Source organism: Plasmodium malariae (genome assembly GCF_900090045.1).
Source record: "Plasmodium malariae genome assembly, contig: PmUG01_00_47, whole genome shotgun sequence".
In the NCBI taxonomy this organism is placed as follows: domain Eukaryota; phylum Apicomplexa; class Aconoidasida; order Haemosporida; family Plasmodiidae; genus Plasmodium; species Plasmodium malariae.
Window position 1 is genome coordinate 1 of NW_021638321.1, and position 144179 is coordinate 144179.

The 144179-nt window shown below is 18.5% G+C and overlaps 17 protein-coding genes and 10 pseudogenes across 27 annotated transcripts in view; 7 read left to right on the forward strand and 20 right to left on the reverse strand.

Moving 5' to 3' along the window:
* Positions 1 to 240: 240 nt before the first annotated feature.
* PmUG01_00075400 lies at positions 241 to 1099 on the reverse strand (annotated as a pseudogene). Its single transcript is given in 2 exon segments — positions 241 to 1080; positions 1094 to 1099. Coding segments are annotated over 2 exon segments (846 nt in total).
* A 2689-nt stretch (positions 1100 to 3788) lies between these two features.
* On the reverse strand, positions 3789 to 4728 carry PmUG01_00075500 (fam-m protein; the record flags this gene model as incomplete). Its single annotated transcript, XM_029006378.1, has 2 exons — positions 3789 to 4502; positions 4642 to 4728. The coding sequence occupies 2 exons, from the start codon at positions 4726 to 4728 to the stop codon at positions 3789 to 3791; spliced, it is 801 nt and encodes a 266-aa protein (XP_028859242.1).
* Positions 4729 to 14548: 9820 nt separating this feature from the next.
* Positions 14549 to 15708, forward strand: PmUG01_00075600 (annotated as a pseudogene). Its single transcript has 3 exons — positions 14549 to 14575; positions 14713 to 15375; positions 15538 to 15708. Coding segments are annotated over exons 1-3 (861 nt in total).
* Positions 15709 to 18405: 2697 nt separating this feature from the next.
* PmUG01_00075700 (fam-m protein) lies at positions 18406 to 19274 on the reverse strand (the record flags this gene model as incomplete). Its single annotated transcript, XM_029006389.1, has 2 exons — positions 18406 to 19056; positions 19188 to 19274. The coding sequence occupies 2 exons, from the start codon at positions 19272 to 19274 to the stop codon at positions 18406 to 18408; spliced, it is 738 nt and encodes a 245-aa protein (XP_028859243.1).
* Positions 19275 to 27723: 8449 nt separating this feature from the next.
* Positions 27724 to 28604, reverse strand: PmUG01_00075800 (fam-m protein; the record flags this gene model as incomplete). The annotated part of the gene is made up of 2 exons (XM_029006400.1): positions 27724 to 28380; positions 28521 to 28604. The coding sequence occupies 2 exons, from the start codon at positions 28602 to 28604 to the stop codon at positions 27724 to 27726; spliced, it is 741 nt and encodes a 246-aa protein (XP_028859244.1).
* A 3270-nt stretch (positions 28605 to 31874) lies between these two features.
* Positions 31875 to 32882, reverse strand: PmUG01_00075900 (fam-l protein; the record flags this gene model as incomplete). Its single annotated transcript, XM_029006411.1, has 2 exons — positions 31875 to 32672; positions 32796 to 32882. 2 exons carry the CDS (start codon positions 32880 to 32882, stop codon positions 31875 to 31877), a joined length of 885 nt encoding a protein of 294 aa, XP_028859245.1.
* Positions 32883 to 42330: 9448 nt separating this feature from the next.
* PmUG01_00076000 (fam-l protein) lies at positions 42331 to 43339 on the reverse strand (the record flags this gene model as incomplete). The annotated part of the gene is made up of 2 exons (XM_029006422.1): positions 42331 to 43122; positions 43223 to 43339. The coding sequence occupies 2 exons, from the start codon at positions 43337 to 43339 to the stop codon at positions 42331 to 42333; spliced, it is 909 nt and encodes a 302-aa protein (XP_028859246.1).
* A 2630-nt stretch (positions 43340 to 45969) lies between these two features.
* On the reverse strand, positions 45970 to 46861 carry PmUG01_00076100 (fam-m protein; the record flags this gene model as incomplete). The annotated part of the gene is made up of 2 exons (XM_029006433.1): positions 45970 to 46647; positions 46775 to 46861. 2 exons carry the CDS (start codon positions 46859 to 46861, stop codon positions 45970 to 45972), a joined length of 765 nt encoding a protein of 254 aa, XP_028859247.1.
* Positions 46862 to 50618: 3757 nt separating this feature from the next.
* Positions 50619 to 51555, reverse strand: PmUG01_00076200 (PIR protein; the record flags this gene model as incomplete). Its single annotated transcript, XM_029006444.1, has 3 exons — positions 50619 to 50789; positions 50915 to 51388; positions 51550 to 51555. The coding sequence occupies 3 exons, from the start codon at positions 51553 to 51555 to the stop codon at positions 50619 to 50621; spliced, it is 651 nt and encodes a 216-aa protein (XP_028859248.1).
* Positions 51556 to 55054: 3499 nt separating this feature from the next.
* PmUG01_00076300 (fam-l protein) lies at positions 55055 to 56012 on the reverse strand (the record flags this gene model as incomplete). The annotated part of the gene is made up of 2 exons (XM_029006455.1): positions 55055 to 55789; positions 55923 to 56012. 2 exons carry the CDS (start codon positions 56010 to 56012, stop codon positions 55055 to 55057), a joined length of 825 nt encoding a protein of 274 aa, XP_028859249.1.
* A 2007-nt stretch (positions 56013 to 58019) lies between these two features.
* On the reverse strand, positions 58020 to 58953 carry PmUG01_00076400 (Plasmodium exported protein, unknown function; the record flags this gene model as incomplete). The annotated part of the gene is made up of 2 exons (XM_029006467.1): positions 58020 to 58739; positions 58867 to 58953. 2 exons carry the CDS (start codon positions 58951 to 58953, stop codon positions 58020 to 58022), a joined length of 807 nt encoding a protein of 268 aa, XP_028859250.1.
* A 5947-nt stretch (positions 58954 to 64900) lies between these two features.
* Positions 64901 to 67455, forward strand: PmUG01_00076500 (STP1 protein; the record flags this gene model as incomplete). Its single annotated transcript, XM_029006478.1, has 3 exons — positions 64901 to 64921; positions 65047 to 66100; positions 66368 to 67455. The coding sequence occupies 3 exons, from the start codon at positions 64901 to 64903 to the stop codon at positions 67453 to 67455; spliced, it is 2163 nt and encodes a 720-aa protein (XP_028859251.1).
* Positions 67456 to 71678: 4223 nt separating this feature from the next.
* On the forward strand, positions 71679 to 72640 carry PmUG01_00076600 (annotated as a pseudogene). The gene is given in 2 exon segments: positions 71679 to 72269; positions 72284 to 72640. Coding segments are annotated over 2 exon segments (948 nt in total).
* A 2730-nt stretch (positions 72641 to 75370) lies between these two features.
* On the reverse strand, positions 75371 to 76251 carry PmUG01_00076700 (annotated as a pseudogene). The gene is given in 3 exon segments: positions 75371 to 75667; positions 75682 to 76047; positions 76165 to 76251. Coding segments are annotated over 3 exon segments (750 nt in total).
* Positions 76252 to 78822: 2571 nt separating this feature from the next.
* On the reverse strand, positions 78823 to 79707 carry PmUG01_00076800 (fam-l protein; the record flags this gene model as incomplete). The annotated part of the gene is made up of 2 exons (XM_029006489.1): positions 78823 to 79497; positions 79621 to 79707. 2 exons carry the CDS (start codon positions 79705 to 79707, stop codon positions 78823 to 78825), a joined length of 762 nt encoding a protein of 253 aa, XP_028859252.1.
* An 8485-nt stretch (positions 79708 to 88192) lies between these two features.
* On the forward strand, positions 88193 to 88861 carry PmUG01_00076850 (annotated as a pseudogene). Its single transcript is given in 3 exon segments — positions 88193 to 88267; positions 88392 to 88512; positions 88527 to 88861. Coding segments are annotated over 3 exon segments (531 nt in total).
* A 1159-nt stretch (positions 88862 to 90020) lies between these two features.
* Positions 90021 to 90687, reverse strand: PmUG01_00076900 (annotated as a pseudogene). The gene is given in 2 exon segments: positions 90021 to 90263; positions 90277 to 90687. Coding segments are annotated over 2 exon segments (654 nt in total).
* A 3048-nt stretch (positions 90688 to 93735) lies between these two features.
* PmUG01_00077000 (fam-l protein) lies at positions 93736 to 94509 on the reverse strand (the record flags this gene model as incomplete). The annotated part of the gene is made up of 2 exons (XM_029006500.1): positions 93736 to 94296; positions 94423 to 94509. 2 exons carry the CDS (start codon positions 94507 to 94509, stop codon positions 93736 to 93738), a joined length of 648 nt encoding a protein of 215 aa, XP_028859253.1.
* A 6135-nt stretch (positions 94510 to 100644) lies between these two features.
* PmUG01_00077100 (STP1 protein) lies at positions 100645 to 103240 on the forward strand (the record flags this gene model as incomplete). Its single annotated transcript, XM_029006511.1, has 3 exons — positions 100645 to 100665; positions 100795 to 101854; positions 102126 to 103240. 3 exons carry the CDS (start codon positions 100645 to 100647, stop codon positions 103238 to 103240), a joined length of 2196 nt encoding a protein of 731 aa, XP_028859254.1.
* A 4091-nt stretch (positions 103241 to 107331) lies between these two features.
* Positions 107332 to 108489, forward strand: PmUG01_00077200 (annotated as a pseudogene). Its single transcript is given in 4 exon segments — positions 107332 to 107358; positions 107502 to 108149; positions 108163 to 108186; positions 108325 to 108489. Coding segments are annotated over 4 exon segments (864 nt in total).
* A 2734-nt stretch (positions 108490 to 111223) lies between these two features.
* PmUG01_00077300 (Plasmodium exported protein, unknown function) lies at positions 111224 to 112073 on the reverse strand (the record flags this gene model as incomplete). Its single annotated transcript, XM_029006522.1, has 2 exons — positions 111224 to 111856; positions 111987 to 112073. The coding sequence occupies 2 exons, from the start codon at positions 112071 to 112073 to the stop codon at positions 111224 to 111226; spliced, it is 720 nt and encodes a 239-aa protein (XP_028859255.1).
* A 4641-nt stretch (positions 112074 to 116714) lies between these two features.
* PmUG01_00077400 lies at positions 116715 to 117653 on the reverse strand (annotated as a pseudogene). Its single transcript has 2 exons — positions 117558 to 117653; positions 116715 to 117428 (listed from the first exon to the last, which is right to left on the reverse strand). Coding segments are annotated over exons 1-2 (810 nt in total).
* A 3708-nt stretch (positions 117654 to 121361) lies between these two features.
* PmUG01_00077500 (Plasmodium exported protein, unknown function) lies at positions 121362 to 122199 on the reverse strand (the record flags this gene model as incomplete). Its single annotated transcript, XM_029006533.1, has 2 exons — positions 121362 to 121982; positions 122113 to 122199. 2 exons carry the CDS (start codon positions 122197 to 122199, stop codon positions 121362 to 121364), a joined length of 708 nt encoding a protein of 235 aa, XP_028859256.1.
* Positions 122200 to 127108: 4909 nt separating this feature from the next.
* PmUG01_00077600 lies at positions 127109 to 127825 on the reverse strand (annotated as a pseudogene). Its single transcript has 2 exons — positions 127739 to 127825; positions 127109 to 127609 (listed from the first exon to the last, which is right to left on the reverse strand). Coding segments are annotated over exons 1-2 (588 nt in total).
* Positions 127826 to 133076: 5251 nt separating this feature from the next.
* Positions 133077 to 134058, reverse strand: PmUG01_00077700 (fam-l protein; the record flags this gene model as incomplete). Its single annotated transcript, XM_029006544.1, has 2 exons — positions 133077 to 133826; positions 133960 to 134058. 2 exons carry the CDS (start codon positions 134056 to 134058, stop codon positions 133077 to 133079), a joined length of 849 nt encoding a protein of 282 aa, XP_028859257.1.
* A 2536-nt stretch (positions 134059 to 136594) lies between these two features.
* Positions 136595 to 137327, reverse strand: PmUG01_00077800 (annotated as a pseudogene). The gene is given in 3 exon segments: positions 136595 to 136921; positions 136936 to 137214; positions 137229 to 137327. Coding segments are annotated over 3 exon segments (705 nt in total).
* A 6144-nt stretch (positions 137328 to 143471) lies between these two features.
* PmUG01_00077900 (STP1 protein) overlaps positions 143472 to 144179 on the forward strand; it is a gene marked incomplete at both ends in the record, with an annotated part of 2500 nt that continues 1792 nt past the window's right edge. The window contains 2 exons of the mRNA XM_029006555.1: positions 143472 to 143492; positions 143621 to 144179. The exon at positions 143621 to 144179 is cut by the window's right edge and continues 407 nt beyond it. Coding sequence (XP_028859258.1) covers positions 143472 to 143492; positions 143621 to 144179 — 580 coding nt within the window. The remainder of the gene's footprint in view (positions 143493 to 143620) is intronic.

Consider the following 144179-nt stretch of genomic DNA (forward strand, 5'->3'; position numbering starts at 1 on the left):
TAATTAATCTGAGAAAATATATTATAATACGATTTGAAAAAATTAATATGTTCAAATTAACTAAAAAACTAATAACATATTTTTCTCTTGTACATAGAAAAAGTCCACCTGTATGTAAGCGTATTTATAATATTTAAGCAATTATAGTTATGCTTACTAAGCAGGGCACTAAGAATATTACAGGTATTAATTCATATTAATGTATTCATCAAACAAGGAAGCATATTCCTTTTGTACATTTTACCTTTTTCTGAACTTAATTTTTTGATATTTTTTAACTTTTTTATGATAATAAACCATTCCTAATATAAGTGTTACACTCAATATTAAGAAAGCTATTAAATATATTAAACATAACAGATATCTATAAAATCCATATACGTAATCGTAGTCATTTATAATCACCGACGTACCGCTTTTCTTAATCCACTGTTTTAATTTTATTTGTTTTGTAGACTTAAATAAAAAATTTAAAGAGGAGTTTTTCAGCAAACTATTTAAAGAACCGTACCACCAACCTCCAAGCCATACACGTAATGCGTAAAACAGTCCCTTTCTAAAATAGTGAAAGCAAGAAAAATCTATTATCATCGATACTGACAACAACAAAAACAATAACAAAGGTATGGCAATTCGTAAAGCTAATTTTTTACGTATTATTTTTTTGTAAGTTTTATCACTAATTGTCCTGTTATTTTTAACAAAATCTATATAATCAAGTTCTTTGAATATTATCTTTTCTATATGAGATAATTTTATAGTCTCAAATATATTAGACTTATTTTTCTTATGTAATTTATATCTTCCAGTATTATTTAGTGAACGTGCATCGGATTGATTTATTTTTCGTATATCTCCTTTATCGTTTATACATATACCTTTTTCCTTCTTCATCATATTATTAGGTATCTCTTCTTTTAAATGTAAGAAATTTGAATATTTATCCTGTTTATATTTTGCTATTAATCTATAATTTCTTATATCTAATTTACTTCCAATGGTTCGTTTCCCATAAAGGAATTTATCAAATATACTCTAAAAAACATAGAAAATATATATTATTTATATAAATAAATATCCTCGTACTGAATAACAGTGTAAATAAAAATTAAAAACTAAATATGTAAATAATATATATTTCTTTAAATTAAGTAATAGTACCATATTATTGGAAAAATGACATATCCAAGTAATAAATATAAAGAGAGAAACTTTAATAAAAAAATATAACTTAATTTCTTGTTCCATGATATATATTTCTATATCCTAATGTATTCAGTAGAAAAAAAATTAACAATCGTATAATATTCATTTAATAATATAGCATAGTAATTATAATGTAAAAAAATTTTATTAATGTCTCATAAAAACATAATGAAATGTATATGAACATAATGTTTTTGATAATAGATACAAATAAAATAACTATAAATAATATTTTAGAATTATTTTTTAATTTTATGCTTAAAGAAATATTTTTCATTAAAATAAAATAATTTGCATTCTCAAATATTTAAAATATATAATTTATTAATATAATATAGCAGGGTTATTAAAAAAATATTTCTTAATATTTTTTTAAAACAAATTAAGAAGTAATTATAAGATTCTTAAATATTTATAAATTCTGAGGTTATATATAAGATAGAACATATAGAATACATATACTATAGAATGTATAGATAAATTATATATAATTCCATATTTTGAGATAATAATATCTAATTCAAATGATATTTTTTAATAATAATTATAACTTTTTTACATGTTTTGGAAGACCATGTTATTATTTAAGAATAATAAATACTACTATGTTATTATAAAAATAGTAATAATAAATGAAAAAAATAATATTCTATAAAACCTTTCATGTTATATTATTTATAGCTCTTTCCTTATTCACTAAGTAAACATGGAAATTTTTATGTGGCCCATAAAATTTTTAAAAGATCGAATTTATAGTATACTACGAAACATAAGAAACAATATATTTTTTAAAGGTAAAAACGAATTATAGTTTTTATTTAAGTTTTTCCATCGTTACTATTTGTAGATTAAATATCTTTAAGTTCTATTTATTTTATTTATTTTTTTGTTTTTAATAATATGTACATATTTATCAAAATTATAGTAGAAAATAATAGAATATCAAGAAAAATGTAGTTCCATTTTAATTTTAACTTTTTCTAAGCAAAAATAGACTACGTAGAGTTACACATTAGTATAATTCCATCAATAATAAAATTATATAATGTATTTTGTTAACACTTTATTTTTTTCATAGTTATTTAAGAAAAAGTTCATAAAATATAATAAAAAACGTTATTAGAAGATGATAGATTCACTTATTCCGTAATTCAGTATAACAACATAGTAATATACTAAAGAAAAGTAAAATACTCAAAGTTTCTATTGAATAAGAAAACGCATTTCTACAATTTGATAACTTCCTAGAAATAACTTAAAACTCAGGCCCCAAATCTAAACCTGTATTGATATATTTTATATAAAGAAAGAATTTTCTTTTTTTTACTATTATTTTATTTAAAAAATTTAATTTATAAATATGAATGAATTAGTAATGTTCAATATGAACTAAATGCATTTTTATGTATATTCATAATAATATGAAAAATTTAGTAAATATACTTATAGACAACTAAGATAACATCATACACTTGTTTAAATAAATACCTATATATAATGAAAAGTAAGTAGAAAACACATATTTAATTTAATAAATTTTAAGGATAATTTAGATTTTTACAGATATGTAATAATTCATTAGAAATTCACTATTATCTAAATGTAAATGTAAGGATTTTTACGTATTGTGTATTAATTTGTTAAATAAATTAATTCATTAATTTCAACTTTAAATTCCAAAAACAATAAAACAATATAATATATATTTATTGATTTATTCTAATATATTATATAATTAAATGTTTTTTTCAAAATTAAATAAAAACTAAATGTGGAACAATAATAAAGTTATAAAGATTAAGTCATACTTTAATTTTAATGAACTGTAATCTCTAATTTAGTAAACAGTTATATATAATCTATATTTAACTAATATATTTATTATTATATATCATTTTAACATTATATTATTCAAAAATTTTCAATTTTTTTAAAAACGATTTTACAATTAGCATATTGAATAACATATTTTAGATAAAACATATCATATAAAATAAAAATATGTTTGTACATAGATTAAATAAATAAATATATATATATATATCAATATAATTAAATATATGCAACTAATTTCATAAAATACAAAAGAAGTCACATTATAGTTAACATGAAAATTATAGCACATTTACAAAGTAACACGAACAGTAATAATGTTAGTCTAGAACAAGATTTATTATATAGAGAAGTACTTATTTATTAAAATATAAAATATCACAATATTCAAAGAGAGTATATAAATTTTTACAGTATATATTCATTATAAGGGACATACATATATTTTTCATAAAAATTCATATAAATTCACAAATATATATATTATATCATATACATGTAACAAAGTTTAATTAATAATTTAAAATTTATGTTTCAAGCCATTATAATATTCCAATTTACCCAAAAATTAAGAAGTTAAGTTTATTTTTTACTATGGTACACCGAAAATCCTGTGTATATACGCTTATATTTATAAAACTATGGTAATCATAGTTATGATCATTAAGAATATATAATAAAATATATCAAGTTCTTAAATCATATTAATGACAATTTTACTTAACAATATTTCCTTATTATTATTTATTTCATTCAGAAATGTACTTAATTTTTTTATATTTTTCATTATTTCGTAATATTTTAGGAATCGCAAGGATGAGCAAGATAGCTAATATAATGATAAGTAGGACATATGTTACTAGGTAAAAATATTGTACTCCTGCTACTCCTCCTACTACTGCTTGTGATTCTGTTACTTCTATAATTGCTTTTAAACCTGAGTCTTCATATATAAATTTCCAAAGAGTCTTAAAAGGTGTAAAAGTTGAATTCTCATCGAAGTCAAAAACCCGCAATATAGGTAACCCTATTCCCACTAAGAAAAAAAGAATGAATAAAACAATTCCGAATCCATAACTTTTAAACTTTATTTTTTTCAAAGCTATATCACAAATTCTTCTATTTCTTTCAACATAATTATCATAATCTTTTTTTTTAATCCATTTTTTTTCAAAATGGAAATGTTTTCCATCAAACATTCCATTATTATAATCCAAGACTTCAATACAGTATTGAGTCTTATTTAATAAATTTTTATTAGAATTTTTGTTTTTTCTTATATTCCCTCTTGTATTATTATATATATCGTTTTTTTCATATTTTGTATTATATGCCATATTTTCCTTTAACCTTGAAGTAGTTAAATCCTTATCCTGCTTATATTTAGCCAGTACTCTATTATTTCTTATATCTATTTTTGTATCATATTTACGGATTTCATTCAAAAGTTCATTAAACGGATTCTGAAAAAAATAAAAAATAAATATTTTTTTACCATAGCGAATATTCTTATGCAAAGAAAACAAATATATATATATATTAATACAAATAAAATGGAGATAAAAAGCATAATGAAGATACACATAAAAATTTGTGATATACCATATCATTGCAAAAATGATATATCAAAGATAAAAGGATAAACAAATAGAACTTAATGTTAAATAATGATTTGCTTTTTTCGTTCATTTTTTAACAATTTATTATTTTAATATATTCAGTAGAAAAGAATTAGTGATAATATAGTATACATCTAATAATAATGTATACTATGTTTATCTTTAAAAAGGTTTTTTACTATTGTTTTTTTTTAATAGAAATATAATAAAATTTATATAGCTATAATATAATTCATAACGATGACATAGAAAAGAAATATTAAAAATGCATTATATAATTTTATCTTAAAAACCTTTACAAAGAAAAAATTTTATTAAAATAAAATAGTCTTAATTCACGAACAAATAATAAAAATAAAGAATTTAATTTATTACAATAAATAAATTATTTCTTTTTTAATATTATAAGAATGAAAAAAAAAATTAAATACATTATTTCATTATTTCTAAATATTGAGTGTATGTATATTATGTAACGTACATTATATAGAAGGTAGACAATATATTATTCTCTATGTTCAAATAATAATAATTAAGCTTAATTTTGTTATCCTATTAATAATTTTAAATTTATCAATATAAAATTCCAGAAGAAATTATTATTAAACATTATTTATTATTACAACAATATAATAATATGAATAATGAATGAAAAAGAATATGTAGTACAGAAATATATGGTACATTTATCTTAACACATGATTTGTTTTCTGTTAATGCACATATAATTTTTATTCACTATATTATACATAAAAAGACTTATTTATATGATATTACCTATTATATGAAGAAATATATACTTTAAAGTCAAATATAGTTTGATATTTTATTTTTCTACGTTAATTTTTGAAAATTATAAATTTTATTAAAGTCCAAACCATACCATTATTTCTGTATGACATATATTTATATTCCTTTAATTTATGTTTTAATATTTCTTTAATAAATTATATACCTTTAGTACAAATATTATTATAGTAAAAAAAAAAAAAAAAAAAAAAAGTGATTACGGTAAAATTCTCAAAGAAATATTGCATATAATTTCGTTTATTTAAAATTACATCAAATTAAAGAAATTTATATATAATATACAGGATATGATAAGTATATAACAAAAAAGAAAGAATAAAAGTATAATTTACTTAATTTTATGATATAGTTATCTTTCTATTCATCTAATATAAGAGCAAATGTATTATTTTTTATTTATACTTATAGCTGTACATAGTATTGGGAATATATTTTATACAAATATCATATTGAGTCGACAAAAATATACAAATAATATTTCATTTAAAAAACTTTTAATAGGAAAAATATATTATGCCCAAGTTTTTCTCCTACGTGGCATATAGAAGAGGATGATAATTCTAAAAACATTGTTTATAGCAAAAATTATTATAATAATCTTAAATATAGCATTTTACTATTGCTCTGAGGAACTATTACATTCCAAGTGCACAATAAAAAAATTAAACAAGAGAAAAATCAGCTAAATTTTTAATTCTACTTTTAAGATGATAAAATTAACACTAAAATATTTTTATTATTTTAAGGTATATTTATTATTGTTCTTAAATAATTATTAAGAATCTTATTTATTTTACTTTATAATTTCTTACAATTCGGTCTTAAATGTTTACGAGTGTTAACATTTATATATAAAATAAACAACAATCTATTTTTAATATTTAAAAAAATATAAATATAAATTAAAAAATCAATATAAAAAACAAGTAAATTATGTAATATTATGCCAAATATTTATGTGTAAATGAGCTCTTTCAGTTTTTGAAACACTTATTATATCTATCTATTTTTATGTTCTATATTTTAGCCATATATCTCCTCTTAAATAAATTTTTAAGCTTTTTTCTTTTTCTAAATAAGAAATAATATTCAAATATCTTGATTTACTTTTAGAATGTTAAATTTCCTCCTTATTAAGAATATATATAATAAGCGAATTGTTTTATTATATATATGTATATCTTAATAAATATTATACATTTTATATCATATAAATATTTTTATATTTTAGACATAAAAATAAAACTAGTTAAATATAAAATGATATTATATTTCAAAATATTCTTATAATATTCATACTATCTATAGAAGAAAATACATAAAAAAAATAAATTATTCATTTAAATGTTCAATTTTTATAGAATATATTATATCGGTTACATGGAAAAAACTATAACTTATTTATGTATTCCTTTTTTTTTTATTTTTCAATAAATATAGATTAAAAATATTTTCTTTTTTATATTTTTAATATAAAATGTTTGTTTCATGTTTCTAACAAATATTTATACATCAATAAATACATAGATTCTTTAAATACATACTAAAAATCAAGACTAATTATAAAATAATATATAAATAGGAATATTTACAAAAGAGCAATAATGTTTTTACAAAAATGAAAAATTTCAAAAATGAATTTGACACTCGTAGGAATTATATAAATGAGTTCTAAATTGGATTATTGTTAGAATTTGCCAATAAATCGAATTAATATCCTGAATTTCATTGGATCCCATATCCTATAAGGTTTTCACTAGATCAGTTATACACATTAGAAGCACATTCATATGATACTTAGTAAGATTTTATTTAATAATTTCCAATCATTACATTAACATATATTGTATTGTTTTATATATTTTTTCTTTTTCTTAAACTATAAATTATTTCAATTAAAAATAAAAATGCCCTTCCACATTTGTTTTAATTAATTATGACAATTAATTAGTGCTTTAATGGTGTTGTACGTACAAATATGTATTTTTTAATACTATTTTACATCATATGAAAAATGATGTTGTCATCAATAAAAAAAAAAAATAAAAATTTTTAAATAATTAGATGAAAAAAATAATCAAATATGTAGTCATTATTCTAAAAATTATCAGTCATATATAAATGACAAGACATACCATATAGAATATAGTACTTAAAATAATTATATTTTATAAATTTTCATTTATAATGATCAATAAAAATATCAAATAAATAAATACAAATGTTAAATATACAGTGTTTTAAAAAAATATAGAAAAAAAAAAGTATAGAATAATTCTTTTAATAAAAATATTGCAAATTAATAGGATACACCTAAGTACTCTTCTAAAAGAACTATAAAAAATTCCTATATAATTATTCGTGTTAACTATTTTAACGAGGTAAAAAAAACACCCTACAATTAATTAATAATTCTTTTGTGGAAATTTTTAATGTCGCTAAGATAAAAAACTTTGGGTTTAAAAATATATTAATATTAATTAATAATATTAATGATATTATTAAAGCTTAACATACTTAGGATATATGATATTTATTATGACAAAATCAACTATATATTTTATGTAAGGATAATTCAATATATATATATATATATATAACACTGCCACTAGGTAAGGTAAAAAATAAGATTTTCTGTGTACTAATAATTTGTAATAATAAAAATACTTTTTATAAATTAACGTAGAATTAATGCATATGTAATAATTTTTATAGTATATTAATTAAACAATTAGTTATGTGATAAAATATAGGATCACAATAGGAAATATCATTGCTAGGGATAATGAATTTGGTATTAAACATATTATATATAGAACGAAAATATATAATCCAAACGGCTTAAATAACTTTAATTAAATATAACAATAATATCACATACATTATATTACTATAACATGTTTAAATATAATTTATTTCATGTTCATTGCAATCAAATATAAAACAAGTTTTTTCCATAGTACTCTTCGACTCTATATTTATCTGTATAACTAAATGATGGTACATAAAATAATAATATATTTATCATCAGAATATATTATTTTATTTTCAAATTTATGTTATTTATTAAGGAGGTATTTCCTATTATAATATATAGATAATTTTGAACTTCAGTAGAAAATAACATGAACTATAATTTTAAATACGTAAGTGCCTTATTTTAAAGAATATTCCACAAATGGTACTTTGGGAATTTATACATATTAAATGAAAAAAAAAATATAATTTTTTATTTAAACAACAATATTTTCTTATATATTATTACATTTAATTATATTTTTTCTACTGTTTTGTGTTAGTTTATATTTGTGCAACATTTTTATTAGTTTATATTATGTGAAAAATTTACATATTTAACATATCAATTTTAATATTATATGTCATTTATTTAATAAATAAATAAATATATAAATATATAAATATATAAAACATTTGTTACACTATAAAAAGTTATTCAATAAATCACACGAATTGTTATTAATTTTATATCGCTCTTAAATAAATGAAATGTTTATATTGCAATATCAAGCCATGATTTTCATAATATATTAAAAAAAAAAAAAAAATTTAAGTTTACTACATATCTGTTTGTTTAACGTTAACAGCAAAATTATTTATAATATTTTTATTAATTAAATAGAGGACACAATGCACTAATTTATGGAATTCAAAAAAAAAAAAAAAATAGATATCTTCATTTTACTAAAGTTTCCTTTTTTATGTGTATATAAAAATAATAATTAACATTCCATTATTTAATAATTAAATACTCATTAAACGGTGCTCTATAATTTAATGGATTCTCTATAATTAAATAAACATGAAAATATTTATTAAGTATAATTTATCAATGAAAAACTTTTTGTTTTATACTTAATTATGGCAATAACAACTACCTATTTGTCATATATAAACCAAAATTTGTTGGTTCATTCATGGCTAATTCATATGTAAAATGTTTAATAATTTATCTTAGAAAAATTATATGACTTTATTGACATTATTATATTGAGAAAAATAAAATATAAATTAATGTATAATATTTTATTAATGATTTTTATTATTTTTTTTATTTTTATATTTAAATATTCAGCAAATGTATAATATTTTAGTTCTATATAATTACAATAATCACCATACATTCGGGTATTATTATGTAAATACATTTTACACAAAGTGAATGCTGTTTCTAAATATCTACCATTAATATTTAATATTTGTAGCCAGAATTATTTTATATTTTCTGAGAAAAAATATTTCTATTTCATAATAATAAAATATTCGAATAAGCCCTATTTTGCTTACTAACACGTAGGTAACAAAGTTGTAAAAAATAAAACAATTCTATAAATTTTTAAAATTGAATGAAGTGCATATATGAGACTAAGAGAAATGAATATGCTACATTAATATATAAATTATGATATTTAATTTTTAAGTAAAATTTAACATGTTTTATTATTTTAAATATTTTTTTAAACTTCTAAATACAAAGTGAAATATATAACTGTATAATGATGTAATGCGCTTTTAGTTTTAAATATTTATTTTTATTTCCTATTTCTGAAATGTAATTTTTCGTTAATATATATAATTTGAATTTATTAGATATAATGTTTTTAACATAATACTTCAATTATTATATGTAATAATACATTGAATTTCATATTTCCCATTGAACATAATAATGTATTACTTGTGTTAATATATATAACCGTAATTACGTCATGAGATAAAAACCTGTACATCTGGAAATTAAAATAAATTCATTTTAATATATCACATATCTATATTTAAATCAGAAACTATATATGAAATATTATTTGATATTTTAGATTCTTAAATATTCTATGTCAAAGGGGAAAACATATTTTTATGTGGATTTATTTTTTTACGACCTAATAAATAATTAAATATACAGAAATATGATTTTTATTAATATCTTTAATATAATAAAATACAATAAAATAATAATATGTAAACCTAAATTAAAATAGCTTTCATAAAATAAATTTTATACTTAGAAACAATAGTAATTTTAACCTCCGTAATTAATAACACAATTGGCGAAAAAAATTATATTTCCATTCCAGAAATATTCGTTATTATATCTATTTTTAGAGTTTTTTATGTTATTTAAATTCATTTATATTGGTATAACATCAAGATAGTTTTATGATGTCATTAACAGTATAAGTTTCGTTATTCCTTATTTTTTTTAAGAGCGCGCCAGATTAATTATATTTATAACATATGTGTATATAGCCATTAACTCACAATAATCTCTTTAAAATGAATTGTTTTATTTATAATATATATTTATTTATGAATGTGCATCAATAGAACACATAAAGGAAAAAACTAATTTCAAGAAACATTTGAATTATATAAAAATATAAAATAATATAAAAGTTCGAATAACATACAATACATACAAAGAATTGGAGACATAAAGAAAGATTCTTAAGGAGGTCCTTAAAATAAAACAAAAGTTAATTTATATAAACATAATTTTTTTAAGATGTACATATTTTAATTATTTATATGCTGAACGACAAAAATGAAACTGTTTTACATTGGCGAAAATATAAAATTATTATTTATTGAAGTTAAAACAAGAATATAATTTACAAAAATATTTGAATAGATTTATATGGAAATTACCGAAAAGTTAAGGAAAAAAAAATTTCTAATACTAATGATTATATCATTTAATTTACTATTTAATCAACAAATATATATTAATATAATAAAACTATTTATGAAGAAAACAAAATAGATAAACTCTTAATACACACATAGAATAAATCTGATATGAATTTATTACACATACGTTTACATCTAATTCGACTATAAATATGTTTGTCTAATAAATATATTAAAAACATTACATAAATTATCTGTTATATATGAATTTATCTTTTTAATTTTGCAAAATACACATAATATTATTTGTATGTTAATTTTAAAAAAATTACATGAAAGTATTAATATGGAGTGGAATGTATAACTCTAGAAATTCATATTTTTAAATTTATCTAATTAATAACATATACAATTTTAATCAATATACATTTATTATACTGTATAAAAATTCAACAGTTTTAAAAATTTAATAAATTATACATTACATATTTCTTTTTCTATCATTAAGTGACATACTAAGGATGAACATTTAAACATATTCATTTATTATATAAAATAACATAAAATCGATATGTGTATACTAAAAAAGCTAAGGTAAAAACTAATTAAATCTAATTTTTTATAACTACAAATATCACTTAATCTCTTCTTGAAATTTATTATATCATTTTTTGTTAGCATATTACTTTAATTGAACACTCTAAAGAATTATGCAAATTTAATATGCATGATAACAACACTATACTACTTTGATAATGTCTACGTATGTAATTCTTAATTACAGCTTCTTTTATAATATATTTTACTGTTATCTATTATTATTATTAATAAATGAATATAAGATATATTCGTTTTTACTCTCATAGTAAAGCATAAGAAATAAAATGTACAGGATTTTCACTTTTTTTTTATTTTTATTTATATAGTTATTAATTCTAACATTAATATTAGTTAAACCAAAGATACATTTTAAAAATATATAATTAAGAAAATATAAAGATTACATTTTTAAAATATTTCTTTCTTGATATTTTACCGTAAAACAATCTTCCATTGTGTTTAAATATATTTCAAGAATATAAAAACAAATTATAAAAAATGAAAGCATATTCATTTTATATCATGAATTTTCTTAATTAACATATTAATCGTTCATTCATAAAATATTCCCCGTTAATTTTTTTTATCATTTCTTCAATAAGTAGGGGAATATTATATTTAGAAAAAAAAAAAAAGTATATATTTAATATAAATAGAGGGGATGTTATTACATACAATGGAATATTAAATGAGCTTAAATTTCACTATAAAAAAAACATTATTTAGGATATTTCTGTAGTATAATTTTTTCTAAGATAAAAAAAATACTAAAAAACTGCGCAAGATTTAATACACAGAAATAGATTTAAAATTATATTTTAAACTAACGAATAAATACAATAATATAAAAATTGATAGTGCACTTGATAAAATATACATAATTATAAGGAAATGAAAAATATGTTGTATATAATTAACTGATACTCAGATTTTCATGTAATTCACAAACATTTTTATAATACTTTAAAAAATATTCTCATATACGCGAAAATCTTACAATATAATTTCATTATGAACAAATAAGTTAATATAAAATAATTGCATAATAATCATTATAAAAATGCACACATTAATCTATTGCTTGTATATTTGCTTACAATTATTTGTAGTAATAAGCGAATATATAATTAAATTCAAACAGTTATTATTAATTAAATGAAAGCATATATATAAAATAGAAAAAGATATATTATTTTTATGAAAAAACTAATAAAATAATATATGGAAAATACAAGGATAATGTTATGAAAAATAAGGCAAAAAAATAATAAACAAAGAAAATGCACTAGGAAATATATAACTTAACAATCATAATAATTCTACTATTTTTTTAACTTCAGCAATGTTTGAAAAGGAGAAAACAATTCATTTCATATAAGTAATAATAATAGAAACAATTTTTATTTGTTATTTTTTATTTTATTACTTATTCTTTTTAAGATATATCTAATTGAATGTTATATCTATTAATATATTTAAAATAAAGTAACGTATTTTTTATATATCATAATAAACATATATAAGCGTAAAATATATTACAACAATATGGTACATTAAAAAAAGGAGAAATAACTAATTATTATTCTCTGTGTATCATGAATTAAATACTATTTTATGGTAGAACATATGAAACATATAATGCCGATATATAACATAGAAATAACATAAAAAATATTGGAAAATATTATGATATTAATGTTCTCTACTATTTTATTATATATTGAAATAAAAACACGTGTCTTAAACAAGTTTACTAATGGGATGTACGTTATATAGATTATAGTAATAAATTTCGAATGATATATTAAACTATTTTTTATTATGCTGATAGTACAAACGATATCTGTAATAAATTTTATTAAAGGTGTTAGTATTAAAATTAAAAATTTTTTTTTTTTTTTTTTAATAGATTATTATATAAATTTGTATTATAAAAATATTTAATTTTTCTGCATACAATTATATACATCGAATATAAAAACATATACTATACCACTATAAAATTTCTAAAGAAGAAAGTTAAACTTTAACTTCCATAAGTAATAAAATGGAGAGAATAAACAGACTATTTTATAATTATAAGATATATTCTATTAATAGAATGTTAAATTTACAGTTAAAACAAAATTTTTGAGCATTTATATTTTTAATTTAAAAAATAAATACTTATTGTCATATTTTATATTTACATTTTAGTTCAGTTTTCTTTTTTATTTTATTAAATTTTAATTTCAATGATATTCGTAAAGTTCAATTTCTTAACCAATATATATATTATTATAACTTAATATAAATATTAAATGAAATAATAAGAATGATATTATCTTAACCATAAAAAAATTAATAATAAAATAACAGAGAAAATTCTGTATCTTATATATAGTTAATTTTTATCTATATATAATACATTAGAAAACAAAAAGGATCCTAAATAAATATTTTAATATAATGAAAAATTCACGTGAAAATTAGCTAAAGTCACTTTATTTTGTTACATATCATATCAGCACAATTATATTAGACTAAAAAGTATAATTTAATAGGAAAGCACATTTTTTTTCTACATTTTTTTTTATATGCAATATATTAATACTTGTTTTTCACATTTTTACATTATCAATTAAAAGCGCTTATTTTGTATTGTACAAGGTATACTACCCTATTTTAATATTAATAAAAAGTAAAGAGGAAATTTTTATAAGAAATTTTTTTTAAAAATACTGTGTACGAAAAAACCAATACACCAAATATAAACATATTATGTATGTTTTTTCATTTATATAAATATGATACCAATTTAATTTTGTTATTTAATTCTCGTATGCTTATATACGATGTTATCAGGGAACACAGAAGAAAATGTAAAATTTATATTTTATAATTATTATATATATTATTGCATCCAAGTGCTTGTTCTACAATTGATATAAAAATCTATTTTATTAAAATATTATTTTGTATATTTATATATTATTATTACTATATTTTTTATTTTTAGGCGAATACTGTGATATTATATATTAAATATAAGGATGAATTTGATAATAGAGCTCTATTAGATACTCAGAATAGTAAAGGAACTGGTGGAAATCCTGCAAAGGAATGTATGAATATCTCGAAGGATGATTTTATTATCCCATGCCAACAGATTGGTAGATATTTAATTGAAATAAAACAATATCATAAATCTTATCGCCCAAAACGTTGTAAAAACTTGAACTATAGGATAAATTCAGACAGTAAATACACTGCGCAAGAAGGATGGTTTAACAAATATGCAGAACATTCCTTAAAAATAAATAATATATGCATACAAGATATAAAAATAATTCCAAATGATTTTTTAGTTAAACGTAAACAACTATACAGTTATTATGAGGATTATAAAAAATACAAAGGTCAAGAAAGTGATTCTGATAATAAAATTTGCAACAATATTAAAAAATGTTATAAATTTTATAGCGATAATTACAAAGAATGTCAAGGAAATAACGAAAGCCATTTTTGTGAGGATTTATTCAATTTTAAGAAAGCATAAGATGATAAAATGAATAATTTCTCTCCATGCAACGATTTACCACAAGTAGCAAAAACTTCAGCACACACATTACCACATATAGAAGTAGACTACGTATTTGTTCCCAGTCTAACAGCAGCTATCGTATTACTAATATCTTTCACTTTATTTTTTTTATATAACATTAATAAAAATTATATTTAAAATTAATAATATTTTATCAAAAATGGTATAAATTATTTTCACAAAAATTATAAGTACATAACAATTATATTTTTAAGTATATATACATACATTTTCATATAGTTTACTCCATTGAAATCGTTGATACATAGTTGTTTACGAAGGGATAAAATAATAGAAATTAACAAATATCAAGAAACAAGAGGATCCTTAAAAAACCTACATGCCGTAGAAAATAGAAATTATACAGGATGTTTTCATAACATAGCTTATCATCCTCATGGAATCACTTGACGTAAAATTCACGGTTATATTATTTTCAGTAGGTAAACTAATACATAATGTTATATATATTCCCCGTATGTTGGAATTTATTAATAAATAATATAAACTATAAGAAATGAATACAAGTCTATAAAATTTATTTTAAAAAAAAGAATAAAATAAATACAGTATTATTTTAAAAATTATTAGTGGAAAAATTCCCTTATACTTTAGATTTTCTTCAGAATATAATACAGATAATTTTAAAACGTAAATATATAAGACAAAACTATGACGTAAATGTAGATTTTTTACACAGAAATATGAATTAACATTTATTACATACTTATTAAAAGAGGAATAAAAAAAATTAAAAAAAAATAAAGAAACAAGAAATAGAAGAATTAATAACTACGATAATATTACTGTATAAATAAAAAAATAAATATCCTTAAATAAATATACTATTCAAAAAATAAAAAGAATATATACGTTTTAATTAAGACTATATTTTAAAAGTATATTTTAATTTGTTCCCTTTAAAATGAATAGAATTAAAATTTTGTCAAATTATGTAAAATTTTAAATATTATTGTTATTATCTGGAAGATATTTTATATAAAATGTTAGTAAGGAGTTTTCTACAGGAAGAAAGCGACAAAAATCATGCTCTTGTTAGAGTTCAAATAGATATACTCATGTCCAATTTTTAATAAATCATAAATGTATTTTATTGGACAATTATTCGTAATTTTTTTTTTTTTGTTATCCTAATAACTTTGTATAAATATAATATCCAAGATCAGAAAACAAGTAGATATATGTTAAATAAAATATATATATAAAATTATTATATAATTATAAATATTTCATTAAAATAATATTAGTAACAAATAGTGATTATATTCCTATATTTTATTTTTTATTTACTTTATACAAAAGGAAGAATACGGCAAATATTCCCATAAATATAATAGCAAGTAACATGATAATATGTAAAGGTTAAAAAATATTAAAATTAATTATTCTTTCTTTTAGTTTTCAAAGAAAATTACTCTTTTATAGGATCCATGAAACTCACTATAAACACATTGTTATACATATGATATTTTAGTAATTGGGGCTTACTTCTTTCATCATGTAAAAATTTTAGCTGTTGTTCTAATTTTCTAATTATAAATTTTGTGATATTCACACATATATATTAATAAATATAACTATACAGTATTGTAATTTACTATATATCATTATTTTTCTTATTAATTTAAACATAACCTTTTTAGGATTATACTCAATATCATATTCAAAATAATAAAACAATAAATATGTAATACTAAAATTATAACACATTATTAAAAGATTGGCTTATTCAAATAAAAAGGACAAATAAAAATTTGTGGATGATGAAAAAATACTCAATAATATTTTTTATGACCTTTTCTTTATAGTTACCATAAATTTGGTAAAGACAAAAATGCTTAGCATGTACTTCATATTACTAATAGGTATTAAAATCTTATGTAGTTTTTTATATTTTTTTTAATACTTGTTATTAATTTTACCTTATTATATATACGTTGAGAACGTCATAATCGTGTATATAACAACAACTATTATAAAAATAATAATAAAACATTTCCTTATTAATTTGTTTATGCAATACCATGTTGAAATATTTTTAACCTAATTAATTCATAATTGTACTCTTCGTTCGCTTACGAATTCTTCATATTATTAATAATTTATTCTTAATTTAAAATATATTTCAGTAATAAAAAATTTTGTTTGGTCAATATATTAAAAGTATAAGCTATAAATTAAATGTTCTTTTATAGATTAAAAAAATATACTTAAAATTCATGTTATTTTTCATTAAAATTTTTTTTTTTTAAGTACATAAATATAAAGGTATATCATTTTCTTAAATGTGTAAGATTTATATTTTTCATTTACTAAAAAAATTAATTGTATATTTAATAATAGACATAATATTAATAAATAAAATAAAATATTACCAATACTAAAATAAAAATATTAACCATTCTACCTTAACTCAGAGGCATGTTTTAAATGGATATTATTTTATTATATACATAATTCCCGAGATATACCATAAGAAAAAAAAAAAACTAACATCTCTTAAGAAGTCAAAAGGAATATATATATTTAATAAAATAAATATTTTGCTTTTTATATTGAGTAAAAAATATATATATATATCATTGTAACAGTATATATTTACATAGTTTCATCAATTACAAAAGAAAACATAATATTTTTTAATATAAAGCTAGTCATATATTTTTCTTATTAGAACTACAATAATCATATTAAGCTTGAAGATGATAAAAAATATGGCACAATTATTTTTCATTCTAAATATAAATTGTAAAGCGACATCAATAAATTTATATTAATTTTACCTCATATACATAAATTTTTATAAAAATATATTTTAAACAAATATAAATATTAAGCAATAATATTTAATTTTTCTGTAATAATAATTTATTATGCAAAATGAAAAACATTAAAACACTGAAATTAGCAAAAGAACGAATATATTTTATTACCACTCCATATAAAAATGAAAAGCTATACGCACGTGCATCTATAAAACTGTAAAAATCATAGTTGTGAATATAAAAATTATAGCACTAAAAGTATCACAGTTATGACATCATATTGATTGAAATCTTACAGAAAAAGAAATACTTATTATACTATTCACTCAGTCATATACTTAATTTTTTTATATTTTTCATTATTTTTTAAGATCTTAGGAATTGATACTAAAATCATAATAGATAATATAATGATAAGTATGCCAAATGATATTAGAAAAGAGTATTTTTTTACTCCATCTCCAGCTAATCCTAGAAGATTATTCATAGGTGACAACACATCCGTTAAGTACTCAAATCCGTGTAATATTGGTAATCCTATTCCAAACAAGAAAAAGAGAAAAAATATAACAATTCCGAATCCGTAACTTCTAAATTTTATTTTTTCTAATTTTATGTTTCTAATTCTCCTGTTTTTTTCGAGAAAATTATCATAATCTTTTTTCTTGATCCATTTCTTTTCAAAATGAAAATATTTTCCATCAAAAATTCCATTGTTATAATTCATAACTTCTGTGTAGTACTGCGCCTTATTTAATGGATATATATTAGATTGTTTCTTTAGTTTTGTGAACACACTTTCATTATTATATGTTGTTTTCTTCTCGCACTCTCCGTTATCTGCTATATCTTCATTTAACGATACAATATTTAAATCCTTTTTCTTCTTACATTTTGCTAGTAATCTGTAATTTCTTATATCTAATTTTCTATTGACTTTTAAGATATCATACAAAGATTTATTTATGGATCTCTAAAATAAAAAAATGTTAGTATTACATTTTTAACTGAATTAAAGATATAAATGTAAAAAAAAAAATATTATTATAATTAAAATTAGAATAATATGAATAAAACAAATATACTCCAATAATTTTATAATACCGCATCATTCCATAAATTACATATCCATGTTAAAAGCATAAACAGAAAATATTTAATTAATAAAAGTAACATAATTCTCTGATCCATGAGCTAAAGCTTTTAATAATCCGATATATTCTCTAAGGAAAAAATTAATAATAATAAAATATACTTCTAATAATAAAAAACGATATATGTATTTCAAAAGTTATTTTTTGAGATTTTTTATTCCTTCATAAGAACATTATGTATTATATCTTATTCTAATATATTTCACAATATTTTCAAGGAAAAATGAAATTAAAAATACATCACATAATTTTTATCCTAAAGTTCTTTTAAGAAAAAAGCTAATTATTATTAAAATGAAATAAAATGATTTCATTCCTATATATTATATATATACATTTTAATATATTACACTAAGTATATTACATATTTTTTTAATATTTTTAAAAATAAAAAAAAATATATAATTTTTTAATATTGAATTTATTTATCTAGAAAGTGGAATTCATCGTATAGATCGTATAAAATATATATATTATATTGTTCTATATATAAAGGTAATAATAATTATCAACGAAGTTTTCCTATTATGAATTATGATTTTTAAACGCTTTCTTTTTTTTCTAAACTATTTATTATTGTTAAATGATGTTAATTATATAAAACTATAATAAAAGTTATAATAAATAAAGAAAACATTATTTTTTTTAATATGTTTTTTTATGTGTTTGTACTATGTTCAATCTTCCACGGAATACTGTACATATGAAAAAAAATATTTATAAAATATTACGTAATCTATGAATAAATATTTATTTTATAAATAAATTAGAACAATACATCATTTTTGTTATATATATGTTTAAGGTTATAATATCTAATTAAGTATAATATATATGAATATTTCTAAATAAATAATTTTTAAATGTATCGATTTCAATTTATTCTTTATTTTTTAAATAAATATATATTTTTAAAAAGAATTTGATAAAAAATAAAAATAAATAATATATAGAGTAGATATTGATTAAAGGTTTTAAAATAAAAATAATCTAGATTGTATAATGTATTTATATAATTTTATAAAGAATAAAAATTCTAATTTCTTTTTATAAATTTACTTTTTTATATATATTTAAGTAATTTTTAAAAAATGCAATTAAGATAATAATTATGTAAATGTTATAAAAATATTAATGCCGACGTCCACACGTTTTTTGGAGAAGTTTTGTGATACACGTTATTAATAAGATACATATAACTTCTACTAAAACTAAAATTATACTAATAAATATTTACCATTATAAAGTAATAAATTGAATCCTAACTTTAAATACTAGAACTAAATTTATGAATTATATACTGAAAAAAAAAATTTCTTATTTCCTTTTATTTAAAAAATGAGCATATAAAAGAATTAGTAATGTCTATATAAAATATATGTATTGTTGTATCCTAAATATAATATTAAAATTATTCTTAATATATATATATCGAAGAATAACAAATAGTAAAAAAAATTAAATACATATATATTTCCTTAAAATTGCAAAAAAAAATTATTTATATTTATTAACCCTAATGTTTATTTAGCCTTCTGCCGATATATAAAATAATTTTAGATGATTACTATCATGATAAAAGCGAAATGGCAATTTTGTATATTATTCATTAATATATCATTAACGTTAATTTAATATTTTATTGACATTTATATATAAAACATATTCATCTATAAATTTTTAACTTAGTATATATTTAACTATCTAAAGAAATATTGAATTAGCACTATAGTTATAAACAATAATATAATGTTGAATAATTTTTTCTCGTTATTTTATTGTTATATTTTAAAATTCTGAAGTTATTATACTGTTGTAACTCTCATTTTATAAACATAATATTTTATTATTTATCTATACTTTCTCTTTTGTACACTAGAAAAAAAAGCTAAAATGAATTCTTTAATACATCTATGTTTTATAACCCATTACTAATAAAACCTATTTTGTATAATAAATAATAAGAGTATTTTGGAGTAAAAAATTGAATTATATAGATATTTATATATATAACAATGAAACATAATACTCTAAAGTAGTTACATCAAAACACAAAAAAAGACACACATGTTATTAATTTAAAACTAATAATGACTTGTTTTTAATTATCTAAACAACTAATCATTTAGACTAGAATATTATGCAAAATTGAATATAAAAATCATAATTTAAAACATAAGTTATGGGAATTCCATAAAATTATATGAATTTGTATATCATTTATTTATTTTATATCCCCAATATATATTGTTCATAGAAAAATACTTATGTATACAAATATATATATAATACTAATATTTTATAATTAATATTAAATAGTACGCTAAAATACCAAGTAGAAATTATTAAAATTTACAAATCCACAAAAAAAATAACACATATTTTTATTTGTTGCTTATCAAAATAACCGGATGTACACATATGCATTTACAATATTTTAGAGATTATATGTATTCTATGTATAACACTAAAAATATTACAGATATTACTTTATATTAAATACTTCATTACATAAAAACATGTATTCTAAATTGTTCCTTTTGCTCAAACACTAACATAAGATTTGTATATTTTTCATTATTTCTTATGATCTTATAAATATTATATATATTTATATCAGATTAAATAAAGATTAGTTACATAATATTATATGAAAATAGAGTATAACGGTTTCGTCATCCGTTTCTATATAATTGTGAAAAAGTGGTTCTATGCGATATTCTGTAGACAATATATTATCCAAATACTTTAATCCTCATAATAAGGCTATTTATTTTCTCAACAACAACAGCAACAAAAAAAAATATAGCAACTAGAAATCCATAATTTCAAAATTTTATTGTTTTCAAAAAATAAAAATTCTTTATTCATACACATATATATTGAATAATTATAAGAAAGTACACAAATGATCATAAAATATTATATTGATATATTATGAAGTTATTTATAAATTAATTTTAAATGTATATGATACTCCAATGAAATTTTTTAATATACGTCGTAGCATTTTATCCTTAGTTTTTTTATACAAAAAAAGTACTTTACAATATCTATGAATTTATAATATATGCATAATAATATAGTATAAGAAAAATATTTTAAATGTACCAATATAAATAATATTATACATAACGAATCATCTAAGTATACAAAAAAAATAAATTTTTTACCAACCTGTACATCAACATTTATATATATATAAAGAACATATATAAACATAGTAATGTATGATAATTATAAACCTAATATATATAGAAGATGATAATATGGATTATTTGATATTTAAACTTTATAAGGCAGATGTATTTCATAAATCACAAATATATTTATACTATATCAAGTTATAAAGGTGATTTATAGAATATTAATTATCGTAGAAAATAATTCATTAACTTCTAAATTAATATTATAAAAACGATGTAAATAATATTAACTAATAATTTATATATTAAGCATAAGTCTAATTTATATTTTTTAATTCATAATCTTTTTATTATTGTTCTAAAATACATTTTTCTGAACTTTTTTACTATATTATTATAATTTTATTCTTACTACATAATATAAAATATAATATAATTCCAATTTAGTGTATCATAAAAATGTTAGTTAAGTATGTATATATTATTCTTTATAACATTCTTATATAAATTTGTTATTTTTTATTAAATTTTTTTTTTTTTTTTAATTGTATTTTCTTACTTAATCATAAGAATTTAAAATAAACTTTATATTTCAAATTATTATTTTTAATATTATATCATATCTTTAATATACCTCTATATTCAATAATATCAAAGTCTATAAATATCACAAGATTTTAACAAAGTTTTGTTTCATATTGCTTAAAAAAATAAAACTTTATTTTAAGTTTTATCAAAATATAATTAAATTAACTCATTGAGATATCATATATTTTATCCTTAAGATTCTATTAAGTATTTTTAATTGAAATATATAAGTTGTTAATATTTTTTTTAATGCTAAACGCAAATTAAATTTTATTAAAACGTTTTTAGTATAACACATTTTGTTGTTCCAATTGTTATGCTTATTTCAAATTATTTTAAAATATTTGTCATATGTAATGCTTTAAAAGACTACAAAATTTTATTTACTATTTTAATCAACATATCCTTTAAAAATATAAAATTTTTAAAGGATAACTTGTATACTTCATGTCTTATAAATTTATTTCATCCTATCGAATATCATAGACAAATTAAGAAAGCAGATTTATATTTAATGCAAAAAATATACAAGTATATACAAAATATTTGAAATAAATTTTTTACATTATTCCTAGTTCCAATTATTATGTAATAATTGGTTATGCGCTTTTTAATGTTCTTTTTTAAACCTATTTTATCTACATTACTTTAATTAATAATATTATTATATAGAAAAATTAGTATAATATTTTTGTTTAACGCATCTCTTCTCAATTTTCTGTTGAATATATTTTATAGTTAATACTAATTTAACAAAGATATAAATTTAAAAATTTTTTTATACAAAAAAAATTATAACAAATATTATATTGAATATTTTCAAAAAAAAATATATTCCTGAAAATTTTATCATCACATAAATTTTAGCATTTTAAATACATTCACCACAATAGAACAAAATAATAAATTTTTCCTCTTTACTTTTTTTACGTAGATATTCCAATATTCCTATAAAGTTAATTATTATATTCAATAATTTTTATATATTTTTTGTAATCTTACATTTTTATATTAAAATGAATAATTTATTAATATAAAAATACAGATATTATTATAAATATAATATATTTATCTTAATTTATAGTGAACTAACTCTGACAAAATGTGGAATAAAAAATCAACTTAAATATTACATCAAATATAGGGTTACACAGATTATTATATACGGAAACAAATATAGATTCTCAGGAGACAATATTTAATTTAAAAAATTATTTCTAATATAATTTTCAAAACTGAAGTAATTCATTAATATTTAAAGATAATTCCGAAAATACTCATCATTCGTTATCATCTATTAATTACTTTGATGATGTTCGTGAAGAAATAAAAAAATCAATTCGAGTAAAAAAATATAAGTAAACAGAATATAGTATATAACCATTAACTTGCCCAAATTTAGAAATATTAGATTTACATGATGAAAGCGAACTACCAAAAGAATTGCAAACTCTATATAAAAGGCCAAATATACTTATGGGTAATTCTAAAAAAATTATTACTAAAAAAATGCTTAAGGAGTTTACTCCAAATGTATTAAACTCTATTTTCTTATTAATTAATGTAATATCACAACGGTCTAAAGACATTTATATATCTTGTGTATTATTGTTATTATCAGTGTTATATTTATTCTATAGAATATTTAAAAAATTTTATAAGAGTTACAATAGTATATCAATTATACTTAAGGAATTTTGTAAGCACTCATAAGTAAAATTTTACAGAATAATTACTATAAATCTATAATGTTCTGGCACGTGTTTTAATATATATAAAATTTTATGTTATTTAGGATATTTATATATATATATACTTACTCCTATTTTTATATAATACATGAATAATGTTCAACTTTTATCTAAAAAGATTCTTTTAATATAATTCTTGTTTTTATAACTTAAATATAGTATATACGTCTTTACTACTTCTTCACAGCATTAGATTTTTATAAAATTTATAAGATAATGAAAATGTTTAAATTATTTTTTATTATTTTTTTTTTAACACATATATATACGTAAGAAAATAATTTATACATGAGGCTTTTCTTTAATTTTGAAAAGTTTTGTTTAAGTACTTAATGAATTTTCAATTTATTCTATTTATGTTAGGTTTTTCAGCTACATCTGAATATGTGTTTAAATATTTAACCATATAATATTAAGCATTATATTTATTCTCGTTAGTTGTATTAATGTAGAGAACCTATATATATAGGCATTACGTGGTAATTACGATATTGTTGTTTATAGAACGGCATAGTAGATTTAAATCGATTTAATTAAATATAAAAATTATACTCATAATACTTTATACTTAATTGGAATATTGTATATGTGTAAGTTTTAATTTTTTCACATAATTTATTTTTGTTGAACGCAAAATAAACATAGTTTAAAATTATTTCTTTTATAGTATAAACTAGAACCTCATGTTACACTTTTTTATTAACCATTATGAAATAACTATATATGTTTTTTTTTTTTTTTTCTTTCCTTTTATTTTATAATAATTAAGTATTAATTTTTCTTTTTACATATTTTTTTAAATCTTGATGCCTATATTCCAACTGTTCATTATTTTCTATAAATATATATGGTATTATTGTATAATAACAGTAAATAGACACTGTTTAATTTTTACATATCATATTTTTCCTTTTCGTATAATTTTATATGTATATATTAGTAAATTATCACTAAAATTTCCTTTCACAAGTGTATATATATGGATTTATTATTAATAAAACCAAAATTTTTATTTTTAATCATCCTTATAATGCTCTGTATATATATAAGAATAAACAATGTCTACATACTTATGCAAATGTTAAATTTTTTCTTTTCTTCTCGTTCTATATATTCTTATTAAGATTTTTTACTATATGAATTGAGAACCTTATTTTTTTATATGTATTTCCATATTTAGACCTTATTAACTTTAACCTTGTAAAATCGCATTTCAAATAAAAAATTTCTATAAATTATAAAAAAAATAATATATAATCTGATACAAAAAAAGAATATAGAAAAAAAAAAAAGAAAAATCTTAAAACACATAAAGACATAATGAAGCTGTGCATAAATTATAAAAAAAAATACTGTATACTTTATTAAAATACATTAAGCTTTTATTAGATATGCTCAGATAAATAATTCTCATTTATTACAAAACTAAAACCATTTATTTATTAGTTTTATCTGTTTTTTTTAATTATATGCACATTCACAAAATTAATGAATCATTCAACTTTTTTATTTCTTAATGAATTGTTTTATTTTCTCCATAAAATGTGCATAGTATCAGAAATTCAACATTTACCTATGTACATATATATTAATAGCACTAAAGTATTTTATCTATACTTTATATATAAATTTTATTAATATATATTTAATACATCAATGAAAGTATTAAAACGTTTAAAATACGAAATTAATATATATATACCGAATATATAGTATTTTATGTTAACGCTCATTTAATATTTTCATAGAAGAGGACATGTAAATAAAAAAAAATTGTTTTCGTTCTTTCTATTCATTTTATTTTAAATATTATTTTTTAGTAATTTTTTTAAGAAATCAGAAAAATAAAAGTTAAATATAAAAAGTGTATAAATTAGAGCGTCCTCAATAGATAAGTTTCAATATTTTTTTTAAAACAAAGGGAAATGAAAGTAAATATAATTATATTATAGGAATTTTAAAATATATCATATATTTTTATTTTTTCCATTACAATTAAATTTATAATTTCATTCTTATTATGTTAATTTAATAATAAATTCTTATTAACATTCTTTTTACCTTTTAAAGTGAATTTATTTATTTTGACTTTGTTTATTTTTTTTTATTTTATGTATATATATAAATATAGATTTCAATATTTAATAATTCTAACGTTTATTTTTTTATGTATAAAAGAGAATTAACTGTACATTTAATAATATACATAAGCTAACAAAATAATATAACAAGGAAAATGTAATAAAATTAAAATATTGAACATAAACCTTAAATTAAGAACCCTATTAAAAAGATATTATTTTATTATGTACTTATAACTCCACACGTATATCATCAAAAAAATTAACCAAAAGTTTTTATAAAAGTATTAAGGAATAAATATAATTTATAATGTATATCTAATAAAAATTATTTTATATAATATACATTATCTTTTTTCTTGAGTAATATATATATACATATATATCAATATAGTATAATGAATGCTCTTCATTTCATTAGATACGAATGAAATAAATTAATTGTTTATAAAAAATCTAATAAGGCATTTTTTATCTACTTAAACTAACAATCATTTTAAAGTATAACATGATGTAAACTATAAAGCACCATCTTTTAGTTCAAATATAAATTATTGCAGTTATATAAATGATAAGAATTGTGCTATCATATTTTCATATTAAAGCACAAATGTATTTTTTTCATAGTAGTTTATTTAAATAATAAGATACATTTATTATTCTAAATGTATTTAATTAAGTTTAAATAATACTTTAATATACAAATTGGAAAAGACGTAAAATATTCAAATTCACAGAAAAACTAAGAACATAATTTCTTATTATTCGGTGCAATTAGGATAAGTTATACATAAGTGTATCTATAAAAGTAAAAACAAATATAGCTATGGGTATTAAGAATATATCACTAAAGGTATTACAGATATTACTTTATATTGATATCTTCATCATAAAAAAAAGTGTATGTTTCATTATTCTTTTTACTGAGTCATTAACTTATATTTATTATACTTTTCATTATTTATTAATATCTTTGGAAAGACTATGATTAGTATTAGTGATAATAAAACAATAAGTATTCCGTATAATATTATGCAAATATAGGGTTCTACGGTTTTAAGATGGTCCGTCAATTGTATAAATTCTAATAACTCTTTTCCAGCTTCTTTCAGCAAATCATACCTATGTAAAATGGGATACCCTATTCCCAATAAAACAATAAGAAAAATTATAGCAACTCCAAAACTGTAACTTCTAAGTTTTATTTTTTTTAAAGTTATATTTCCAATTCTCTTGTTTTTTTTAAGGAAATCATCATGTTTCTTTTTTTTTATCCATTTTTTTTCAAAATGGAAATGTTTACCATCAAACATTCCATTATTATAGTCAATAAATTCTGTATAATATTGCGCTTGATTTAGTAAACTCCTATTATATTTACTGTTTTTTCCTTTTATTGCTTTTTCTTTATTATGTATATCTTTTTTTTCGTACTTCAGTTTATTTGACATGTCTTCTCTTAAAACTGAATTACTTGAATAGACATCTTGTTTATATTTTGCTAGTAGTCGATAATTTCTTATAACTATAGTTTTTCCAAGTTTATAATTATTATTCAAGGATGTTCTATGAGTGCTCTGATAAATAAAAATAATAAATTTTAAATATATGTTATTTAATAAAATAAATAAAATAAAGGAAAATAACAGTATTAATAAACATAAAACACGAACTACATGAAAAAGTCAAATTTTCTTAAATAATATTTTTCTATTACATCATTTTCTAAATGAAATAAACAACGTAAAAGAATAAACGCATAAAATTTAATAATTAAGATTAAAATAATATTTTTTTCCATGATGTTGACTTTTAATACGTTAATATATACAGTAAGCATAATATTACAAATAATATTCTTGAAATGATAAAAAAAAAATATGTTATTTGTTTTATTCTTTTTTGCTATAATTTTTTACTTATTTGTACAATTGTAATAATATGTATATAACTATAAAAAAGTTTCCAATAATTGAATAGAAAAATAAAATTAAATACTTATTACAAAATTTATATGATAATGTTATTTTGAAAAAAAAATAATCTTAATCAAAATATTATAATTTGTATACATGTACAAATAATAAAAACATATAATTTAATTATTTATTATAGAGCATTAATTAAATATATATTTTGTTAATTTTTTTTAAAATTAAAAAAAAAATATATGTATGTTTTCCTGTAATTTCGAAATATTTGTTTTACATAGAATATAGAATGTAGAGAATATAGATAATGGATTGTTTTATGTGTCAGAAAAACAATAAATGCTTTTAATAATATTTTTCAATTAATAATTATAATTTTGTAAATACAACATTTTTGAAAAAACTTTAATTTCTAATAAAATATTAATCATTATAGCAATATATTAATTCACAAAACTATATAGTACTCAAATTTCCTTGTTATATTATTTATAGTATTTCATTAATTACTACATAAACTGGTTAATTCTTATATATTATATAATGTATTTATAAAATACAATTAAGTATATATTACATAATATCTGAAAAATTACATATTATATATTATATGTGTAAATAAAGAGTATAATATTACTTTCGCATTATTATTTGTAAAGAATATAATTTTTAATTATGTTTAATTTTTATTATTATTTCTAAATTATAAATCATTATATTCATTTACTTAAATTTTTTATTTTTATATATAATTAATTATATATATTCAGAAAAAATGTATATATATTAAAAAATATGAAAAATGATTAAAGTAAAATTGTTACAGAAATAATTCACACAAATTCATTATATGAAAAATATATAAAATGCAACTAATCTATATATAATGTTATCTAGCATATATAATTCAAGTAGAAAATATGAAAATATATTAATATAATTTACTACTATATATGATTTAGTAATTTTACAGCTTATAATTTTAAAGCGTATAATTTATTATATACTTATAATTTTAGAAATATATTGTGTCAGAGATATAATTTTGAAATATATATTAAATAATGAACATAAATAGATAGTTTTTTCTTGAAAACAGCATTAATTGTACAGATAACTTATATTCAGATATTTATGATCCTCATCCATTTTAACATACTGAGTTATAATTAAAATAATGCGATATATACTAAATCTTATGGTAATCGTCTAATATTAAACTTTTTTATTTTTAATTTAAAATATTTTTATTTCACGGAAATTCTTAAAAATTTATATAAAAATAAATATAATTAAATGTAAAATTGTATTTTTATATATCTGAAAAAAAAACGTACAAAAATTAACATTTTTTTATTCTTATTGTTTTTAATCATTTATATTGTATTTGTGGCATTTATAAAAAGTATATTGTAGTTTCCATAAGTTGTCATAATAACGTTTTGTCAATTTTTTACATACAGTTAATTTGTCCATTTAATATATATGTTCACAAATTTTAAGAATTTCTAATAATACATTTTTAACTTTTAAAAAAATGTATCTATATATGTTAAAAATTTACGACATATTTACTTATATTGTGAATTCATACTTCTTAGAAAGGTTCATTAATTCTAAACCTTTTTTTTTGTTCTCTTTTCTGATAATTATATATATATTCGTCTAAATTCCTTATATTTATGTAAAGCTAAATATCATATTCAAATGTTTTTTATTTTTTATAATATAGCTGATTTTTTTATTAAATAAATATATCGAGAAATATAAATATATTCCTACTATTCTTTCATAATTTTTTTCATTCAACTGTATATCCCATATTATTTACGATATTTTATTATTCTAATTATACCATTTTTATATATGTACTTTTCTTTTAATAAATCATATTTTCAAAGTTATACGTATATAATGTAAATCATTTCAGTTTCTTAAATATTTTTTCCCAATAAATAAAAATAATAATCTTACTGCTAAAACAGTAATTTAGTTCACAATTATTCTTTATATTGTGTAATTTTAAAATATTCCTATTGTAGAAAAAATACTACTTTTTTTCTTGTTTTATCTTAGAAAATAAACAAAAGTATATGCTTCCGGTGGTATATACATTAATAAGTACCTCAAAATAATAAGTTATCATAATTTAATTTATAATATTTTAATATAATTATGATATTGATTTATATACTGTTATATATATGTATTTATTTTACCATTAATTCCATTTTATTCGATATTTGTTAAAAGTTAATAAAAGTTAATATTCATATATACAACCTATTGAAAATATATATAACGTCCAGTTAATTTATTGGAATAATATATATATGATCATCACATAATTTTTTATACTTTTGCACATTCATTTCATTTATGTTTTATTTTTATTTTATAATTTTTTCATGTACCTAAGCTTTTTATATAGTTTTAATGCATCATATATTATACTAATGAAAATGCTTAAATAACGATTCATACATATTAATATAATACTTTATTTTATTCTTTTACAGGCTATATTTTGTTCTATATTAAAATATTTATCTGTTTTATATAATCTTTCTTATATATGAACTTTTACATTTAATTTTAAAGAAAAAAATATGTATAAATACAACAAAATATATTAATTTATTTTATTAAATACAAAACGAGATATATTTATATTCAATTTAAAAGCAATAATATATATTTATAATTTGTCAACAAATAATAATTTTAGAGCGTAATAAGAAAAAATGTAGAAAGTGATATTTCTTATAGGTCAAATACAAATAAATGTACTTCAAAAATATTATAAGAAATGTCTTACTATATATTTATTGTAACACATAGAAATATATTTTTAATGAAAATGTATCCACATATATAAATATATATATATTAAAACATAAATATTTAATTAAACTGAAGGAATATATTAAAATATATATTTTACAAAATTATAGCATTGATATTTACAGAAAATTGAAGAACATATTTTTTACCTATTGTGCACAAAATAGGATATGTACATATCGCAGCATTTATAATATTTAATGACTTGTATGTATGATAAATAAGTACATACACAAATATACTTCATTTGTTACACTAAATTAAATAGTTCATCAGAGAAGAAAACATGTTACATTTTATATTTTCCTTAATTTAATTTTTTCATATTTCATAACTTTCTTATGATAATAAAAAACTCCTAATATAAGTGTGATACCTAATATAATTAAAGGTATAATATATATAACTAAGACAAAAAAATACGGAACATAAGTATATTCATCTACCATCTGTACATTCCATGGTCCACTTCGACTAGTTCTGAATAATTTCTTTATTAAATCTTGTACTTTTTCCGTAGACTGGAACAACCAACTTAAATTGGAGGTCTTCAACATATTATTTAAGTGACCAAACCATCCAGGTACAATTAAAGTCAATGTCTTAACCATCCCACGTATAAGCCCACAATTAACATATAAATCTAATATAAATCCTATTAATAACAATAAAAACAATAACATAAAAGGTGAATTTAGTGATACGAGTTTTTTACGTATAATTTTTTTGTAAACTTTATTGCTAATTGTCTTGTTATTTTTAAGAAAATTTTCATAATCAAGATCCTTGAATATCTTTCTTTCTAAATACGAATATTTTTTTGTTTCAAATAAATATGATTTATTTTTTATATCTTTTTTGCGTCCTCTTGCACTTTGTGGTAAACTTCCGTTTAATATTTTCTTTTTCTCTGTGGAACACTTATCATTGTTAGTTATTCCTTTTTTATCGTTTCCTCCATTTGGTATCTGTTCTCTTAAACATACAACACATGAATCCTTATCCTGATTATATATTGCTAGTATACGATAATTTGTTCTATATAATATTCTATGATGATTATAGCATTCAACCAAAAGTTTACTATACGTACTCTAAAAAAAACAAAAAAAAATGTTTGATTTAAACAAATGAATAATTTTACACTATGAAAAAGTACTAACAAAAACAAAACACAAAAAATGTAATACAAATACCTCTAAATATTATTACCTTACCTTAAAAATGTAAAAATGATATATCCAACTTAAAAGGATAAACATAGAAACTTTAAAAAATAAAAGGGTTTTAATTTTTTGTTCCATGATATAAAACATTAAAAACGTAAAATACTGAGATTGGAGACAATTGAAAATAATATAATTTTATTTTAATTATAAAGGATACTATATCTATTCATTTACTTATATTTATATTTTACTTTTTTATCGCAAAAACATAATAAAAAGTATGTAATTGAATTTCCTTTTGCAACAGAGACAAAGAAAGAAAATATCAATAAAAATAATATAATTTGAATTCATTAATAAATATTGAATATATATAAATTATTTATTTAATATAATAAAATAATCAAAATTCTTTTTTATTGATTCTTTTCAAAATTAATAACTAAAATATATATGACTTCTTAATATTTCCAAATATTGAGTTTATATAGAATATAGAGAATATAGATAATACACTGTTCTCTATATTGTAAGAATAATTAATAATTTCAAAAAAGGTTAAACATTAATAATTATAATTTTATAAAAATTACAGTTTGAAAAAATTTGTTATTGCTAAAATAAAATTAACTCTTATAACAGTGTAATAATAATTATAGTAAGTCAAGAAAATAACATTTTGTACAATTTTTTTTTTTATTTTATATGTATTATTAGCATTAGTTACTACGTTAACCTATGAATCTTTTTATGTATTATAATAAATTTTAATAATCAAATATATAACAAAATATTTATGCTAATAAAAACGTATACGTTTCAGAGGTAAATAAGAAATGATCTATGTTTTTTTTAATATAATATTTGAACCTTAAACATTTTAATTACATATACCTTATACTCTTATTACCAAATGCAAAGTTTGTAAATTTATGCACATATATTTTTTTTTCTTTTTTTTTTTATTTAACATATGTATTTAGAAAAAATATAGTTAAAAAATTATAATTATTTATATATATACATAGTCATTGTTGCATGAATGTAATAACATGTGAATATTCCTAGAGGAATAACGTTGCTGTTTAACTATGCCAATTATAAAAATAAATATAACATTTTACTATCAATATATTTTATCATTTATGTTTAATTAATTTTCATAAGAAAGTATTAACTCCAAGAACCACATAAACTAAAACGTAAAATAATAAATATTCTTTAAGGAACTCACTTAAATATAAATCTTCATGAATTACAAAGTTGATAATATACATTTAATAATTCATTTTTAAAAAATAATTATTTTATTACATAATCATAATTTCATAATTGAAATATAAAACAAACCTAAATATATAGTAGAAATATTCTTACATCAAATAAATTAAGAAAAAACACATATATATTATAATAATTTTTTAATGTAGAATATTTATTATGTGTACCTTTAAATAAAAAATACATATGAGAACAAATAGAGCAATTGTTCTGTTTTGTAAAATAAAGAACAATGTAATTTATTAAAATTAGATGTAGTATATATTATATGTATTAAAAAAAATTATTCAAATAATTAGTTACAACCTTAAAAAAAAGGTAAAAAAAAAATTTATAAATATATAAATTGTCTTACTTGTTCAGAGTATTTATACAGATTGTGATTTTCTATATTAAATTGAAATATCACTAATTTATTAAAATGTAAATCCACATTAAATATATGCACATATAATGCTTTCTTATAAAGCAAATATTGTTTTTGCCAAAATTGATAAAAAACTATTTAACATCTTTATGTATCTCTCCCCAATATACATATATATTTATATTAAATCAGAACACTATATTACCTCAAAAGAATAAATTATAATAAGAAAATAAATGTAGAGATATTTATATTGATAAAAATAATAAATGTCCATATTTTTACTTTTATTTATTAATATACATTTTCTTATTATATAGGATGAAGAAAAAAAAATATACAGATATAGAAGAATTTATTTTTTTAATAACAAAATTTTGTTAATAATAAGGTAAATTTTCATTTTGTGTATGCAAATGATTATTTTTAAAAACCATATTTTAATTATAAGTATGTTTATATTTCATTTCCTTCTGTTTCAGCAGCTTATTTTAAGAATTTTATCAATGCACAAATAACTATTAAAATACTTAAAAAATAACTAAATGTAATACAATATTTCACTCCGTTCAAAATTATATAATCATCTTATTACGTATATCTTAAAATATAAAGAATTACTTAATGGGATAAGAAATAAAAGAAGTAAAAAAAAATACAATGATAGAATGTATTCCTTCATATTAAACTATAAAACGCTACTCAAATATATACAATATTTTAATCTTTATTTCTTGGCAGTATCGGTACATTTCCTGTATTTATATGAAGAAAAACCTCTCATTTATTTTAACTTACCAACAATAATATATTTATCACTGAAAATGACTTTTATATAACGCATGTCCATTCTTGTATGATATTTGATATACAAAATTTCAATTATCATTATATTTTCATTAACTATTTGCATTATATATAATTCAGCGTTATCATCTGTACTTTTGGAAAAATTATATTAAAATCCAATTAAAATTTATCTAATCCTACATTATTTGTACACCCCACATATTCTGATAATAATGTATCACTTTTTAAATCTAGCGGTACTTTTTCACGGATATAATTATTTAGAAGTATATGAAGCTATAATACAATAAAAGGAAAATATTTTTAATATTTATAATTTGATTAATTTAATTACTCATAAAAGAAATTTCATTATAGGTATATACTTATACAAAAGGAGAAATAGATAAAAAAAAATAAAGCAAAATTGCTGTTATATTAATATATCTCACTACTGAAATAAGTAAATATACAAATGAAAGGGGTTAATTTAAGAGTTTTAAGTGTAGTAAAATATTTATTTTTTTCATTCTAGTTAGAATTATTTAATTTATAATATATGTACGTTAGTACAAAATTCATTCCTTTTTGCATAATAGTGTTATAATGTATAATTATATCTAATGTTGTTTTATTTTATTTTTTAAAAAAATATGACTTACATAAATAAAATACAAATATAATGTAAAAAGAAGGAAAAGAACATTTTAAAAATATTTTCGTAAATATTTCCGATAAAGTTATTTATACAAAAAGCAAAGTAAAAATAAATCAACTTTTTTAAAACTAACTCTATTAATAAATTCTCAAAATATACATATATTCGTAAATGTATAATAATACTATTACAGAACTATTCTAAACCATTTCCATAAATACATTTCACAAAAAATAGATTGTTAGTACATAAATATTTTATTTTTAAATTACAATAAAAATTATACGGTAATAGTACATATATCAGCATATATAATACACATAGTTTTTAATATTTTGCTCAGTTTTCTAATGATAAGATTAGATATATAAGTATATTATACCTTTAAATATTATTAAATAACTGAAAAAACACGAATCATTGAATAACATCTAATAGAATTCATAGGATAAAAAAAAAATTAAAAAAAAACAAATTATTTTTTCATAGTATAAATTATAATCTAACAAGTGCCATATATCTACGACATATAGTACATTCGTACAAGAATTAAAAATTCCTTTCTAATATTTAATTCACAAATTTTGATGTTTCAAAAATTATTATCCGTTTAAACAATTGTATATATTCAAAATATACAAATCTCTTAGAAACAATAAAATTTTTATGTTATTTAAAAAACTGTATTTTTTTTTGCTACTAAAATAAAATTTATTAGATTTAAGGATCATTAAATTTATATTTTTTTTTTCTTTTATTTTTTTGAGAAAAAGTATAAATTTATAGGTTATACAGAAAAGGTAATTTTAAATAAACAGAAAAAAAGTAAATGTAGTAAAAAAAACAGTTCTAGGAATTATGATAATTAAAAGAATTAAAACTAATATAAAAACAAATATTATATATAAAATAATTTAAGATCTAAATGATTTAGATAAGAAATACGAAAAGATCATGTGTTAAATAACATGCAATACAATTTAAGAAATTATATATTGAATTTATTTTCATATTGAAAACTTTATAGAAAAGATAACAGTGCATATACTTTTTATTAATTTATTATAAATATTAAAGCAAATATTATATTGAATTAGAGCTTTTATGTTATTTCAGAAGAATATATAAAAACTTTATGTTTTTAATATGTTACATAATGCATATTATCCTATGCTATTTAACAAAAACAAGATAATTATTTATTTATTTTGTGTTTTCGTATTCAAAGAGTAAATATATTGATATAAATATATACAAAATGATTTTTCATTTTAAACATTTATATAAGTTTTTCATGCTGATAGCACTTTGTAAAAATTTACAATTTGTGGTTATATAAAAAAGTATAACATCCCTTAATAAATAATAATATCTAATAGAAAGGCTACATAACAATAAATATTATATAAACAAATAACCTTCCATTTATTGTTTTCTAAAACTTCTTGTAATTAAAAGTAATTGTAGTTTTTAGAACATCAGTTTTTTCTATATTATTATATTCATACTGCATTTATTATAAATATTGAAAAAAATTTAAATTAATTGTGCATATTAGGTAAAATAAAAGAATCAACTATAAATAATTTTTATTTTTCTTGAAATATGTAATTAGGTCACAGGTGAATCCATTCAACATAAGTGAATAGCATTATTAATTACATGTGTTTATTTTAGATATGTATCCATTAATTCACATATATATATTTATATTAATCCCTTAATACTTTAAATTATTTTAGATATAATACCATTGTATTAATGATTTTTTATAAATATAATATTTAAAATTAAATTTCAGGCTTATTTTAATATAACGTGTTGTTAATGTTATAATAATAATAAGACATATTATTTTTTGTATTTTAATATTTCTCTTAAAAATTAATTAATGTATGACAAATATATTGTCAGTGAAATTATAATTTTCCTGTTGTTTCATTAAATAATATTTTTACAATAATCTTTATAATATAACTAGTAGATAGTTTTTACAGCACGAATGCTACTGTGATTGCTACTGAAGTATTTTAAAACAAACGTATATAAGCTAAAACAATATATAGAATGAGGACAATTACGAGCTTCATCGACGCTTCTTACATTCTAGTCTAAAATTTAGCTGACTTTTATTTTTTTTTAAGTGATTTTTTTTATTTTAAATATATATAATAGTTTCATATTACAAATAACTTTATTTATATTAATCTAATATAATTTTTACAAAAATAAAAAAAAATTATAGAAAATATGGTATAATTTTGTTTTTTTTTAAGTTCCAATTGAATTAATACTTCATATGTAAATTTTCCTGTATGTGTTATTGATGCAAGCTTTTTATTATTACATGCGTATGTTTTCTTACAAATTTCTTTATTCGTGTTGAATATTATAAACATGTTCGTACATACATAAGTTCATTTTACTCATATGTATATATATGTGTTTACATAAACTTTGTCCTCGGAACTACAACAAACTTATATCTTTTATGTTTTTCCTTTATACCTTTACATTAAGGTCGTGTATTGGCTTTTATAGTTCTCACTACAAATAAACTACTCAAAAATCCGTATTGGAATCTTTAATAAGGTTAATAAAAAGTACGCTTGCACTTTTGACTAAATATAAAGTGGGACTGCTGTTAAAGGAAATTCCTCTGTAACTAATAAATTTAAACAATGCTCTCTTTAGGAAGTTTACATAGTTTTTCATGCCCCGTTTCTTTATTAATATTTTTAAGTGGAATAACTATTTTGTAGAACTTCATACATTGTTGATATTATCCCTTGTCATATATCAGAATTTTATTAACTTACGCATTCTATCCTATATACTTAAATGTTTACATAGACTCATCTACAATGTAGTTATGCAAGGTACTAACATGTTTAAATACTTATAAACAAAATTCCACCATACAAGCCTTTGCATATAAATCTGTGTGTATATGCACTCATATGCGACTTTCCAACGTAAATATTCTAACAAACCAAAAGATAGATCATGAAAAAAAAAGAAAATATATACATATATAAGTGCTTGTTATGGGCATAAATAATCATAAACTAATGAATAATACTATTCTAAGAATATACATATACATAATTGTATTCTCAAAATATTTTATTTATTTATCTTAATGAAATTACAGCTCAACAATAAATATATTGTCCAATTTATTTTGTTTTAAATTATCTATGTTCACATTAGATTCTTTATAAATGTATTCTTCTTATAAGGACAATAACATAAAAAAAATTTGACACATATGCATATGACACTTAGTTATATTATGAAATTCCTAAAATGATATAGTAAGGGGAATTAGATAAATAATGTTGTATAATGTGCATTTTATTTCATGTATTTGTTCTAATTTTATTATGAGAACTATGTGCATGAGAAAAATCTTGCATGAAACTCTTTAGAAACAGTACAAAATAATGCAAAGTATTTTACCAGTTATAAAAATAAATATACATTATATGAAACATAGAAAGGTATATATGCGGAAAAAAGTAAGTGCACTCATCATCCTAGGAATGTATGCATATATATACACATATGCATGTAAACATACATGTACATGATGTAGCAACATAAAAAATACATAAACAAATTTAGAACATAATAGATTTTATTTTTTATATTCCCAAATCACAACGGAATACATAATTACAAATTTATTTTCATACCTTTTTATCTTCATATACAAAGACAAGAGAGAATAAAGTAAAAAAATAATGTGAACATTTACTCTTCACTTTTATTTTATTTTTTTTTTTTCATTTATTTTTTGTATTAAATATTTATATTTATATCTGTCTTATATTTTTGGAAGAATATCTTTCTAATTGTCCACTCACAATAGAAAACAAAGTGAAAAAAAAAATATATATTTTAAAATGTGTGTTACACTTATATATTTGTTATCATACATAGTTATACTTTATGTTATTTTGTTTTTTTTTTTTTATGATTCTTTTTTCATTTGTTCTGGTTTTACTTTCGTTTGTTTTCTCAGTTCTCGTTTTCATTTTTCTTCGTTCTCTTTTTTTTTATCATAACTATTGTTTATGAGGATTATATCGTTCTCATAGAGACATAAGTAACCTAAAAAAAAGTAAGTTTATTTACCACTATATTCGTATTGCTAGTCTCACAATGTACATCTTGTTAATAGTTTCTATACTTTATTTTCCGTTGTTCTAAAATATTTCTATGCATACTCCTTTATTATTTAAGGGTACAACGAATAATATATCGACAAAACAAAACACCTAGACATATACACTTAACATGCATAAATTACCATTATCATAACATCTTAATTTTCTATTCATATTTCAATGAGTTCTTCACCATAATAAAATCGTAATTTAGCTTTTTCCTTCTTTATGAATATTCCTATACAAGTTAGTTTACTTAAAATTCAACATTTTGTTTTTATTTTTAATAATTATTGTTTAAAAATTAATTACAATAAATAAAAGTGAAAAAGAAAGTTAAAAGGAGATAATTTATATAAGAGATAAAAGAGAGAAACAAAATATTTAGATAAAAAAGATAATATAAATTATAACCTATATGATTCTTTATAAATGCACTTACATATGTGATATATATTATTTGCTAATATGTGCATATAATTATTTATAAACGGCTCAGAAAATTTTGCTCAAAAAAAAAAAAATATATTATCGTAAAAGATTATTTTACATACATGTGCATATATATTATACATATATGAATAAATATTTTAATAAAATACAAACTTACTAAATATTAACTAAAAACACCTATATATATATATATTTTACACTAAATTAAATATTAGTAATCTATTCACTTTAACCATTCAGAATAACCCATATATGTTACTCTAACTTTTTCCACGCCTTAATTATATTTTTGCAAAAAACAAAACATTTTCATTTTCTATTTAATTGATAAAATAATAATTTAAAGTGTATATTAAAGTGAGATAATTAAAATATATATTAATATTACAATTTCATTTGAATCTATATAAAGTCAAATTGAATAGAGGATTTATAATCATTAAATTTACTAAAGAATTGTTGTACATAAAATTCATAATTTACAGTTATTTAATTAAAACATGTAAAACTAATATAAATTAATTTTTAAATAAACTCAATTAAAATTTATATAACCAAAAAGTCAATATCATATATTTACGAATTATGTATATAAAAATATAACTTTTTTTAATTTTCATTTAAAAAAAAAAATAATAGTAATAAATATAAATGAATTATTAATATCATCATAAACTATGTGTATTTTTATATACCCTTAAAATCATATTAATTCATTACTTAATATATTTACAGATATAAAAATACTATATATATAACGTTCCTTCATATTATTATATATTGTAGAAATTACATATTTATTTACGTACCAGTAAAAAGAATATAGCATTTCTCAGATCTATACACATTTTAAAAATTGCACTATTATGGAAAAGAATGATAAATAATTTATTCATATTCTCAAATAATATGTGATTGCATCTAATTCATACATTAACTTTTGAATCACGTAAAAAAATAAAAAAAATTATGTACTTCGTTTTTTCATAAATTTACATTATATTGTATATATAAATATTTTATTCTAAATTAAATAAATTACAATAATAAGTACCAAAAATATATAATAAATTCTTCTAATTCTTCATTTAATTGTGTAAATATGGAAACAATAAGTCCTCAAGCAATTATAAATAATCGTCATTTAATAAAGATATTATTATTATTATTATTTATTTATTTATAACTTCAAATCTATATCATGCACAAAGAATTAAATTACATTAAAAATCATTTTAAAATAAGTATTTTCATAACTTATTTCCAATAAAATATAATTTATATAGTAAATATCAAGTTTTCTCTTTATTAAAAAAAATATATATATATAAATATCAATACAACGATATATAATTACTATCATTTTACTAAATATAAAAGATAAAATATTTGTTACAAATATAAAATTTTTAATACATTTTCTTAATAAACTGAAAAAATAATTAATTTATATTAGAAAAAAATAAAAACATAAAGTAACAATTTTTATATCATTTATAAATTATTGCACTTCAATCAAACTATATTAATTATTTTAATATATATTTATTTTAATACACATATATTTTTTATGAAAATCTATTTAAATATAAAAATAGATATATGAAGGCACTATGCTTATTTAGGACAAAACTGTAATTTATAATACAAATTGTAAAGCGTTAGATTCTTCAAACGTACTAAAAAACTAAGAACAAATATATTTTATTGTTTTATACCAAAAAGTATAGTTATAAGTATTAGTAACTACAAAAATTAAGTAATTCTGAGCTTATTTATTAATCATATTATTAAGGATATTACGTATATTGTTTCAAATTAAATACTACATTACAGAAAAAGAAATATTTTTTGTTATTCATTTTACCTTTTTCTATACTTAATTTTTTGAAATTTCTTAACTTTTTTATGGTGGTAAATAACCGCCGTTATAATTGTGACAAATAATATAAAGAAAAGTGTAAAATATATTAAAAATTCCATAAACTGCATTACCCAATCTACTTGCACAATCTTTACTTTCCTAACTCCCCCCCTTACAACATTATTTACTTCTTTAACTTCTTCTTTTACCACTAACTTAAAAAACACACCTAAAGTAGAATTCTTAAGAAAATCTTGTAACTTAGCGTACCACCCTATTGAAGCAACATTCAATATTTTAAACAATCCTTTTCTAAGCCCATAAGAACCAGAAAAATCTAATATGAGTGACAATAACAATAATAATAACAGTACTAAAGGTAAGGAAATTCGTAATGCTAATTTTTTACGCACTATTTTTTTATAAGTTTTATCACTAATTGTCCTGTTATTTTTAAGAAAATATATATAATCTAGTTCTTTGAATATTTTTTTTTCAAGATAAGAATATTTTTTTGTTTCAAATATATTAGATTTATTTTTCATAGTTTGTTTAATGCCCCGTTCACATTCTGATGAATTACCATTTAATTGTTTTCTTTTTACTAGATCCCTCTTTTCATTATTAGACATTCTATTTACTACGCGTATTCTATTATTTCCTACTTCGTCCTTTAACCCTTCAATACATAAATATTTATCTTGTATACTTTTTGATGGTATTCTATAACTTTTTGTAGTTAATTTTCTATCATGTATGTAATTATTTACCATATTTTTCTTAAATATGCACTAAAAAAAATTAAATAGTTTTTATTTAAAGTATAGTTAACTTCATTCTAAAAAAAGTATTAGTAGAAATAAAACAAGAAAAAATGAATTATTTATATACGGCTAAGTAATATAATAATACCAGATCATTGTTAAATTGGCATGTCCATGTAATAAGGATAAACAAAGAAATTTTAATAAATACGGTTATAATAGTACTTCTTTCCATTATATACATTTTTAATATTATATATATTCAGTAACTTAAATATTAAGATTAAGATAGTATTCTTCAAATGATGAAGTAAAATATATAATTTATTTAATTTTCTTCCCTGTTTTCATTTATTCTTTTGTCGAAACATAATAAATTATATATAACTATAATCTTGTTTATAACAATGATAAAGAAGAATAACTTTAATAATGTATTATATAATTTCTATCTTATGGGTATTTAAAATAAAAATTAATTCATATTAAAATAAAACATTTTTAATTCATGCATAAATGTTGAGATATATGATATAATTTTTTAATACAGTAGATTAATTCAATAATTATATTATTAATCCTTCTACTAAATAATGTAAAACAATAAAAATATAAGAATGCTTAATTTTTCTGAAAACTGAATTAATTTAAAATATGTTATATACAGACTATGATACATATAATATATGGAATATATTGAATATGGAAGGTATAGAATATATATAATATAGTATGTATATAACATAGAGAATACTCTGTTCTATATGTTGAGATAATAACAAATATATTAATAAATGTTTTTTTATTAATAATTCTAATATGAAAATACTGTATTTTGGCAATATATAAAGTTATTTTTTTATAATATTAAGTATTATGATAATGCAATAGTAGTAATAATACAAAGATAAAAAAATATTTTTTTACAATTCATTGTATTATATTTTTTATAGCACTTTCATAAGTTTCCATGTAATCATGAACTACATTATGATCTGTAATATAATTAAAAAATAGTTTTTATAATATACTACCAAACATATAAAATAATATATATATATATATAGGTAATTGAATTATAATATTTTAATTTTGTATAATATATAAAAAAAAATAGAATTTTTAATTATTTTTAATATATATCACTAGTTGTAACTTCAATATTTCCAAATTCTACTACTTCATTTTTTCTTCTTTTTTCATTTTTTGATATATACATATATAGAAGAAATATAATTAAAAAAATGAAAAAAGAATAGCAAAAGAAATAAAACATACAAAATTTTTTTCATGAACTGTGCTAATATCAGAATGATCTTGTTGGAATAGTATTTAAGATTAATTATTCAAGAATAAAAATATGTAATATGCTTAGTCATGTATTTTTTTTATCATAATTATTGAACTAATTTTTATAATGTACAATTAAATAAACAACTGCGTAAGTATAATAATAAACTAGTAATTTCAGGTTTAATCTTATAAGTTAACGTAATATAATGACACGAGTTTATTAATAATCCTATACTAAAAATGTTTACTGATAATAAAACCATCCAAATTATGAGTATTTAAAAGATATAGTATGAATCCCACTTCAGAATGGTAAACTCTATATCTCTATTTATAAATTACATATAAAAAAAAAATTATTTTTTTTACTATTATTTTATTTAAACAATGATCATTATAATTATAAAAAAATTAATAATCAATCTAAACTATACATATTTTCATATAAACTTGTGATAATATTAAATCACTACTTAATATGTTTATACACAAGCATAAAAAATAGTATATATATATAAATAATTACCTCCATATAATGAAAAATTTTAAAAAATATATATTTATTTCAATTGCTAACTATATTTTAAACTGTTAAATATATATAACTTTTTAGAAATTTACATTTAAGTTAAAAATATACATATATTTGTACATAATATCTATAAATACGTGATAAAATTAAATTCATTAACATAATATTTGAACAAAAAAGAATAATAAAAAAAACATGTAATATATTTATTCATTTTCAATTTCATATAAGTTTAATTAATTTTAGATGACTTAAATTGATGCTACAATAACTATAATTATAAAATAATTGGTATAAAGCATAACTGGAATAATTTATAATCCCCAAGATATTAAAATGTTAAATATAACATATAATTATAAAGTATATTATTTTATTATATTCCTATAATTCTCAATAAATTTGAAGTTAAAAAACATATTTACAATAATTATGTCTTATTGGACATTGATCATAAAACATATTTTATAGAATAAACATGATGTGCAGTTTTATTAAAAATATATATATATACATATATATATCGAAACAACATAATACATTAACTTAGTTTTATTAAATGAAAAAAAAACACATTTATTTTTCATTTAATGCCAATAATTCGTTTTCTTAATTATGTGAAAAAATAATTATTTTAGAGTATAGAAAGATATCAAATAGAAAGAAATGCTTTTTAATATATATATAAATTATGAGTGTTCTATTACAATATATGAACTATTCTATTATATATTCATTTTGTAGCAAATATATACGTTTTTTACATAATTATAATTTAATACTCTAAAATATACAATATATAAAATATATTCAATTATTTTGACATAATTATTTAAAATACTAATTAGAAGACATTAGAATATAAAATATAAAATAATAATCCAGGAAATTATTTTTTACTGTTGTTTATTAAAAAAAAAACAGTTATGCCTACATGAATTTATAAAATTATATTTACGTATGTCATTAGTATATCGCTGAAACCATTACCATTATTAATTGATATTAAAGAATTATTTATACAAAAACATACATAACTTATTATTTATTTACTCAGCAATCAACTTAATTTTATTATATTTTTCATTATTTCTTAAAATCTTATAAATCCCCACTAAAAACATAATGGATACCATAATCATAAGTACTATAAATAATATTGAATAAAGATAGGGCTGTTTTTCCTTCATAAATGTTTTTATATTATTACATATTTCTTTCAATAATGTAGATTCTTCAATAAGTTTCCATGTATTTTCCAAAAAACTTAACTTAGGTAACAGGGGTATTCCAATTCCCAACAAGAAAAAAAGAACAAAAAGGAAAACGCCAAATCCGTAACTTCTAAATTTTACTTTTTTTAATCCTATGTCACAAATTCTTCTGCGTTTTTCAAGAAAATAATCATAGTCTTTTTTTTTTATCCACTTCCTTTCAAAATGGAAATGTTTCCCATCAAATATTCCTTTATTGTAGTCTATAACTTCTGTATAATATTGCGCCTTATTAAATAAACCTCTATTGGATTCTTCATTCTTTCCTTTTCCTTCCTCTTCATTACCATATATATTCCTTTTTTCATTTAGTCTATTATTTGGAAACGTTCCTTTTAAACATACATTATTTGAACCACTATCAAGCTTATATTTTGCTAGTGATCGATAATATCTTGTATCTAATTTTTTACTAGAGCAACAGTACTCATCCAGAGATTTCCTAAATATACTCTAAAATAACACAGTAAATATTTATTATTTATATGAATATATAATGTAATGCTATAGGTCAGTATAAGTAAATATAAAACACTTCAAATATAAATAATATAACTGTCCTTAAATAGTATAAGCCCACCAGGTTATTATCAAAATACCATATCCAAGTTAAAAGGAGAAACTTAACAATTTTAACAGTAATATGTAATTTTATTTTTTTTTCCATCATATAAATTTTTAATATTTTAATATATACAAGCGAATAACATTAAAATAATATATTTCTAATGATAAAGAACGCTATTTATATATAAAATTTTATTTTTATAATTACTTCTAACATATTTAGTAAAATGCATATAACTAGTTTAAATTTTACTATATATGTAATATAAAATATCATTAATTAAAATAAAATAATTTTAATTGTTTCTTAAATATTTAAAATATATAATATATTTAACTAAAGGAGTTCACTAATTAAATAATTCTTTTAATAATCCTTTTCAGTATAAATTAAGTGTTAAATAAGTAAAATCACATTATGTGGAAATATTGAGTATATATACTACGCAGAATGTAGAGAATATATATATAATATATCTATCTATATATTAATACAATAGTTAATAATTTAAAAAATGATATACTGCGAATAATTATATTTTATAATCATAAAATTTGAAAAAAATAGTTAATTTTAACAAAATGTTAATTACTTTAAAAATATAATAACGGTAATAGAAAATATATAAAAAAACAACATTTTGTATTATATCCATTGTAACACATGCTTTCGTTTGTCTTTGAGCACAAAAAATATTTTACATCCTATAATACATTTAAAAAACAGAATTTATACGGTACTACAAAATTTATTGCGAAATATATATTTTATAGGTATAAAAGAACTAATACTTTTTTATGTACCACAATTTTTGAAAATTACAGTTATTAATAAAGTTTAATTTATATGATTACTTATAAATGAAATTATTAAAAATTTTACTACTTAATTTCTTGTTTTTAATTAATATTTAAATTTAGAATAATTCTTTCTCTAATAAATAAACAAAAATCACCAATTCTTGAATTAAACGCATTATTATGAGAATAAACTTCAATAATTTATTTCACTATTATTTCAATTATGAAAATGTATATCTTTTTTTCTTATAATTTTGTTATATCATACTATTCAAGAAATATATATACAATAAATTTAATCAATAATGACGAAAGCGCAATAGTAAAACAATAAATATTTATTTTTTCCCACTTATTGATAAATTAAGAAAAACACAAAAATAATAATCTGATACATATTACTCGTTCTAGATGATAAACTTCTACACAAATTCTTTTGGATATTTCCTATCAATAATCCCCATCGTAAGGAAAAAAACTTTTAGATGTAATATTTATATTACTTACAGAAAATAGTATAATATTTAATGTTAATAAAAAAAAGAATGAATGAAAGAAAGAAAAAAATGTTTACAAAATTAAACTACTGATTTATCTTTATTTAAGTTTTCCTAAGTTTTTATCATCCGCATTGACATATTATTCAATATTTATTACATAAATAATATATTTTTATAATGCTTTATTATGGAATAAATTAAATTAACTTATTTCTATTTTTAATGTATTACCTGTTGATATATATTTTTATTACTAGCATGTTGTACACATTCGAAACATAATATGTGACATAGATAGAATAATAATTATTATATAAAGAATTCTTTTTTTTAAATTTAAATATTTTTTTTTATTATATAGATTTCTTAGAATGATTTATATTTTAGCTTATATAATATTCATAATTCCATTTATTTATTATTTCAAATAATATTTATTCAAAAGTTTCAAGGTTATTTAAGTTAAAGAATTATTCAATAATACTAAAATTAACTTTTTCTGATAATAATGTACATTTATATTATATCTAAATAATATTATAATTTGTATTTTTATTTTCATATTTAATAACAAAGCCACTATTAGAATAAATTTGATATTCTTATAATCCTAATAAACAGTAATATATAATAAAAAAAAGGAGCATCTGCAATTGTAATTGATTGTTAATTTATTCTATTATTCTTCATAACTTTTTAAGAATTATTTAACATATTCGTAAGTAATTTTATTTATTTTTTTATATCAATTATGGCAATTTCTCATATTCTGAGTAAATTTATCAGACAAAATTTTTCACAGTATATAATCATATTTATTTTGCCTATCATACTCTCTTTCGGAATTCTTTGTCACTTTTATATATTTCACGTCACTCAGGTTTACCTAGATACTTTCCTCACATAGTTCTTTATTTTTTAAATGTATTCAAAAATATTAAAATATTAATCCAACATTTAGTTTATTTTTCTATTGTCTAATTTTTAATGATTTATCTTACATTAAATTTTTTATTTTAAAAAAAATACAATTTAGTTTTTTTATATATTTATTTCTACTTATGAGAAGCAATTATTTATACTAAATAATTATAGTACACAGCAAATTCAATAATAATGGAAGAAATTTTTTTATTATTAGAGTAATATTTATTTAACTATATGAAAATATATTTTAAGTTTTCTTAAAAGTTCATAGTAAGATTAATACAAAATCTAACATAACTTTAGCAACTACTAAATTATTAAGGATGGAGCATATATGTTTATAATATTATTCATAAAATAATTCATTTCATATATCTTCATAGTCTCATTATAAATAATGCAATATATTAAAAATAATTTCCCATATATATATAATAATGCTATATTAATAAATACGCAACATAATAAATTTTCAATATATATATAGATCCTGTTTATTTTCTGCTACCTATTTAAAAGACACCTTTCTCATTCATAATTACACAAAATATATATATTTAAATTAATTCTATATATATAAATAAAAAAGTAAAACTATTTTCCATATTCATGTACTAATAAAAATAATTATTTGTTTTAAAATTAAATAAAAATATACAATTAAATATTTAAAAAATATTAATATAATTTGAGAATGATAATACTATTGTGCTAGATATGCAAATTATAACATGAAAATTAATAGTACAATTTATGTTACAACAATATATCTATAATTATATATTAAAATCATTCGTTATCATTTCCTTACATTCTTAATAGAAATAAATATTATTTATTATAACAGCTGATTTATGGAGAACACATGTATGAATAATATAGGACAAAATTTTAAAACATAATAATATAATTTATTATAATAATTATTGTATTTATAAAAAATAAAATAAATGTTGTTTATATATCGTTATAACATAATTTATACATCATAGTTTATAAAAAAATATAGTGTAAACTCATTTGCACATATACTATTCATATACTGGAAATAAAAATGTTTCATAATACTTTTTTTCTATTTATTTAAAATTATTTTAGAAACCCTACTATAAATTGTTCTGTTCAAATTAATTGTTATAACCTATTTTTTTTTACTTTTAAAATTTAATGTAATAATTCGAATCTCATAAAAATTATAACTACTGAAGATTGTAGTAACATAAAATACAGTGATTTCTACAATTTGAACTAAGTACAATAATCATATAAATCTATTATCTATATGTTATATGAAATTATTTAATTAATGTAATTATAGATAATAATATTTTGCAGAAGAAATATATATTTTTTTAAATAAAATATATTATATTTATTGTATATTTTTTTACTAATCTATAATATAATGTAATATTTCTAATAGGTTATAAAAAAATTAGCATCAACTTTAAGGTTCTATATTAATAAGCATAAAATATTATTTGTGCAATATTTCCATGTGTTAGTTATATTCTCATTATATTATTTATTATTCTTTTTACTATATAATAGAATATTCAAAAAATTAACCGTTTCATTTTTTACATCATAATGAAAATATAACTCCAATCCAGAATTAAATGTAAATTACTATTTTTCTACAGAATAATAACCTATAGAAATTCTTCCGTTTTCAGAATATAAATTTTCATTTTCAGAAGATTTTTCTAATAATTCATATGATTCTTCTGGAATTATGTTCTCAATTATTCTTTTATTTTTATTTAGACAATTGTGAATCCGTGGTCCAAGCGGACTAAACTATTATATAAAATGAAAAAGAATGAAATATTCTATATATATATAACAATAATAATATATTAATAAAAATTAAGTATACCTTTGTTCGGACTTTTTATAATTTTTAACGATAATTTATATAATACCTTATACAGAAGAAAAAAAGTAATAAGAAATGCTCCCAAAAGTGTAAAACTAACAGATAATATAGTCTTCAATTCAAGTGAAATAGAACAAGAATAATTAGTTGTCTTTCTATCACATAAAAAACTGTCACCTGTATCATTTTTTAATTCTTTCCACAATTCCTCAATGTATATCTCCCATAATTTTATGTTATTTTCACAACTAGAACCATTAAATATATAATGATTTTTTTTTTCACTTAACCATTCATTCAATAATTCACAGTGCTCAGTATCGCTAACACTATCATTTATTAGTATACATAACGTACCTTTCTTTTTATAATTATTATGAAGCTTACAACCAATTTCATATAAATTTTTATATGTATCTTTTATTGGACTTAAAATTACATATGATGTTCCGGAAGTGCTAAGTTCATATTCTTCATCAAAATTTTCTAAAATTTTAACTTTCTTACTTGTTCCTAATATCTTAAAATTAAAAATAAAAAAATAAAACAAGATAAAAGTGAGAAAATACAATTACATTAAAAGTTTTAAAAAATTAATGCCAAATAATATATACAATATAATATTCAAATTGATTCATAACATTTTTTTATGTAAACTTTAATGTGTAATTATATATTTACCTTCATATTTAAAAAAGTCTACTAAATGTTATTAAATTAACAGTGAGAAATTGTAATATTCCTATATATATTTGTTTTTATTTTATTTAAAACGCATATTAGTATTTATATTTTTTGCTTCAATGCTTAAGAAATTAAAATATAAATTTTTTTTTAGCACATAAATTTTTGTTGAATATTAACAATGAAATAATAGAATATAATTTTTTTATTAATACTTCTTTTAATATTTTAAAAAATAAAAAACGATTTTTATTCTAAAAATCTTAGGAAAGCTGATATTTGTACATTTTTTGCATTAATTTCATATTATATATATATTCAAGAATAAATTGTTATTTATATAAAAATTTTAAATGAAGTATTATTTTGTATAAAATTTTATATTTTCCAATAAATTTATTTCAAATATAACTCTTAAATATTATTTATTTATAATGATAATAGAACAAATATAATGTTCTATTTTATAATATTTCAAAGATAACAAAAAACATATAATAATAATTAAGATAAGTACTTTAATCTATCATTTATTATGACATAAACCGTAAGCAACAAACATATATATATATATACATATTACATAATTTTTCTTATAGTAATCAAAATATAACATAAAAAAATTGATTGAATTATTCTATAATTTTTTCATATATTATCATTTTTAATTTAAAAATGTTATTCGCGCAGATTTTACTACCGCTTTAGTATTCTTATATTTTAACTGTAAAAGATATAACCTAATCATTTTTTCATTTTATTTTTTTTATATTTTTATATATGTATAACATTAACTCATGAAGATAGAGATTAATAAAACATAAAAGTTCTTTTAAAAAAAAACCTCAAAAAAAACAAGTAAAAATTTTTGTTTCGTACTAATTATAAAGATTTCTAATTATAATAACTTTAATATTGTAAAAATGAGAAGAATTAATAAAATCCATTTTATTTCATATAAACCTTTAAAAAATAAAAATTTTCTTCTTGGTCTTAGAACTATTATAAATTTTTATAATAATTAAAATATGAAATGCATTTCGGTAAATATAATAATATTATATGCACTTATGAAAATTTATAGATATTGAAAAACTAAATGGTGTAGGTAAAATTAAAAAAATTTTGAATATTACTCAAATTCATTTTATATTTCCCTAAATATAAGTAAAAAATAAAAAGTATCAGTATAAAATGGAATTTTTATTTTTTTTCGAAATAAACAAAAATTTTAATATTATTAAATATAGTTAATATATAAATTATAATTTCCATATGCTTTCTTTCTCCACGAGGCCTTATCATTTATCAAATTTATAAGCAATATTTTCATCAAAAATAGAATTTAGAATTTTAACAATTAAACTAAAAAAATAATGCATACATTAAAAATATGCACTTTTAAAAATTCATATTTTTTATATTGAAATTACAAATATTTGAAAAATATATATATTTTTATTTTCAATTATATATGACGATGCAGACTTTTTTACTGTTACTTCGTCATTAATATGATAATATTGGTAGTGAAATATAATAAGGACATAAATATATATATAATGTATATTTAAATACAAATTTAATTATGTATATACATCGCAAAGTGTAATTAAAATATAATGAATTAATTATTTTGTTTAACCAACATTAAATAAAATTACTAATTTTTTTTTAGGAATTCAATTTTTTTGAGCATATTTTTTATTATATGTAATTATTAACAAAAATACGATTTAACTTGCAATTATGTTTATATTTAGAATATTTAAATAAATCACTTAAAAAATGTTGGTTAATAATATAGCAAAAGCAAAATTAGCATGTAATACGCTTTCATTAATATATAAATATTTATATAATATCAAATTTTCTCTCTATATAAATTATTTTCTCTTTAAAAATAGATTTTATTAAATAATTTTTTTACATTAATATATAGATTATCATAGTATCACTTAAGCATAAATATCATTCGTATATTCTTATATATTCATTTACTTTTTACTTGTATTAGGAAACAAGATAATTTAATTGTAATAGAAAACGCAATTTTAATATAATTTGAATGCTAGCATACACTTATTTGGAAATTTCATTGCTGTTTTTCATATAACTTTTATATATATGATTTGAAATTTATGTAGTTATATATGTGTTTTAGTTATGCATAAATATTTAGATGTTAATTATAAATATTAATTCATATTAATTTTTTATATTATTCATTAAAATTAATTTTTATATATTTATATAATAATCCATATAGATTCCTTATGTATATTTGTATTTTTTTCCTCTGTTTTGAATATAAATCAAAATTATAACATATTAAATATGCAAAGAATATGAGAAAAATATTATTTTATGATTTTATTATTAATTGAATTAAGTAGCCTAATATACAGGACACTATAATGTACCTTAATGTTACATATAATATCAATAAATTTCATTAAATTTAATATAATTATTAGTAAAATACGACAATAATAGTACAAATCACATTAAGAAATTATATATAATCTTTCCATCATATCAACCCCAATTAATGATATTTAGAAAGAAATCTAACAAATAATCTATTGATAATTTTTAATTATTTCCCAATAGTTTAATCATATAATAGTATAATAAATAAATATATAGATTATTTAAAGATAAATTTTAAATATAACATTTATTCGAGTAATATGTGAAACATTGCGTAAACATCACAAATATAAAAATTATATAACATTTCAGGTAAATACTTCTATTAATTGTAATGATTTATAATTTCGAACTTTATGAGCATTTATAAATACTGTAAAATTAAAAAGTATATTTTTTCTCTCTATATACGTAATTTCACATTTAGACTATATAAAAAATTAATTCTGTCGAAATGTCCTTTAGAACTCGCACCTTATGCAAAATATTCCATGTAAACTATATTTTATAGAATAAATATTTAGTTTTTTTTTTCTATGAAAAAAAAAAATATATGTATGTATCACTGTAACAAAAATTATTCATATACATACACTGAATGCAAAAAAAAAATAATTATTGTTAACATAACAAAATTGATTTATTTTCTCGAATGAACTAAGCAAATTATCATTTTATACTAGTTCCAGGTAAAAAACAAAAAGCAAAAAATTCTAGTCAAATAGAAATTAACACACTCCAATAAAATTATATAATTTATTTCGTTATATATCAATTTTAACGCATATATGTATATTATTCATGATATATATTTTAACACTAAGCTGTATACATGGAAACAAATTATTTAGTTAAGCTTAAGATATTCCTTAAAATATAACTTAAAAATTATTCTGTTAAAAATTCAAATTAACAAAAGAAATAAGAACATATTTTTTTACTGTCTCCCGAAAAAAAAATAGGTATATATAGGAGTATTCTTAAAATATAAATAGTTACTGTTAGAGTTGTTAGGTATAATACCAATGATTTTACTATAGGTTAAATTCATCTTTAAAAAAAACATATATTATTTATTATTTATTTTTTTTTTGAACTTAATATTTTCATATTTTATAACTTTCTTATAGTAGTAAATCATTCCTAATATAAATATGATAACAAATATTAGGAAAGGTAAACAATATATAAAAACAGTTGATGCACGTATTTTATCTGAATTACCCCATTTATCTATATCGAACAAGGTACTAAACAGTCCCTCTACCGATTCCGAACCACTATTTTTACTTAAGTATATCAAACCTAATGAACCCAGTAATCCATCTGTTACAAAATATTCTAATAAAAGATCTAATATGGGTACAATCAATACTAAGAAAAATAATACAACGAAAACAATTCGTATTCTGCGTTTTTTACGTGATAATTTTTTATATTCCTTATCTTCAATTTCCTTGATGTTTTTAAGGTAATCTTTATAATCAAGTTCTTTAAATATTTGTTTTTCAAAATTAGAATATTTTTTTGTTTTAGGTATATCAGGTTTATTTTTCTCATTATTTTTACAGTATTCCTCAATGTATAATGAACTTAAACGTGATATTTTGTGTTTTACATTTGCTCCTTTTTTATTAGTGATTACACATTTATTTTGTTTTACTCTATTATGTGGCAATTCATCTTCAAATTTTACAGAATATGAATCCTTATTCGGTTTATATTTTGCTAGTGATCGATAATTTATAATATTTAAATTTCTACTTAGTTTGCATTTTGCATTCAAATTATTTTTTAAAGTGTTCTAAGAAATAAAAGAAAAATGTAAATATTCCTAATTTAAATGGAAAAATATTCTCATCCTAAATAAATGCATAAGTATATATAAAATAATATAATATAAATAATACAAACGTAATTGTATAATATGATCACACCTCCTTATTGTAAAAGTGACATATCCAAGTTAAAAGTATAAACGCTGAAATTTTAATATATGAAAACAACATAAATTTTTGTTCCATCATATATGCTTCTAAATCTGTAATTTATTAAAAAATAATTATATTTATAATAAAGTATTATACATTCAACTACAAATTGTACAATCTATATTTTTTCAATTTATGTTTATTATTTCTTCATAGAAACTTATTTATATATATATATATACCTAAAATTCATTTTATATTGGGGAACAAAATAAAAAAGCTTTAACAATATATTATAAATTTTTAATAGTTTCGTTGTGAATAGAAAAATTAATTTCAATAAATTACAATAATATTAATTCATTTATAAATATACAAAAACTACAAGTTAAATATTTCATATAGTTGAGGAATTAAAATTTTTTTTTAAAGATTCTTTTCAATGTACAAAAAAAAAATTTGATATAATAATATTTCAAAATGGTCATTTAATTTACAGCATATAACGTATAGAATATAGATTAATTGAAATATATTTTGTATTAGGATAGTAAATTCTAATTCTAATAATATTTTCCTATTGTTAATTTTAATCTTTAAGATTTTACACTTTGAGAAAAGGTGTTATTTATCCTAAAAATATTAATCATAATAACTATAAAATAATTGAAAGAATTAATAAAGTAGCTCATAACTCGTACAATGCTTTATCTTTTGTAAAATATAGCACGTAATTTGATTTTTACATAAACTTTTATATGAGGTTATGATTTACAGTATATTCAAGAAGTTCAATATATAACGTACTACTCAATTTACGAAAAATTATATATACTTAAAATTAAATAAAAGCTTATTTTTCTGTTGTGTCGTATTTTAAAATAATTTCATTCGTAATTAAATTTAATATGTTCCACTATTTCAAAAAAAAAATTTTTTAATTAATCTCTTCAGTGTTTTCATTTTTTAGTAATATATATTTTATGTAATATTAACACATTGGAAAAATTAAAAAAAAAAGGATACAGTAAAGTTAATACATGAATGTTTCATACAATTACCATAATTTAAAAATATTACAATTAATATAAATTTACCTATGAGATTAGCATACGGAATATTATATATAAAATAAAAATATGGAAGTGTAACAATATAATTTATCATAATATATTAATATTTATAATAACAATTTAAGAGAAAATAAATTAGTTTTTGTTTGGTCTTTCACAAACATGCTTTGATAGAAAATATTTTTTACAAATACAGATTAAACAATGAATACAAATAAATACAAATGTTATTTTTAATATTACTTACGGATAAAAAAAATGATCTTTTCCATTATTACTACTGATATATAATATAAACCAAATAACATCTATTATAAAATCATTATATTCGAAACAAATACTATAAAAATCCTAAATTATGTATTATTTTATTTTTAGAAAAATATTATTCTTCGATTAAATAATTTAACAGATTAAGAACAAAGAAAAAAAGGTAAAATTTAAAATACTAATTTAATTTTTCAAGAAAAAAGAGAAAAAGTATCGGTACAGTAATACAATTACTTAGTTTCATTATGAAAAGGACGGAGAACGTTATTTGTTAATTTAAAAATAATAATTCATTTTCTTAAAAATCAAAAAAAATAATAATTTTATACTAGAAAATTATAATAAAATATAAAGCAGTAATATTTATAGTTAAAATGTAAATTAACAAATGAATTAAATAAAATAATATTAATTATTCCGTTATATATTAATTTTAGCGTTCAAATACATTTTTTTTGTTTAAATTTTCATATAAACAACATATATATATATATATATATATATATATATATATATATTAAGCCATAATAATTAAATCATATGAAAAATACATTAAATTGCATATTAAAAAATTTTTAAAAATTTAAATTCACAAAAAATGTAAAAACAAATTTTATTTACATAAACATATAAATACAATTTTCCATATGTACGTTCGTACATAGAATATAATCGATTATTCTTATATTTAATATGTCATTAAAAATATTACAGATAGTAAATAACATTAAAGACTTCTTTACCGAAGTAAACATATTTCTTACCATTCATTGAATGCTTTCAAGAACTTAACTTTTTTATGTTTTATAACATTTTTATAATAATAAAAAACTCCTAGTATAAGTAAAATACCCATTATTAAGATAGGTACACAATATATTAAGACACTTTGGGCTTTGTATGCTACAGAAAGATTTTGAGAAAAATAGGTGATCCAGGAAGCATTTGGCGCGATTTCAGGACCCGGTGACCTAACCCCCACACCAGCTGATGTACCATTTTCGAATAAGGTTAAAAAGTTCATTAATAAATCACCAATTGATAAATCTAATACAGGTATAATTAATGCGACTACAAACAATAGTGAAAGCAAAAAAAGTCGTAATCTATATTTTTTATGCTTTAATTTTTTGTAATCTTTATCTTTAATTAACAGCATTTTATTAAAAAAAGCTTTATCATCAAGTCCATTCATTATTTTTTTTTCATAATGGTTATATGATTTATGTAACATAGTACATTTATTTTTCATAAGTTGATTAATTAATTTTTCCTTATATAATAAACTTCTATATAATTTTTTTTCTTTTTCTTTGTCACATTTTTCGTTCTTTTTTTTAGTATTATGCGGTATCTTCAATTCTAAATCTCTAACATTTGCAAAAATACCTTTTTCACAGTTTCCTAATAATCTATAAATTCGTTTACCTAATTTTCTACCAGAACCATATTTCTCATCCAAAATTTTGTTAAACCTGAACTAAAAAACAAAAAGTTAATATTTTATATATAAGCAGATAAATGTTCCCATTCCAAAAAATTAATTAATAAAAATGTACAATAATAATACAAATAATACAATATTCATTCAAGAAGTATTAACATACCGTGTCACCGTAAAAATGATATATCCAATTTAAAACGATAAACATATAAATTTTGAGAAAAAAGATAAACTTAATACTTTGTCCCATGTTATAAATCTCTAATATTGTAATATATAAAAAAAGTAAAAAATTAACATCAAGTTATACTCTTTAACAATAAAAAATTAACCTTTTTATTTTTATAATATTTTTTCTTAAAAAATTAATATATGTAGCATATTTTATTACACAGTTAAAATAAAAATGCCTAAAAGAGAATTCTATAAAATTTTATAATTAATGTTATTTATAATAAATTAACCTTAATTAAAATAAAAAAATTTCAATTCATACATATATATCATTAAGATATAATTTAATTACATTTTAGGGTAATTAAACAAATTTTTTTCTATGATTTATAATTATTTGCAAATTTTTACTTTATTTACAATATGTAATGTATAAAATATAGATATATGTTATTGTACTAGTTATTTATTGAATAATTACTACTTTTATATTTTCTCAATAATTATTCTAAATTTATTAATATTTTATATCATAAGTGTATTTATTATTAAAAAAATGCTATTATTTGCAACAATGAAAAAAATTATTAATAAATTCAAAAAATATAAATATTCTAAAAAATTTCGTATTTTGCCAATTATAATACATGCTTACTTTTATGGTGTAAAACCTATTTATAAGAAATCGAATTCCTAATTTAATGTATGTTTTGTGCGTAAAATATATACATTAAATTTAAAAAAAAAAGCTATATTTTAATATTTTATTATAGTTTTAGAATATTTTATTTTTCAATTAATGCCAGTTTACACCTTTATTTTTAAATGAAAAATATTTATATTAATACACTAAGAAAATGTTTTTTTATTAATTATATATTTAGAAAAAAATATTAACACAGTGAATGACAAAAAATGTATTAAATATAATATTTGTATAGAAATATCGTAAAAAATTTCATTAATTCAAAAATATATCAGAAGAAATATATATACAAATTATATACGGGTTATATCATGTACGTAACACATAAAAAAACATAACAATACATATTACTCTAACGCATGCTTTAGTAATTTTTATATTTACAATGTTAATCAGAAACAATTATTTTTATACATTCTTCTAAAATTATACAATGCCTATAATAAATATATTTTAGTGGTACAACGATATATATAGAAATATATATATAAATAAATAATATTTTATTAAATTTAACATTATGATACTTTATTATCTTAAATTTCATACTAATTTTGATATAAAATTTATTGAGACCCTTATTTATTTTGTTCTATGTTTTCTCACAATGTGAACAATCCATATTTTTTCTATTGTTTAACATTTCCACGTATAACGCTTCTTATTCCATTTTAAAATCTTATAATATCCTATGTATATAAAATGTGACATAAAATATTACAGAAAAAGGCACTATATAAAAAAGTCCTAAACATATATATATAAATGATCTTTTTCAGTTTTTAAAACACCTACTTTTCCAAAGCTTTTTTCCATCTATATTTTTAAAAATTAAATCTAAATTTGTCAAAATTATTTATATTCTGTAAATTAAGAAATTAACAACAAAAACATTATTATACAGAAAAATCTGTAATTTTTTCCTTATTAAGCCTATATATCACACATCCATTGTATATACATATATATATATATTTTATATTATTTACCTATCATGTCATTTTTGTATTTAATAAAATATATTATCAATATTTAATACATATAAAAGAAACAAGATTAATATAAAATAATATTAAATTTAAATTTTCAGAATATTATATGATATTTATTATACTTACGTATTACAAAATCTACGAAATATAATACATTTATTTAAATGTTCAATTTTTATCTAATGCAATGTGTTATTTATATTGTTTCAATATATTTAACTAAAGATCTATGCTTTTCTTGTTTTACAAAGATAAATTGTTTATAAATTTCCCCTTTTTCATATTTTTAATACAAATTATTTGTTTTCTAATTCTATAAAATTCCAATACTTCATTTAATATTTAGAGTATTGGTATATACGGAGAAAAATGTTAATTATTATATAATTGACTATTTATGGATATGTTTTACAAAATTACCATGCTACTTTTATGTAATTTTAAAACTTTAAAGATGAATATATAGTTGTAAAAATAATGTGGCTTGATTCGATATGCGGTCAAATTAAAATTTGTTAATGAAAACACGAACGTATTGAATCCAATTGATATTTAATTTAAGAAAAATTCTCATTCGATAGTTTACAGTCATCAAAGAAAAACGATCTGATGCTACTTCATATGAATATATATCATTTTTTACAATAAAAATATTATGATTTATTGCAATATTTTTTTTATTTTTTTATATAAAACTTTAAATTATTCTCGTTAGAAATATGAATGATCGCCTCCAAATTATTATGCTAATCAGGCAAAACATTATCGTCGTAATAGCGTTGTATTTACAAATATGTTGTATTTTTTAATACTATGTTATACTATTTGAAAATTGCTGCTGTGTTCAAGAAAAATTAAATTAAGTATTTGAAACATCAGAATGAAAGACAATACCAATAATCTATTCATGATTCTGAAATGATCTTACATATTCAGGTCATATTAAGTGTAATTTATCATAAAATATTTTGAAAAATCTTAATTTATAAATAGTAAACAATAATAATATTTCAGTTTAAAACATAGAGTTTTGGAGTGTTTACTTAAAATGTATTTTGAAAAAGTACAAAAAAGAAGATTAGAGTAAATTTTTTTAATAATTATACTGCAAATATAATAGTATATTAGTATTATTCTAACAAAATTATAAAAAGTTCTTATATAAAATCCACAGTGAACTGTTTAAACAAGGTAAAAAAAAAATATATATGGCATTAAAAGACAAACATTTTATTCAAAAATTATAAGTTATTCAAAGAAATAGAAAATATATAAAATCATTAATTTTAATTTGATCTCCAATATACATATTATTATTCAACATTAACACATTTAGGATAAATAATATTCTTTAGAAGCAATACATCCATATAAAAAAGATTAATTGATACCTAAATAAAAGGAAAAATTAACAGTTAAATGATCGAAACATGAACAGTAGTTGTAATATATAAACATAATTATTAGTAAATTAACTAAAAATTCGTAGTAATAACTGTATGCTACATATCAAGGTTGTATTAATATATAAATTATTATTTATATACTATGATACTTATATTGTGAAAAATGTAATAAATTATAAAAATAATATTTTTATATATCAATGTTATATCCATACAATATGATATTAAATGAATTATGTATTGCACTATAATCATAAATCAAATGGACTAAATGATAGTAATTTATACTTAACTATAATATCATATATTATACATTAAAATAATGTGGATAAATAATATTTATTGCATTATTAATAAAATTCCATGTAAAGACAAGTTCGTTCTATAATATAATTCGATTTAAAATTTACGTGTATTAGTAATAGAATATAGGTAAAATTAAAATATATTTATATTGAAATAAATTATTTTATTATATTTTTCATCTATAATACCTTTTAAACATCCTTACATTATGAGTATATATGAACAATCATAAATTGTAGTATGCTATGAAATGAACTATGAACTTCAATGGATAAGTGCTTTTTATTACAATATATATCATGCACATTACATTGTACGTTTATACATATTGAAAGATATAAATTTTAACATATTATTTAATTTCATTAAAAAATGTTAAATAAGATTAAAATCATGTACAGTTTCAGCTTCATCCTTTGTTATTGTACATATATATATATATATATACTTTAAATACATTAGTGTATTTGATATGAAAATTTTACCTATTAACTATATTTTAATGTTAAATATTATTTTTTAAATAAATAAATTAATAATACTTATATGAAGAAATATTCAGTAAAATTTATGGGTATTTTTTAATTTTTTATTATTTTAAATTAAATGTCATGAAAAAACAATTGTACCATAAAATATATTTGAATAAATGTTAAAATAAAATAACGAGAAATACATCTACAACAAAAAAAAATACTTTATATATATATTTTAAAACATTTATTGTATATTTCTCCCAAAGTGCTTTCATATATTTCAGAAACTCTTATTTTCTTTTACTTTGCCACATAATCATCCACTATTACATGTTAATTATGTATTAAGATTACCATATATAAAAAATATTCAAATTTTTTATTTTAATATATAATACCTTAAAAAATGATAAATTATTTTTATATTATTTCTTCATATATTACTATTAATTAAGGTATTTTTAGATGTAACTTGATAAAATTGAAAATATTAAAAGAAAAAAGAAGAATACAACAAAAGGTATGTATAAATGCAAAATTAAAAATTAAACGTATATGAAAAAAAGAAATTTTTTATTACTTTTGATTGATGTAACATAATTATAATAAATTAAATAATTATGTGAATTAACTACTTACAAAAAATTAGTACCAATTAATATATATATATATATTTTTATGTATATATTTTTTTTTTTTTTTTTTTAATAATTTTACATTCATTATAGACTTGTTTCAAACTAAGGATTAAAATTATAAATAATATATTTACATTATAACAGAATAAGCTACGTTGTTCAATATACTTTTAAATAGTCCTGTAATTCCATTAATAAACTCATATAATAAAAAGAATTATAAAATAATACATGATCTTTTTTAGTTTTAATACTAAATAAATATTCATCAGTTATACTAAAACGATACTTACATACATTTATCAAATTCATTAAAAACGAAAAAATAAATTAAATATTTTTAATATATTTATTCTAACATATGTATTAATTATTAAACTAATAACGTTATAATACTTCATTACTTGTTGTATTATTTAGTGTAATATATTATTTTATTTACAATTAATTGTAATAATATTGTTTTTTATGGTACAGTTTTAATTTTTTTTAATTATTTTTAATGATATAGAATAATTTTTTGGTACACGTATATATAATAATTTTGCATATTTTCATTAAGTAGGCAATCTTTTTTTCATTAACTGATATTCCTAAATATACACTTTATTAAATAAAATATAATCCATATTTAATCAATCACATGCAAAAGTGGTAATAGATATAAACAGAAGAACATTATATGTATAGTAAATTATGCTATTTTAATAATATCCGTTGGTACAATACATATTATAAATAACTAATATATAGGTAATTAATATATATATATATAATATTAATTGCCATAAATACTTTTCAGTTGTTTGTACTTTATGCATCCATACAAATTATTTAGTATTATTTATTTATTATTGATTCTTTTCTATCTTCAGGGCATCCTAAATTTAAAAAATTGCTAACAAAATAGTTATATCATTATAATGCTTAAGATCAAACATAAATAACAAAATAAAAAAAAACATGCCATCAGCTCTATCAATGATTTGATATAAAGACTATTTATTTTCAGAAAAAAAGAACAAAAAGTATTATTTATAGTAACACTAATAATAGAATTTATATGTTGTGCATTTAAAAAAAAAGGGTATATATATATATACATATACTAATCGTAAACATAAATTTAATATCATTTATTAATGTTACTTATATGTATTTTTGTATTTTTAACAATTTGGATTTTACTTTATATGGGGAATATGAATTTTATATTCGAATGTATATTTAACTCTAACATAATATTAAATTATTATTAATATATATCAGATATTTTATTTAACGTAAAAGAAGATAATAATCATATAAAATAAATATTAATGTATTAAACTATTTTATTGTACAATTATGAATTCTAATATAAATGATAATTTTATAATTACTCTTTATTGATGTATATTAATTTAAAATTTTCTGATAGATAAATAAAAAGATATATATTTTTATTTTACTTTCGTATTTTTATTTACAGCTCTCTAAAGTACTAATGTATATTCGCAATGGACAAATGCTTACCCACGGTAATATTCATTGTTTTTTAATATTCTTAAATTTTTCGTGTAAATTTTCGTTACCATAATATAACTGATAAGACAAACATTAAAATTTGTGCTTAAACAATTCCTAACAAATCTTTTGAATTTAGTATCCAAGGGTTTATGGTGATACTGTTTTTAGATATAAATGGGAACCACGTTTTACAAAAGTTGTAAATGATATTGGGAACAATATTAAGGACATTATTACTAAGAACGATAAAGAAGCACTAAGGAATAATTGTCTATATTTGGCTAGATATCTAATTGTCAATAAGACTCCTCCAGATTATTACATATTACAAAAAGAAATATGGGAAAAGGCATTAAATGTATGGTTAAGTCCTTATTATGAAAAGCTAGATAAACTAGGAGGATGCCCTTTGATTATGGACGAAAAACATTTAGAAATTTTAAAATTAAAATATGAAGTAGATGATTTCTGTAAAAAAAGAAATACCGATCTGACAGATATAAAACGGTTGAAGCAAAGACCTCAATCTGATGAGAGTTATTCAAGTAAATGTGAAGAATATAATACATGGATTGAAGAAAGAAATGAGCATTTTATGACAAAAAAAAACCTTATTGAATTGTGTTACGATAGAAACCAAACAGAAAAAGATACAAAAAAGATTTGCAACATAATGGATCCTCAAACTTTTAAAAAACAGCTTAACTGCACGCCCTCCCATCCAGTACCACCTGGTCAAGTTCTAGCTGAAACAAAAAACAAGAGTTCATCTGAAGGCGAAAAAAAAATTGAAAGTAAATTTACAACTCAAGATATAAACCAACAAGTTGTACCAGATGTGCTAGAAACTGCAGCTCAACCTAGATCCCAACATGATGAGCATAGTGCTCCCGAAAAAGATATTGAAAACGAACCTACAACTCTATCCCCAGGAACAGCTCCATCTGAAGCATTATCAACAAAAACAGAAAATACGCACGCTAAATGTGTAAAATCTCCCCAAGCTGAATTATCAGAACCTAAATGTTTTGTTTCTTTAGATTCAGAAAAATCTCCTGATTCTACACCACTACATACAAAACCTGATGTCTCCAGAAAAACCCAGGACTTTCAAATTGTTTCTTTTCCTTCTGCAAGGTCAAATGTTGCTACAGATTTACCTGCGGTCACTGTGCAGTCTAAAATTCCAAGTATAACTTATACTAATTAATTCTCCGTTTTAGAAGTAATTACATTATATATACATTTAAAATACAATTATAGGTCAACCACCAAATCGAACTATTGTACGCGTACCAACTATTTTAACAAGCCTTGTAACTATTATTATACTTTCTCTGTTTATTAAAGTAAAATAAATATAAAAGTTTAATTATATGAAAAACATTCGATTACTGTAATAATTTAATATATGAATCTATTATTTCTTTTTTTTATATTCTAGTACACTTTAAAAGGAATATTTAAAAAAAAAAAAAAGATAAAAAGAAGACAAGCGAAATTTCTGAAAATACTAACATCTTCTTATTCTTGCGCAAAAAACGAATTTGTAAAACATAATAAGATGGAATATCCATTATATGATGATGAAGAGATCACAAAAAAAATAAAAATACTTGAACATAACAAGAATAATAATATAAACGCATCAAAGCAAAACAAACGTAGATACAAAACTATCATAGAAGTACATATTCAAATACTCGAAGAATACAGAAATGAAGAATGGGAGTACATAAAAGGAGAATTTATAGAAATATGCTTAGAATTGTTAACAAAAGGGGAACACAATACATACCCTTATTTGACTAATGACAAACTCATAATGGGAAATACAAAAAGTATTAATCAAAAAGGAAAACAAAAAATATTATGGAATAAATGGATAGAAAAACATCAAAATCTTGCTGACAAATTGAAAAAGGAACATTGGTTTAATAATTTAAAAAATGATTGGAAAAGAGAACTAGCTAACTTAAAAAAAAGAGAAGAATTAAAAAATGATCCTGATGAAATTCAAAATATTCCATTTTCACAAGGAGAAAAATATATATGGAGACAGTGGATATCGGAGAAGTGTATAATTATTAAGCAATATATTGAACAGGACTTATTTAACTATTTAACTGATGAACTCCAGATTATACCAGATGATTATGATAATGAAAAAATTAAAGATTCTTTGCCATTAATTAATATAGGAGAATTATCGAACAAAGAAGACTGCCAAGAATTATATAAATATATAAAAAAAAAATTATTAACAAAACTGTGTATCCTCGTTCTTATGTCAGTATTAGAAGAATGCAAAAAAGAGCAGGACATTGAAGAAAATGAATCACATTTTGATAATTACATAATTGAATTTAAGGAAAAAGAAAATTCAGATAGTAAAAAAGAGTTTATACAAAACTTAAGTGACATTAACCGAAATGTTTTGGGAAATATGGAAAATCCTGATTATACAACAGACGATAGCTTTAGGAAAGAGTTAGAAAATTGGATAATAGAAGATAATACAAATACAAATTCTATGGAAAAGTAGAATACTGCAGACAAATACTACTGAATTATGTAAAAATACATTTTAAAAATTTATAATATACATTCTTAATATATAAGGATATTAATTTTACGTAAGCATTTAGCCTATATGAATCTTATTTCATAAATTTTATGAATCACTACGGAAGCAATGAAAAGAATAATTTGAAAAAATACTTAATAAAAGAAAGAGAAGCGAACATGAAATATGAAGATTGAAATGAAGATGCATAAAATATATTTCAATTATATATACTATTTTTTATTTCTTTAAGATTATCAATATGAAATTTATATTAATACTTGATTAAATATAAGTAACAATGAATATATATATATATATGTAAAAATTAAAATTATATTAATGTATTCCAAAAATATTAAACTTGTAGGAAAAAAAAAAAAGCAAAAACATTAATTTTGAAATACTTTTTTTTAATTTATACATCATAATTACTTATATTTTTATAATTCTATGTTATTTCATTATTTCTATTTATATGGTTATTTCCATATTTAGAATGATGCTTATTTGTATCCTTCAAAAAATTCCTATCAATTAATCGTTTAAGGATTTAATTAATATGAAAAAAAATTTAATAAAAAAAAACAGATATACGTTAAAACACATGAAAGCGTAGTGAAAACATATATATAATTCATATAATTTAATATATTATAAAAAAACCATATGTTATATACATAATGAAATACTTCTAGGTCATTATGATTTAATAGATAATCTCATAATAAACGTTTTCATTTATAGTAAGTTTGTAACCCTTTATTTGTTATATATCAATATATTTTTATTTAATTATATATATCTTATCACAAAGAAAAAATCATATTTAAATGTACTGTCCCTTAATAAAGAATTCAATTTTTTTATACAACAAATAGTGTAACTTAAATGAAAAATCATTATACATATTTATAGATATTTATGATATTCATGTATCTTTTTTGATTGTATAACTTTTATAATTATAAATTTAAAAAATCATTGAACTAATTAAAATGACTAAAATGTAATAATAATGAAATTATTCTGAATACATAGTTTTTTATATTAACTTGTATTTTATATTCTCTTTTAAAACAAATGTAAACAATTAAATAAAAAATATTCTTATATATTTTTTTACATTAATATCTATATTATTATTTAGTAACTTTTTTGTAAAATAAAAGAAATAAAAGTTAAATATAAAAAAATGTATAAATTAAACAGTATTAAATTGTTGAATTTCAGCATTTTTCTAAAGCCAAAAGGATATTAAAGAAAACATAAATATTTTATAGTAAACTTAAAAAATATGATATATTTTTATTTTTCCCTTTCAATTAAATGCCTCATTGAATTTTTATAATGTTATATTAATAAAAAATTTTCAATGACATTCTTTTTACATTTTAAAGAAAATTTATTAATTTGGACTTTTATCTTTAAATTTGTTTTTGATTTTTTGTAATTACTTAATTATATTTTTCTTTTTTCTATTTAGCTAATAAGATTAATGGTTATTATTTTTTAAATTATCTATCTATATATTAATATTTATAAAAATAACTACTACTAGATTTATCTGTGAAAATATAAAAACCATTTTATATATGTAACAATTTTTAACGGATATCATATACCAAAATAATAGGTAGATTACAGATTATTTTTTACTGTTTCATATTATGTAAATCCCATAATAATATCACTTTATTTATGAATTTTACAATATCATTAATTCATAAATAATATTAATAAATAAAATGGCAAAAAATATATTAATCCGAATTAATTATAATTATTACCATAGGTTAATACAATGCTGAATGAAATATATATACGTCATTGTATCGTAATAACCTTATAATACATAAAACAAATATATTATTACATATTAATAACATATTATTAGGAAAATAATTATTTTTAGATAATTATATTAGCATTGTCTTTGTTCCAACAATTTTGAATAAATTCAATAGAGTTTATATTTTTTCTTTTTGTTTTACCAGAAGTAAATATATAATTCTTTTAATGTATATACTTTTAATTTATATGAGATTCATTCCATTAGATATTTTTATACATTATCATAAAATATAAATATTACATGCATAATTTATTCATACAAATTATACATTACCACAATAATAAATATTTATGTTTTCTTTTATATTTTATTTTTTATATATGATATGGTAATTAATAAATTTTTTAATATAACTTTAGTCTATTAAATCTATAGTGATTATACTAGAATTATATTGAATATTAAAGATAATAATAGAATATTGGCAAACATAAACCTACAAATGTAGTTATTAATTAATATTAATCTCATAACAGCACAACAGTAATTCTTTGGAATTTATTAGGCATTTTGACAACAGAACTACTTTATTAAACGAAACTCATATATGAGAATAGAAAAAAGATATATTATTGTTATAAATATAAAAATAAAATAACATAGGATATCTTACGTAAAATAAATTTAAAAAATATTTATTTTAACAATTATAATAATAACCTTTCTATATTAATTGCTACTTTGTTCATAAAGTAAAAGAGAAATCATTCTACGTATATACTAATAACAAAAACAATTTTTGTTTTTATGTAATTTTATATTTTTTTTAAATATATTTAATTATATGTTAAATATATTAGTACAATTAAAATATAATAATATACGATTTATATATTTTACTAAATGTATGATCTTAAGATATTTTACAATAATATGATATATAAAAAAAAAAAAAAATAATTTATTATTATTCTCTGAGATCTTTTAAATATACGTTTATATATAGTACAACATATAAGACACATAATAAAGATAAATAAAATAGCAGTGAAATAAGTGAAATTGAAAAATTTTATGATATTTCTTTTATCAATTATTTTACTATATTGGGTAGGTAGAACAAAAGCCATAAATTTATTTTTTAATTGGGCTTGTCATATTTTGTCTGTAAATATAAATTTTAGTTAATATATTAATTTATATTTTTTATTAGTCACATGTATAAATAAAATTCACTAATATATTTTACTAAAAGCTTTTGGTATAAAATTTTTTTTTTTTTTTATTTAATTTATAATTTTAATTAATCTACCTTGTAATAATATGTAATTTTTGTTTATATAATTGTTATATTTGAAATATAATCATATATATCATACTAAATCAAATGTTATAAAGATTAAACTGAAACTTTAGCTTCTTGTGTAATAGTATGAAAAAAAATAAGAGATTGCTTTAAATAATATGATAATGTTTATCTCTAGAATAATATATTCATACTTAAAATATTATTTTTAAGCGAGATATTTTTAATTTAACGAAATAGTACTTATTTTAATGTATTATAAACCTATTTAACTTGAATTTATTTTTCATTTATGAAAAATTATAATTTCACTAAAAATCACGAAATTGAGATTCCTAAAGAGCTTATATATTATTATAAGATATTTTTAATATTAACTGAAATAATTTGAAACGTGCCATTCTAACACTAAAATAAAAATAAAAGAGAAAATTCTATACCTATAAAATAAATAATATTTATCTATTTATAGTATTTTAAAAGGTAAAAAAAGATTTTTAATTAGATACTCGAATATAATTGGCAATTTATATGAGAGTACTCTAAAGTTAATTAATTTTTTTCTATAGCATATAAGTACATTTATATATTTTTCACACGAATAAAAATTAAAGAAAAGTATATACATTACTATAACTGTATTCTAGATATAATAAAGAAATTATGTTTTTCAAATTATAATGTTTACAATTAAAGCTTTTATATTGTACTATACAAACTATACATCTTTATATTAATTTTAACCAAAAATTAAAGTGGTGATTTTATTAAGAATTGTTTTTTTAAATTCTATATATGACAAAAAGGAACGAATCTCATTTAAACATAAAGCGTAACATATTTTCACTTAGATAAATATCAATATGACGTTAATTTAACTTTTGCTGTTTCATTCACTTATACTTGTACAATGGCGCCCAACATTCCATAGGGAAATATAAGATTTATTTTTTTGTTATAATATTTATATATATGACAATATTTCATTAATTAGTTCTTATATAAATGAAATATATATTTTTATTTATTAAAGATTTTACCAGCATATATTATTAGTATGAGAAGTATTTTTTATTATATTTTTTTTTTTTTTAGAATAATTCCGTGGAATTATAACTTCAGTATAAAAGGGAATATGAGGGGGTTTGTTAAAATATTAAGAGTGGTGGTATAAGTCCTGGGCAATATTGTTCTAATACTAAATATAATTCTTTAGATATTCCTAATACTAATTTTACTACATTATGTCAACAGATTGGTAGATATTTAATTGAAACTAAGGATAAATATTATTCTGATAATCTCAAACGTCGTAAATACTTGAATTACCTGATAAATTCAGAATAAAAAAATAAAAAGAATAATAGTTACATTTTGTTTAACCCCTTTAGAGATGTTTCGTCTAAATTAGATAATATATTCATACAAGAAATAAAAGAAATTGATACTGAATCTTTAACAAAGCTTGAATAAATATACGGTTATTATGAAGATTTTAGCAAATTTAATGATAAAAAACAGGATTCTGGTGATATAATTTGTGGTAATATTAAGAAATGTTATAACCTTTACAAGAATAATTGTAAAAAACATCAAAAATGTAGTTAAAATGCTTTTTGCGTGGATTTAATCAATTGTAAAAAAGTATTTGATAATAAAATTCACATGGTAACTCCTTGTACTGGTTTACCACATATTTATCACTTATACAAATAGAATATATATTTGCTGTCGGTTTATCCAGAGCTATCGTATTACTAGCATCATTCTCTTTATTTTTTCTATATAAAGTTAAAAAATTATAGTAAATAACGTGAATATTCTAATACAATGAGTATACCCATTTTCACAAAAATTTACAGGCACAAAACATTAATATATTTAGGTATATATACATGTTTTGTTTCATATAGTTTACTTTATTGAAATCATACTTATATAATAGCTTAGTTATGAAAAAAATAGTTTAATTTAAAGAAAAAAGAGAATCCTTACTAAATATATATTAAGTATTAGATAGAAAATTTAAAGGAAGTTCTTATAGTATAGGATATCAACCACAATGTGATCCTTGATATAAGAACTACAGTTTATATTATTTGCAATACAAAATCTAATACTCAGTGGTGCAAAAGTTACATATAATAGGATATTTCTTAATAAATGATATAAAAAAAATTAGAAATGTATACAAGCGCATAAAAATTAAAAAAAATAACACAGCAATTATTCAAACAAAGGGTTAACATAAATACAGTACTACTGTTTGAGTCAGTAGAAAAAGGTCCACTTATATATGAATTTTTCTTTAGAATGAAAAACACTTAATTTTAAAACATAAATATATAGCACAAGACTGTAAAATAAATAATGATTTTATTACACATTAATATATAGAACTGTTTATTAAATTTGTATTAAAATAAGAAGAGATGAAACAGGAGCTTTAAAAAAAACACAAGTAATATTATTATCCAAATTAAAAAATAAAATTCATAAAATAAAAACATTATTCAAAAATTCAAAAGAATAAATATATATTATTTATAACTTTAAAGGTTTATTATCATTTATGTGCTTGCCGATAAACAGAATTAAAAATTTAAAATATGTAAAAATTATAGTATTGTTGTTTTTGTATGGTATTTATTCTATGTAACATTGTAAAAATGTTATTTATATATGTAGTTAAGAGATATTTATTCTACTCACTCTCTAATTTATATAGAAAAACTCTTAATATTTAGTTTATAATTCATATATATGTTCTTCTAAAGCACTATAATTAATTGTCTTTTTCTCTTCTAATAGTTTTATACATATAACATCCGAAGTAGTAAGAAAATCTTCTTATGAAAAATAACAAACATATATAAATTTATTACATAACTATAAAATTTTATCTAATGTATATTATAAAATAACAAATCGTATATACATTTCTATATTGCATTTTTATTTGCTATATGCCAAGAAAAAAATACAACAGTTATTTCCATAAAAGTAATAGCAAGTAACATTATAATACCTAAATAATTAGAATAGTTGAAAAAAAATTCTTTTATTATTCAGGTTTCTAATATAATTCTACTATTTTGAACTCCATGGAACTCATATATACATTATTATACATATTACATTTTAAAAAATCAGACTCTTTTTTTGCTGCATGTAAAAACTTCAGATGCATTTCTAATAAACAAATTATATATTTCAGAATTGGAATTAATATTAATTATTCTGCATAACTATATGATATCTTGTATTTTACCATATATCTGTAATTTTGTTACTAATTTAGGTATGGAAATGATCAGATTACTCATAATATCACATTCAAAATAATAAAACAAAAATATTTTTCATTGAAATTATTTCATGTTATTTTAAACATTAGCACGTTCGTATTAAAAGGATAAACGAAAATATATTTGAAATAAGGAGATAATTAATTTTATGTTTCATAATAATAATTTATAGTAATCATAAATTTAATTCGGAAAAAAGAATTTAGCATACGTTTCCAGATTATAATAAATATAAAAATACTATATAGTTTATAATATTTATTTAATCATAGATTTTAATTTTACTACATATATATATATATTATATATATTATATATATATATATATATATATACATTTTGTACATCATTATGTATATAACTAAAAAAATTATAAAAATATTATTGTGACATTTTGTTCCTAATTTATTTATGTAATGTCATTTTGCAATGTTTTTAACATAATTAATCTATATAAACTATTTACTCAGCTCACTTACAAATTCAACATACTTTTAATAATTTATTTTCTATAAAAAAATAATTTCAGTAACAAACGAATTGCTTTCATTTAAATAATAAAATATAGGATTTATAAAAATAAAAATTTTGTTAAAGATTAAAATTTTTTTTCTTATAACATATATTTTTTTTTAATATATTAATTAAAATATATTTCATTTTCTTAAAATAATGAAGTTCATTTTTTTCTATTTATAAATTAATTATATACTTATAGCATACATAATCTTATTAAATAAAATAAAATAGTAACTTGGACAAAATTAAAATATTATTCCTCATTACCAAGGGAATATTACTTTATAAGAATATTATTTTATTATACAATTCTAATTCCCTACGTACACCGTTAAAGAAACAAAATCAAACTTCTTACAAAATTTATTAATAATTATTTTTATGTTATGCCATATTTCTAATAAAAATTATTTATATAACAAATATTATGTTTATATTGGAGTAAAATATATAGAAATCATTGTAACATAATATATATATTACTTTACATTAAATACAAAAAAAAAATATTAATTTTTAATGTAAAGTTCATCATATAATTTCTTAAGTATGTCTACAGATAATTATATTATTCTTCTAGAATATAAAATACAATACAAGTACTTTTCGTTTAAAACGGAAATTCTAACACTTCTTCATTAATATTATATATTAATTTTAACTCACATATATATGTTTCTTATAAGAATCTAATTATATACAGAAATGCATATATTACATGATGTTATTTTATTTTGTTTCAACAATAATTTATAATAAAAAATCACAATCATTAATGCATTCAAATTTACCAACAAAGAACATAATTTGTGAGTATTAATTATAAGGATTACGTTCTAAACCCATGTACATTAATAAAATTATAGAAACAATATATATGTTTATTAAGTATATAAAATAAAGATATTACATATATCGTTTCATATAAATAAGTCATATAAAAAAACATGTTTCATGTTATGCACTTTACTCATACATCGCCTTAATTCTGTTATATTTTTCATTATTTCTTAAAATTTTAGGAATTACTATTACAAGCATAACAACTAATATAATGATAATTGTGCTAAATGCTATTAAAAAAAAATGATATTTTGCCTGACCTAAACATGTTTCTACAGCTGACCACACATTACTTATAATTGATAAATCTTTAATCGCTTCTCCTGCTTTTTCTAATAGCTCAAATCCTTGTAATATGGGTAAACCTATTCCCAACAAGAAGAAAAGTAAAAATATGGCACTTCCAAATCTGTAACTTTTAAATTTTATTTTTTTAAAGATATATCTCTAATTCTCCTCCTTTTTTCTAGAAAAGCATCATAATCTTTTTTTCTTATTAATTTTTTTTCAAAATGAAAATGTTTTCCATCAAATATTCCATTATTGTAATCTATAATTTCTGTATAGTACTGAGCTTTATTTAATAAACTTTTGTTGGATTTCGTGTTTTTTTCTTTATTCCATTTTTTATTATTAGTTATATATTTATTTTCTTCTTTATCATTATTTGGAAAAAATTCGTTTAAATATATGTTATTTGAATCTTTATCCTTTTTGCATTTTGCTAGTAATCGATAATTCCTTTTGTCTAATATTCTACACTGCAAAAAATTCTCACCTACAAATTTGTTAAAAGTTAACTAAAAAACAACATTATTATTCAAATGAACAAATATTTTAATTGTAAAAAACTATATTAATAAAAAAAAAACACAAAAATTATGTATAATACAATAACATAACTAATGTTATCATACCCCATCATGGTTAAAAGAGAAAATCCTCTTTGCAAAAGTAAAAGTAGTTATTATAATAAATAAGATTGGATTAATTTTTAGTTCCATATTATATATCTATAATATTATAAAATACAAACTAATGAATAAATAATAACATAATATTTTTCTTATTAATATCTTTTGCTTTTTAGTAAGATATTAATTAAATATATACAACTATAATTTACAATTAAACAACTACATATGAAAAGATATATAATAATGTATTATATATTTTTTACCTAAATGTTATATAAAAACAAATTGTATCATTAAAATAAAAGAATTTGAATTCATTCATAAATATACAATATATATATATTAACTTTTTATTTAATGCAGTTTTAAATATTTTTTATTATATGGAAATATTCAGTTTATAAGCAATAGAGAACGTATAGAATATATATATAATACGCTCCTCTATATATTAAAATGCTTATTAAGGATACTAAGGAATTTATCCTGTTTGTAATACTAATTTTACAAGTATCATATTTTAGAGCAACTATATTTTATTCTTAATAAATATTAATTATAAAAGCATAAAATAACAAATAAAGAAAATATTTTGTGTTGTGTTAATTATAATCAATGCTTTAGTTTCCTCTTATTCATAAGCAGTTTTTTTGTTATTCTAAATATAATTAAAAAAATATAATTTATAATGTAATATCTAATTTACGAGGAAATATATTCATAAAGAAATTCAAGAAATAATTTTTTATGATTATGCATTTATTTTTGTAAATTATAATTTTTATAATTAAGTCACTGTTTAATTGTAAATAAAATATTTTTAAATTTATCCATTTTTTTTTTTTTTTTCCTTATTTATATTTTGAATATTGTAATTCAATTAGAAAAAAAGAAAATCGTAAAATTACGATAGAATTATTCCTTACATATACGCGTATACGTATTTTTTTCATGTAATAACATATTTTAACGAATTATAATAATACTTTAAATTAAAAAAAAAAAATTAATATGCATTGATCATTTTAGTGAATAAAAGAAACACTTTTAAGTGTATGTAATTGTGAGAATTAAGCATATGTTAATATTATACTAATATTTTAATTTGAATTTATGAAAAATAAAATTTAATAAATAAAAATAAAAGAAAGACATTTGCATGCTAATACTTAGATATTATATTCGTTTACTTAATGTAAGAAAAATAGTGTAACATACAAAACAAGCTATATTAAAATCTATTTGGTAAAACAAATAATATTTTTTATATATTACGTATAATGAACAAAATTTTCATTTTATTTTATTTTATATTAATAATGACTACATAAATGTAAATGAACTATTAATTGTCTATAAATACTATAAATACTATATATATTTATGCACCTTTGAAAATTTATTAACTCTTAATACAAATATAGATATAAAAAAATGAAAATATATATAAAGAATAGATACAAATTATTACATTGTTGTAGAAAAAATAATTATCTTTTCATTACCCTTTATGATAATTGGACTTTTTATACAAATAGGAAAATATTAAAAATGATAATATTATGAAAAAGCAATGGAAAATAAAATTTATGTGTATTATCTGTTAGTATACGCTTAACTTTAATCCATTATATTATTCTTTTAATCATGTGAATATTAAAAAAAATAAATATTTAATTTACCTACAAATTTTCAATATAATATAATTTAATTTAAATTTCCAAAATGGAATTAACACAATAATTAACCAAAATAATAAATAATGAATTTAACTATTGATTTAAATGTAAAGATATGAAACATATAAACTCTTAAGGAGTGTAAAGTTATATTTATTTAATAATTATGTTTTTTTATTATATTTTAATGACCTAAAATGAATACCATAAAAAAATATAAAAATATAGTAAAAATATTTGTACTAAAATTATGTTACACAATACATTTCTGAAAAAACAAATATTAAAAAATAAATATTTTTTTTTAAGTAAATATATATATCATTACAAGAAAATATACTGACCTCCTATTGTTAAATTCTAAAGAAAACTTATTTATCGCTAATTTAAAACTAATCATGCATTTTCTTAATAACAAGAAAAAATAATCATTTTAAACTAGAACGATATAAAGAACACAAAAAAACCTTTTATATCAAATATATATTATCACAATTCAAATGATTTACATGAATTGTGATATAGTATATTTATTTTAACACACAAAGATAACCATTTTTCATAGATATCAATTTAAAAACAAAAATATATATACAAAATCAAAATATTTAATTATGCCAAAACAATAAATTAAAATGAAAATTACTAAATATTAAAATGTTCAAATTCAAAAAAAACTTCAGAAAATATGTTTATTCTATTATATACCTAAAATACAACATATATATGTTCAATTCTACTACAGAAGCAATTAAATGTATGCTTAATAAGTGTATGAAGTAAGATATTACAGACATAATTTTATATTAATGACTTCATTACATAAATAAACGTATTTACTAATATGCATATTATCTTTTTCTGTATTTAATTTTTTCATATTTGTTGACTTTTTTATGATAATAAATAATTCCTATTATTACAGTAATACTTAATATAATGAAAGGTACGAAATATATTAGAATACGGAAAAATTGTCCTAATATGCATGCATCACTAACACTATTTGCTGTATCACACATAATACATGTAGCTGTGCCCCAGAATCAGATACACTGTGTTTTAAAAACCCTCCTAAATTTTTCAAAACTGATAAAAATGATTTCCATTCTCCTTCGCTTAAGGGTTTTAAAAATTCCTTGTTTAATCCTAATTCAGACAATAAAGTACTTTTGGGTTTTACAGAATTCAGTGATATTTCTAGTATAAATATTATTAATAAAAACAAGAAGATTAACACAGGTAAAAAAATTCGCAATCCGAATTTTTTAAGTATTATTTTGTTGTAAATCTTATCACTGATTGCCTTGTTATTTTTAAGAAAATCCGTATAATCAAGTTCTTTGAATATTTTTTTTTCGGTATGAGAATATTTTTTTGTTTCAAATGTACAAGATTTATTTTTCGTAGGTCTTTTATAACCTCCTGCACACTTTGAGGGACATTCATTTGATCTTTTTTTTTTCCCCAAATCATCCTTCTCATTATTAGTTATATCATTTATTTCATGCATACCATTAATTGACATTTCTTCTTTTAAACATAAAGTACTTGAATCATTATCCTTCTTGTATATTGCTAGTAAGCGATAAGTCCTTGCATGTAATATACTACGATTATTCTTTTTTTCATCCAAAGTTTTTTTAAGAGTACTCTAATAAATAAAATAATGCAAATATTAGTTATATAATAGAATAAAGTATCTAATGGTAAATATAAAGAACTAATAAAAATTAATCGAAAATAATATAACTATCACTAAATAATATTTTTATACTATATAAATACAAAAATGACATATCCAACATAAAAGGATAAACGTAGTAATTTTAATAAAAAGTGTAGTTTTAATATTTTGTTCCATGATATAGATCTTTAAAGCTGCAATATACTTATCAAGAATATAATTATGACATAATATTCCTTTAATTATAGAGGATACTGTTATAATTTATTTTATTTTTTAATTTTTTTTTCGTAAAAATATGTTAAAATATACATAACTTTAATTTATTTATAAAAGAATGAAAGAAAAATAAATTATAAATTTTTGGTTCTAATATTTTTTATAGTGCAATAAATTTAATTAATATAATACAAAATGAATTCATTAATAATTTTTCAAAATATATAAATTATTTATTTTGTAATATAATTAAACATTTTACTTTTAGTTCTTTTCAATATAAAATAACAAAATAAATATATGATTTATTTATATTACGAAATATTGATTATATATAGAATCTAGAATGTACAGAATATAGATAATACATTTCTCTATATTTTAAAAAAAAAGTATTACTGATTTCAAGGATGTATTCCTATAAATAATACAAATTTTATGAAAATTATATTATCGAAAAAAAACGTTATTTCTAAAATAATATTAATTATTATACCTAAATAACAGCAGTAATAATAGAGAAAAAAATATTTTTTAATAGTTTTTGTATTATTTTATCTATATTTTCGGCAACAGTTACTAGCAAACGTATGCATTTTTTATAAGCTATAATATATTTTTAAAAGAACATATTTATAAAAAGCCAAATAATATACTAAAAAAGTATATGTTTCAATATAAATGAAGTATAATCTTTTGTTTTGTAATTTAATTTTTGAAGAATATAGTACTTCGTTATATATAATTTATGCTATTATTCATAAATTAACAGATTGTAAAATTATAGACTATTATTTTCTATTATTAACTTAATATATATATTTGAAATTTATATAATACAAATATAATAAAGAATGCATAAAGTACATTCATATAAAATGTATTAACATATGTACACTGTTGGTAAAATAATATACTTTAATTATTTCAAAGGTAAAAATGAATATAATTTGTTCTTATCCATTTATTTTATCAAAGATACTTAAGTCTTATTTACAAGAAGCATTGACTCCCAAAATTACGTAATATAAAAGGAAAAATAACAAATATCTTTAATCCACTCATTTAAAAAAAAAACTTTATGAATTATAAAATTCATTATGTTAAATTAATATTTCATTCATGAAATCAGATTTATATTATTTCTATTAATAATTTCATACTTGTACAATAAAAACAAAACTAAAAATTTTTGAAAAATATTCTTATATCAGATAAGCCAAGGAACATGCAATTCTCATAATAAAACTTTTATAAAAATATTTTGTTACATTTTCTTTTAAATAAAAAATACATATCAACCGAGAAAAACATATGTTTCTCTTCTTACTAAATGAAAAGCAAAGTAATGCATTAAAATTAGAACTAAAATATAATAAATTTATTACAAAAGTTATACAAATATTCTTTTACAATCACATGAAAGAAAACAAAAGAATAATTGAAAATGTAATTTATTTCTACTAGTTAAGTTATATTAATTATAATTTTACATATTAAATTAAACTATCACATATGTTTTATAATACTGAGATATATTTAAGATTTACAGATATAATTTCTTCAATTATTTACATAATATTCTTAATATTGGGCAATATAAATTTCACATTTTTATGAATCATAAAAGATATATTATATACATATATATATGTGCGCATTTAGGTAGTTGAATAACCTTATAAGTATAAATTAAAATACAAAAACAAATATACCGACACAAGAACTGTTCATATAATATAATATATATTTCTTTACATTTATTTATAAAAATATATTTATATATTAACTAAGGTACAAAACTAAATTAGTTACATAAAATTTTTTTTTATTTATAATTTATAACATTACTAGACACCCTAAAAATATTATTTCTAGAAACAATATATTTGTTATAATTATTTTTTAATTCCATTTCTTCCTACATCAACGTATTATTAAGAATTTTACTACTATATAATTATCCATTAAAATAGTTAACAAAGTAACGAACGAAAATACATTTATATTTCTCATCTCAGAATTAATCAATATTCCTATTACTTCTGTTACAAATATTTATAACAAGTTCCCTAATGAAATATGCTATAAAAAAGGTAATATATATACTATAAAATTAAATGCTAATAACGTACTCATACATATTAAATATTTTTAATTTGTTTTCTGGGGACTAAAGTTATATTTCCTGTATTATAATTTTAGAACTAAATGTCATACATAAGAATTTTTCAAAAAAAAAATATATTTATCACTTCAAATGACCTACATAAACATTTAACCAACTGCTGTCTCTCTTTTTATCTTCAGCAGATAAATTATAATTATCAGTAAACTAATATTCACCATTATATTGTCATATAATATTACCATCCATATTGTCCCAATTATAATATCCATTCATAAATAACATATATAAAGTCCTATATTATTTGTATCTTTCTCATATTCTGATAATAATAAGTAATTTATTCGTAAATAATGTTCGTTTTTAAATTTTCTAATTATATAAAAACATATAAAGTCAATCTACAAAGAAAATAAAATATTTTTATTATTTATAATTTGATAAATATAATTACTCATAGAGAATATTTTATTATAAGCATATATCTACACATAAGTGAAGCATAATAAAAAAAAAGAAAAATTAATACTATGTTATTATAGCGCATTAGAAAAATATGAACATATGCAAATAAAAAGGATAAATGTAAAAGTTTTAACTAAAATAAATTATTCTTTTGTGACCCTTGTTAGAATAATTTAATTTCGTAGCATATCTATATAAGTATAAAATTCTTTTACTTACAAAATTAGTGTTAAAAGGGTATAGTTATTTGTAATGTTATTTAAATAAATTTTGTTTTTTAAAAAAGTAAAAAATTACATAAATAAAATATAAATACAATGTAAAAAAAGGAAAAGATAAATATAAATATATTTTTTTATATATATCATATAATGTTATTTATACAAAGAGCAAATACAGATAAAATATTTTCGGTAAAACTAATTTATTAATAAATGTTCCAAAAAAAAAAAAATATATATATATGTATATATATAAATATACTAGTGCATTTACAGAACAATCCCAAATTTTTGTCAATAATACTTTTCATAAAAAATACAAAATAAAATAAAATTTTAGGGATATAAATGTTATTTTTTATAATTATAAAAAATATACAGTGAGAATAGGCATATTAGCCTATATAATAAATATATTTATTAAATTCTTGCTAATAATCCTAATAATAATCTTAGATATTTGTATATTATATACATTTTAAACATTTTTTAATAATTAAAAAGACCATAAATTACTTCATACTGTGTAATAGTAATCATAGTATAGGAAAAAAAAAAAAAGTACAAAATTTTTTTTTATTACACAAATTATAATCTAACATGTGCCATATATGTACTATATATAAAACATTTGTACATTAAATAAAACATTCTACTCTAAAGTATAATCCAATAATACTATTTTTATATTTTAAAATTTTCTATCCACGTTAATTCTTTTATATAATTAGATTATACTATTACATATGAAACAGCAAAATTCATATATAATTTAAAAAAATATATTTTTATATAATACTAAAATATAATTTATTATATTCAAGTATCAAAAGACTTTTTCTTTTATATTTTGTAAAAAAATATAAATTTATAAGTTCTATAGAACTTATGATTTAAAAAAAAAGAATAAAAAATTAAATGTACAAATAAAATCACTAATAGTAAATATGGTAATTAAAAAAAAAGAAAAATTATAAAAAAAGAATATTTTAAATAGAGTAATTTAAAATATAACATGAAATGGAAAAGAAATAAGAACATATAATATATAAAATAACACATAACACAATTAATGAAAATTCTTAATGCTTTATATTACTTTTTTATAACACTGTAGGTATAAAATAGCATACTTATATTCTATTAATCTATAAATAAATATTACCAAAATCATATATTAAATAATAGATTTTATGTAATTAAAAAAGTATATATAAAAACGTGAAATTTTTAATATTCTACATAATAGATATTATCCTACAATATTTCACAAAAATAAGATAATTATTTTTTATTTTATACTTTCATATATATGTAGGATATATATTTATATGCATTTTATATATAATTAAAAAGTATTTAGATGATTAATCATTAACAACCATAAACTATTCTATTACTTTCCCTTAGTTTGTCGTAAATTACTAATTTATACTTATATAAAGAAATCCAAACACGTATCATAATATCTAATGCTATAAGTTTTGAGGACAAAATGATAAAGCAGTTGTAAACATATAAAATTTTAGTTAATAAATATATTCTATATTCGCATAGAACTAACTGAGGTGGTCATTTTTGGAGTATTTATTTTTCTCTAAATAATGTTTTTTGTATTTTATTCCTAATAAAATATTCACGACATTGTAAATTAATTATTTATATTAATCTAAGAAAAGTATCATATATAAATAATTTATATTTATTATAGAAATATTTAACTTGTATTTAAGTAAATATATATATCATAAAAGTATAGTATTATTAAAAATATACGTACGGATATATGTAATAAATAAGAACATTTAGACATTTTAAAAAAATACTATATATGATGGATAGGAAAAAAATATATTCTAATACTAATGAAATTTAAAAATATATATTAATCTCCATATTACATATTAAAGTATGTAAGTATATCATTGTGAATTCACAAAGATTACATATTTCTTCAATATTTTTCCAAGATATATTTTTAGTAAGAATACAATATATTTTTTAAAACTCTTTAATAAATACATTTCTGAAGATAAATATTATTCTAATATATAGTGGTACGAACACTTTTTGATATCAGATAATATTTTAGAGTGTCTATGTAATGATAAGTAAACATTACAACATATATAATAGCGAATATTAAAACTTCATACAATGGATTTATAAAACAAAGAAACAAGATTGATAACATCAAAATTGGTGAAAAAATTAATATTTGTATATTGCATAAATTTATTTTATTATAAATATTTTAATTAAATTTCTGTCTTTTTTATTTTTATCTACATAGCACAGTATGTCCAGTATGCAATTTTCAAAATATGTTTCCTAATTTCTTTGAGATATTTTGATGTAGAACTTATTTTTTTACTAATAAATTTATTCCTATTGACATCCCTTAATTTATGTATTAAATGTTTTAATAATGATTTAAGTTTTTCGTTATACTTTAAATTTAATTAGTTCTTGTTTTTTCTTTTGATAAATATTTCCTCTAATTTATACTAACTTACGGCTGTTTTTTTCTTTTCTTTATTTCATTATTTATTATTTGATGATTTCTTTTTTTTCAAAGTTACATTTCGTGCTTTAAGTTTTATTATATATTGTCTAATAATATAACAGTTTTCTAATATAAAGAAGATTCTCATTTGTTCACCTGATTTATAGTTTTACTAATTAGGAAGGAAATATAAGATTAAACATATATTTTATGATTTCAGAATGTATTTTACTTTATAAAAAGTAAAGTTTTTTACAAAAAGGAAGACAAAAATATAGACAGTGTAATTATATCATATTATGTAAAGGTGACAAGTTCATATAAAAAAGACAAATTAATAAATTTTTATGATGAGAAGCTTAATTTTATTTTTCGAGACTTTTCTATAGCAATCATAAATTTACTACGGAATAAAGTGTTCAATATACTGTTCATACTTCTATTTAGATCGAAGTTTTTATTTATTCCCTTATAATATTTTACTCATCGTTTTTAATTCATCGAAATTATTTATTAAAATATATATATATACTTATATATGTACACATTGTGTATTGGACAATAAAATAAAGAAGTAAAATATAATAATAAAGTAGTAACACGTACTTATATATTTACTTACGAAACGTCAACTTTACATATATTTAACTTAATTTATAGAAATTAGTTACTTAGAGAAGTTTCAAATTAAAAATTTTTCTAATCAAATTATTTTTTTGTAGAAAATAATTTCAATAATAAAATATTTCCCTTCAGTTATATATAAAAGAAGTTATTTTTTTATAATTATAAGAAAAATATTTAAAAAATTTGGTTTTCGCCCTTTTTTTCCTAACTTTTTATTATTTATCCTAAAACATACTATAATTTATTTAAATACATGAATATTACTATATCTGCCACTATATTATATAACTATATTATAACGATATACTTTCGCTGAACATAAAATGTCTAAGGCATCAAAACAAAATGACTAAACAAATTATTCTGCTTATTTCTAATATAAAATTTACATAGAATACTAAACTTTCTATAGAATATATAAACGCTAAATTAAATTTAATTTTTTAGCAAACATCAATATTTTTTATTTTACTCAATTTTAATATCGTAGGAAGATAAAAAATATGTTCATTTTCGTTCCTGTCTTTAGAAATCTACAAAATTTTCAACCAATTCAGTATTTAATTTTTTATTTTATTTCACTTTTATTTTGGTATTATTAAATAAAAATGTACATATATACTTATGCAAACGTTATGTTTATTTTTTTTAATACCAAATTAATTAATTTATAATTAACAAATATATAAAGCTAATAAAATAAAGTAAAATACAAATAAAATAATTAGTTGATTAACCATAAACATTATTATGCATTTTTCTTTTTATTTACATATTTTCAAGGATAAATATTTTCATAATTTTTTCCTATAATAATAAACAAATGCTAAAATATAGATAATAATAACAAATAAATCATTTTTATTCTTTTTATTCTTTTATATATAAATGTATACAAAAGTTCACATATAAAGTAAAAGTGCAAGCTGCTTTTTTTTTTCTTTTTTTTTTTATATTTTTTTTATCATTTATATAATTTCAGTATTATTAAAAATAATAATTACTCACGCTTAAATTTTAATATATATTTTTACATTTAATACTTTATAGCTCTAAGTTCGTAAAATCGTATTTTAAATAAAAAACTTTTATAAATTATGAATATAATTTTTTATTATCTGTAGCAAAAATAAATGTACAGCGAAAATAAAATAATAATATATAAATGAATAAAATATTTCATATTAATTCAGTATAATCGTTCTTCCTTCTAAAGTTTTGTTTTTCCACTTTCATGCTAATTTTTATCTTATAAAATAAGAAATCATTCTTTGAAAACTTCGCTAAAATATATTTAAAATTTATTTCATTTTAATTTATCAATTTTTTTTGTTAATGGCCTTCTGAGTGAAAAAATAAACATAAAATTATTTAAAAAAAAAAACTTGTTAAGTAAAAAAAAAAAAAAAATTGAAATAAAAAAAATATTGTACACAAATAGCAGAAAATCTTAGAAAAAGAAAAATTTTATTTTTAAAATATAATATTTAATTTAATTGGTTTTTTTCTCAATATATCACTTTCTATTTGTATTTATGTAACATTCAAAAAACAAGGTATAATAACGGATTACATGTTATAGTTTTAATATTTTTTTATCACTATATTATTGAAAATATTGGATTCATATATAAATATATATTGTGTGCAAAGAATCAATAGAGCTAGTTGTTAAATTAATATACAAAAAGAATATTTTATATATTATTTATAACATAAAAATAAAACTATATATAAGTTAAATAATTATATTTAGTCAGCTAAGTTTTTAATAATTGCATTTAATCAAATGATGTCTAAAACTCGTTATATATATATTATAAATGCATATAATATATTATAATTTTGTTATTATTATTTATATTCCATGTACGTTTTAATTAATTTTTAATAAAAATAATTTCAAAAAACATTACATTTGACTAATTAATAGATTCTTTCTAAAAAAATTTTATCATACATTTTCTGATATATTTAATGATATAAGCTCTAAAAATATTTTGTAAATGTATTCTAGCGCATATTTTATTACTACAATTTTATCTAATAATATATCCATATTAAAACAATATTTTATGAATATATTGTATACAAATATATATATATATCTTTGCAATAATATATTTGTAAGTTGAACTATAATATTTATATGACTTTTTTCATTAAATACTTATTAAATCCATTTTTAGTTGTTTTATTTTAATAATATTAATTAATAATATTGTTAAATATTTCTTTAACTTAAATATATATTTTTTAATTATAACATATTTTTAAATGTATATTTGTCTTGTTCCATCGTAGTTCTACTGTTATATTTACATAAAAAAAAAAATATAAAGGCTTTATATATTGTCATAACAGTAAATAATTAAGGCAATTTGTATATTTACCATTTATTTATTATCTGAATTATCATATGTATATAATATCTTAATTATTACATAAGTTTTAACAACTTTAAAGAAATATATTATAAAGGCGAAATACAAAAGTATGCATCTTTTTTACTAAAGCTTTTATTTTTTCCTTTCTTATATGTACATTAAAATATTCATACAAGGTATCTTAGTTATTATACTTAAATTTTTTCCTTTTCTTTTTTATTTTATGTTTCTATATGAAAGAAAAATTTAATTCACATAACATATAAATATACATTTATTGAATGTTTAATATGAATTTTTACTTTTAGTCAACCATCTGTTATAAATCAAAAAACAAGGAATTGAACAAAAATAACATATTAAACGTTAAATTTAGTAGAATATTAAGTAGTGAAGCAATAGAATCGTTCAGAGTTAAATTTAAACTTAAAAAAAAAAAATAACTAATTTAAAATGAGAAAGGAACAAAGCATTTAAAAGAAAACCATATGTATTATAGCATAATAACCATTTTCAAGAAGATAATAAATCAATATTCAGTGATACTTATCAAGAAGAACTTAATTATTTTACGGAAAACTCAGAATTGCAGAAACAAGGATAATTCGACATTAAAGATAATTTAAAAGAAATACCTCCTACATTGAAACATCATGATAATAATCGGAACAAAGAATACTTACTCAAGAATTTTAAAAAATTATACTCAAAATTTGACTCATCATTTAGCCATATAAATTCAAGTAATAAATATAATTCTTTTAATAACGAAAATTAAATTAATGCTACTGAAATTTATAAGCAGAAACATACAAGAAAATTTACAATTTGTTACCTACCTTCTTGGTTAAAAAAGCCACGGTTCCGTAGCTTAATTTTTTTCTTATTTTTTTTCTTAAGTAGAATGTTCATTGGAATATTACTTGCACAATTTTAACTCAAAACTCTGAAATTTTTGCATACTTAAATTGATTTTTTACTCCAATTCCCTCATAGTTATACCTGTTAAAATATTTTAATTCACTATTTAATGGTATTTCTAGTAACATTTTTTTAATATTTTGTTCCTCTTTGGTAATAAAGTTTTTTTTAATTAATATACATAAAAGTAATTCCTAAATTAATTTCTATTAAAAAGCTAGAAAAAAGTATTCATTAAAAAAAATGAATTTTACAAATTTATTATAATAATTCGATTGTGAATAAAATTTTATATGATCATTTGTAAAATAGTATATATCTCCATTATATTTTTATAATACATGAATTATTTATTTTCTTTCATTTCATATGAAAAAATTTTCTTTATATAATTTTGTATTTCTTGTAATATAAGCATATTACTTCAATTTTAATTTTTAGTTTAAATTACTTACGTTTCAAAATTTAAGTAAAAATATATTTTGTAACTATATCTATATATCAGTGTTATACAATACGTTCACACTGCTCCAATAAATACAAAAAAACACATTAATTTTTAATACAAAACTAATTATATATTTATCTTAATTTATATATAAATAAACACTTTAGACCAGAATAAGATAAAAAATGGGGCACAACCAAGGTTCATTTAAAATATAAATTATTACAGGACTATGAAATTATATAATATTTTCTACTGTACACTAATTTTAACTCCTATATATATATTCTATATAGTAATCTATTTTAATGAGTGAATATATATGTTAATAAATAATATTTAATTATTCTTAAACTACAATTTATAATAAAAAATAAAAATACCTGAAACTTTCAAATTCACAAAAAATTTAAGATCATAATTTCTTATTTATCGTAAAAAAATAATATGATATACACATGTACATTTATAAAATTATTTCATTTATATCTATGTATAAAAAAAAAATATATGTCTAAAGATATAGTTGTTCACATTAATAATCCCCTTAGAGAAGAATGTACACTACTTATAATTCATTTTGTACATTCCTCAACTTAATTTTTTTATATTTTTAATTATTTATTAAGATCTTAATTATCGTTATTATAATTATTATAACTAATAAAATCATAAGTATTCCAAAAAATATTGAACAAATAAAGTCTTCTACTGGAGTAGGATTAAGTTATGGAATAATGGTTAACAGTCCTACAAGAATTGTTTGTAGATTTCTCAAGTAACCTAATCCTTCTAATATAGGGCATCCTATTTTCAATTAGAAAAAAAAAAAAAAAAACAGCAACTCCAAATGCGTATCTTCTATGTGTTATATTTTTTAAATCTATATCATGAATTTTTCTATTTTATTCTTGAAAGACCTCATAATCATTTTCGTTAACTCATGTTTTTTCAAAACGGATATATTTTCTATCTAGCATTCCCTTATCGTTACCCGTAACTTGTGTATAGAATTTCTTCTTATTTAATGATTTATTAGGTTTTTCGCTTTTCTATATTCCCCCATTTTTATTATTACATATATCATTCTCTTCACATTCACTATGATTAGGTATATATTCTTTTAACACTACAATATTTGAACACTTACCTTTTTTATAATCGGATAGGGATCTATACGTTCTATTTTTTAAATTGCTACCAAGATTATAGCTCTCATCGGAAAATCTGATAAACCTATTCTAAAAAAAGAAAAAAATTAAATATTTCATATATTATATAATGAATAATTCTATTATAAAAAGTTGTAATAATAAAAAAAAAATCAAAAACAAGATGTATACCGCAAATATATCCTTATATAATATTATCATATAATATTCATAAATGACATAATCAAGTTAAAAGAATAATTGCATAAATTTTAATTAATAACATAGTTTTAAATTTTTTTTCCATGATATACTTCTTTGATATTATTAATATATTTGTAAAAAAAAAAATTATTATTTCTTCTTAAATAATTAATGAAATGTACATTGCTGTAATAAATTTTGTAATATATATATAAAGAAAAATATATTTATAAACGTATTATAAAATTTTAATTTTAATATTTTTAAAAAATACACTTTATTTAAAATAAAATAATTTAAATTTATTCGTAATTATACTAAGTATATTATTAAATTATTTCATCGAGTGTACTAATTAAATAGTATTTTTACAAATCCTTTTCTTAATAAACTAAGGGAAAAAAATTTTATTCCATATTATTTTGAAATATTGAGTTCCCATAAAATATACAACATATAGAATACATATATAGTAGGTTTATCTATTATTAAAATATTAATTACACATTTTATGGATGTTATTCTAATAACAATTAAATATTATAGACATTATATTTCACAAATTATTATTAAAAAAAAATATCAATTATTATAACAATAAAATAATAAAAAAAATTAAATGAAGAAAAATATAATTTTATGTTTTTTAAAATATAACATATGATCCAATTACTCCTTGTATTAATATATTATTTTTTTAGCGTATAATATATTTAAAAAATTAAATTTATTTTATCCTATCTAATATATGATTTAGTATCTATTTTAAAGTCAAATTAAGACTTCTGTTTTATATTCGTACCATAATTTTTAAAAGTTGTAATCTTTGCGTTCAAGTGGTATTACATAATTTTAATGAAAATTATCTATAATCATGTACTAAATTTATTATTATTTTTTTTTTTAACTATATATATTCATAAGTAACAATAATGTAATAAAAGAACGAAAAATAAAATACCTATTGCTATAATAGAACTGTTACGTATATCAATGGATATATATTTTTTTTGAATGAAATAAAATATTTGAATATATTATATTAATCTGTAGAATTAACAAAAAATACAAAAATATTTGATCTTTTAATTAAAATGTATATTAGATATGTTTTCACTTTCCTAGAAACAACTACTTGTACATGATAATATCTTATTCCCTTTATCTTAAGTATACTTTTTACAAAGAAATAATTATGAATGAGACATTATATTTATATAAAAATATTTTTTAAATGTGTATTTAAGTGTAATAACTAAAAAATATATTAATTTAATGTTTTTGCGTTCATTTATATCTATATAAAATCAATTTTAATAAATAAAAATATTCGAAAAACCATTCCATAACCAAATTTCTGTATTAGATATATTGAATGAAACAAAGCGAACAAATATATAATTTTGTACATACAAATTGTTAAAAATTATCTAAAAAATAATAACCATATTATTTATAAATTATCTATAAAAATATAATTGTTTTTTCTTATTTATTGTGTTTAATAAATTGTAATTATTTTGAAAATGTTATTAATTGTTTCTATAAAATACTTATATTTTCATATATATTTAAAATGTTTTCAAAATTTTACACATTACATAATTATAGACAATTTTGAAAAATAGAATATATATAGAAATATTTAAATACATTTTAATCTATTTTTTCAAAAAAAAATAATATTAGATTCATTACAGATAAAGACAATTTTTATTTTCATAGATATATAAAACACTTTAAGAGATATATAATCATTAAAAACAAAATAAAACAATTCCATAATATAATACATTTATCTGCAGTTAACTTAAACTAATTTCTTTTATTGTTTTGTAATAAAAAAAAATTAACAAAATATATATTCTATATATTTTCAATATAATATATATTTAAGTAGAATTTCCAAAATTATCTTTAATATCGCAGCCGAATACACTAATAATAAATTAAATTCTATTAGCTCTTCATTTAATATTAAACATTTATAATTTTAACTTAAAAAATAATTAAAAATAATCAATATTTAATATATATATTATTTAATTATATACATTTTTTTTTTCTTTTAAACCATCCCCAAACATCTTCACCTTTTTCAAAAAGGGATTAACAAAAAATATATTCTATAAAATATATATCATAAAACATATTTTATACAATATATATTATATTTTTTCTAATTACAAATATGTATATGTAAATCCAACAAAACAGATTCACATTCTTACATAAATTATAAAATATGACATATTTATAGTTAATATAAATCTAATAATACATTTTAATAATTACTTCAATAAATAATAATTTTAGACTTCAGCTGTAGAAAAATACGAAGTATCACATATTATATTTATAAATTAACATACTATTTCAATATATGTATGTAAATTATCCTATTATATATTAATTTTATCTCAGAAAAATTTATTTCTCATAAAAACCTACTTACATATAAAAAAATCGAAAATGAGACATTAAACATAGATAACATATTAATGAACACATTTAAAAAACTCAAAACACTTATATTCACAAAAAAAATTAAGACATATTCTTTTACAGTTGAATATATGAATGGGTATATTTATGTAAATTCACCTATAAAATTTATACTGTTTTGAGAATATTTATTAAGAATAACACAAAAGATAATATATATTAGTTCTTATTAGATATTTCTTTTTAAAAGGAATAATATCTCATACTATTCATTTTACCTTTTTCTGAACTTGATTTTTTCATATTTTTTAACTTTTTTATGATAATAAATAATCCCAAATATTAATGTGAAACCCAATATAACGAACGGTATGAAATATATTAGAATACCAAATAAATGCCATAATACGTGTTTTTCACTAATAGTACTCGATGCTGTAGTAAAAGCAGGTTTCCAAAACCAATCGAACGCTTTCAATATTCCTAAAAAACTTTCAGAGAACCATTAGCCAAGGTTTCTAAGTGGGTCCAAACCCCTAATGCAGTCCATAACCCCCCCGTGTTCTCATTAATAAAACCCCATGATAAATCTACTAAGAATATGATTAAAAACAGTGCAAAAAATAATAAAGGTAAAGTAAAACGTAATCTGTATTTTTTAAGCATTATTTTTTTGTACATCTTATCAGTAATTGTTCTGTTTTTTTTAAGAAAATTCTCATAATCGAGTTCCTTGAATATTTTTTTTTCCAAATGGGAATATTTTTTGGTTTCAAATGTACAAGATTTTTTATTCATATCTTTTTTACGACTTCTTGTTATACTTGGTGAACATCCATTTGTTTTATTCATTTTGCTTTGTACTTCTTCCTCACTGTTACATATTTCTTTTTTGTTGGTCAAACCAATATTTGGCATCTCTTCTTTAGTAAATATAACCTTTGAATCGATATTATACTTATATCCTTCTAGTAATCGATAATTTCTTGTTTCTAATTCTTTCGTACAATTGCAATACTTATTCAATGGCATGTCAAACATGCCCTAAAAAAAAATGTAAATATTTTTTATTTAATAGTATAAATAATACAGAGGTAAAAAAAGGTATTAATACAGAAAAAAACCAAAAAATGTTATGATATCAAATATCCTTAAATAATATTTTCATACAACATCACTGTTAAAATGAAGCACCCAAGATAATAGGACAATCTCAACAATATTAATAAGTAAGAGGGTCTTTGTTTTTTGTTCCATGATACAGATATTTAATATTATAATATAATCAATAAAGAAGTTATTAATAATAGAATATACATCTAATGATAAAACGAAATATTTAAAATAATAAAAAAAAATTTATTATTTCTGTATAAATATATAATAAAATATACATAACTATAATGTACGTTACATGTTATATAATCAAAATTAATTTTTAAAATTCATTATGTAATATTTATATTAATTTTATTTAAAAAAAAAAATAACTTCTTTGAAATCATATAATTCGATTTAATACATATATATTTAAAATATATAATTTAAATATTCAGTGTAGTGTTATAATGATATAATACTTTTATTAACCTTTTTCAGAATAAATTATGAAAAAAATATTCGAATACTTATTATATGTAAATATTAAGTTTATACACTATGTAGAATGTAGAGAATATAAATATAATATATTCCTCTATATATTATGAAAATAATTAATAATGCTAAAAATTATAAACAATTAATAATTCTTATTATATAAATTTTTATTTAGAAAACGTTGATTTTTATTAATAAAATATCAATTATTATAATAATACAATAATCATAATAATATAAGAAAAAAAACATATTAATTATATTAATTAGGACAAATGCATTAATTCCTCCTCAAGTAAATATACTTTTTTATAGTATATAATTTCTTTTTAAGATAGAAATTTATGGAACTACTTAATCTATGTAGATATATATATTGTAAAAGCAAACAAGGTGTGATTTCTTATTTTTGCACCTTAATATTTGAAAATCACAATTTTTAATTACGTTTAAGTTATACCTTCCATATAAAAGAAATTTTTTTACATTCATATACATAGATTTTTAAATTTCTTTTTTAATATATATATTCCAAGGTGATATAAAAATATTAAAAAAAAAAAAAAAGTTTAAAGGTAAAGCAGATATATAATTGTTACATTAAATTTCATTAATTTAAAAATATATCAATTGAAGCAAATTTACTAATTATATATATATGATATAATATGCTTAAATTGTGAAATAATAAAAATATATTCAACTAAAATATATTACTTAGTGATTATTCAATTCATAATATTAGAAAGAATAAATTACTTTTTATATATTCTTTTGAAAATACATAATCACAGAAACATATTTTACATGGTAACTGAAATGAATGAGTATAAATATATTATTCCCATATATATCTCTCACATACTGTAACCATTAGAAATTTAATTATAAAAAAATATTCCAGTCAAAAGAACATTCACTTTATATTATTGATCTCCTTAAAAAATACTATCTTTCCAATTGATAATTAAAACATAAAAAAAAAAAAAACAGATGAAACCAAAATATTATTTATAAATTAAAAAAAACAGAAAAAAAAAAATTACATATATTAAAATTAATATATTTTGACTTTTTAATATGTATATTAGTTTCATTATAACGTTTATGAAGATTCTTAGGTTCTATTTTTTCGAACATTTTGAACAGCTCACATTTTTTCTCTTACCTAATGCTTATGTATATAATGTGCTTTAATCCATTATAAAAATTTATAATAATGTATACACAAAAATTGTAAAATATATTATGAAAAATAAGTGCACTATATAATAAAATACTGCTAAATATGTACTTATAAATATTGTTATTTTTAGAAACATTTATTGATCCTATGTATTTTTTGATCTATTTATTTTAAAAAACAATTAGTTATTCATCTAGATTATTTACATTCTCTAAATAAAGAGACCATATATAAAAATATTAATTTACAGGATAATATTTAATTTTTCTTTTATTTTTTATGTATGACATACGTCTATTACGTTTATAATATAGCACTAAATCTTAAATGCTTTCCTTATTATGTCATTTATATGTTTAATTATTAATATTTTAAAAATACAAATAAAAGAAAATAAATATAAAATAATATTAAATTTCAATTTCTAAAACTTTTTATCATATTTATAATAATTTATACATCGAAATCTACAAAAAATAATATATTCACTTAAATAACCAATTTTTATCAAATTTATTAATTATTTATATGGTTTCAAGTATTATTATCTTAAATATAACTATTCTTTATTTTTTTTATAATGATAAAATGTTTGAAACTTTTCCCTTATTTACATATGCGATATATTTTATTTTATTTTTAATTCTATAAAATATCTACACTTCAATTAATATATATACTATTATTATATATATTGAAAGATATAAGTTAAAATGTAACCATATAAATAGATGTATTGTATAAAATTGAAATATATTTTGTACTCAACTGTAAAACTTTAAAAATGATTAAGATTTTCTTAACAACAATATAAACAAGTTTAAAAGTGTAACTATCTTAAAATATGTTAATTAACAAAATGAAACTACTAAATCTCAGTTATATTTTGCTTCAGTAAAATTCTTATTTAAGGGTCTATACTCACCAGTAGAAGGCTCTTTTGATTCTATTATATATGAATATATATTATTATTTGCAATAATTATATTAACATTTATTGCAATATATATTATACATTTTTTCTCTAGAATTATGAATTATTCTACGTAAAAATATTGATACTCTACCAGAAACACTCTTATATAAAGACAACGTTTCAATGTCATAGTAGTTTCGTATTTACAAATAAGTAATATTTTTTAATAGGAGTACATACTATATGAACCTAGTCCTTTTCTTCAAAAACAAAAATATACACCTTTTTAAATATATATGAACACTGTAACTAACAACTCGTGGCTATTAAATGATTACCTCATTCAGGTGACAATTTATGTTATATAATATATAGTAATGTAAAAATTTTTAATATAAAAATATTTAATAATAATAATTTAGGTAAATATAGAACAAGTTATAGAGTAAGATAATTCGAGTGTATCCTTAAAAATATCAAAAAAAAATACTAGAATAATTTCGTTTAATAATAATATTGAAAATGTGATGGTATATTAGCGACATCAACTCCAAAAAAAACAATAAAATTATTCCTAAAAATAATTAAAGAGGGTGAATAAAAATTATGAAATTAAAATACAAATATTTTATGCAAAATTATGAATTTTATTAATGCATAAAATCATAGAATATAAGAAAGAACTAGTTTTAATTGGATATCTATTATAGACAAGGTTTTACATTATAACAATAGAAAGGAAAAATAGCATTTCTTATAAATCTTCCGTCCTTATGATATATATGCATGAATATTTATGAAAAAAGATAAATTCATAATTAAATAATCGTAACTTGAACAATAGATACAATGATTAATAGATTTATCTGTAAATAAGATAAAAATAAGAAATATTTAGAATACCTTATATTTTAATTTATGATGAAACAGAAACAAAAACATATGTACTCTTATAAATGAATAATGAAAATGCAATCAATTACGGAGCTCTACATTTGAAATATCAGTGCTATAAACTTTAATTTACAAATAAAAAAAAAAATATATATATATATATAATATATAATAATAATAATAATATGTCATTTATTAGGATTAAAGAGTATTAAATAAAACATAATAATAATATTACATATTTTATACTATGATAACATGGACAAATACAGTTTATTCCATTATTAGTAAATGCACTTGAAAAAAAAGTTCCTTGTACAGTATGTTGTGCGTCTACATTTATATACATAAATAAAAAAATATACAAAATATTAATATATATTTAACATAGTATAAATTTTTATATTATATTATTTATTTATATTATTCTTTAATAATTTTTTCAATATTAAAATACATCGATATATTAACTCCACTACAAAATATTTTGAACATTAACATTAAATTCTTATTGGTTTTTTATAATAATTTGTAGCATAGTAACAGCATTGTACATTTTATTAAACTACTAAAAATTATGTTATATTATATTAAAGTCATTAAAGTATTCTAACTAGCGTTACTTTTATGCCTATTTAAATCCATACCCTTTTCTATGTATATATATATACATTTCAAATTATTTACACTTATTGATTTGAAAATTTTATATATTTAAAATATCTATTTCAATAATGTATATTATTTTTTAAATATATAAATAAAATAATAATAGACTTATTAAAAAATACTCAATAATTTTTATTAATATTTATTTATTTTTTATTATTTTAAGTTAAATATCATAAAATATTGCAGTAAGTTACAATAATTGTGATCAAATGTTAAAACAGACATATGAGAAATACATCAACAAAAATAAAAATATTTTCATAAATCTCTAAAACAGTAAAGAAAAAAAATATTATACATATATATTTACAAAAAATTATTAGGGAGTTCTTTCAAAATTTTTTCAAATATTTCAGAAAAAAATATTTTGCTTTATGTTGTCACATGATGATCCACTATTACAAGTTAATTATGTATTATGTTTACCGTATATGTCATATATTCAAATATAAATTTTGAATCTATAATATCTTAAATAATGATAAATTATATTTATATTATTTTCTCCTATACTGTTATTAATTAATATATATTTAAATGCAATACGATAAAATACAAGGAATTAAAAGAAAAGGAAAGCTTAGAACAAAATATTTGTAAAAATCCAAAATTGAAAATAAAATATATATAAATAAAAATTAATTTACTTTTAATTTTTGTTTTATTTAAGTTTAATATAATCGATTACATGATTATGTGAAATAACAATTTAAAAAAAATTATTACCAACTAACATATTTATATATTCTTTTTAATTCTTTTACCATTCTAAGTGTCTATGAACTTGTTTCATATAATGCATTAAAATTAAAAATAATATATTTAAATTACTACAGAATAAAATATGTTGTTGCAAATAAGTTTAAATTGTCCTGAAATTCTACTTACAAATTGAAGTAACAAAAAGGATTATAAAATAATAAATAAACCTTTTTATTTTTCATACTAAATATTTATCAATGTTAAAATGATATTTACTTACATTTATCAAATTAAATAAAAAATAAATTAAATATATTTAATCTATTTATTCCAATATATATATTAATAATTACAGAATAATATTTATTATATTTCAATACTTATTATATTATATAATGTAATATCTTATTTCATTCACATGTAGTTATAATGTTTTTATTTTATAGTGCAAGTAGATAATTTATTTAACTTATCTTTAAACATATAGTATAACCTTTTTGCTATAAGTATAACTGAAAATTTTTTGTTCTAATAATGAGTATTTAAACATTTGTTCATTAATTAATATAGATAAATATAAATTTATTAAATAAAATTTAATTTATATTCTATTATTCACATCCAAAAGTGGCAAAAGACGTAAAATGTAAAAAATATATATGTACATTATACTATGTTATTATAGAAATATTCTCTATTAGAATATGTATTAAAAATAATTAATTTTTAGGCAATTTATTTATATATATTTTTAAGTTTCATATGTATATGTCAGTTGTTTGTATTTTACACCAGCATAAAAATTATTAAGCATTACTTATATATTATTAATTCTGTTCTATAGGTAGGACGTATATAATATAAAAATGTACTAATAAAATAGCTATATTACTATAATGCATATATCAAAAATAAATACCCAGATATCACATTAAAAAAAAAACATAGTATCAGCTCTATTAATAATTTACTATATAGACTATTTATTTTCAGAAAAAAAGAAAAAAAAGACTATATATATATTACTCATAGACAGTTAATTCTATATTATTTATTAGTGTTACTTATATGTAATTGTTTATTTTTATCTATTCGAACGTTTTTTTATAAAGATAATATGAATTTTATATGCAGATATATAATTTACTGTACTGTATTATAAAAATATGATTAATATATACATTAAGTTAAAATGTATTTTTTTAATGTAAAAGAATATAACAATCATATAAAACAAATATTATTGTTTTCAGTTATATTATAGAGACCATATAAACTATTATGTAAATGATAATTTAATTACCTCTTTTTATTAAGATATATTTATTTAAAATATCCTCATTGATAAATAAGATGATATAAATTTTTATTTTACGTTCAGATGTCTATTTACAACGAACTACAGTACTAATATATAGTTATTATGGAAAAATGTTTACCTAAGGTAATAGTTATTATATTTTAATATACTTAAATTTATTCATAAATTTCTTATTTACCACATAATAATTGATAGTAAAACAAACATGAAAGTTTGTGCTTAAATAATTCTTAATAATTCTTTTGAATTTAGTATTCGAGGGTTTATGGCAGTACCTATTTCAGATATTCTAGTGATATATATTTTAGAAAGGTTGTACATCATATTAGAGATAAAATTAATGGCTTTATTCTTAAGAAAGATAAAGAACCATTAAAGGATATATGCCTATATTTGTCTAATTATCTAATTAAAAATAAGAATCCACCAAATTACTATGCATCACAAAGAGAATTATGGGAAAGATCATTAAATGAATGGTTAAATCCTTATTATGAAAAGCTGAATGGACTAGGAGAATGCCCCTTGATTATGAATAAAAATGATTTAGAAATTTTAAAATTAAAATATGAAGTAGATGAATTCTGTAAAGAAAGAAATAGGCATCTGACTGAAATAAGTCTGCCACAAGGAAACCCTAAGCCTGACAGTGATTATTCAAGTAGATGTGACTCATATAATGAATGGATTGATGGAAAAGAAAAGTATTTCACGAAAAAAAAAAAACTCCTTGAAAATTGTTATGAAAGAGAAAAAACGCAAAAAGATCGAAGAAAAACATGCAATATAATGGATCCCGAAACTTTTAGCAAACTACCGAAATGCAGATCTACCGTTCAAAAAGAATCTAGTCGAGGTCCAACTCAAGAAAATAAAAGCTTACCAGAAGTGAATAAAAAAAAAAGCGAAGGAGCGTCAATGCTTGAAGATCAACAACAAAAACCCGCACCTGATATACTCAAAACTGAACCTCAACCTGAACCTCAATCACAACTCCAACATGAAGTTCATAGTGCCCTCGAAAACGGAATTGGCAAGGAATCTCAAAGTATATCCCCAGTAAGATCTTCATCTGAATCTTCATCTATTAAAACTAAAGATGGTCATGAAGATCCTGTACAACATACACAATCAAAATTATCAGTATTTCCTAAAAGTCCTGTTTCTACAGAATCTCAAAAATCTCCTGTATCTATAACTTTGCCTACAAGTCTTGGCGTCTCAGGAACTCCAATCGATTATCAAAATATTCGATTATCATCTGGAAGTTCAAATTTTCCTGATAACTCTATGCCCTCTAAAATTTTAGGTAGTATTAATACTATTTAATTTTCTGTTCTTGAACTAATTACATTAAATATACATTTAAATTATAATTATAGGTCAGGCAGAAAATCCAACTGTTGCACACAAATCAACTATCTTAATAAGTCTTGTAATTATTATTGTACTTTCTCTTTTTATTAAAGTAAAACAAATATAGAAGATTAAAAATATGATAAACTTATAATAATTGTAATAAATAATATTGTGAATCTATTTTTTTTTTTTTTTTTATTTTATATTGCAGTATGCTTTAATAGGGATATTTAAAAAAAAGAAAAACATAAAAAGAAAACAAGTGAGATTTCTTAGAATACTGCTACCTTCTCTTTCTGACAAAAAAAACAAATATTTAACACGTTTTCATACAGAAAGCACATTATATGATGATGAAGAAATCATAAAAAAATTAAAAATACATGAACATAACACTATAAAAAATACAAATATATTAAAGAGAAAAAAAGAAAGATTCAAAACTATTATAGAAGTACATATGGAAGTACTGGAAGAATTCAGAAATGAAGAATGGGAACACAAAAAAAAAGAATTTTTACATTTATGCCTAGAACTGTTCGCAAAAGCGGAATATAGCACATATCGCAATTTGACTAATGAAGAACTGATAATGGAAAATACTAAAAGCATTAATGATATTGAAAAACAAAAAATTCTATGGAATAAATGGGTAAAAGAACATAGTAATATTTCTGAAAAATTGAAAAAAACCAATTGGTTTAATAATTTGAAAAATGAATGGAAAAACGAAAAAGATTCCATAAAAAATAGTGTACAATTAAAAATGAATTTTTCAAATGAAAATCAAAAATTTTCATTTTTAGAAAAAGAAAAAGATTTATGGAAAAAATGGATATCAAAAAAGCATATGATTATAGAACAATATTTGCAACAAAAATGGTTTGATGAATTTACACAAGAATTTCTCAATATGTCAGATGAGTATGTAAATGAAGAAAGTAAAAATAACATTTCACTATTAAATTCAGAAGAATTACAGAGTAAAGAATTCCATGAAGAATTATATAGTTATATAAAAAAAAAATTAATTGCAAAATTGTGCATACTAGTATTTATGATGGTATTAGAAGATTGCAAAACAGAAGATTTTATAAAAGATGAGGAATCACATTTGGATAATTCCATAAATGATTGGAAAACAGATTCAAATTTAGGGAGAAAATCAGATGCTCCAAAACAAGTAATTCATGTTAATGACACTGCTTTAGAACATAGAAAAAATGGGCAAATCCGTGCTCAAATAGGGCAGAAAAGTTTTAGACAGGAAATAGAAGAATGGATAAGAGAAGATGATACAGCGGCAAATTACATATATAATGAGAACAGTGTAGAATAATCCTATTAAATTGTAGCAAATTACATTCTATAAATTCATAATACACACCCAAAATATATTAGAACGATATTTATATATAATAGGATGATGTTTATGAAACATATTTCATACGTTTTGTGAAATCTAAACGGGTAATTGATAAAAGTTTATTAATTAATGTGTAACGTAGAAGGGAAAACTAGATGTTAAATGTAAAAATTTTAATACAATTATTTTAAAAATATTCAAATTATATGTACTTATTTTAATTTATGTAATAATAACTATAACAAAGTTATATGAATACCTAACTAAATATATGTATCAAAATGCTAATAAATATATCTATATATAAATTAATATTAATATTTTCCAAAAATATTGAGGGAAAAATTAATATTTTGAAAAATAAAAAAAAGCAAAAAATAATAATTTTTAAATATTATTTTTCTATTAATATGCTATTTTTATACAAATTTATATGTTTATATTTTATTCAATTACTGCTTAATATACAATTTTCCACATTTCGAAAGGTGCATATTTGTTTCCTTTATACATTTTCTTTATTTTAACGTTTCAAGTTTTAATTAATATGAGAAATTTGATAAAAAAACAAAAATGCGTTAAAATATATAAAAACGTGAACAAATTACATAAATAATTTATATAGTTAAATATATTAAAAAGAAAACACACTATATACATAACGAAACACTGTTAATTTGCTATGAGTTAGTGTGTATTCTCAGAATAATGGTGTTCATTTATTATAAATATTTAACGCTTCAAAGTTTTTATGCACCATTGATTTACTTATCATATATTTTTCCTTTTCTTAAAGTGAAAAAATCATATTTAAAAACTCAATTTCTTAATAAAGAATTTAATTTTCTCCATATATTATACGGTATTATATAAGAAACTTCTATATACATATATTTATAATATTTTATTATTTTATTTTTCATTTATATAAATATTATTAAGATATATTTAATAAACCAAAGCTATTATCAATAAGGTTAAAAAGTGATGATAACGGATATATAATGAATATATAATATTATATCTTAACTTCCATTTAATATTTTGCAAAAAGATATATACATATAAATGAAAAAAATTCTCGCTTTTTTTTTTCATTTTTTTAAATTTTAATATTAAAACTTAATAATATTTTTATGAAATAAAGGAAATAAAAATTATAAATGAATAAGTTCATATATTAAAGAATACTAAATTGATAAGTCTCAAAGTTTGTTTAAAATCAAGAAGAAATGGAAGAAAATATAATTACCATATATGTATTTTAAAAAATATCATATATCTTTCATTTTGTCCTTTGAATTAAAATTATAATATCATTCATATTTCGTTATATTAATATAAGATTTTGAGTGACTTACTTTTTTAATATTAAAGTGAATTTATAAATTTTGTTTTTCATGTTTTATTTTATTTTATTGTTTTTTTTTGTAATTACAGAATAATATTTTAAATATATTATATTAGTTAATAAGGTTATTGATTATTTTTTTTTTTTATATTATTTTTTTATTATGACTGTATACATATTAATATTTATAAAATAAATTAATATTAGTCCCTTTTTCGACAAAATATAAATTACATTTTTATATGTAATATAATTTTGCTGTTATAATATATCATAAATATATGTAGATTATAAATTTTTATTTAATTCATTCTATTAAGCAAATAATATAACAACAACATTTTGCTTATTGTTTTGATAACATAATTAATGCATAAATAATATTAATAATTAAAATAACAAAAAATCATTTTTTCATATTTATTATAATTATGTAGAGCTGGCAACAAAATTATAATCAAAACATATATATGTATTCTGCTTAACATAACATCCTTCTAATACATAAAACAGATATATTATAATATTAATTATATTTTAGTTGGAAAATAATTACCTTTATTTATTAATATCAACGTCATCCATGTTTCATCGTTTATGAGTATAATAAATGGAATTTAGATATTATCCTTTTATTTTACCATCGATAAAACGATAGTACTTCTATACTATATTAGCTTAATATATATAAAAATTTTGTCAATAAACACTCTTACGTTTTATCGTATAATATAGACAGTATATACATATTTAGATAATATATGCATTACAAGCATAATATACATTTTCGTTCTCTTTTGTATTTAATACATGAAATTCATATGTATTTCTTAATTTACCTCTAGTCTCTTAAAAATATTGCTTGTATATTATATATATATTAAATATTAATAATAAAAGAACATTAGAATACATAAACGTATAAATGTAGTTGAGAATTAATACAAAAGTCATAATATCAAAACTCAAATACATTGAAATATATTATTCATTTTGACAAACTGTATATTTTATTAAATGTAACAGATTTAAAAAATAAAAAAAAATATTAATATTATAAATAAAAAAATTTGATAAAATACGAAAATAATTATATTATTAATATTAAGAAAAATAAGGTAATAAAATAATAAACAAAGAATATTTATAGAAAAAACAATTTTAGAAGACATTTATTTTAACAATTATAAGAATTATATTACTGTATTAACTTTGTCAATTTTCGTAAAGAAAAAACAATTCATTCAATAAATATATTAATAATAAATATAATATTTTTTTTTAAAAACGTTTCTAAATTCTAAAAAATATTTTTATATATTGTAAATATATTAACAGAATTCACATATAAAAATACCTCACGATTTATATATAATATTAAATATATATAATCATAAGATATTTTGCAAAAATGTAATTAACGTAAAAAAGGAGAAATAATTTCTTATTATTCTTCGAGTGTATCGATTCATAAGAGATAAGGTAATATAACTAATATGACGTAGAATACTGATAAATAAAAAAAAAGTAGTAAAATATATGAAATTTAAGATAATTATGATACTGCTTTTCACAATTATTATATAAAGCATGGAACGCAAAATATGTAACATAAATATATTTTGTAACAGTATGCTTACCATTTGGACTAAAATGATGAATTTCATTTGATATATTATTCTATATTTTTATTATGTTACAGGTGAAGATAATTTCAATAACATATTTTATTAAAGGATTTAGGAAAATTATTGAATTTTTTTTATTTTATTATTAATTTATAATTATAATAAATTTACAGTATAATAATATCTAATATGATTTTATATATGCATATTTCTATAATAAATTTTTATATTGAGTCAAGTTAAATGTGATAAAAATTCAACTAAAAATTTAACATCCCTATATAGTTTAATGCAGAAAATTAATGGAATATTTTATTATTATATAATATAGTTTATCTGTTGAGAAATATTTTATTTATTTAAAAGTATTTTTTTTTTAAGAAGTATACTTATAATTTAACAAAATGTCTTTTATTTTCATACGTTATATGTATGTTTTAGATAAATTTCTTTTTCATTTATATAATCGTTAATTTCAGTAATAATTTAATATTAAGTACTTTAGCGAATACATATATTATTATTTCTTAATATAAATATTAATTTAATAATATAAGAGGTATCATTTTAACAAAAAACAAAAATAATAACTAAATAAATAAAACAATGCTGTATCTTTTGAATAGATAATATTTATCTATTTAAAAAACATTACAAGGCTAAAAAGAATTACTAAATACATATTCCAATATAATAGGAAATTTATATGAGAATATATTAGAGATAATTTATTTTTTTATATAAGTTATCAGAACAATTTTATAAACCATATAATAATAAAAAAGTATGTATGCGTTTATTTCTCTACTTTTGTTTATTTACAATAAGGTAAATCCGTTTTTGATATTATTATGTTATCAATTAAAAGCATTTATATTATATTACACTAAAGACACTGCCTTATTTTGATATTGATAAAAAGTAAATAGGACTTCTTCCCAAGTATTTTTTTTTATATTCTATGTATAAAAAAAAGGAATACACCATATATAAATAGATTATATATACTTTTCCATATATATAAATATTAATATGATACCAATTTAATTTTTGTTATTTAATTCACGTATATATCTATATATACAATGACCTCTAGATATACAAAGGAAAATGTAAAATTTTTCTTTATGTTATAATAATTATATATATTGTTGTACTCAATAGTTGGTTGTTCCAGAAATGACATAAAAGTGTCTTTCAAGAAAATATGAATTTGTGTACTTATATTTTTTTATTATATTTTTATTATTTTTAGGAAAATTCCGTGACATTATTACTTAAATATAGAAAGGAATTTGATGAAGCTATCACAGATATTAAAAATGAAAAAAGTGGGGAACTTGCTGAAAATCCTGGAAGGAAATGTTCTTCAATTGCTGACGGTGATTTCATTCAACCATGCCAAGATATTGGTAGATATTTAATTGAAATCAAGTAACTCTAAATAACGGATAGTCTCAAACGTTGTAAATACTTAAATTACAGGATAAATTCAAACGAAAAATATAATAAGAATTCTGATTTCTTTCAGAAATATAAAGAATTTTCGTCCAGAACAGATAATTTATGCATAGCTGAAATAAAAAAAATTGATCGAGATACCTTAACAAAATTTACAGATCTATATGACTTATATGAAGAATTTGACAACTTTAATGGTAGCAACGTTTTATCTAATAGTATCAGTTGTAATCCTATTAAAAAATGTTATAACTTTTATAATAATAAATATAGGGAATGTGAAGGGAAGGAGAGCAACGATTTTTGTGAGGAATTAAATAATTTTAAGAAAGCATATGAAGAAAAAATGCGAACTGTAATTCCTTGCCCAGCTGTACCACAAATTTTATCCCCTACTAATGTGAATTACTTATTTTTTTCCAGCTTAACAGCAGCTATCCTATTACTAGCATCTTTCACTTTGTTTTTTTTTATATAAGGTTAATAAAAATTATACATAGTAATATGAATATTATACATTAATTTGTACAATTTTTTTTCTCAGAAAATTATCAGAAAAAAAAAATAATATTTTTGAGTATATATATACACATATTTTTTTTTTTTTCTGCATATAGTTTACTCGAATGAAATCATGGTTAAGTAATCAATTAATAAGGAAAAAAATAATTGTACACAACGAAGTCCAGGAGGGAACAAGAGAATACATACAAAACATTAATGTAGAAGTAAATAGAAATTACGAAAGAATTGTTCATAATATAGGTTATCATCCTCAATGAGACCCTTGATTCATTAATTGCACTTCATATTATTTTCACTGAAACATTCAGCACTCAATATTATAAAATTTGTACGTAAATGGAAATTTATTAATAAATTAGATAAAATAAATTATAGAAGGGAATAAATGAGTATAAAAATGACACTAATAATGATACGAAAATTATTCAAAAACAATTTTAATATAAATAAAATACTATTGTAACAGTTATCAAAACAAGAATCTATATAATTTAAAAAAATTTTTTTAAATACAATACAAATAAAATTAGAACTTAAATATTTAACACAAAATTATGAAGCAAACGTTGATTTTCTTATACAGTAATATGAGGAAACGTTTTTCCCTAAACATTAAATAAGGAAAAGGAAAGAAGAAACAAAAGAATTAAAAACAGTAAAAATAATATTATTATATAAATGCAAAAACGAAAAACTTAAAATAAAAAATTATTCAAAAAATAAAAAATGTCTACCTTTTCTTTATAGCTAATTTTATTTAAAAATTTTATTATAATTCATTTGATTAAAATTAATTGGAATTATAAATTTAAAACAAAAAAACAAAAATATTAAGATTGTTGTTTTCAAAAGGTAGACTTTCAATGAGATACTGTGAAAAATATATTTATATATAATGGTAAGTACTACAAGTTTTCATATTTCGAATATAAAAGGACAACCGCTAAACCATTCTTTAACAATTTATAAGTATTTTCTTTTTGTATATGGTTCTTAATTCTATTTCTCCTTTATTATCATTTTATATATAAAAAATACAATTGGTGTAAACAAATTGATATACTATTTATAAAAAACATATATAAAACTACTTTATAATTATAAAATTTCCACTATATTAAATAATAATAGATACAAACATTATTTATATTTCTATATTTGATTTTAGTTTACTTTATACAAAAGGAAAAATACAACAAATATTTTCATAATTATAATAACATGTTACATAATAATATGTAAAAGATAAGTTAAATTGAAAGGTAATTCTTCTTTTCTTGACGTTTTTAATATAAATTAATTTTTATAGTCTCCTAATATTTTATTATATAAGCATTGGTATAGGTATGATAAATTAGAAATGTAGGCTTCCGTTTATCATTTTGCAAATTTTCAAGTACCATAATAATTGTGAATTAAAAATTTTAGATTACGCATTTATTTTAATTACTACACATAAATATGTATGGCCTTGGATTATACCATATGTATGAATTTCAACTACTAAATTATATATAGGATTTTTAGGATTATACTTAATAAACGTTCAAAATAATAAAACAAAAATTATATATATAATAATTATGCCATATTATCGAAGCATTTCCAACTTCATATAAAAGTTACAGATAAAAATGTTTTTTTAGGAAGTTACTCAATTCTATCTTTTATGATAATCTCTTTATAGTTGTCATAATTTTACGAAGGACGAAAATGCCCAAAATATTAATCAAAATAATAATTTATATAAACATACTATTAAGTTATACTTTTAAATCTACTTTTTTAATGTTTCAATAATACGTATATATATATTTATTTATTTATTATTAACTTCATAATAAGGTATATATCAAAATAAATTATAAAATAATAAAGTAATGTTACCTTACTAATTTATGTATTCACTATCAAGATAAAGTATTTTTAACAGAATTATTCTATAAAAATTATTTTCTTCAACTATAAATAAAACGTATTGTTAATATATTATTTCTTACAAAAGAATAATTAATGTGATAAAAAAATTACTATCATTTATATATTAGATATAAGGTACTTATATAATATTTTTTTTTTGCAGATTAAAAAAATATTTTTAATATTCAAATTTTATTCCATTTATCTATTATTTTTATACATATAAGTTAAAAAATATTTAATTTTTTTAAATCATTGAAGTCCGTTTTTCCTTTTTTAAAACAGGATTAAATGTAAATTTAATAATAAATATATACATACTAATAATATGACCTAATATAATAACAAGGGAAATATTAAAATATCAGCAATAAGCCCTAAACTTATAATTCTATTTAAAAAGGATATTATTAATATGATATTTATAAATTAATATTTATAATGTGCAAAAAAAATATATATTAAAAAATGTTTTTAAATAAATATGATTCATGAAAATTTTATTATAAAATTATTTTTTGTAGAATAAACATAAACATTGTTTTTAGGATTAAAAAAAAAATATATCGATACAACAATATACAATTAATTTGTTTTATCTTTTACTAGCCAAGATATATTTATTTTTAAAATTAAACGAATAATATATTTTATTATTTACATTGCAAATTATCCTTTAAATCTAAAAAAAGATAAAAAATAATTAAGACACATTTCTACAGTAACAAATATAAATTACCACAATATATCAATTAAATTTTACGTAAAGTGTTCTTTTATATATTAATTCTAAGGTATATATATGTATTTTTTAGAAAATCTGCTTGAATACAGAAATATATATATAAACCTCATATTCCGTTAAGCTGAGTTAATACATTATATTCAAAGCTAAAAATATCAAAATAGTCATATTACCCAGAAAATTAATAGCGTATATATTTATGATTGATCCTGAAAAAGATCAAACACTTCCAAGAGTATTTATGAAATCTAAAAAATTATATGTACGCTTATTATTTATATATAACACTTCGGAAATTATAGAAGTTAACTTTTATAATAAAGTGGTTAACGTAAAAAAGGATATGCCGTATGATAAATATCACTTTTTATACGTATTAACTTTTCATGTTGTACATATTTTCTAATTAGATAAAAAATCTCTGCTAAAATTACAAACCAGAATATAATTAATATTACAATTACTGGGATAAACCACATGCTGCTATTTAAGTTTTTATAGGAACATACTAAATATGTATAAATTGCGCCAATTATTATATAGAACAATGATAAAACGCAAACTCCACCATTTTTTATTCGTAGGCTTCTTTTCAAAAATTTAAAGTCCGAATTTGCAGCACGTCTAACATAATTTTTATAAAATATTTTGTTGACCATTTTTTCTTTATTATATGGATTCCTTTTCGTGTATAGAGAAGGTTCTCTTCTTCTAGATACTTCTGAGCTTTCTCCATTATTTATTGAACCTTTTTTTATCTGTTTATTTTTTCCTTTGGATACTCTTTTATTATTGCATTTATTACTTTTTTTGTAAGTTGTGTTATATGGTATCTCCTCGTTTACCCATACAATATTTGAACGCTTTTCCTTAATATTTTTTGCTAGCAATCTATATGTTTTTGCACCTAACGTTCTATCACTGTTCTGGTTCTCATATATATATTTATTAAAATTACCCTAAAAAATCCATGGAAATAATAAAAAATTTAAGTGTATACATAATCTCAAGTAAACAAAAAATATTAATAAAAGAAAAACACAAATAATATTAATTATATATATATATGCTTAATTAGCATTATCATACCATAACACTGTTAAAATTGCATATCCATGGTAAAAGGATAAAAGTACAAATATTAATAAATAATAGTAACTTACAGTTTTTGTCCATTATATATATTTTTAATATTATAATATATTCAGTTTGAAAAAAATTGATAATAATATAATATATATCTAATGATAAAGGATGCTGTATTTAATTAGGAATTTTTTTTTATAGATACTTCATAAAGAATTTAATAAAATGTATATAACTAATGTGTCTTGAACAACAGAAATAATAAAAAATTACTGTAAAATTATTGTTTTAATTTTATTTATATAAACCTAATTTGAATTAAAACCATATAACTTAAATTTATTAATAAATATTCAAAATATACAAAATAATTATTTAGTAGTATACTTATTAGAAACTAATATATTAACCATACTGAAAAAAAATAAAAATTATTATTGCAATACTTCTAAATATGAGATTTATTTAAAATATAAAAAATTCACAATACAGATAGTACATTTACTACTACGCATTTATAATTTAATTACTAATTTTAATTATATTTTCTTATTTGTATATCCAATACATATTAAATATATCATATAAAATGGAGTTATTATATTTAAAAGTGTTTAATTATAAAAATAAATAAAAAAAATTAATTTTTAAAAAAAGATACTTTTCCGTTATGCATTGTTCCATTACTACTAAGATAATATGAATTTTTCAATGAAATAAAGAGCATTTTTTAAAAAAGAATATTTCAGTATATTATATAATTTGTGAAAATTTTTGTATTTTAAAAAGTATTTTCCACTTTAAATCTTTTTTTCATTATCATAAAATTAAAATATTATATATTACATATGTTTTGAAATATATTTTATTATTATATATAATATATTAATAAATTTATAAAAAAAAGTTGTTTTTTCGTAATTTATTCATATAAATAAATTAATATTTATGAACAAAAAAGAAAAAAATAAAATAAAAAATATAAATTAATAATGGTTAATATTTATTCTAGGAAAAGTTATAATATTTTAAAAAATTTTGAATTGAAACACATTTGAAAATAAATAATATACAAAATATTTTTAAATTAATTAATATAATATTGTATTAATATATGTTAACAAAATCATTTATTAATTTATTAATTTTTCTGATGAATATTTTACAACAAATTTATAATTTTTTTTATTTTTTTATAAACAGATACTATAAATATAATATATTTAAAAAATATATATATAAATGTAACATGAGTATTTATTTATTTATACTAGAAATATATTCTTAAGATAATATTTCTATCTCTTCATTTTTGTTATTCGTGTTTCATAATACTGTAAATGACAATTATAAAATTATTATATGCACAAGAAATTAAACTAGTGATAAAATTATATATATCATATTACTTTTTTCTAAAAAACCAAAAAAAAAAACTATGAAAATAAAAAAATGAAACTATTAGAAATAAAACAAATTTTAAATTAAAAAAATAAAAATACAAAAATTATCATAATTATATTTTTATTTCAAGTATAAATGGAATTATGGTCTAATATAAAAAGGAAACCCCATGTAGTATTCCTTAATAATTATATTATTTGATTATTTCGTAATCGAATTATTATAATTATCACTTAAATATATTTTATTTTTATATAATTGAGGAATTTACGAAACATTTCTTTATTTCTTATGTATTTAAGTCTTTCCATATTATGCAACTGTATCATAGATGGATCTGTGTTTATATACATTCATATTCATATTAATCTTTAGCATTGATCTATTTACATTTAAATACCATATACTATAAAGTTCCAATATGTTATTTATTCTCCTTTACATTAATATATTATTTTTTCAATTTTGTTATATTTTTTAGAATATAATAATATATAGTAATAATATTTTTCACAGAAATATATTTTTTTAAAAATAATAAAAATCTGTTGTATATGTTCGATAAAACTTTATTATATAATTGATTTATTTTTTAGTGATACTTTATTTTCATTTTTAAAGTTTATTACATGTATTAATTTTACTACTTCTAAGGGATACACCAACTTGTGTATTCAAAATTATATATGTTAATTAATATATTTATTGTATATTCTTATATAAATTTATTACTACTTTATTCATAATGACTTAATTTTAAGATAAGTGTAACTTTTTATTATTTATACATTTTTATATTTGATTAATTACATGTAAGAAATATTCATAATATTCATTGTTTGTATAGATATACGATCAGTTATATAATATAAAGCTCATATATTAATAATCTTAGGATAATTTTATTTTTATTCTTTATATTTTCATCATGTTATTACAACATTGTTAAATTTTTGAAAAATATTTATTAATATAATATTCATAAATTATATTATTATGTATTATAGAATTTTTATATATATGTATTGATTCTGCATTTATTTACTATAAAACATTCATTTAATAATTTATATATTATGAGTATCATTGAACATTAAGATATATAATGTACACCATAACTTTCCCCTTTATAAATAATATTATCCTAATGCCTTATGTAACATTCTCTCTCTCTATATATATATATATATTGTAGTAAATTTTAAATGGAAAATTTATACGTTTATTTAGTTTATAAAATAAGATATGATATCCTTTTTATAAAAGTTAAAGTATATATTAGATATGTTTTAAAATCAAATTGTATTAATCCACAATTCAGTAATTTCATCCATTTAAGGTTCTCAAAAAACATTTTTGCATATATTATTATCCATGTTACATGTTAATATACAAAATATAGTACACCGTTACATTTATAAAACATAAATTAATATCAATATATCGATTAAGTATATAGGTTCTTGTTATATAAATATTAATGTAATAATTCATACGTTTCATTTCTTTTATTATTATTTAACTTTTTACTTTATTTACATATACTGTTTTTTTTTTTTCCTTTTTTGATGTATCATTTTTTAAAAGTATGGAATGTAACATTATTATAAATTGAAAAACTTTTTAAATTAACATACAACTTTTATGGATTACTTTAATGCGTCTTAGGTAACAAAAAAAGGCGCATTGCGGATATTAATTATTTCTATTGTTTTCATAATATAAGAAAAAGTGTATTTTAAATCATACAACAGCAGTTATTATATCATGAATAATAGTTACAGTCATGAACATTCTTATACTACATAAATTATTTTTAATATACTTAAAAATATTTTAATCACCTTGAAATAATTTATATTCAATACTTCCACCTCGATTCAAAATATATATATAAAAAAAAATAATTTATATTAGGACTTTAATTGTCACAATTCTCATCTAAGATGTTCTGCGTATTATTAGTTAATAATGCCAAATTTATCTTAAAATATACTGTATAATTCCGTTTTTTTATAAACCTATGTTCATTTATACATTTTAAGTTACTAAAATATTTATTGTCCCATTCAATATCTAATACTACCATATTACCAAGTGTAAATATTCCACATGTTGAATTTTGAAATTTGTTTTAAATTATACTTTAAAATCCTTTATAAGTATATATAATTTAAATGTAATTTAAAAAATATTTATACGTTTCGATTTATTCATTTTATATTATAAATTTCAGTGTATAAATAAATTGAACATATAATGTAAAAGAAAGAAAAAAGTTACAACATATTCTGTATTATTATAAAAAAGTTGTTCTATTAAGAATAAATATACGTAGGAACCCTGCTCACAGATATTAATCCTTGATAAAAATGTGCTAAGTATAATTAAATTGGTTCTTTCACAAATAGAACTTTTTATATATAATATTTTGCAAAACAATGTATATATATAATTAAATAATTTAATAAAATATTGAAATATTTAACGTTAACCAAAAAGGAAAACTTATAGTATGATATATATCTATAACAGTACTTTATAACAAATATTTAGGTTATTCTTATAAAATTAAATTAACAACCCGTTTCTTGTAAGAACTACAATAAATGTACCTAGTACAATTTATTTACAAGAATATGTATTCCTCTAAGACAATAATGAACAAATGATTCATTTTGTAAACAATTGTTTTTTATTACTTATTTATATTTTCATATTTAAAACATTCAAAAATTTTAAAATATATTTAAAGTATGTTTGTGGTAAAAGCACATTGTAATACATTTATCATGATATCTACAATACAATTTATTTAAAATTACTTTTAACAAAAAGCAAAAAATATATGCACTATTTTTATTATATAGAATACATAAAAAAAAGTTTACAATTAATTTAAAGAAAGTAATACTTCTTTTTAATTAAGTCACCGATTAATCATTTTGGACTAAAAAAATAAGAGAGATGAAAGCAAATTACATCCATGTTTTGCTATTAACAACACGAAATTTTTATTAATTTAATGAGATAATGCTAAATACGCACTTATAAATGAATTTTATACAACATATATGTATATATATATATATATATATATCATTGAACAAAAATATACATATACACAAATATATTATGCCAAAATATCAAATTACATTAAATCAATTCAATATATAGCAGATTTTAAAAATACAACAATGAAAATCACTAAGGATTAAAAAAAGTATTTTTATATTTAATATCAAATAGTTAGATATATGTATGTGTTAATATAAAAATTTTGTATGCACATCTCTTATTTATATATTATTTTTAAGGATACTATCATCATTTTATTCCATATTGAATGTCTTTCTTATTAGTAGAATTAAAAATATTATTACATATTTTTAAACTACCTCCATTTTTTATTTTAAAATTTTCAGTCTTATTAGAAGTATAATGAATACCTGATAAAATTGAAAGATTCATAAATACTAAAAGCACATAAATTGCTGATAATGTTGGAATTAATATAAAAGTGTTCATTTATGAGCTACCTTCATTCCCTTAAATCAATTTGCTACAACATAAATAAACAAAAACATATGACAAACACAAAAATATGAAAATTATCAAAAGAATTAAAAAAATCCGAATATACCCTAAAGATGTCTTCCTTCGCTTCATTAAGCTTGCAGTCTGTTTATCAATTTTCTTATTATAATTAATTTTATCTACGGAATCTAATTCGTTGAATATATCCTTTTCAAGAAATAAATCTAATATATTAAACGAAGAATATTTCCTTTTCTTAAATAAGTTATTCCTTTCCTCTGCCTTTAATAAAATTTCTTTTATTATATTCTTTCGTGACTTAGAGTCCTTGTCAATTTTATATGTATCCGCCTTTTCATCCATTAATTTGTAATAACCTTTGTCACCTGATCGATATCCGGTAGATATAACATCCAATGAACTCTCTGATAGTAGTCTATTAGTTCTTAAACTTGAATAGCTATCTAGATTATTCTTTTTATCCATAGTTTTTGCACATATACACTAAAAAAAAGAATGTTAACATTTATTATTTACAAGTATTCATATATCTATACTAAGATAATAAAATTTTTAAAAATAAAGAATGGAACACAAAAAAAAGTAAAATAAGAAATATTATTATAATATTACATTATTTTTATAATGATATATCCAAATTAAAAGGGTAAATAACAATATTTTAATAAAAAAAAAGGGCTTAAAATTTTCTTTCATTGTACTGTTCATTAAGGCTAATATATATTAACTAATAAATATATTAGTTATATTTTTGTTCCTGCAAATAATAAAGCATACTTATATTGTTTTGGATTTATTTTATTTTAAGCGTAATTAATTGAATTTATATAAATATAACTTATATTTAATTTTATTAACGTAATATAACATAAAAATTGATTTGGTATAATATATATATAGAGAGAGATTTTATATACTAATAATAAAAAAATAAAATAATATGAAAAAGAATAATAATAGATAAGATGAAAAAAAAACAAAAATTATTCATTCAGCGATAAAAATTTTTTTTTTTCATTCAAAATAATGTATAACTTATAGAAAATATATACTTGCTATGTTCAGAAGGTTCTTATGAACATTTACATGCTTCCTAAGAAAAAATTATAATTTTATATATTTTTCTACATAATTTCCTTCTACATTTAAATAATATTAATTATTTTGATAGTAAAACTAACAGAAAAAGTACATGATATTATGAAAAATGTTTTTAATTATATAATGTTTACATTATTATCTATCTAAAAAAAACACATATTCCTTCATAAACTATTCTATATTAATAAATTATAAATTGTTGTTACAAGGAAATGTATGAAATTACGAATACATTTTAAACAAATATACTATTGACGTTTATATTTTTATTTAAGGATTTTACAAAACAATAATTTGTATCTAAATAGGGACACGATTTATTATTATTTAATAGAATATTTAAAAATACTTTGTTTTTGTAATATACTTATGCCTTTTATAAATATATACAAATGTTTATAGAGAGAAATTTCAATATGATAATAAAGAAAAAGGTAAACAAAAATTAATTACAAAAGCACTGTTTGAACGGCAATAATTTCAAAAATATTTAGAGAAATTTCTTTTTTACAAATGAAATAACAAAAAGAATATATATAAGATATATAAAAGGAACATAAAAAAACATTTAGGAATATAAATAATTTACAAAATTTTCTAATGAAATAATTTAAAAAAATTTACCTAATCTCATTCTAATGCATACTACAATAAACATATTTTTAAGAGGAAATATAAACAATTAATTTTCTAAAATAATATAAATAATACTTATAACAAAAAAATTATTATATATTCCAGTAATTTTACTCCTGGTATATTTACTATAGAGGTGATATAATAGCAACAAACAATTATTTAAAAAAGTACTATTACTGATTTAAAAAAAAGATAAATAATATTAATATTATTTCATTATGTTAAAAATTAAAATAAAAAAAATTAATGTTTTTAAAAAGATAGTAAAATAATTATTAAAGCTAAAATATTTTTTTTCATTACTAAATCATGTATAAAAGAAATTAACATAACTATAATTCATTCTATTATATAATATGTACATATTGTAATATTAATAAGGACACAACTATATCATCTTTTATAAGCTTTTATGAATTCAAAAACATACATTTTAAATAAATAAACAAAAATTTTTATATAAAAATTGGTAAAAGTAGTAGCTTGTAATATGTATATTAAGAAACAGATTAAAAAACATATAAATTCCATTTTATACGATGCGTTTGTGTTAATTTTTTCAACATCTCAATCATTCTATTTTATCTACATTTTTTTTAAACTCTTTTTCCTTTTGTCATTTATTTAATAGAAATATTTATTGACTTATTTGTTTAATTTCGTCAAGAATAAACATACATACCCTTTTTGTCACCAATATATTTTATCATAAATATATAAGTATATTTTTATAAAATAAAAATAAGTCAAAAATATTTATATATTATAATAAAGTGATAAATATAAGAATCTTTTTATTCAATGCAGCAATCTAGTAATAGGCAAAAATTATAATCCTGCACAAAAATTTTTTACTACCAATTAAATCATACAAAAAATTTTCAATAGCTCATAGAAATATACTGTACCCTAACCTTGAAATATATAATTTATTCTTGATGTTACGTATAAAACATAAATGTGTAACATTACTAAATATATATATTAATATTTTTTGAATTTTACTAGATATACTATCATGAATAATACATATTTATCTTGAATATATGCTTTATAATAATTTATTATACCTTTTCTAATAATTAATGTTATTATTATTATATAATTATAATTTATATATAGCGTTTTTTATTTTACTATATTGGTTAAAAACTATCAATAGTATACTACATATATTTTCACACAAAATTTTATTTTTATATTGTTTCACTAAATAACAGTTTTACATTGACACTTATATATCAGTATATTACTTCTTTTCAACTATACTATTACTACAGATAAGATCTCAATAACATACATTTTAATGAATCATGAAAATGATTGAAATTTCTATTTTCACTTAATGAACTTTTATAATAATATTTTACTTATTTTATCATGGCACTTTATTAATATTTATTTTTTTTAATTAATCTACGATGCCTAAAACTTATTTAACTCATACATATAATATATAGGTTTATGTATATATAAGTAATATAATATTAACAACAAAAACAAAAAGTTAAATTAATTAATGCCTCTATCACAAAATGTGTAAATCAATAATTATAAAGAACAAAACATAGAACAAACATAGATAAAATAACCAATTTTATTAATTGAATATTTATTCCTTATATATAAATATTAGTAAGGAAATTCATGCAAAAATAACTAAAAAAGAAATAAAATTGATATTTTGTGTTACATTAAATAGTGGAACCAAATATCACGAGAAATTGTAATGTATAATAATACATAAATATAATATTATTTTCAAATCATTAAGAGACTATATTGGAATAAATTTATTAATATAAATGAAAATCTTTTTCATATTTCATCGTCTACTATTTAAAATATCATTAATGTTTTGTAACCTTTTGAGACTTACCAAAAAATTTTATTATGTATTAAGCAAATTATTTTATAAAAATAAAAAGATAAAAAAAAAATATAAATAAAAATCATTTATCATATATATTATCTCATATTATATATATGATCTAATTATGTTTCTTTGGTTTTCTTTTTTTAAATTTAATCATAGCTCTTATAAAACAAATTTATCCTTAATAAAAAAAAAATTCATTGCAATAAGATTTATTTGTCTCATATTTCATTTATTATTCATATACAAGCAAACAAAAAAAAACAGAAAAACATATACAACAAAGAAATTACATTCATATACTTCGTTTCCCCATACGAAATACATGACACGCTTACTCTTAATAAAAAAAAAAAACTCACATTTTTTAGTTGCATCATAATATAGTAATTTAATATAAAATAATATAAAAGAGTCAAGACTGTTTTTTTTTTTTTGCAATGACATATAAATTTGCAATCTATATCAGCAAAACCATATAATCTGTTCTTTTTTATATTTATATCAAGTTACATATATTTTTCAAAAAAATCTTGTTATATGTAGAATTAATTATATAAAGGACTATATTGTGGTAAAATTAAAACGTATATCAAAATAAAATATGAATAACATTAAAATATTCAAATTTATAACCAAATTAAAAGTGTACCTTATTACCCTTGAGGATCAAAAAACTCCAAAATCTGCATGCCTATTTATAATATCATTGAAATTATAGGTTTGTTTGTTATTTCAGTATATCAATTAGAAAATTATATATTATAATCCCTATGAAATACTATTTCACATAAAGAAGTTTATTCGGTATAATTCATTTTACATTTTAAATGTAATAATTTTTTATATTTTTCTGTTTCTCTTAAGTTGTAAAAAAACCTTACTAAAATTATAAACCATAATATATGTAATGGTATAAGCATTTTCATAATGTATACTACAGTTTTTTCGCTATTCATAAGATAATAAAATAATAGAACATGTAATACTCCAACTACTAAATGGAAGATATATAAAGCAAAAATTGCTTTATTTTTTCTTTGTATAAATTTTTTTATAAAACAAAAATCAGCATTTTTACTATATTCAATTACATTTTTATAATATATTTTGTCTAACATTTTCTTCCTATTATAGGTATTAACCTTATTATATTCAGAAGATTTACTTTTCTCTGTTTGTTTATAGTCTCCTAAACTATTTGATGTACACACTTTTGGCAATTTATTTTTTCCTTTGGATATTGTTCCATTCCTGCATATATGTTTCTTTTCGTAATCTCCATTATTTAGAATATCTTCTTTTGTCCATACGATATTTGAACACTTTTCCTTTTTATACTCTGCTAATAAGCGATTATTTCTTGTATATAATTTTTCATCAATAACGTCCTTCTCATCCAAATATTCACAAAAGTTACACTAAAATAACAAAAGAAATATCCACGATTTAAAAAAAGTAAAAAAACCCATGCTATTAAGAAATATTATTAGAAATAAAAAAAACACAAAAATGAATAATAGAAGTAACATTAACTAAAATATATTATACCACTTCGCTATTAAAACGATATATCCATATTAAAAAGATAATTACCACAATTTTAATAAAAAAAAATAGCTTAAATTTCTTTTCCATAATGTATATTTTTAATATTGTATTATGTTTTGTTAATAAAAAATTATTGATAATAAATATTCTTTCGTTGACAAGGGTTACTATATTTTGTTTTCATAGAAAATTAATATGCATATAAAATGTATATTACATTTTACAATATAGAAAATGTAAGAGATATCTAAATTTTTATTATCATATTTTTGCTTTAATAATAATTATAAAAAATTAACATTAATTTAATAACATAATTTTAATGTATTAATAATTATATAAAATACTTAATTATATTACTTAGTGTAGTAAAATAACTAAAAAATTATTATATTAATCCTTTTCAAAATAAAAACAAAAATAATAATTCCTTGATACTTTAAGACGTTCATTTTATATAAAATATATAATGTATAAAATGTAGATAATACAATGTTCCGTATATTAAGAGAATAAAGACTAGTTTTAATTATATTTCCTTACTAATAATTACTTCTTGATAAGCATTATATTTTGGAACAAATAATTATGATTTTTAAAAAATATTAATTATCATAACAAAATTATTATAATAAAAATGAACTAAAATAAAGCTAATTTTACAAATATTGTATAATTTTAATTTTAAAAATCCTAAATTTTATGGTTTATTTTATATTTAAAAAATCAAAATTATATGATCCTCAAGTACTAAAAAAATATCAATTTTCAAATCAAATAAAAAGAATAGAGTTCTTATATTTGTATCATAAATTTTATAAATTATAATTTATAACTAATTTTAATTTATTCCATTACTTCTAAATGAAAATTTTTAAAATTTTCCTCTTTATGTAATCTTTTTTTTTAATAAAATATATACTTTCAAAAGAAATATTAATAAAATTTAAAGAAAAAAAAAAAAAAAAAATGAAGATTAAAATTAAAATTGGTGTAAAAATCGTGTATACAAAAAATAATGTTATTGATATTTCTAACAAAATATATTTACCATATGAATATTATATACGCTGTATTAAATTTATACAATAAATAAAAGAATAACAAAGTAATTTTGTAAAATGTATGATTTCGTAATTTTACTGCTAATAATATTTTTACAAATAAATAATTTTTAGTTAATTCATTTACAAATACATTATATTAAAAATAGTCTTTAGACATAAATTAATGAATATTCAAATATATATTGATGAAAATATTTTTAACATCAAAATAATATTCTATTAATACATTTATTTTCTTATATATTATAACAGAAAAAAAAATTATAAATTACAAGATGTTATGTAATTAATAAAATAATATTAATCATATAATATAAAACTTCATTGTTTTCTCTTAAATATTGCTCTTCTAAGGAAGAGCTTAAGAAATTAACGAAAAAACAAAATATACGTAAAAAAATTAAAATTTTTTTATTTATATTGTTTTAAGTTAAATTCATTGTCAGACTGATTTTTGTGAAATATCTTATTTAGATTCTTTTAGGTTTTCATATATGTGGGGTATGTCACATTTTCTCGAAGTTAATATTTTAATATATATTATAAGGTAACATATTTAAAATTTTATAATAATACATACATAAAATTATTAAATAAATTATGAAAAATAAGTGCATAAATTATAAAATCGTGGAAAACTTTTGCTCATAAATATAGCTTTTTCCTTTTAGTAACATTCGTTGTTTGTAAACATTTTTTGATACTTATTTTTAAATAATAATTATTCATTTGAATAAATTGTTCATATTTTTTCTAAATTAAGAAATAATACACAAATAATTTAAATTCCTACTAAAATATTTATATCTGTTCTTGTTAATTTTATATACTATTAAACAATTACGATCGTATTTATATATATATAACACAATAATATGTATATGCTTTTCCCATTATATCTTCTTTATATTTAAGAAAAAATATTATTACATAATAATGAAACAAGCTAAATATGAAATAATAATAAATTTCAATTTTCCGAAAAAATATTTTCATTTATATACTAGCTATACAATATTATATATACAAAATATTAATTTAAATATTGAATTCTTATGTAAGGTAATACATCTTATGTTTTCTATATAATTTATATATATGGATACCCAACTTTTTCCCAATCTACTATAAAACAAATATTTTAAATTATTTCTTTTTTTATAATTTAACATATATATTATATTTTTTACAATTTCTAAAATATCCTCTTAATTCATTTAACACATAATGTACTCTTATCTATGCTGTAAAATGTTACCATTTATACAATAGTCATATAAATAATTATATCATGAAAAATGATAATAAATTTTGTACTCAAATACAAGACATTAAAAATGAATATGATCCTTATAAAAAACATATGATTAAGTTCTAAAATATACTCTTCTTAAACTTTGTTAATTACGAGTGTGAGGTTCCTTAATATAAATAAATCTAAGTTCCCGTAAAATCTTCATTAGTGGATGAAAACCACAAAAAAAAGAACTTTTATTACTGGAGATTAATTTATCTATTAATTTCCAGTAATCATATATACAAATATTACAGAATTTTTCATAATTTTTCTTTTGCTAACATTATAAATTATCCCAATTAAAAATGTGAATGTTCCTCTAAAATCTCCTTAATTTACTGCGACATAAAGTTACTGTTGTAGCTATGTTATATCTACGAATATGTAATTGTTTTAAAATAATATTATTTTATTTGGATGTTTCTGCCATATTTAATAAGAAAAAAAAGTAAAGATTACAATTTTTCATGGTGAAAAAAATGAACAAATATTAGTGAGAGCTTCTAAAATTGAACAGTTATATTCTTGAGACAGCAGATAATATATAAAATTATAATTCATAAATTTTCTATAATAGATATATTTGTTCATCTAAAATATATTCTTGAACAAATTAATTGAAGTGTATGTTAAAAAAATACCCCTAAAAATATGTTAGAATAAATTTTTTCAATTATAATAATCCGAACAAAATGTTATGCAAATGAGTATGATTCTAAGAAAACTATAAAAAGAGCACATAATAGACAATGGAAAAGAATATTAAGAAACTAGAAAAAAAAAAAAAAATTGATAAATAAAGAATAATTATTTCATTGAACTTTATTATGAAGATATAGAAAAAGTATAAAAATATACTCATATTAAGTACATAACCAATATTAATATCATTACTCATCATTAACCTAGTAATTGTATATAACCTTTATTGTGAGAAATTTATCCATAGAATATATAAGAAAAATTCAATAAATAAATGCGTATAACACAGTCAATATTTATAATGGAAAATAAAACTTTCATTGTGTTGTCTAAAAACTGGCAATAATATCTTATATATCAGTATATAATTAATACATATAAAATAATTTTTATGCTACGATAATTATATCGACGCATATACCATACAATGTTCAATTAAATTTTGAAAATTCTGTTCTAGAACTATAGAATTTGTTATCAGATATATTATATATAGAACTTTATTAAATAATCTAATGGAATAAATAACATTATATAAAATATAACAGATATATACATTTTATATTAAGGAATTTAGATGAATATGATTTATTATTTTATTTGTAATAATATATATAAATATAAGTTTCTTGTATATCACGATGATACTCTATATTTATATATATAACTAAAAATATATAACTAAAATAAAAATAGGTTTATCATCAAAATAAATTTGTTAATTTTGTTTTGAATACATATTATCCTCTAAGGATAGGCTCAGTTTCATAATATATAGATAACTGTGAACATTATTATGAAATTACATGAACTATAAATTTTAGTACATAGGTGTCATTCGTAATATTATAAACCGCACTTTTTACGTTGTACGCTTACACATATTAGATAAAAAAAAATTGCAACTTGTAATTAAAGCTGTTTTTATTTAAATGTAATTAATTTTGAGTATATTTCTGATTTTTCTTTTTTTCTAACATTGTCATTATATATATAACATTATTAGTTTATGCCATATTAACATTATTCATATTTAACACATCATCTATCTTAATATTAAATGTTATATTTAAAATAAATAAATAATAAAAACCATATATATTATTTTAAATTACTCATATTAGCTAATTTATTTTCACTGATTTCCTTTTTTCAAATTTATTCTTAGCTGTTAAAAAAAGAATTTATATTTTAAACAGAAATAAATGTATTATCATAACAATAATATTATATATAATTCAATTTTTATGTATATTTAAACAAATCCATAACAAAAAAATTAATAATATAACAATATAACCACATTCGTTCACTTCGCTTCTTTATATGAAGAACAGGATATATTTGTTCGTTATTTAAAATATGTAATATATTTTTTTAATTATGTCAACAAATAATCATCTAAAAAAAAAATACTTTAAAAGCAAGAACAATCTGTACAGATACAAATATAAATTAACACAAAATTTTAACAAATTTTTATGAATCGTTCTTTAGAATATTAATATTAACGCAATAAAATATATATTTTATGAAAATTGGGTAATATATACATATATTTATATTAACCATAGTATTGTGTTAATTTGATGCACAATAATAAAATAAAAATTGAAAATATCAAAGCATTCAAATTCGCAAAATTTTAAATATTTATATTTTTAATTTTACAAACCAAAAAAATCCACACAAATGCAACTGGATATATGAAACCTAAACAAACATATAACTGTTTTTTATATGTTTGTATCAGTATATAATTTACATATATAAACTGTTAAAAAAACACTACCTATTAAGAATATAAAGATATTTCCTCCAAATATTTAACGTATTATACATTATGACTTCTTATGTTTTTTAATTTTTTTGAAGATGTAAGCAATCAATAATGAAAATAAAAAACTTAATATTAAAATAATTACTATAGTTACCGGTATAAAATTAATGGTGATTTTACTGAATTATACATATACATTGATATATAAAGAATCAAAAAAATTACTGATCCAACTAATGAAAAAATCCCAGGAAAAAAAGAAAACATTTTATATTTATCTTCTGCCTTCTTTCTTAAATACTTTTTATTAGCATTCGTAACACCCCTAATATTATTTAGAGAATTTTTATTATATATCTTTATTTCTTTAGAATAAGAATCTCCTTTAGTGCATATAGAAGATGTATTTCTTCTTCCTTGTTCACAGCCTTTGATATTATTTAATGAAGATTCGTTTGTTTTTTTATTTTAACTTTTGGTTAATTTATCATTAAAAGAGTCTTTCTCTTCATATATTCCAATGCTTGGAATACTACAATTTAATATTTTATTTAAACTATTTTCTTGTACATGTTTTCCTAGTAATCGATAAGTTCTTGTAACTAATATTTTACTGATGATGTACTCAAGTACGTAATTGTTAGGCATATGCTATAAAGATAAAGTAAATATTTATTATTTAAATGAAAAAATATTCTCATATTAATACATAGTACTATAAAAAAATAAAAAAACGAAAAATATTAATAAAAAAAACATATTTATATAGCGTTCTTATACCATATCATTGTAAAAATGACAAATCCAATTTAAAAGGATAAACATACAAAATTTACTAAAAAATATTAATTTAATTTTTTGTTCCATTATATGGATCTTTAATATTGCAATATATATTAAAATAAGAAAAAATTAAACTTATTCTAATAGTACATATTCCTAATTATAAGGAACACAATATTTACTAAAAAAAAATTTTTTTCATTATTTTTTTGCGAGAACTTAATAATATACATAGAACTATAAAGTTTATTACAACAAACAAAAAACAAATAACTTCACAAATATATTATAATATTTTTATCATATGGTTATTTATAAAATAATTCTATTAAATTAATATAATTTCATCTTATATTTACAAATATTTAAATATTTGAATTAATTAATTAAAAGAATTGCGATTAAATAAATTTCTTATTAAATCCTTTATTAATTAAATATAATATATAATGTATTAATATTTTGAAATATTGAAATTACAACATAGTATTCAAAAAATATCGATAAAGCATTGTCCTACATATCAAGAGAATACTTAATAAGTTTAATTAAGGTTTCTTACTATTGCTTTGTCTTATATATATATTATATTTTTTAAAAACTAATTAATATTGTTAAACAATTTTAATTATTATAATAATATAATAGTAGTAATCATGAATGAAAAGGGAAATAATTTGTATTACTCTTTTGTAATATAATAATTATAGTTCTTTATTCTTACTATTTAGACAAAACTATTCTTTTATATACAAAAAAATATATAAAAAGTCCAGTATATAACATATTATAAGATCTGAGAAAAAAAGAAATTTAAAATATAAAACAAAGATTTTTTTACTTTTGCATCAGGATTTTTAAAAAAATTTAATTTTTATGTTTTATTTGTACCAATATTTTTAAATGAAAAAATTTATAATTTATCAGCTTAATTATTATATTTTTATTTTTAATTAAATACGTATATTTATTAGAAATATGAATATAATAAAAAAAAAGAGAAGAAAATATTATACAAAAATTAGCATTATTATATTTTTATTATTTAAAATTGAATATATAATTATCTTGATCTTTAAAAGTATTATGTAATATAGTATTTACTACCTGTTCCCATTTTTTTAATTTCTAATACTTCCACAATTAAAATTTTTCGTTTAAAATATTTTAAAACAAATTTTAAAAAATTTATAACAATCTATATATAAATTACATCCTAAATAAAATAGAATCTTACAAAATATATACTTATACAAAGTTTTCATAATTTTTAGGAACATTCGTTTTAAGCATTTTCTGTAACTTTTATTTTCATTTATTATATGTGTATTTGTATATGTTAGTAATTTTTTTTGCAAAATTAAAGCATATTTAGTAATGTGTTTAAATTATCTATATATTTTTTTCCTTTTTCTTATTAAAAAGTATATACAAGGTGAATTATTCTTATATATATTATAAATTATATATATATATATATAGTATTATTTAATATCAATTATTTTTCGAATTCACCTGTATTCATTATAATTTTAATTCTTTTATTCTTCTAAATTTACCATTTACACATTAAAGTACCATTCATAGATGATATATGCAATGTTATACTCTGTAGAGTAAATGGTTTCCGTTTCTTCAATATTTATATTTAAGAGAAAAAAATATATATTTTTACAATTATTATTGAAATTAAATTACTCCCTGCAGAATCATTAGTGATTATTTAACATTTCATTATAAAAATGTTACAATATTTCATTTGTTCTATTAGAAATTAAAATGTAATATACTTCAGTAGTAGTGCATATTTTAATTAATATACCAAGCTAATAAAATTTCTTGGTTTTATTTATATATTTTCTATACTATTGTGATTTTCGGTTAAATCTGTCGCTTTATTGGAGTTTATTTATCCAAATGATTCAATATATCCTTTACTCTATACTACGATTTCACACTTTATATAACTTAACATTCATTTATATAATTTGTCACAAAAATTACTGTACCATTGTAATATTATCATTATAATGTATATACTGTCACTTCTGAATTGCTTATTTACTTAAACATTCATTATATTTATATATTACTTATGATCAATTTTTTTATATATTGTAGTTCTGCTTACATATATTGATTACATAATTTACATAATATGTGTACATTTTTAAATAATAATTTATATACATGTATAAGGTACATTGTATTTCTCATATATTTATGATGTTTTCTCTTGTACTAAAAATTATTTTTATTTATATACGTAGGTCTGTATACGTTAAAATATAACTTTTATAGAAAATCACACAGAAATAAACATATATACATATATATATAAAGTTCTCCATATATTTCGCTAAAAATATTTTTTATCTTTTTTTATCATTATAAGATCTAAAACAAAATTTCGTTTATAAATGTATCTATTTTAGTATTATTATAAATAAATTCGATTTTTTAATATAATCCAAAATTTTATTAATGATTAATGCTCCCAATTTTGTAACTCATCATATAAGATTGATATATATTTACAATTTTCCATTTAAAAAGGTAAATTCAAGTCTTTCCTTTAAATTTTTCAAAAGAACATTTTTTTATACTTCCACTGAGTTACATCTCTTTGCTTTAACTTTATTTTCATTTCATCATTTATTTCATTAAAATAATTTCTTTAACTTTTTATTTTTAAATTTACATTTTATATAAATTCTAACCTTGCTCATTTTCATTCTTATAACATTACCATAAATATTTAATAATAGTCTCCCACTTCAACATTTGTGATATTGATATTATCATACTCGAATTTGTTAAATTACTAAAATATTACTTTAGCGTATTTTTTATATAATTTTATTATAACATTAGAATTATTAATTAAATTGTTCGTAATTTTATTGTTGATTATAATATATTAAAAAGATATTATCTATTAGAAAAGACAAATAATAGAATATATATTTATGATGTAAATGTTGTAAAATAAATATGATTCCATTAATATAGTTCCCACTATATATGTTACATCTTAGATTTAATTAAAAATATTTTTTAGTAAAGACACAATAATTCAAAGGGTTCTTTGAATTACACTCAATTGCAAATACTTATTTATTTATACCTAGATAAATCCTTTTAATAGCTTGTATTAAATTGTATTATAGATTATATTATTCCATAAAAAATAGGCATATTCCATCCGAATATTTTTTAACGTTTCTTAAAAATTAATAAAATATTTATATAAGAACAGATAGTCTAAAATAAAGATAAAAATAGAAATATATTTTTGCAAATCTGTATTTCATTATTACTTTAAGTAATGAAACAAAAAACATAATAATTTTATATAATATATAAATAACAACAAGGTATAAATAAAGTTTATTAAATTTTTTTTTCATAAGTTCAAATAGATATGTAAGAATATCTTTAATTTTTTCATTGTTTCTAATTAAAGAAATATTATATAAAGGAAGATAGATAGGCTCAATTCCAAATAATTATTTTTGCTTAATACATTTTTAAATGTAAAAAAGTGTTATTTCTTGACATAATAGAATTATTTCATATATATATTACTTTCACAAAAGATACTGTGATAAAATACAATAATACTAAATATTAAAAAAAAAAAAAAATTAAGAATAAATATAACTAATTCTTTTATTAATATTCTTATTATAATTGTTTCACGTTCCCCAGACATAAGTGTTCTTATATTATACTATTTTTTTCTTTTAGATCTAAGTATGCTTTCATAAGGGAAAATATATGCATATATTGTTTAAATGTTTCAACAATACAGTTTAAATTGTATTCTTTTGTAATAAATAAAACATATATTAATGTTATATGGTAATTTTTATTTGAATTAGCAAAAAAACAAGTTTACAGATAAAAATGTTTCATGAAAATTACAAGCAAAAAATTTGCATGGCATAGATTATAGAAGGAACTTATTTAAGCCTTGTTAAAAAAATTAGAATAATTTTTTAAGTGTATCATAATAAAATTTATCTAACAAGCATAAACATACTTATTAATTTATAAATTACTATAAACAAAAAAGGATTCATTTGACCTTTATTTTACTTAATGATCATTATAAATATTAAATAATTAGTTATTGCAAATATAAACTCATATATTTATATATATTCTTAACATGATAGTAATACACTAATTAATATATTTATAGGCAACCGTAAAGACTAGCACATATATGAAGAAATATCTACACGTTTTTATATTACTGTGAAAAATATATATTTATTTTCACTTCCACTCATAATTTAACCTTTAATATATATATATATATATATATTTAAAATTTTATCAATATTATAAAGAAAAATAAATAATTATAACATAAATATATTAATATATTATTATATTTAATCTATTAAATTAATAATTTAATAATATAAAATGTTTAATAGTTTATTTATTTATAATATTTCAATAGCGTACATATTTAATATATTTTGGCAAAATATAATTAACACTAAATTACTCATAATAATTAAGTAATATATAATTTCGCGTATTCATGTAATTGTAAATATATATAATTTATGAGTTTCTAAACTATTATAAATAAACCATTTTTAATTAGGATCGTTTTTTTTTTTTTTTTATTTAAAACAATAAATTTATATCATGAAAAAAAAATTAAAATTCAATTTTTACAACAATGCGTCTGATAACTTATTTCATATAAAAAATATGTTATATAATAAATATTAAGTTTATCTTTTAGCAAAATATATATATATATATATATATATCAATACAGAAAAATATATTCTGTTTCTTACATTATAAAAAGAAAAAGACTCATTTGTTATTAAATTAAAACCAAATAATACAATATTTTAATAACCAAAAAAAAAATATATTCTAGACTAGAACAACATACATATAATAAAAATTAGCATTTTTTATTTAAAATATAAATTATAACACTTCATAAAAATTATATGAATAGTGTTGTTGTATAATCATTTAATATACAAGCGTATAGTTTTCACATAGCACTATTTATATGCAAAAAAATGCATATTAATACATAATATATACTTAGTAAAAAGTTATTCATTATAATACAAATAAAAAATTATTAAAATACTCACAATATAAAGAAAACTTAATATATATATATTTTTTTTTGCTGAAGTGTGTCTGAAAGATCATGTGGTGTAGAAACATTTATAAAAAAATAGGAATATATATATAAGATTAATATGTATATAATTAAAGATATTACAGTTATTTCTTCATATTAAAGACCTCCTCTCAAATTGAAATATATTCCTTATAACAAATTTTATGTTTTCCTAAATTTAATTTTTTCATATTTTTTAACTTTTTTATGGTAATAAATAATTCTTGATATAATAGTAATACCCAGTGTAAAGAAGAGTACACAATATATTAGAAAATCAAAAAATGGTGTTATATGTAAATCTACACTTTCCCCATTATCCTTAGATACTGTATAAATGAAAAAAGAACCTACATTATCCTTTAAATAATTGTGAAAATCACAAAGTTGTGACGAACTTAATAACAAACGTAATAATTTATACAACCCTCTTGTAAGACCACAATTACAAGAAAAATCTAACATAAGAGATAAGGACAACAACAAAAATAATATTAAAGGTAAAGCAAGTCGAAACCCGAATTTTCTACGCATTATTTTTTTGTAAACCTTATAACTAATATTCCTGTTATTTTTAAGAAAATCTATATAATCAAGTTCTTTAAATACTTTTTTTTCTACAAGGGAATATTTTTTTGTTACAAATATCCAAGATTTATTTTTCCCATGGCGTTTATGACTTTTCTCATTATTTAATGTGCTTTTATTTGATTCACTCACTTTTCCATTTACCCCTTTTTCATAATTACATATATCTTCTTTATTGTTCAATCCAATATATGGTAACTCTACTTTAGTACCTACAACACTTGACTCCTTATTATTCTTATATTTTGTTAGTACTGGATGAATTCTCGTATTTAATTCTCCACCAAATATATAACTCCCCTTCAAATATTTATTAAGCTTACTCTGAAAAAACAAAGTAAATATTTGTTATTAAAAGAATAAATAAATTAATTCATTCTAACATTTAATTTTAGTAAAAATAAAAAACGAAAAATATTAATGATTCAAATATCTTTATGTTATGTTTAAATATTACATCATTGTAAGTATGACACGTCCCCAATGGTAGGACAAAGGCAAAAATTTTAATAAAAAAGATTAAGTTAATTTTATACTTCATCATATACATTTTCATTATTGTAAGTTATTTAATAAGCATAAAATTAATAATAACACAATATAATCTTAATGATAAAAATAAACAAAATTTATGTAATTTTCTTTTTTTGTTTATTTTGTAATTTCATAATAAAATGTAACTACAATAATTTTTACAATAGAGACAAAGAAAAAAAATTTAAATATATACTTAAAATATTTATTTTAATTTTATTTTTTAAAAAACTGCTGCTTATTGAAATAAAAAATATGAACTATTTTATAAATATTCAAACTATATAATTTATTGTAGTAGAATGTTATATAATTCTTGTACTAGTTCTTATAAAAAAAAAAATAATAAAATATATATATTATTTCTTAACATTTTGAAATATACATATTGTAAAGAATATAGAGAATATAGATAATTTTTTTTTCTAAATAATAGAAGAATAATAACGAAATTTAAAGATATATATTTAATAATAATTATAATTTCATAAAAATTATAGGGAAAACAATATACTGTTAATGAAATATCGATTAATTTAACGATAGTATAATAATCACATTATATGAGGAAAAAAATATATAGTATAATTTAATGAGCTATATTACCTATATTATTTCATTAGTTACTACAAGAACATAATCGATTTTTTATGTTTTATAACATATTTAAAAAATCATATTAACAATCTATTACCTAATCTATTTATAAATATTTCTTTAAAGGTATAAAAAGAATGATTTTTTTATTTTTCTATAATTTTTTTTGAAAATAATAATTATTATTTAAGATTTGTTTAAGCCGTAATGTCTAAATGAAATGTTTTAAAATTTCTTCACATATACTGTTTTTTTAATTATGTATAAGTATATATAAAAATATATTAGAAAAGTAGATATACGGTATAAAACGTAAAAAAGTGTACATTATGTGTAAATCTACAAGCATAGTAATAATTTAGGTTCAAATATATATATACATATATATATATATATAGTTTTTCCAAGAAAAAAAAAAAAATATTTTTTGTTTATTTATTTTAACATGAAAATTTTATTAATTTTAAAAAAATAAATTAATTCACAATTGCATATGTACAATAATAGGATCCAAAATATATGAATAATGTTATTTGCGCAAACAGAATAGTAATACATAAATTAATAATATATTACAAAAAGTTTCCACTAAAAATTAAAAAACACAATAAAATACTGAATTTTTCATAGATAAAACTTGAGTACTATACTTTGAACACTAAGTCTATAACCTAAACTTGTATGTATGAATTATATATAAAAAAACACTAACTCTTTTTTCTATTATTTTATTTAAACTATTATCATTATTAATTTGAGGAAGTTACCACTTGTTAATATTATCTACATATTTTTTATAAGTACTTAAAACTATGTTATGTCAGTACCTAATATATTTATAGATATAAAAAATTTAATATGTAATTAAATAAATACATAAAAATTATTACATTATTTTAGAATATATATATTTATTTTAATAAATCTTAAAAGTAATTTAGATATTTACAGATAAAATATATTCTTTTATAAATTTACTATTATAAAAAGTAAGAGCAAATATTTTTTACATATTATACCTTAATATGTTATTAAATATAATTCTTTAATATAATCCTTGAATGATATAAATAAAGAAAAAAACTATTATATTATTAATTATTCATTAATTTCAATTTATTATGTATTTAATTAATGTTTGTAAAGTTGAATGAACCCTAAAATTATGAACAGTAATGATATAATAATTAATTATAACTGTTCTTATAATTTTAATGAAGGAGAATTTCTAAATTATAAAGTAACTGTAAATAAGTTATTATTAAGATACAAACTACTTTATTATATATCTATTATTTCACATTTATACTATGCAAGAAAATATAAAATTTTTTTTAAAATGATTTTTATAATTAATATATTTTGTGCCATATTTCACGTAGAACGTATTAGATAGAATATATGTTAAGATATTTTTCCATAGAAAAAAAAAATATATATGCGTACTTATGAAAAATAAAATATTAACCTACATTCATTGAATGTAAATAAAGACGCTATTATTGTTAAATTATAAATAACTCATTTTCTTAATAAATTGAATAAATAATCATTGTACAATAGATCGAAATAAAAATGAGAAAGCAAATATGTTTATGCAAATAATGAGTGACATGCTTCAAGAACATTATGTGGATTATGACGTTATATATTAATATTAATGTATATACATAAATATTTAATAAAATATATTTTAATTCGTACATTAGTATACATAGCAAAATTATTCAACTAATCTAAAGTCGTTCTTTAAACAAAATAATTGAAAAATATTAAAGCATGAAAAATTCAAATTATCAGAAAAACTATGTACATATATTTTTACTTTTTCCTAACAAAATTGTCAGTATATATAGATATATATATAAAATAAAAATGATTACTGTTATGCTTCTTAAATGTATCCTTAAGAATATTACTTTTTGTTAAGTACTTTTTTAGAGAAAGACGCATATAACATATTATTCATTTAATCGTTTTCTAAACATTATATTTTCATATATTGTAGCTTTTTTATAGTAATAAAATATCCCTAATACAAACATAACAACTAATATAAATAATGGAATGCAATATAGAAAAATAGGAAATACTAACATTTTCGTTGAGGCACCGCATTCACTCAAATATAACCAATGAAATATTTTTCATGTTACATTATAACTACTCGAATCGGTATCAAATATTACAACTAACAACCTTAATACCTCCATCATACCCCCTTCTTAACCTCAAAGCCTAAATTATAAATCTAATACATGTATCACTAATACAAATAATAATAATAATATATGCAAACGGGTTGTAATCCATATTTTCTACTTTTTAATTTTCTGTAAAACTTATCATTAACTAACATCATTTTTTTTAAAAAATCTATATCATTATGTCCATTCATTATTTTTTTCTTATAATATGAATATGTTTTATGTTATATGGTGCATTTATGTTTCATAAGTCGCTTAATAATTTCCTCCTTAATTAATGAACTTTCATATAATTGCTTCTTTTTCTCTTTTTCCCCTTTTTTAATGATTCTAAATAATTTTACGCTATTATTTTTTATATTATATGGTAAATTTTTTTTTAAATTCCAGTATTTGAATAAATACCCTTTTTACAGATTCCTAATAGTCGAAAAATTTTTGTATCTAATTTTCTATGAAGAATATATTTCTCATCTAAACATTTTTTAAACCTCTAAAAAAACAAAAAAAAATGTGAATATTTTTTAAGTATAAAAATTTTCTCATTCTAGAAAAAATAACTAATAAAAGTATCAATAACAGGAATATCTTCGAGAAATATTATTATACCATGTAACTGTAAGAAATACAGATCCAACTTAAAAGTATAAAAAGGAAAGTTTTTATAAAAAAGATAAACTTAATCATTTGCTCTATATTGTAGGCTTTTAATATAGTGATATATTGAATAAATAAAAAATTAACATTAATTTACATAATTCCAACAATAAAAAAACATTTTTATATGTTTTTTAAATATTTTTTCATAAAAATTTAAACATATATAATACAGTATATTTCACTATATATACAAAAAAAAAAAAAAAATACTTAATTTTAGGTGCTATAAAATATTATAATTAATATATATAATAAATTAACTTGAAGCAAAATAATACAATTTCAATTCATAATATTTAATTTAATTACATATTAGTATAATTAAACATTTTGTTTTATAATTTTTACAATTTTTGGAAATTTTGATTAAATTTACAATATAGAATGTATAGAATATAGATATGTTCTGTTATTCTATGTATAAGTAGAATTATTGGTATTTTTTTTTTTTTCCCCATAAATTATTCAAATTTTATAAATATTATATTCCGGAAAATGTATTTATTAATGATAAATAAATATTAGTTATTACAACAATGAAACATAAGTATTAATAAATTAAAAAAATATATATCTATTGTAAAATTTTCCGAGTTTTACAAATTATTATGCAAACAATTTTTTATAAGAATTAATATATTTAATTAATTGAAGTAGTAAATTTATACATTCTCTATTAAATATTATATACTCTGAATGTAAATATAGAGTGAATTTTTTAATTTTTTTTTTATTGTTTTAGAAAATTATAATTTTAACACATTAACAATTTATACCTTTTTTTACTAATGAAAAATAACTATATTGATGAAATAAATTAAAAAATTTTATTTTTAGTTAATTATTTATATATAGAAGAATATATTAACCTATTAAAAAAAAAAAAAAGCTATTGAAGTTAAATATTTTGTGGAAATATTGTATACAGTTTCATTAATTTAAAAATATACCAAAAGAAATATATATATATATATAGATAATATATAGGGTATAAAGTGTGTATAACAAATAAGAAAGCATAACAATAAATGTTACTATTAGGAATGCTTTAGTAATTTTTATATTTATAATATTAGAAGGAATATATAATGTTTTATATATTCCATTAAAATTATATTATGCCTATAATATATGTTTACTCGTACATCAATATAAATTGACATATATATTAAAATAAACAATACCTTCCTTAAATAAACATTATGATGTTTTTATTTCCTTAACTTATATATTAATTTCATTATAACATTTATAAAGACACTTATTTATTTTGTTCTAGGTTTTCACGCATTAAGAATTTCTCACATTTTTTTTATTAGTTAACGCTTCCACATATAATGCTCGTTAATCAATTTTAAATTCTTATTATATCTTATGTATATATATTGAGAAATAAATTACAAAAAGTAAATGCTCTTTAGAGTCTTTCTAAACATTTACATATAAATAATCCTTTTCAGTTTAAGCAACAATTATTGTTCTTAAGCCTTTTTTGATATACTTTTTTAAACCATAAATTTCTATCCGTATAAATCATTTAATTCATATAAATTATGAAATCACACACAAATAATTTAATATACAGAAATATATATAATTTTTTCCTTATTAAGTTTATATATAATCCCACAGTATATATGTATATATATGTTATATTATTTTTTTAGCATATCTATTTTATATTTTATAAATAATATTATTAATATTTAATATATATAAATAAAACAATATTAATATAAAATAATATCATGTTTCAATTTCCAGAATATTGTATAATATTTATAATACTTATATATTTTAATATCTACAAACTATAATACATTCTTTAAAATGTTCAAATTTTATAGAGTATAGCGTGTTATTTTTATGGTTTAAAGGACAATTAACCTAAATAGTTATATGCTTTTATTGCTCTACAAAGATATAGTATTTGAAAATTTTAATTTTTTTATATTTTTAATGCAAATTATTTGTTTTCTAAATGTACAAAACTTCAATACTTTATTTAATATATATAGTACTATTATCTATGGCGAAAAATGTTCCTTATTATATAATAACCTACATATGGATGTTCTTTACAATATTTCAATACTTTTTTTATGTAATTGTAAAACATTAAAAATTATTAAGGTAGTCATAAAAATGATAAATCTAAATTCGAAGAACAGCCAACTCAAAACATATTAATGAATACACAAACATATTGAAACTCAATGACATTTAATTTAAGCAAAACCCTCATTCGAAAGTTTACTGCCATGCCATGAAGCACCTTTTAATGCTACTCCATATGATTATATATCATTTTTTCCATTAAATATATGATCCTTCATTCTGATGTTTTTTAATTTTGTTTTATATAAAACTGTAAATTTTTCTGCTTAAAAATGTGAATAATATTCTCCTAATCTTTATTCCATTCAGGAAAAACATTACTGCTGTAATAATGTTACATTTACAAAAATATGATATTTTTTAATACTATTTTATACTATTTTAAAATTGCTGTCGTTTACAATAAAAATAGAATTTTGAATTTGAAACATCCAGATGAACTATATTACCAATTAACTAGTTTTGTTTCTGTAATAATCAGACATATTCAGGTCATATTAAGTATTATTTATCATAGAATATTGTAAAAAGTTCTAAATTATAAGTATTCAACAATAATAATTTTTCATATAGAAAATTAAGTACTGTACAGTTTAATAGATATATATTTTTAAAAAATACGAAAAAGAATATTAGAATTATTTTCGTTAATAATAATACTACAAATATAGTAATATATTAGTGATATTCTAATAGAACTATAAAAAATTCTTATATCAGTGCCACAGTGAACAAGTTAAACAATGCAAAATATAATATATTAAATTAAAAGTAAAGCATTTTATTCAACGTTATAAGTTACGTGGATAAATAGAAAATATAAAAAAGCAATAATTTTAATTTGACCTCCAATATACATATTTTTGTTTAGCTTTAATACAGTAAGAATATATTTTACTATTTAGAAGCATTTCATCCATATAAAGTATTAAAATAGATATGTAAATAAAAGGATATATTAATAATTGAAGTATCAAAACATGAACAGTAGATATAATATATAAGCAGAATTATCATTAAATTAACTAAAAATATGTAATAGTAAGAACATGACTCATATATAGGTTGCATTAATATATAAATTATAATTAATATGCTATTATATTTAAATTGTCAAAGGTGCAATAAATTATGAAGTTGACATTTTTTAATATAAGTATTATATCCAGACAATATGATATTAAAAGAATCATACATTGAACTATAAAACTAAACTAATAGAACTGAATGATACTAATTAAAACATAATAATAATAGCACACAGTTTACACTAACATAATGTAGATAAATAATATTCATTGAATTATCCGTATAATTCCATATAATAATAAGTTCCTTGTATATTATATTTCGATTTCAAATTTACATGTGTTACTAATAGAAAATAAATAAAATTAAAATATATTTATCCCAAAATAATTTATTTTTTTATACTTTTCATTTATAATAACCTTTAAAAATAGTTTCAGTATTAGTATATAAGAATAATTATATATTACAGAATGAAGTAAAATGAACTATAAATTTTAATAGACTAGTGCTTCTTATAATAATATATACCAAGAACAATATATTTCATTTTTATAAATAGTAAATGAAATAACTTATAACATATTATTTAAAGTTAATAAGGAACGTTAAATTATTTTACTTTTACGTATATATTCAGCTTCATCCCTTGCTATTATATGTATATATATGGTAATTCCTTTAGTGTATTTGATGTGAAAATTTTACCTATTGAATTCATCTTTTTTAATGTTAATTATTATATTTTAAATAAATAAATTAATTATATTTGTATGAAGAAATATTTATTAAATATTATGAATATTTTTTAATTTTTTATTATTTTAAATTAAATGTTTTGAAAAAACTACAGTAACATAAAATATATATGATCAAATTTTAAAACAAAATAATGAGAAATACAGCAACAACAACAAAAAAATAATTTATATATATATTGTAAAAAAATTATGAATTAGTTTTTCCAAAATACTTTCATATATTTCAGAAAATCTTATTTTCTTTTATTTTTCCACATAATCATGTACTATTACATGTTAATTATGTATTTTGTTTACCATATATGAAATATATTCAAATTTTGTATTTGAATATATAATACCTTAAAAAATGATAAATTATTTTTATTCTATTTCCTCATATATTGTTATTAATTAAAATATTTTTAAATGTAATGCGATAAAATTTAAGGTTTTAAAACAAAAAGGAAGCATAAAACAAAAAATATATATAAATCAAAAATTATATATATATGAAAATTTTATTTTTTTTATTAATTTTGTTTGACTTAACATAATTATAATAAATAAAACAATTATACAAAGTAAGTAGTTACAAAGAATTAATACCAATTAGTATATATATATTCTTTTTAATTTTCTAACCATTCTACATCCATTATGGATTTGTTTCAAATAAAGTATTAAAATTATAAATGATATATTTATATTATAACAGAACAAACTACGTTTTTCCATGTAGTTTTAATCATTTCTGAAATTCCATTTGTAAACTCAAATAATAAAAAGAATCATAAAATAATACATATGCTTTTTTATTTTGAATACTAAATAAATATTAATCAATTATATTAAAAATTTATTTACGTACAGTGGTCAATTTCAGTAAAAACCAAAAACATAAATTAAATGTTTTTGATATATATTTTATAACATATATATTAATAATTATATAAATATAATTATTATACTTCAATACCTTTTTATTATTTAACATAACATATTTTATATATTCATGTAATTATATTATTAAAGTTTTTTTGAATAAGTTTTTAATATATTTTGCTTATTTTTAAATATATACCACCATTGTTTTGGTATAAGTATATGTAATAATTTTTAATATTTATAATAAGTGTTCAAACTTATTTTCATTAATTAATATTCATAAATTTATATCTTATTGTTCAAAAAATTGTCCATATTCAATTATTCTTATCCCAAAGTGCTAAATGTAGTAAACTGCAGAACATATGTATGGATATTATATTATACTATTTTAATATTATGAAATGGAAAAATATATATTATAAATAATTAATTTTCAGGTAATATTTATATATAACATTAAGTATTATGGGTATAGTTTTGTTGACTGTACTTTACTGAACTATAGGAACCATTTAGTACAACTTATATATTACTGATTTTCATCTCTAGCACAACAAAATAAATATAAAAAGGTAGAAACAACATAATTAAAGCACTATATTGGTTAATATAAACAATAAATAGAAAAACAACACAATTAAAAAAAAGAATACCATCAGTACTATTAATGTTTTGGTACATAAATTATTTTTTTTTTGGAAAAAATGAAAAAAAAAAAATATTTACATTAATACATATAATAATATTTATATGTTCTGTATTAAAAAACTCAATAAATAAGAGACTACATATACTATAACGATAATTGTACACCATAAATTTAATATCATTTATTAATGTTACTTATATGTAATTTTTTATTATTAGCTATTTGGATTTTAATTTATATGGGGAATATAAATTTTATGTGTGAATATATATTTAACTCTAACATAATATTAAAATATTATTAATATATATCATATATTTTGTTTAACGTAAAAGATGATAACAATCATATAAAATAAATATTAATGTATTCAACTATTTTATTGTACAATTAGGTATTCTAATATAAATGATAATTATATAATTACTCTTTATTGATGTATATTAATTTAAAATTTTCTCGTAGATAAATATAAAGATATATATTTTTATTTTGCTTTCGTATTTTTATTTACAGCTCTTTAAAGTACTAATGTATATTCACAATGGAAAAGTGTTTACCCACGGTAATATTCACTGTTTTTTAATATTTTTAAATTTATGCATAAATTATTTATTTACCATAAAAATTGTGGTAATGCAATGAACATGAAAATATTTGCTTAAATATTCTTAATAATTCTTTTTAATTTAGTATTCTAGGGTTTATGGCACTACTGTTTTTAGGTATAATGTAGAACCACGTTTTAGAGAAGTTGTAAATCATATTAAGAATAGTATTAATGACATTATTGTTAAGAAAGATAAAGAACAATTAAAGAATAAATGCCTATATTTGGCTAGATATCTAATTGTCAATAATACTCCTCCACATTATTACATATCACAAAAAGAAATATGGGAAAAGGCATTAAATGTATGGTTAAGTCCTTATTATGAAAAGCTAGATAAACTAGGAGGATGCCCTTTGATTATGGACGAAAAACATTTAGAAATTTTAGAATTAAAATATGAAGTAGATGATTTCTGTAAAAAGAGAAATACCGATCTGACAGATATAAAACGGTTTAAGCAAAGACCTCAATGTGATGAGAGTTATTCAAGTAAATGTGAAGAATATAATATATGGATTAGTGAAAAGGAGAAACATTTTAATACAAAGAAGTACCTCATTGAAACATGTTACGATAGAAACCAAACAGAAAAAGATCCAAAAAAGTTTTGCAACATAATGGATCCTGAAACATTTAAAA